General features: G+C 41.1%; 4 protein-coding genes, 1 long non-coding RNA gene, 1 other non-coding gene and 1 pseudogene across 6 annotated transcripts in view; 4 read left to right on the top strand and 3 right to left on the bottom strand.

Moving 5' to 3' along the window:
- The window catches only part of LOC130745283 (uncharacterized), a 66,674-nt gene extending 9,957 nt beyond the window's left edge, over positions 1-56,717 (top strand). The window contains exons 2-12 of the mRNA XM_057597457.1: positions 14,121-14,995; positions 54,130-54,251; positions 54,336-54,603; positions 54,689-54,785; positions 54,884-55,005; positions 55,097-55,181; positions 55,280-55,415; positions 55,511-55,665; positions 55,751-55,868; positions 55,985-56,173; positions 56,287-56,717. Of these exons, the coding sequence (XP_057453440.1) occupies positions 54,372-54,603; positions 54,689-54,785; positions 54,884-55,005; positions 55,097-55,181; positions 55,280-55,415; positions 55,511-55,665; positions 55,751-55,868; positions 55,985-56,173; positions 56,287-56,385 (1,233 nt within the window). The 5' untranslated portion in view covers positions 14,121-14,995; positions 54,130-54,251; positions 54,336-54,371 and the 3' untranslated portion in view covers positions 56,386-56,717. The remainder of the gene's footprint in view (positions 1-14,120; positions 14,996-54,129; positions 54,252-54,335; positions 54,604-54,688; positions 54,786-54,883; positions 55,006-55,096; positions 55,182-55,279; positions 55,416-55,510; positions 55,666-55,750; positions 55,869-55,984; positions 56,174-56,286) is intronic.
- On the bottom strand, positions 31,998-33,044 carry LOC130744516 (uncharacterized). Its single transcript, XM_057596690.1, has one exon. The coding sequence runs from the start codon at positions 33,042-33,044 to the stop codon at positions 31,998-32,000; it is 1,047 nt and encodes a 348-aa protein (XP_057452673.1).
- On the bottom strand, positions 34,416-36,422 carry LOC130744514 (uncharacterized). Its single transcript, XM_057596689.1, has one exon. The coding sequence runs from the start codon at positions 36,420-36,422 to the stop codon at positions 34,416-34,418; it is 2,007 nt and encodes a 668-aa protein (XP_057452672.1).
- Positions 56,718-74,340: 17,623 nt separating the features above from the next.
- LOC130744513 (uncharacterized) lies at positions 74,341-75,054 on the top strand. The gene has a single exon (XM_057596688.1). The coding sequence runs from the start codon at positions 74,341-74,343 to the stop codon at positions 75,052-75,054; it is 714 nt and encodes a 237-aa protein (XP_057452671.1).
- Positions 75,055-120,654: 45,600 nt separating this feature from the next.
- LOC130744512 (uncharacterized) lies at positions 120,655-127,508 on the top strand (annotated as a pseudogene).
- On the bottom strand, positions 122,181-122,287 carry LOC130709617 (small nucleolar RNA R71). Its single transcript, XR_009010096.1, has one exon. It is a non-coding gene; the product is annotated as a small nucleolar RNA R71 (small nucleolar RNA).
- A 270-nt stretch (positions 127,509-127,778) lies between the features above and the next one.
- LOC130749858 (uncharacterized) lies at positions 127,779-129,598 on the top strand. Its single transcript, XR_009023117.1, has 2 exons — positions 127,779-129,046; positions 129,167-129,598. It is a non-coding gene; the product is annotated as an uncharacterized LOC130749858 (long non-coding RNA).
- Positions 129,599-144,179: the final 14,581 nt, after the last annotated feature.

The following is a 144,179-nucleotide window of genomic DNA, read 5'->3' as shown; positions in this document are numbered from 1 at the left end:
GTCTGTTGCAGGAGTTCCGGTCCTACTAACAAATTCTCTCCATCTTGATACCAACATAAAGGTGTTCTACACTTGCGGCCATACAAAGCCTCATACGGTGCCATGCCTATGGTTGTATGAAAACTGTTGTTGTATGTGAACTCAATCAGTGGCAATAGGGTATCCCAACTGCCCTTGTTGTCTAACACGCAAGCCCGTAGCAAATCCTCCAATGATTGGATAGTTCTCTCAGTTTGCCCATCAATTTGTGGATGATAAGCAGAACTTAATCTCAGCCTCGTTCCCAAAGCCTCATGAAGAGCTCCCCACAAATGTGAAGTAAACTTCGGGTCTCTATCGGAAACAATACTTGTTGGCACTCCATGAAGTCGTACAATCTCCGCTATATATATCTCTGATAGCTTATCCACGTTGTACGTGGTCCTCACAGGTATGAAATGAGCCGACTTAGTCAATCGATCCACGATTACCCAAATCGAATCATATCCCCTTTGAGTCCTTGGCAACGCCACGACAAAATCCATCGATATACTATCCCATTTCCATTGAGGTACATCCAAGCTTTGTAGCATACCTGAAGATTTCTGATGTTCCACCTTCGCCTTCTGACAGGTTAAACATGCAGCTACATATTCTGCCACTTGTCTCTTCATTCCTGGCCACCAAAAATTCACCTTCAAATCCTGATACATCTTTTTTCATTCCAGGGTGAATGCTCAACTTGCTCTTGTGACCTTCGTCCATTATCAACCTCCTTAAGTCAGGGTTGTTGGGTACGCAAACTCTATCCTTACACCGTAGGATATTGTCACTTCCTACCTTGAATTCCGGGTCCTTACCCTGAATTACCAAATTCTTTTTTCCGAGTAAAAATTCATCTTGTAACTGTTGGTCTCGGATTTCCTCCATCAATCCATTGGTAATCCTGATCATTCCGAACTTCAGTTCTCCTTCGGATACTCTTACGTCTAAACTCAAATCTCGGAATTGTTCCAGCAGTTGCAGCTCCTTCACCATCATTGACGAGATATGCATTTTCCTGCTCAATGCATCCGCAACAACATTAGCCTTTCCAGGATGGTATTGTAAGGTAAAATCGTAATCCTTGAGAAATTCCATCCAGCGTCGCTGTCTCATGTTCAACTCCTTCTGGTCGAACAAGTACTTCAAGCTCTTGTGATCACTGAATATGGTGAAATTGCATCCATATAAGTGATGTCTCCAGATCTTCAACGAAAATACAATGGCAGCAAGTTCTAAGTCATGAGTCGGATAGTTCTTCTCATGAGTCTTCAGTTGTCGTGAAGCATAAGCCACCACCTTCCGATGTTGCATCAGCACACATCCCAAACCTTGATGCGAAGCATCACAGTACACTTCATAAGGTTCCTCTGGTTGCGGTAAGACTAGTACAGGTGACGTTGTCAAACGTTCCTTCATTGTCTGAAAGCTAGTTTCGCACGCTTCGGTCCATGCAAAAGGTTGATCCTTCCTCGTAAGTTGAGTCAAGGGTCCAACGATCTTGGCGAAATTCTCAATGAAGCGACGATAGTATCCCGCCAAACCGACAAAACTCCTGATCTCAGTCACGGTCTTTGGCCGTTCCCATGACAATACAGTCTCTACCTTTGCTGGGTCCACAGCTATACCTTCCTTAGAGATTACATGGCCCAAGAATTTTACCTCTTCGAGCCAAAATTCACACTTAGAAGGGTTGGCGTACAGCTTTGTCTCTCTCAACACTTGTAAAACCTGTCGCAAGTGCCCTTCATGATCTTCAGCATTCTTTGAGTAGATCAGAATGTCGTCGATAAACACCACGACGAATCGATCCAAGAACGGATGGAATGTCCTGTTCATGTAATCCATGAAGATGGCAGGTGCGTTTGTCACCCCAAATGGCATCACTAGATACTCATAATGTCCATAACGAGTTCTGAATGCCGTCTTCTGGATATCCTCAGTCTTCACTCTGATCTGATGGTAACCCGACTTCAGGTCTATCTTTGAGAATATCGCAGCTCCTCGTAGTTGATCCATCAAATCGTCAATTCTAGGTAGCGGATACCTATTCTTGATGGTCACCTTGTTCAGTTGTCGATAGTCGACACACAATCTAGATTTCCCATCCTTCTTCTTCACCAATAAGACGGGTGCTCCCCAAGGTGAAACGCTTGGTCGGATAAATCCCTTCGACAGTAGATCCTCAAGTTGAGACTTCAACTCCACCAATTCCGCGGGTGCCATCCGATATGGTGCAATCGAAATCGGTCCCGTTCCCGGCACGATGTCAATAGCAAACTCAATGTCGCGTACAGGCGGCAAACCAGGTACATCGCCAGGAAAAACATCCGCGAAGTCTCTCACAACTGGAATATTACTCACTTCCGGATTCCCTTTGCTCTCCAAGTTTAACAAAACTGAATACTCTTGAGATCCTTCATTCAGAGAGACGCTAATATGATTGGCGGATAGATACTCGGAAAGATCCGAGTCAGGAAATACTACTCTCTTTCGGCTGCAGTCTAGAAGACAATGATAGTGGGACAACCAGTCCATCCCTAGGATAACATCTAGGTTCTTGAGAGTTAGGCACACTAGGTTAGCATGGTAAACTTTATCCCTATAGGTTACTGGGCAATACATGCATGCAGTATTGGCAAGCAGATTTTTGGCAGGTGTGGTAACTATAAGATCGAAACTCAAAGCAGTAACGGGAAGTTTTAAACTAGTAGCACATTCTCTAGAGATAAAAGAGTGCGTTGCTCCGGAATCGAAAAGTACAGTTAGGAGATTACCGTCAATCTCGCAGTCTCCCCTGATCAGACCATCAACTCCTTCAGCTTCTTCACCATCCATGGTGTAAACTCTTGCCTTGGCAGCAGGACGCTTCCCACGAGCAGTGTTGACAGCTGGTTCTGTCTTGGGTGCTCTGCATTGAGCAGCAGTATGCCCCAACTTGTTACAGTTAAAGCATTTGGGCCTCATGTCTGTACAAGCATTGGCATAGTGCCCAGGCTGCCCACATCTGTAACAGGTCATCTCCCTGTTCACCGTCTGCCCTCCAGAACCTCCAACAGTACCCACCATGGGCCTATAAGATCCTGAAGCAATTCCTCTACCAGCAGGACGTTGGTACGGCCTCCTGCTCTGAAATCTACCCCTGCCTTGAAAATTTTGAGAGCCCGACCTCATCGGCCCTCTTGTTCCAACACGGTTCAGTCTCCTGTTCTTCATTATCTCCACCTCAGTGGCTTTCTCAACCAAAGTCTGGAAACGGGTGATTCCCAACGGTTTCACCGAGTCTTCAATATCGGGACTCAGCCCATGCACAAAGCGTTTGCACATGTAGGGTTCATCGACCCCATTGCGGAAGAATCGAAAGTGCTTGGCCAACGATTCCAGCTTGGCAGCATATTCCGGGATGGACATGCTACCCTGACGAAGTGTCAGGAATTGTGACTCACGCTCGTCACGAGCACTATCTGGAAAATACTTCTCCAGAAAAGCAGCACGAAACGAAACCCAGTTCACTTCCAAGTTGTTTGCTTCCATCATTCCCCTGGCGCCTCTCCACCAGTATTCAGCATCACCCAACAGTTAAAAGGTTGCCATTCCCACCTTGGCTCCCTCAGCAGTTTGTAATACACCAAAGATCTTTTCAATCTCCTGGATCCAGAGATCCGCTTTGTCCGAGTCAGTACCCCCCGAGAACTTAGGTGGATCCTGTCTCCTGAAGTCATTCAGACCTCTGTTCTGGTCCAGTGTCACTTCCCTTTGGCGTTGGTGCTGATCACGTGCCTCCTCAGCAGCACGCCTCATAGCATTATCATTTGCCAGTGCAGTCACAGCTTGGGCCATAGTGGCCATCATCTCAGCTAATTGGTTAGCGTTCACCATGTTCTGCAAAATCAAACAAACAGTTAGTGCTCATCATAAGATAGCATCTAATATAACTATACAATATGATTAAGCAATAACTTCAAACAATTCTAAGCGAAAAATCGCTTGGCAGACAATCAATTTTTTACTCTTTGCAGAGTCACACAACCTAGCACAGAAGACCTATTCCCCAAAGACTCCCGAAAGACTCGACTAAGCTCTGATACCAACATATGTAACACCCCGATTTCGGTGGCGTCACTTTAGTAACTAAAAGATAAACTAATGCGGAAAACGTGAATTATTTTTTTTCGAAAATAAAATGATAGACTGAAAGAAATAAACTCCACAACAGAAGATAAAAGAAAACTAATATACATCTACAAATATATACAAGCCCAGCTAATACCAGCCACGTCGCGAGTAACCTCCAGCGACGGGTGACAGAAAAAGGTAACGCCCGAAGGCAATATGTACAAACCAAGGTAAAACCTGTGTCCGCAACACCCTACCTCAAAAACTGAGAACAAATTGGCCCAGTGGCCTAAAGAAAAGACCTCCCTAGTCCAACCAGCTCTCTGTGATCTTCATAAGAAAACCACACAAAAAGCTACCGGCAGGAAACTACCCTGTCCCAAAACTGAAAACATGACGGTCAGAGCATCGACACAACTCCTACACTAATCCCTACTCGAGGAGCCCACCCTAGCACTCGATCCTACATGCTAGCGCGGTCGTCGTCCGAATCTACATCCAGGACGACTAGGTCGACATACACAACGCTGCCCTCTCTGTCCACCCTGATGCGCTCCTGCACTGGCCTCTCGGGCTCGGGGCCCGGAACGAGATCCGCGACGACAGCAGCAACAGTAGACGGACTAGACTCCGTCGAAACCTCACCCACTGGCACCTCCTTAGAGGGGTCCTCCTCATCCGAAGATGGTGGTGGTGGTGGTCCTCCCAAGCCGGGTCCACAATGCACACCAGGCGGCAAGTTAAAGCTCACTATGTGTCTCCTCATCACCCCCTCCGTCAAGCGTCCGAATCGGTCAACACGGTCCTCCATAACCCGACCGGTGTAGGTCGCACGGTGGCCCTCAGGGTCGACCACCCATGCACCTGGGTCGTCCTGATCAAGCATCTCGTACCTGGTCCCCCTCGAGGGGCTGACCATGGTAAACCAATCCCCCATACTTATCTGACAAATGGCGTAGTCCGCCCAAACACACACACAGCAGACGCGAGGGTCAACTCCAAAGAATTATATAAGTAATAAAACCAGATATAAATATAGGATAATAAATACTTGCCTCTCAGGCTTATAAATTTAGGGATCGCTTCCTAGGGTTGCATGTATCACAATGAATATAAAGAATCATAATAACAAGTAGCATGCCTCAAAATAGGATAAACAGATACCAATCACACTCAGCAACTAAGTCAGCATGTATGTTGCATGCAATGCAATGCTGGGTAACAAAATGCATTCCGGAAGAAGGATGGACATCAACGAGACGGCCCTAACACCAGCCACGGTGGGTACCTTCCTGCTCGCGTGTCTCTTACACCACACAAAAGTAGTCAGATCAGCAGTGAACCCGTAGGTCTGCCATTCCGTCTCCTACTAAGGACCACCGTAGTGTCCTAAATATGGAAATCCGGGTCTTATGACCATTTTGGAATCCACCGAGGTCCGGTATCACGCCGTGTATTAACCTCAAAATGAGTGCATGAATGCAAGTGATTAGCCAAACAACGTCTCCGACCTCACCCGACACGTCGCCACGTGTTCTAAGTAACTTAAAGTCTCTAAAATAATACCCTAAGGCAAATGTCGATTCTGCGACAAAATGAATTAATCGAAAGAAGAAGAAAATACTTTGGAACTCATGGTCCCCGGCTAAACTTTAGATAGCCAATCAATAAACTGCTCATCGAGCGAAAAGGTACCGAAGTACTTGGAAACTTATAGTTCCCGGCTAAACTTTAGATAGCCAAACAATAACCTGCTCAACGAGCGAAGGAGTACGAATGTACTTGAAACTCATAGATTTCCTCGAAACTTGGACTCGACGACACTTCTCATATTTCAAAACTAATACTCAGGCTCTATGCTCTTATCTAAGGATGTTATTATTGTTCAAAGGATTTAGAAATTGATTAATGTCTTATGAATTTCCGTGATAAAATAGATTTCATTTATTCTTATAATACTTCCTAAGAGTTTTCAGAGATCCCATAATCTCAAATAATTCCCTGAGAAGGTCTCGATCCATTAAAACATAACAAGGTCCGAACTCCGTTCGTCCTTCTAAACTCTCTCAAAATCTCATAAAAATTCGGCATGACTTGCCCGCAATCCTCACTCCTCAGAATCTTAGGTGCAAGTGGAATAGCATAAATAAAACAGCTCAGTCAAAAGCATAACAGCATATTCCAACACATCCTAAGTTAACCATGTAGCACGTAGCATGTGAATCATTTAGCACACAATATCATGGCATCAAATACTCAACAAGGTCGGCCGAAGCCTCAGAGAACAATTCAGACATTTAGCAATTAGGTGCATAACATATAAATCAAGTCGAATTTCATCGACACCTAAAGAATTATCTAGTAATTCAGAGAGTAGCCCTCACCGGTGGGTCTTCCAGCTTCCTCCTCAAAGTGTTCTTCAAGCTCTTCTCCTTGATCTCTGGGAATCTCCTCAAACGAACCTTAAGCAAAAATCACAGAAATCAACACCAAGAGTCAGAAACTCAGCAATCAAAGAGTCCTAGGGTTACACGGTACACTACAACCTCCGTGGTACGACAATCTAACGCGTTAAGACAAGTTTTCGAAAAATCGGATTCTCCCCCCCCTTGACATAGCTCTCGGCCACTTCCTTTAATTGGGAGGGTCGATTTTTCTTCGATCAAACTTGGTTCCTAGGTTAACATAAGCCGTAACTAAGACGGTTCTAAGCTCGGAAAAATTTTCGGATCGAAAACTGATATAGGGGTAGTTTGGTCATTATTTTTAGCTCAGAATTTCAAAACTGGATTTTTGAAAAACAGATTGGATGGAGACGTCCACAACAACGTTTATGACGACAAATCCTACTAGCACTAAGCCAAGTCGATAGATTAGAGCTTAAAGGTTGCGACTTTACCGAAAAATGGGTATTTAAGGTAGAAATTGATCCCGGCGGCATTTCGTCGACATTTGACAAAATCTAATCCGCAGAACACGCTCAGGAGCATGCAGGGAAGAAGTTTAGACGCTGAAATCAGCTTATTTGGACAGTTTTTCAAAAACCTCAAAATTTTGAACTCAGAAAGACGTAGGAGAAGTGGACAGAAACGATGATTCGAAGGAGAGTATAGTTTACCTACCTCGAGGTCTTCAATTAGCAACGATCGGTGAAGCAAACGGGCAAGAAACGACGAAGATCCGGATCTCTCTTTCTCTCTTGATGCTCGCGGGTTTGGGGAGGGGAAATGGGTATTTTTTTGCAAAAAATCTAATTTTCAAGCTATTTATAGGTTTTGGAAAAAGCGGAAAAATGATTTTTTCGCGGTTCCGATTTTTCCTGCGCGTTCCTCTGCGAATTCTAAGATTGGTTCTGGCGACAGAATTCCAGAACTCAAAACAGGATTCTTGGAATTAAACCAAAAGATCCAAAATCGGCATAAGTCGGTGTAAGTCGGTTTATCCCGAAAAACTACTTTTTGCAGTGATCGTCGGATGAGAAAACTTCCTTCTGAAGAAAGATTGGGATTAATGAAAGAAATAGGAGAACGCGTGTGGAATCTTCATTTGAGTTTCCGGATAGAAAAAGTCTTCATCGTCTGTCGATCTTAGGTTTCTCGAACTATCAGGGATTCCGTTTCGGCAAACTTCCGAGAATTGGAATTTGACGTTCGTACTTTCCAGGATTTCGCATCGAAATAATTGTTTAAGGACGGAGAAGAGAAGTCCTAACATTTCTCTGAAGATTTTTGGAATCAGTTTCCATCGTGTCCTAAAGTGTAAATTAACTATTCAATAATACCTTTGACCTAGGATTAGGCGTATGTTAGTCGCGCTATAACTCTTATTGGTTTTTCGATAAACTCTTGGACTTTTCCTGATCCTTTCTCCTTCACAAATCTATTTAATCAAATAAACTCTTTTATTTTATTCACTTATCCAAAGCTTTAAAACTTGGGCCTTACACTTTGGCGGACAAACGCCCTTTGTCAGATGTCTTTGGCGGGCTGGTCCATGACAGTTCACCCTTCGGGGGGAACTAGGGTTGAGATGCTGGAACAGGAACGCATCGCGGTAGCGAGAAGAGGACGGATGGTGTACATAGACTTGGTCGCTCTGGATTCAGATTCGGACGACGGTTACGCTAGCATGTAGGATTGAGTGTTAGTGTGAGCTCCTCGAGATGGGATTAGTGTAGGAGTAGAGTCTTAGCTCTGAACATCATTTGTTTCTTTGGGGACAGGGTAGTTTCTCGCCTATAGCTTTTTGTGTGGTTTCTTTACGGGAATCATAGAGAGTTGGTTGGACTTAGGAAGTTTTGTTTCAGGCCGATGGGCCAACTTATTCTCATCTTTGAAGGTTTGTGTTGCGGACACTTAACCTTACCTTTTGGGCTGTACATATTGCCTACGGGCGCTACTTTTCTTATTACCCGTCACTGGAGGTTTACTCGTGACGTGGCTAGCTACTTACAGCGGGGGCTGTGATTATTATTGTATATTAGTTCTGTTTATCGTTATTGTTGGGTTTTATTTATTTCAGTCTTGTTTAGTTATTATCGAAAAAAAATATGCACGTTTTTCCGCATTAAGTTTATTTTGGTTACTAAAGTGATGCCACTGAAATCGGGGTGTTACACACGCACATGTCGCTTTCGCGCCGCATGCGTGTCGCCCCCTCCACCGAATCGTCCGACGATGGTGTTTATTGTTCCTGCAGGCGGTCCCAAGTGTTGGGCAAACGCACCATCGGCCCCAAGATTGGCGACCACCACTCTTTATTTCTTCCGGGCATCACTTGACTTTGGTTGTTCCCTTGTTTGACGATCGTCTTTCGGGCGATCAGTCCTATAGTGCCCCTCCCTTTGGCGGCCCTCACTGTGGTGGTCGGTTTTGGGGCACTCATCTTTCTTATAATCATTCCCCTGGCGATCGTCTCTCTGTCCGCTCCGCTTGAGGTATCCGGCTTGGATTAACTTCTCAATTTCACGCTTCAAAGTCCAGCAGCTATCGGTGTCGTGCCTAATTGACCGATGATATTCACACCATTTCCTTGGATTAGCATCCCGCGGTTGATACTTTGAGGCTTCTGGCTCGCCCACTAGGTTCGCGTCCTTCGCGTCGCGAAACATGTCAGTCAAACTTGTGTTTAAAACCATATCAGTTTCCTCCCGCCGGCGATGGTGATTTCGAGGGCGCTAAGGTCGACGCTGCTCATAGTTATCCTATTGCAGATACAATTGTTCTTTTAACGGTTTCGACACCGCCTTCCCTTTTTCTTCCCTGTGTTTACTAGTATCACCTCTTTCACCACTGTACTTGTCCTTTTTAGCACGCCCGGCAGCGTATCGCCTTGCTCCATCCGAGCGCGCTTGCCCTTGAACGCATCGTCCTCTTCGTCAAGAATTTAGGTACTAGCCCGAGCACGTATCTCCGCCATTGATCGCGCTGGTTTCCTTGACAGCTTGCTATTCAACTTTCTCGGCAGCAGACCGTTCTTAAACGCCAAGGCACAGGCACGCAGATCCTCATCCCCTACCTTGACAGATACCGCACTATACCGCGCCATGTACTTCTTCAACGTTTCACCCTCTTGCTGACGAATGTTGTACAAGTCATTAATTGTCACTTGTTGAATCCTGTTCGCCGAAAATTGCACCAGAAATTTCGACGAGAAATCATGGAAATTCGAAATTGATCTGCGCGGCAAAGTCGTAAACCAGGCCATTGCTGTAGACTTGAAGGTAGACGGAAACATCCTGCACTTGACTGCATCCGCAGCAGCGATAATCACCATCTTCGTGTTGAAATAAAGAAGATGATCTTTCGGATCTGAATCCCCGCTGTATGAATCTAGCACCAACGTCTTCATGTTATCCGGAATCGCCACACTCTCCACATCCTCCGAAAATGGGCGGAATTCCGCCACGGGATCCGCTTCGCGACCTCCGTCATCCTGCTGCTCGCGGCGAAAGAAATCCAATTGCGCTTGTAGATGTTCATTTCGTTGTTGAATGTCACCAATATTGCGCATCATGCGACTCCACTCTTCTTGAGTCACGGTTTCCTGCGGTTGCAGTGTTGGTGAATTCTCCAGTGAGCGGTCTGGAGAACCTGCCTGTGAAGGTGACTGAGGTGGTGGTGGAGGAGGTGAAGGCGGTAAAGGAGTTCGTTCTGGTTGCACCCCCGGTGTTCGCACCGGAGATTCAAGAGAAACCTGATGAGCACGGCGTGGTGGCGAAATTCGTCGTCGCTCTGGCGAATCACGACGTCTTCGGTGTCGCGTCTCCATCGGAGCAAGAACTAGTGCAGAGATTGCTGCAAACGTGAACTGAAGCAGTGAATGCGACGACGATTTCCGCCAAAGTAACCAAACAAGAACCCGAGAATCTTTACTATGCAATCAATCCACGTGATCCGGGAATCAAAAGTTTATCGATCCCCACAGACGACGCCAAATGTTCTTGGTCTGAACATTGAGAAAGGGGGTAATACCCAAAGAGTATGAAGATTGCACTAGAGAGAGAGAGAGTTAGAGAGAGAAGTGCTGAATTTCATTTGTTTATTTCTCAAATGAGCTTAGAGTCCCTTACAAATGGAAATCGCTACCTATTTATAGTGTGACTACTCTTAATGGGCTGTTGGGCCTTGCTGGCTGAGGCCCAGTCCACAAGCTAGGCACCTGCCACTTGGTGGGCAACTCCTGGGCGTAGATCCTCTAGGGGCTCGCCCAGTCCAGCTAGTTGTTCAAGGCTACAGTCAGCAAGAAGGAATAGATTACACTGAAACCTTTGCTCCAGTAGCAAGGTTAGAAGCAATCAGGCTGTTGATCTCTTTCTCAGTAAATCACAACATAGTTCTTCATCAAATGGATGTCAAGAGTGCCTTCTTGAATGAGTATATATCTGAAGAAGTCTATGTGCATCAACATCCTGGCTTTGAGGATGAAAAGAACCCTGACCATGTCTTCAAGCTGAAGAAATCTCTCTATGGTCTAAAGCAAGCTCCCATAGCATGGTATGAGAGATTAAGTTCATTCCTTCTGGAAAATGAGTTTGTAAGGGGTAAAGTAGATACAACTCTCTTTTGCAAATCCTATAAGATTGATATCTTAATTGTGCAAATTTATGTTGATGATATTATATTTGGATCTGCTAATCCATCCCTTTGCAAGGAATTTTCTGAGTTGATGCAGGCTGAATTTGAGATGAGCATGATGAGAAACTTAAGTATTTTCTGGGAATCCAAGTGGATCAACGACCAAAAGCAACTTATATCCATCAGAGCAAGTACACAAAGGAACTTTTGAAGAAGTTCAAAGAAGTTCAACATGACAGAATGTACTCCTGCCAAGACTCCAATGCATCCTACATGCATTTTGGAAAAGGAAGATGCAAGTGCTAAGGTTTGTCAGAAGCTCTATCGTGGTATGATAGGCTCTCTTTTGTATCTGACTGCATCCAGGCCAGACATTCCTTTTAGTGTACATTTATGTGCTCGATTCCAATCAGATCCAAGAGAAACGCACTTAACTGTTGTTAAGAGAATTCTCAAATATCTGATAGTTACCACTAACCTTGGCTTGATGTATAAGAAAACATCGGAGTATAAGCTTTCAAGTTATTGTGATGCTGATTATGCTGGAGATAGAACATAAAGAAAAAGTACTTCTGGAAATTGTCAATTTATGGGAAGTAACTTAGTCTCATGGGCAAGTAAGAGGCAGTCTACTATTGCTTTATCCACTGCAGAGGCAGAATACATCTCAGCCCCAATCTATAGCACTCAGATGCTCTAAGATGAAACATCAGCTAGAGGACTATCAGATCCTTGAGAGCAATATCTCAATATATTGTGACAACACTGCTGCTATCTCTCTGAGTAAGAATCCTATCTTACATTCAAGGGCCAAACATATTGAGGTAAAGTATCACTTTATCAGAGACTATGTTCAAAAGGGCGTACTTCTTCTGAAGTTTGCCCATACTGACCATCAATGGGCAGATATCTTTACAAAGCCTTTAGCAGAGGATAGATTTAAGTTTATTCTGAAAAATCTGAGTATGGACTTGTGTCCAGTATGAAGATGGATCAAAACCTCTGACTATGATGCCTCTGACTCTATCAGAGTTTATCTAGTTCAGATGGTTACTTTATCAGAGGTGTGTACCCAGTGGTACTTCTTCTGAGACAAGACATCAAACGTGTGTCAGTTAATTCTGATGCCTCGTTCCTTGTGCCTCTCGAGATTTTCTGTTGTAATGATTATATTCACTTAATTCTCCACCGCATGCTATGTGTATTTATTGCTTATAATTACAACATTAATTTTCAACCGTTGATTTTTAACCTTTGTGTGTGTAAGTTTTTAACCACTCAACGGTTACTTTCAAAACCACTATACACCCACGTTCTCACACACGTTCTCCACTTCACTCACTTTCTCTCTCTCTCTCTCTAAAAGTTTTCAAGTGTTGAGTTTTTTCCTTCAAAATCTCTCTTCTCTCTCTTATTCATCCACCTTCTTGACCTAAACCTTCAACCGCTCAAATGGAAAAGATAAATGAACAAGCCGCTCTAGAGTTGTTTGAAGAACACACTGCAAGAGAGCAAGCAGAAAAGGAAATGGAAGATTGCGCTGATGGAAGAGTCTTTCCTCATCTGGTTGTGGGTTTAGCCATAGGGCAAGTTGGTCCTGTTCCTCTTGAAGCTCATCAGGCAGAAACTCAGGCGACAGGGGAAGTTATTCCGATCACTCACCGAGATTGCGCCGTCACTAGCAATCTTACTCCTGATGAATTGTCGTTGTTATGCGAACTGAGGGTAGATTTCAAGAATCTGGCTGATAATGGCATGGATCTCCTTCCGGCTGTACAAGCTCAAGGTTGGGAAGGTTATTTCAACAGACTCTCAGGCCCAATCTATGACAAGTTGGTGAAGGAATTCTGGAAACATGCGGATTACGATGATTATCATGTGGTTTCTCACATTCTGGGCAAGAGGATCATCACTACTTAAAGGTCCATTGCTCTTCTTCTGGGTGTTGATACTATCAAAGGCTACTGGTTTCAGACCAGTGATTCCAAGTCAAAGAAGGCAAAGGAGAAGATCAACTCTGCACTGTATGTCGTCCCGAAATCTGGTTGATACATTCTTCAGGAACCTTCCAGATGCTCCTGATTATGATGTTCCTAGAAGGAAGTCAAAGAGGAAGAATGAAGATGACTCTCAACAGGCTGATGATTATGATGATGATGATGCTAAGCCTCCTCCTCCTCCAAAGAAGAAGAAGAAGAAAGCGAAGATCGTGACTAAGGTGGCTCAACAAGTACCTCAACAAGCACCACAGCAAGCTCCTCAACAAGCTTCTGTGCCAGTCAGAGTCACAAGATCTTCTGCAAAGCAAGCAAGGTTTGTTGTGCTTTCCTCTGATGATGATTCAATTGATGCAACTGCTTCTTCTCGAACTCCTACGAAAAAGTTGTCTCCTCTCTCACCAAAATATACCTCCCTTATGAAACCCAACACAATTATTACCACCACAACCACTACCACTTTTGCCTCACCACCAAAGACCTCATTCTTCCAAGATTCCATACAAGACAACCCAGTTTGGCAAAGGATTCAAGGTACTGATAAGTGCCAAATTTACCACATTTTACCTATTGTTTTTAGGCCCTTGTCTTGTTAATCATGTCATTTTACTATCAAATTAACTCTCTTTCATTAGAATTTCTTAATAAAGTGCTTTAGTCATAATCTTTTCTTGTTTTAAGTTTTTGTTTCCAAATTTGTGATTTTTCTTACCAAATGTGAGCTTTTAATAAATGTTTCTTGATGAGTAAGTCACCTTGATCTGATCCTTAAGCTAAAGATAAGTGAATGAAGGATAGAAAGAAATTTATTTCACATTCTTCCTTGCTCTTGATGATCCACGAAATTTCCTTGCTTGTTTTGATGATTTCATGGCTTGAAATAACATGTGCTTTGGTTGGTTTTGTGCAGAATTTTTGCAAAGAATGATTGAATATTCTTTCACACATAAACAACTCAAGGAAAGGGAGAATGAAATCAGAATAAGAAGCAAGAGAACATGGCAAAAGTAGAAAGAAAAGCAAGAGAACATGGCAAAAGTAGCTTGGACAAGATAAAGAAAGAAAAGCAAGAGCATGGAATAAAGAATGATTCATAAAGAATGATAAAAAAACCAAACTTTGCTTTGTGAATATACATTGATTCAGCTTGCAATTGTTCACATGGAATGTCCCTTGAAAGTATGACTAAACAATGCAAGAGAAGCATGGGCAAACAAAAGACATGAGCTGTCCAAGGGAGGAAATTTTCGGCCACAATACAAGGCTGGAAAGTTCAAGCATTCAGCTTGAGTTTTTGGGATGTTCTTGCTGCCCTTGAGTAGTTTATCATACTATGATTGATGATGACTCACTCCTTTGATGAAAAGGAAGACAAGGGTTCATAAATGAGCTGGTTGCAAGGTTGGAAAAGCTCTTCAAATGCTAAAAAACTCAAGCTGAAACCGTGGGGACCTTGAGCTGTTTTCTTGGCCAGCTTTGTTTAATTAAATGAGAGGAATCACATGGCTTTGAACAACTCAGAAGAAGGACATGAAAAGGTCTCCCAAACACCCTATAAATAGAGCATTTGGCTCCTCATTGAAAGCATCTTGGTGCTAGCTTGTAACACTTACATTTTTAGTCCTAAATCTTGTTCTTTACTCTTGTTCCTTTCTTTATTTTGAGTTCTCTATCCTTAGGGGCTGAATGGATACTTGTTTGAACCCTCTAAATTAGTTCCATGATTCTAGAAACTCATCAAGAGCAAGAAGGATTCAGATTCATCTCTTAATCTCAATTGTCCTTGTAAGTTATTTAGCATTCATGACTATGGATAGCTAAACTTTTCTTTGTTGGGATTGGTTGTAATGCTTAACTTTAATGTATTTTTTGAGTTTTAACATATATGAATGTATGATAGTTCTTTGATTCCAATGATTTGATCATGCTCTTAATGCTTGTTTTAGCCTAATTAACTAGAACATGATAAGAGGTTAGGATATGTGAGTGAAAACTACATGTTTGAATTGGACATTGATCATTTCATCTAATAAGACTTAATTGCTAGACATAGAATTGAGTTTATTAGTCTAAAATCACTTGAACATAACAAGTTTTGCCTTGTTAATTACTTGAGACATCAATGATTAGGAAAGCAAACTTTTGATCTATTCATGGAAGAAATTAATGAAAGATAAGAACTAGTGTGATGGAATCAAGACTAGAATAAATCATATATGTTAACTCTATGATACATGACAGTTAATGCATGAATACCAATCCCAACACTTTTCTCAACTTGTTTTACTCTTTTACTACAACATTTACCGCTTTACTTTGTCATTTAATTTAAGTGTAAACCAAAAACAAATCTTAATCAATCACTTGGAAATCTTCATTGCTTAAGTAATTTAATTAAAGAACGGCATTTGTATTAGCAATTCCCTGTGGATACGACAAAACCCGTTGCTATACTACGATTGAATCTTGAAGGATTCGAAAGTGGTTAAGTAATAAAAATCTTTCAACAGGTACTCAAACCTATGAACCTTCTAAACCCATACTTCTGCCAGCCAAACCTCTCACTCCTGAATCTGATACACAAACCATCTCCATTCCTCATGAATTCAGAACCGCCACTTCCTCGCCTTCCAACAACTCTGACACTGAACGTGAGTTGGAGTTGTTAGTGGTAAAATCTCAACCATTCCAGAGGATTTTCATGAAGCTCCCAGTCCAACTCACTCAAATCCTCCACCACATCTATACACTATTCCAGTGACTCAGATTACTTCTGAAGTTCCTCTGCAACCTGTGCCATTACGTGGGGTTCCTCCTCCTTCAGAGGAAACCAAGAGGAACAAAGACTCTCTCTCTGCCTACTCACCAGTCAATTACAAAGACTTTGAGTTTCCAAATCCAGAAGAAACCTCCTCTGAACCTCACCCAGATCAGAATGCTTTTGATCACATGATTCTGGATCATGTCGCTAGACATGTAGCCTCTGATGCTCAAGCTACCTCTGAAGCAAACAGCTATAATCTTGTTCATTCTCCATCACCTCTGAACAATCTTCAGATGATTCCCTATGTCTAGCCTGAACCAGAAAACCTTTTGGAATGCATCAATAGTTTCAATGATCAGGTGACTACAAGGGTTCGCAATTTGTATGCTCTATCTGATGTCAGTGAACAACCAAACGTTGTTGACACTGAATGGGGATCTCTACTCAGCTGGATGCATAGGCAATCTGATCTCATGATGGACTACTACATAGAGGAGAAAGATGCAAGTGTGGATGCTGCAAGGGATCGTCTGAATGCAAGGAAAAGAAGAAGAGAAGCTCTTCATGAAATGCGTCTGCGTGAAAAATTGTGGTCCGCTATGGAAGAAGCCAGAATGAAGAAGGAACAAGAGGAAGCTGCTAGGTTGGAAAGGGAAAAGATGGAAGCTGCTGAAGCTAAAGCTGCTCGCTTGGCAGCCCTTGAGAAAGCTGCTAAATTAGAGGCTGAGGCTGCTGCTCTAAAGGCTCAGGCTCTTGCCTTTGCATCTGATCAGGCGATTGCTTCATCCTCCGCTCAAGCTGCTCAAAATGAACCTGGCTCTGATATACCTTCTACATCTGATCAAGCTCCTGCTCCAAGTCAGACTGATATGGCTGCGATCAACTCCAGACTTGATCTCTTCCAGAGGCGATTTGAGGCTTAGGACACTATCAACAAAGGTTTTCAGGAGATGCTCACAAAGATTCTGCGAAGACTCCCTAATCCAAACCCTTAATGTTTTTAAGTGTTTTTAGCCTTTGTTTTTCTTTTCTTTCGTTGCTTTCACCTTGTTTTAGACTTTGGTTTTAGTTACCGTCTTCTATTTATATATATGTGTTCTGTTTCTCTCTAATTTGCTTTATTTCTTATTTCTCATGTTTGTTATATCATTCATTCCACGATTCATGCACAAAAAGAGTTTACATATCATAAAATTTTATTTCTTTTATTCATCATAAGAGCATTGCATTACATGATTAAAAAGGAGGGTTCTCCCTCATTGCATTACATTGCTCGCGCTTCTGGGCCATCTCCTGATTCAAGGCGCGCATATGAACCCCCAGGCGGACAAGTTCCTCCAGGAACCAGATCTTCTCTTCAGCAGGCTCCTCCTTTCTGAACTCAAGGGAGGCCTCCATGGCGAAGATCTCAGCAGACACATCCTTTCTTTTCTAAAATAGGCCTTGCAGTTCATTCACAAACTCTAAGAAGCCTCGTAGTGCAGCGTCCAACTCTGGATTGAGCTCCATTCCTAGAAACTCCATGACTAGCTCTTGGATTGAAGGCTTCGTTGAAAACCTTACGTTGGTGAATAGATCTTCCTCAAAAGATCTGCTTTTCACCTCTCTCATAAGAGCTGTGTAACGCCCCGATTTCTCGAGTGTCACACAGTAACCAATTAATCCAATTTTCGCAAAGAATTTTCGTCGTTCAATTATTAATCTTTGATTAATGACAAAGGTTCATTATTTGCGAAACTCTTGAATACTCGTGACGATGCTTTTAGTTACAGCACGACTGTAATAGTATTGTAGATTAGTTTATGTTTATCGCATTTTGGGGTTGAGTCTTTAGCTTAAATTGTTCTTTAATCTAAAGGAAAACGAAAAAAGAAATACCTGCTTTTCCGCTTTATTTTATTTTTGGTTACTAAAGTGACGCCACCGAAATCGGGGTGTTACACCCACCCGATACTCTCAACCCAGGAGAAGAAGTACAAGTCACTCAACCCAACCCTAGTCATTCCGGAGCATGTCCTCCATGAAGTATTCAAGTCCACATATATGCCCCCTTGACCATTCTGGAACTGCCGCTTGGTCCTTGCAGTGAAGCTCCGAGACCACAGCTCATCGTCGGATGGGTTAATCTCATTCCAAGGATCGTCGGTCACCTTGGGAAGCTCTTCCTTTGGCTCTAGCTCGGACTCCTCATCATCGTGGCTCAACTTCCAGAAAGTCACCATGATCGTAGCCAACACCATCTACCCCCCCACATATAACAAATAAACAAGTAGCGCAAGGGTCAGGTCTCATATTCTCATAAAAACATTCACATATACATGTACTCTCATAAATAACAAGGTATAATAAGCATAATCTTTAAGTTATATCTCAGTTAGTCACCTAAGTTCAGTTAGGCTAACGACCTCACCATCCACACAACCACCTCAACACCAATGGCCATAATCACGATCATCCGCAGATGAACAATTCTCGGAGGGGACACACCGTACAACCCTCATTCATGTGGGGGGACACACCGTTCGCCGGACACACCGCCCGTCCACAGAATCACAAGGTGACCGCCGTCAACCAAATCACGTGGGGACACACCGTACAACCCACAAACACCCTCGCGTGCAAGTAACCGTTTGTCTCTAACGGTACCATCGTTCTCATGGTCCATAGTCTCACCTAGACCTATGTTCCATTAATCACATTTTCACTTTTTACTTGCAAGCGAGTTATTTCTCTTTCTCTTATATTGAGGCTCTAAGTCAAGTCCTCCTAGAGTCTTTTTTTCTCATCACAAAACTAAAGATAGCAACACAACATTCACAGTGCACAAAAGGGGATTACGGCTAGGTGAGCGACCCTTTTGTACAAATAACCAATTAAACAGTGTGAAATCATTTAAGAATAGCCATATACATAAAAACATGCATATTATGTCACAACAGCACCACAAGGCAAGTAGCAAGGCTTAACAGCATATAACTCACAACATCTCCTAAACACATGTTCCTAAACAAAACTTCAAAACATTTTCGCAACTCAACATATTGACAGCAGAAACTACTTTCACAAAAACAAAGCCACATAATGTATCTTTCAACCAAAAATCACGTATGATACCTTTCTGGAAAGCTATTTTAAATATCTACAACTCTCTAGTTAAACACTCGTTCATTTGGGTCTCATAATTACGTGATATTAGGCCTTAAAGCTTACTGTCCGGAACAGGAAAGACAGCAGGTGTAACATTTACTAAAAACGACCCCCAGATCACATTAATAAACCAAAAATTATGATTTTTATATGTCTGGAAAGCTATTTCGAAAATCTACAACTTTCATTTTAATCACGTTTTCATTTGACGACCATAAACAGGTAAAAAGGGGCTCTGAACTCCGCTGTCCAGTACAGGAAACTGGCAGCGAAACTCCCACCTCTAGTTTAAGCTATAAACCATTTCAGCCCAAGGCTTTAATCTATGTTCCAGCAATAAAAATCAAATCACATAGGTCTCATATCATAATAGTACAGCAAGCAAACCTTCAACACAAACCCTCATGCAAACCCTCAACAATCAAGATTCTTCACAATCAAACATAGCAACAAGTCCCTAACAAACTACCCAAGTCCTAGGACCAGCCCTTACCTTGATTCTTGATCTGAAAAGAAAAGAGAATGAAGTTTGGAAGAACAATCTCTTGCTGTCCAAGTCCCCTTCACCTTCCTTCTCCCTCGCGATTTCTCTCTCCCTCTCGCGAAGCTCTCTCTCGCGTGTACGACGGCGTCCCGGCGGTGGTGGCGGCATGAGCGGCGACCTCCCCCCTTGCTCTCTCGAGTTCTCTCACTGTTCTCTCTCTGGTTTTTCACGTGAAGAGATGGGGTGCAGTTTCTGTTTTGAATGAGGGAAAGAAAATAGAGTTTTCCCCTTAATCCCATGCAAACCACAAGTGGGCTAGGGTTTGGTTTTCCCTTTTCAAGCCCAAATCTCATCACCTTTGACCCAATTATTTAAAAACCCTAACCAGGTCTTATTTAATTAAAAACCTACTCTTTTTAATTAAATACTCTGACCAAATTCGGAATTAAAATAAAAATGCACAAATTAATTCGCTGGCACTTTACTGCAATAACCACATTCGGTAGAATTCGAATATCTCGAGCTACAGGGGTCGGAATGACCTGATTCCACTTCGGGAATTTTCTACACTTAAAGGGCTACAACTCTCATGAAGGAAGGTTTCCCAAATGAGGTCGTTAAGACCTTCTAAAAATTCACACAAGTGACAGGCGTAATCTGTCAAAACTCAAACTTAGCCAAAAGTCTCATTTAATTCAATCTATCACTTAAGCATTACATAGGTAAGTCTAGGGTCTTACAATACCACCCTCCTTAAAAATAGTTACGTCCTCGAAACTACTATAGGAAGACATACCACGCTTCCATTGCGCACTCTGATATTCCCTACAAATTTCCCAGTCGTCTCGACGCATAGGTTATTGTCCTTAGTCTCATTCGAGCGATGAATCAATATGGCAGTGCTGTAAACATAACCTTGTCATATCCACTAGAAAGCGATAAGACAGAAACCAGTAAACGGCCGATGCCTCTCAGAAAACGGAGACACACGTCTCATATAAGTTCACTCGGCCGAAGACTCCAGAAATCATTTTCTCAGTTCAAAGCGATAAACAATATCCAAGCAATATTCAATATCAAGCAATATTCAAGTCGAAGTTATCGACGCCTACAATACAACTAGCTAGTAAGTAAGTTGCCCTAACCTCGAGTTGTTCTAGTCTCGCGGTGCAGGTCTCGCTCACAAGCTTGCTCAGTCAAGCCCAAGGTTTCCACAAACAAACCTTAGAGCAAAATCACAGAATTTAATCACAATGAGTCAGAAACTCAGCAAACAATACGTACTAGGGTTACATGAAACATTACAAACTCCGAAGTACGACAATCTAACGCGTTAAGACAAGTTTTCGAAAAACGAAATTTTCCTCCCCCTTGGAGGGTGCTCTCGGCCACTTCTACATAAATAAGTATAAATTTTCATTTTTCCCCAAATCGCTTCCAAAGCCATTTTTAACATTTTAAAATAACTAATCAAAGCTTAAATTAAAATCCTTAAAATCTCAAAATCACTTAACTCAAAAAACAACTTTTTAGAAAACTAATCGGTGAAATCCATAGATCCGGTGATGGGAAATAACATTTGTAAAAGCACTTCGGAAAAAACTCTAATTGAAAATATTACAAAGACAAGAACTCCACCTTTTTAGAAACAAAAACATGGTTCAATAAATCATTTCCATAGTCATAACTTTAATGAAAATACTATGTGTGGAATCTAAAAGAATAAATTTAATTAACTAAAAACACTATCAAAGAAAAGAGGAGAAGTTTTACCATACAATGAGGAGATAAAGACGGTGAGGTGGTGTTGTGCTGGACAAGAAGATGAATTGATGATGCTGTTGAATGAGAAGTTCTGGTGAGGCTACGTAGAGATGAAAATGGAATTTGATGAAGAAAGTAGTATGTGCTGCCACAGAGAAACATTAAAAAGAATGAGAGGGACCATGGTGTGCGTGTGTTTATGGATCATGCCAAGGAGAAGAAAATGGTGCTGGTTATGAATATGTGGTGAAGTAACGTTGATGGTGATATGAATCGAGAGAAAGGCATGGTGTGGGTTACTGCCAGAGAAAGAAAATGTGAAGAAAATATGGAGAAGGAGTGTTGCGTGAAAGAAGAAGGAAAGAAACTGAGGTTTATTTTTCTTTTACTTTGCATTGCCTCAGCTGATGGAGTTAAGTGAATGAAGGCTTGGGAAAATATCTTAATATGTGGTGGGGCAATGTTGGAGTAACGTGGAGCAGTGGGAGCCAAGGGAAAGAAGAAGAAAAGAAGGTATTGGTTTCTATAGCAATAAAAGAAAGAAAATGAAATTGAAAGTGGGATAGAGGGTCAGAGTGTGCGTGAATAATAAAAGGCTGAATGCCTTCTTATTATTTTATTCTTCTTTGCTAAGTTATAAAACATATGTAAGTATTTGAAATGGTAAAGTGTTAAAGGGCTGAAGCATATAACAAACGTGGAGAGATAAGGATGGAGTATATATTTTACAAATCGGTACTAATTGATTTAGACACCGAAGGATATAGCTTATAGGGTTAAGAGAAAAATATAAGGATAATATATTACTATATCAAAAATTATGAGGAACTCTATGAAACAATGAAATGTAAATTTGAATCACTTTAAGCAAAATAAAATGATTCATGGACAAAGAAATGAGTAAAAACTCAGCTAAAAAATATTTGTGAGACGATCAAAACAAATATGAAGTTGTCATATTATGCATCAGAGTTAAGTATCTCTCTATAAAATGTCGATACTTGTTCCTGGTTCATTTAAGTGAGAAAATAGCTTGAACGTAGTATGGGTTGAAATATGCCGCAAAACTACTTTTTGCGTTTGACGTCGGATGAAGAAACTTTCTTCTGAAGAAAGGTTGGAAACGTCGAAAGAAATCAGGTAATGCGGATGGAATCTTCGTTTGAAGCTCCGAATGGAAAAAGTCTTCATTGACCGTTTATTTAAAGGTTCTTGAGCTATCAGGGATTCAGTTTCGGCAAACTTCCAAGAATTGAAATCGGTCATTCGTACAGTCCAGGGTTTCGTGTCGAAACACTTGTCAAGGAAAGGAATAGGAGAAATTCTTATATTCCTCTGAATATTTTTGGATATCGTTTCTACAGTGCTTTAAGAGTAGATTAGCCATTTACTAACGTTTTTGCCCTAAGGCGAAAGTGAATAAGGCTCGTGCTATAACCGATAGCGACTATAGAACTATTCTTAGTCATTTCCTGAACTTCCTTTCTCATTATACTAATCCGAACATCTAACATAAGTCGAGTTCCACTCACGCTTAAACAGAATCTTATGCGTGAGGTGGAAATTAATTAATTTATTTTAATTCTAAAATCCTGGGTCTTACATCTACTTAGCATTTAATTCCAGGATTAACTCACCCTTTCAACCCATCTTTTCATCTTTTCTTACCTTTCTATATAAAGTCCAACGTTTTCCCCTTTTCTTCACACTTTCACTTTCACATTTCTTACCCATATTCTCTCTAATCACTCAAACCAGTAGAAACCTTGCTGCTTACTTACTGAGTTTGCTCAACATTCAATGCTTCTCCCTGCATTCACCATCAACATTCCCAGAAATCATCCAAAGTTTCCACCCTTTTAAGGTAAACCCCATCTCCGTTTTTCCTTTGTACTTTTGTATTTCAACGCTGCATCTTACTTCATATATGTACCTTGCAATGTAAACCCAGAAACTCAACCCAAACTTTCCGAAACCCAGGAACATTGTATAGCGTTTAATATGTTTAATAACCAAAACTTCAAAACAAATTCTTTCCTCATCTCACACTTCTAAACTTTTACTTTCAGGACCTCTTTTGAAAATTGCTGCTAAACGTTCCCGTAAAATGACCTCCACCCCTTTAGTTCCACCTACTGCAGATTCCCTGTGGGTTGCTAGTAAAATTAGGAAACAATTTTCCAAACACTGTACCCCAAAAGCTGTGATAGATTTGGTCACCAAATACCAATTTAGGAAAGATGGTTTAGATGCCCACCTGGACATAATCCCTTGTTCCCTTGATGAGCCCTGCTGTTTTGGAAAGACAGACACCCAAGGGCGAAACTTTACATACCTTTTCGAAACCCTATTCTCCGAACTAAAGTACACCCTGCCCTTTTCTGATTTCACCTGTTCTGTATTGACTCTTCTAAATGTAGCCCCAACTCAACTTCATGGTAATGCCTGGGCTTACCTAAAAGTTAGACGTGAATACGTTTCGCTTGCCACTGCTAGAGGTTTAGGGCTATTTACTTTGTACAAAAGTGACTATAAACATTTCAAAGGGAAATTCTTCAAACTTCGCGAATCCGAACAATGTAAAGACGTATTCTATTTTGATGACGGAAGTCCACGATTTCTATTTTACTGGACGAACCAATATGAAGTTGTAACACCCCGATTTCGGTGGCGTCACTTTAGTAACCAAAATAAACTTAATGCGGAAAAACGTGAATATATTTTTTTTTCCGATAATAACTAAGACAAGACTGAAATAAATAAAACCCAACAATAACAATAAACGGAACTAATATACAATATATAAACAGCCCCCACACTAGGTAGCAACCTCGTCACGAGTAACCTCCAGTGACGGAAAGTAGAAAAGATAACGCCCGTAGGCAATATGTACAAACCAAAAGAAAGTTCAAGTGTCCGCAACACTATCCCTTGAAAATGAGAATAAGTCAGCCCAGATGGCCTAAAACAAGACCTCCTAAGTCCAACCAACTCTCTGTGATTCCCGCAAAGAAACTACACAAAAAGCTATCGGCGGGAAAACTACCCTGTTCCCAAAGGAAAACATAATGATGTTCAGAGCTAAGACTCTACTCCTACACTAATCCCATCTCGAGGAGCTCACACTAACACCCAAATCCTACATGCTAGCGTAACCGTCGTCCGAATCTGAATCCAGAGCGACCAAGCCTATGTACACCATCTGTCCTCCTCTCGCAACCACGATGCGCTCCTGTTCCAGCATCTCAACCCTAGTTCCCCCCGAAGGGTGAACTGTCATGGACCAGCCCGCCAAAGACATCTGACAAAGGGCGTTTGTCCGCCAAAGCACACACAGAAGACGCGAGGGTCAACTCCAAAGAATTATGTAAATAATAGCAAGGATAGATACAGATAATAGAATAGCCACTTAGGCTTATAACTAGGGATAACATCCTAGGGTTGCATATTCCACAATGAATATAAACGACAGTAAATCACAGTTAACATGCCTCAAGTAGAACTAACAAGTATCAAAACACACTCATCAACTAAGTCAGTATGCATGCTGCATGAAATGATATGCAGGTTAACCCAGTCAACCAATATGCAATCCGGAACGGATGGACATCAAACGGATCAGCCCTAACACCAGCCACGGTGGGACCATTTCGGCCCGCGTGCCTCTTACACCACACAAAGGTAGTCAGATCAGCCGTAACCCGTAGGTCTGCCATTTCGGTCTGCTACAAGAGACGTCTACAGACGCTCTTACACGGAAATCCGGGTCTTATGACCATTTTGGAATCCGACGAGGTCCAGAGTACGTCCTGTGTTAATACCCCATTAATGTTGCATGAATGCAGGATGATTAGTCAAACAACGTCTCCGAATCTCACTCGACACGTCGCCACGTGTTCTAGGCAAATTAAAGTCTCTAAAAGCTTACCCTAAGGTAAAGTCGATTCTGCGACAAAAGACACTTCTCCTCATCAACACATAACTCATGATGATTCCAAATCATCCGACTCATCTCAATCCGATGGTCGTAACTGCTCAACGAGCAAGAGTATCAACATACTCGGAAACTAACGGTTTCCCGGACTTATCCCCAGGATAGCCCAACAACACATAGCTGCTCCAACAGCACAAGAGCATCAACATACTCAACCCTTCTCAACTTCCTCAACGATTGGATCCGACGACACTTCTCGTTTTCCAAAAACTAAGATTTGCATCCGAAGCTTCCTTTCGAGTTTATTATCATTAATTGAAGGTTTAGAGGTTGTTTAATGTCTTATGAGTTTTCATTACAAAATAATATCCTTTTAGTCTTATCGCAAATCCTATAAGTTCTCGGGATCTCCAAATCCCCAATTACACCAGAGAATGTCTCGATCCAAAGAACATTATAACAAGGTCCGAATCTCATTCGTCCTATCAAATTTTCTCAAAACTCTGAAAATAAAATCGGCATGACCTGCCCGCTATTCTCACCACTCAGAATCTCAGATTACAGTGCAGAACATATTTAAATCAGCACAATCAACAAGCATGTCATGTATCCATACATCTCAGAATAAACACTTAGCACTTAGCATATAAAGCATGCACCACACATCCTAGATTACCGACATAGCACGTAGCATGTAAGTCAATCATCAAAAACATTCAGTAGATGCTGTAAGATCAAGTTTTGATCTAGTAGTACAACTCTATGTTTTGATGATTACAAGTTAACCTTTTGATATGAACAATTGTGGTACTCTAACGTGTTTTTTCTGAGTGTGCTATTTACAGGCTCTGACCTCAACTCAATCTCACACAAATCAGAAGCACTGTGTATAAAGGGTAACCCAAGCAACGCTTTCGCATTCACCATGTTCAGTATGAACAGTGGAAAAACTTCAGAAGTTCTGAAGCTATACAAACTCTGATGTGGACTCAGTCGCTAGAAGCTCTGAAGATCCAGAAGTTCTGATAGCCAAGAAACACTGAAGGTTCAGATGTTCTGATGGTGTAGAAGACTCTGAAGATCCAGAAGCTGAATAGTGGAAACTCTGAAGTCCAGAAGCAAGAAACTCTGAAGGCCATGTTCTTCCCTCTGAGTTCAGAATCAGAAGATACAATGGTCAGAGGATCTGTGCTTTCCCTCTGACTCTGATCAACCGGCTTCACAAGTTCCAATATGAAGTATTCCCCTGATCAGAAGTCTCCTAGGTTAAAAGGTCAAGTCGCTATCCAAGTACAAAAGCAAGTGTACCTTCCTGACGACCTACCTAACGTTCTCAGCCACAGCAGAAGCTGGATTTTCCAGAACTGCCCTCCAACGGTAGCATTTCCCATGCAACGCTCAACCCTAATCCTTGGAGTATATATAGAGGCTGAAGATTGAAAGAAGCGAGGAGAATTGTAGAAACAACACACACACGCAAGACATATTCAAAATATTCTAAGCTTTCTTTCATCTGAAATTCATTGTGTTTACTATCAGCTTTTTAGAAACAAATTTCTTGTAAACAATTCTTTGATAAACAGTTTGTTTAGTTCCTTTAGGAGATCAAGGTTGATCGGATCCTAGAGAAGACTAAGAGAGTGAATCTTAGTGTGAGCTAAGTCAGTGTAATTGTTAGTCACTTGTAGGTTTCAAGTGCAGTTGTAACTCTTACCTGATTAGTGGATTGCCTTCATTCTAAGAAGGAAGAAATCACCTTAACGGGTGGACTGGAGTAGCTTGAGTGATTTATCAAGTGAACCAGGATAAAATCCTTGTGTGTTTTTCTATCTCTTATCTTTAGCACTTAAGTTCTCGAAAGATTTGTCAAAATCTTTAAGGTGGTAGTTTTGTACTGAAAACGTTATTCAAACCCCCCCTTTCTACCGTTTTTCATACCTTCAGATGCATCATCTACATTGTCAGCCGAAGCCTCAGAAAACATTTTCCAATCACACACAATCCAGTGCATAAACAGTAAACAATGTCGAAAGCATCGACCCTAAGCATTAACTAGAGATTCAGTGAGAAGCCCTCACCTGAAGATTCTTCAGGATAGTTCTCTAGCTCTTCCTCACAATCAAAGCCTTGCTCCTCTAGGAATTCCTCAAAATCACCTTTAGAGCAAAACCAGAGAAACACTATCAGAATCTATCGGAAACTAAGCTATCAATACGCACTAAGGTTACATGAAGCAGTATATACTTCGAGGTACGATAATCTAGCGCGAAAGGACAAGTTTTCGGAAAAGGAAATTTTCCTCCTCTCCCCTATAGGGCTCGGCCACTTTTCACAATTGTGGGATTCGATTTTTCTTCAATCAAACTTGGTTCCTATGCTATCATTAGCCGTAACTAAGGGTATTCTGAACTCGGAAAAATTATCGGATCGAAAACTGTCGCAGGGGTATTTTGGTCATGATTTTTAACTTAGAATTTCAAAACTGAAATCCCAAAAACCAAATTTTGCAGGGACGTCACCAACGACGTTTATGACAACTAATCCTACTAGCACTAAGCTAAGGCGATAGTTTTCAGCCTAAAGGTTGAAGCTTTACTCCAAAAACTCCAAAAATGGGTATTTAAGGCTAAAATTGATTCCGGCGGAAATCCGGCGGCGTAACGGAAAATCTAACCGGGCCGAAGTGATCTTGGGCATGTAAGGGAGAGGTTTAGAATCAGAAATGAAATATTCAGGATAGTTTTGCAAAAACCTCAAAACTATCAGCTCAGAAAAGTCTACAGAAAAGCTATGGAAAAAGCGATCAGAGGTAAGGATTAACGACTATACCTCGAAACCTTGAAGTAGCAACTAACGGATCAACGATCAAGCAAGTAATGAAGAAAAACTCTTCTTCCTTCTTCCTTGTTGAAGCTCGCGGCCTTGGAGAGAAAATGGAGGAGTTTTGTGTTTTTTTCTCACTTGCTTGCTATATATAGAAGATGGAAATTCGCGGGAAAATGAAAGTTTCGCGAATCTGATTTTTCTGGCGTCATTCTCCATGAATTCTAAGATATGTTTTGGCGAAAGAATTCCAAAACTAAAATGAGGTCTCCTTGTATATTAGGTAACTAATGCAAAGTCGGTGCACAGTCGGTGTAAAAACTATTTTACCCGATAAGTTACTTTTTGCATCGATTGTCGGAATGAAAAACTTCCTTCTGAAGAAAGATTGAAATCATCAAGAGAAATGGGTGTACGCGTGTAGAATCTTCAGTTGAAGCTCTGAATAGAAAAAGTCTTCATTGTCGGTTGATTCTAGGGTTTTGAAAAACCAGGGATTCGGTTTCGGCAAACTTCCGATGATCGGAATCGGACGTTCGTAGATCCTAGAGTTTCGCCTCGAAACGATTTTGATATATGGAAAAAGAGAAGTTCTAATATTTCTCTGAAGATTTTTGGAATTAACTTCCGTCGTGCCTAAAAGTGAAAAACTAGCTATATACTAGGGTTTCTGACCTAGGTGTAAGCGTATAACGATCGTGCTATAACTTTTTCGACATCAATACGATCCTCAGACTTTTCCTGAACTTTCTCCTTCATAAATTTATTTCATTAAATAAACTCTTGTTCAGGTTTTCCCTTCACGATATATTAAGCCTAGTCGTAAATGGAAATCTCTTCCACTTTTTCTAAGCTTAAAAACTTGGGTCTTACAGAAGTCATCATCAAACTTCCCGATGATGCCTTGACTAAAGAAGAACTAGTAGATTGCCAACTTTTGTCTGGCTTAGGATTGAACCTTGCAGATTTTATGACCGCCCTTTCTAAGAATGAAGTGGGTAAATATATTGGTAAGGCAACCATTTAGCATTTCACTTTTCCCCTTTCAATGCAAAAAATCTTCTAATACTCTAACATCATTTTTGTTTTTATAGGAAAAATGGCTCGCCTCGCTGAAAATGATATCCTCCGATTTCGTCGTGAACAACAAGCTGATCGTGAAAAAAGAAATCCTGCTAAGTCCATTGTTGATCAAGACACCAGTCATTCTGGTATCGAATCTGGTCGCCCCTCTGAGAAGAAGAAGAAAAATGACGATCCTGTTTCAACCAAAAGCAAGACTTCCAATCAAACCTCACTGGAAAAATTTGTGACCAAAGGTCCAAATTTGGAGGCGAACAAAGGATGCTCATCAAGTTTTCCACCCCCTTGCTGGAAGAACCTGTTGAAGGAATTTGAAGAGTTAACTTCGGAAGATGTGACTTCCCTTTGGGACTTTAAAATTGATTTCAAATCTTTGGTGGAGACAAATCTAGTGTTTGAGGCGGACCGTGAGAAGGTGAGGAAACTTGGCCTGAAAGAAGCCTGTCAATCTATGATGACGAAAGGCTTGGAGATTGCTGCTATCTCCAAGATGATTGATCTTGAATCTGCTGGATTTGACGGTCTTGCTTCCGCCAAACTTGTTGAGGAGAAAGAAAATGAACTTGGAAAGATGAAAGCTACACTGAAATTGTTGGATAAGTCCAACAAGGCTAATGAGAAAAAAGCCGCGGATTTGGCTTTAGAATTGGAAAATTTGAAGAAGACCTCTGAAGAAAACAATGCTTCTATTCAAGCATTGAATGAAGAAAATAGCAAAGTGAAAGCTGATCTTGCGCAACTAACTGTTGTGCATAATCAAATGTTCGAAGAGAACTCCACGATGAAAACAGAAGTTGCTGAGTTGAAGTGTTCCGTGCTGGATCAATTTGAAGCTGGCTTTGCTAAAGCGATAACTCAAGTCACTTTCCTCAATCCTGACCTGGCTATTAACTTGGAGGGCACAGACCCTTATGCTCGCATCGTGGATGAGAAAATGGTTAGCCCGGATAACGCGGATGAAGAGGGTGAAGAAGAAGAAGAAGAAAAGGAAAATGAAGGAGAAAATGCCAACAACAAGGAAGGAGGAGGCGAAACCAACTAAGCTTTTACATCCTGTATCCCCTTTCCTTTCATCTTTCTATGTAAAGGCTTCAAGCCTCTTTTGCTTTAAGTTCCTTTATTTTCCTTGCTTCTATGTAACAACTTTTCCATCAATGCAATGAAATTCCTTCAGTGTTACATATTTGTACGAGAATTTCCTCATCCAAAATCTTCAGACAATCCCTTTATCTCAACCAAAACATTTTATATCTTCAAAATAATCAACAAAATTTCTTCACCTCACTTGGGAATTCTAGAAACAACCTATGCTCTAACTAAGTACCAAGACTAAAAACATAATATCGAATATTAAAGCGTAAATTTTAACTTAGTAAAAACTCCATTTACTAACCTTTGAAATAGAACCAGTGCCGTTCAATTTTTCTTTAAGAATCATTTCACCCCTTGTGCTGAATATATCAATATAACCGTAAATCCAATCTCATAGATTGTGGAGAATTTTATATCAATCAACTACTTTGGAATCATAAGGCCTTTGTAAATATAACTTAGTCAAATTTTTCATTTCTTGACTTAGTTATCCATGGAAATCAAAGTCTCAATATTTGATTTCATTAGTATGCTCGCGTGGAGACTTGTGCTTATTTTGGACAAGCTTAAATCCAATTTAAGGCTGTGCTTATGAATTCGTGGTCAAATGCTATAGTTTTAAGAGACTTACTCTTTCTCAATTGTCTAACATCGCCCAATTGATAGACCTTAGTTGATACGTTCCTATATGAGAACAAATAAAATGTTATGCACATGAACATTTTAAAAGGTTATGCCTCGTTAAAAACTCTCCCGCCTGGGGTAGAGAAAAGAGTGCATACCTGTTATTCATTAATATATGATGCCTCATTAAAAACTCTCCTATTCAGGTAGAGAAAAGAGCACACCAAACTTAGTCTTACACAACAAACATAGTCTTTAAACAACACACTGAAACAACATAATTTTCCACACGCAAACTAAAACAACTGACATAGTCTTCCACGCATACAAACTGAAACAAACTGTACAACACATAGCAACTGGATGAACATCTTGCACTTCAACTGTAATAGTAATGAAGATGTTGTGCATTCCAAGCCCTTGGTATTCTTCGCCCAGACAACTCTTCCAAGTGGTACGCCCCTTGTCCCAATTCCCTTCGAATTCTGTACGGTCCTTCCCAATTTGGCGACAGCTTCGAATCATCTGGTCCTCTCGTTTTTCTTCTCAGCACCAAGTCACCTACTTCCATCTGTCTTGGAACTACCCTTGCATTGTAACGTCTTTCTGACCTTTGCTTTACCACTGCCTGCCTCAAACGAACCTCTGCATGAGTCTCCTCAACTAAATTCAAATCAACAAGTCTATTCATATCATTATGTTCTTCATCATAAGTTGCCACCCTGAATGTTACATCCTGCACTTCCACTGGAATCATCGCATCCACTCCATAAGTTAACTTGAACAGTGATTCGCCAGTCGTTGATTGTGGTGTTGTATTATACGCCCAAATAACAGTAATCAATTCGTCAGCCCATAACCCTTTTGCTTCGCCCAAACGTTTCTTGATCCCATTTAGAATTACCTTATTTGCAGACTCCACTTGCCCATTTGACTATGGGTGCTCCACAGAAGCAAAACGCATCTCAATGCCCATTTCCGCACAAAAATTCTTCACACTTCTACTTGTAAACTGTGTCCCATTATCTGAGATGATTGTGGCCGAAACACCAAATCTACAAACTATCTTCCTTCAATAAAACTTCTTAACTTTCTCTGCTGTTATCTTCGCCATTGACTCCACCTCAATCCACTTGGTAAAATAATCCACTGCAACTAAGATGAATCTAACTTGTGAACCTGCTGGAGTGAAAGGTCCCAAGATATCTACGCCCCACATTGCAAATGGCCATGATGAACTCATTGAACTTAATGTTTCCGGCGGTGCTCTGTGCAAATCTGCATACAACTGACACTTTTCACACTTTTTTGCATATTCCATGCAATCTGACCTCAGTGTTGGCCAATAAAACCCTGCCCTCAAAACTTTTGCAGCCAAAGATCTTCCACCTACATGACTCGCACAAACTCCCTCATGCACCTCAAACATGATTCTATCCGCCTCCTCTTTAGAAACGCATCTCAACAATGGGATCTCGACTCCTCTTCTGTATAACAGATCGCCCAATAGAGTATAATGACTTGCCTCACGAATCTGATCTTTAGTGAACAAATGCAAATCAGCTCCCTCTGCTTCCAAGCATAACTTAATTTGACTCATCCAATCTTGATCAATCACCATTGGAATGGCCATAACTTCCTCATTTTCCACACTTGGACTATTTAAAACTTCCTGAATTACTGATTTATTATTCCCCGGTTTCTTAGTGCTTGCTAATTTTGACAAAATGTCAGCCCTTGTATTCTCCTCTCGCGGAACATGATTAATCTGCACTTTCTCCACCTGCTTCATTAAATTCTGCGCTTTTGTCAAATACTTGGCCAACTGTGCATCCTTCGCCTGGTATTCTCCTTGAATTTGTCTTGAAACTATCTGTGAACCTGTTTTGATTCTGATATTCCGTACGCCTATTTCAATTGCAAGTCTTAAACCTGCAATTATGGCTTCATACTCTGCTTGATTGTTGCTTGCTTTGAAATCAAACTTTAATGACTGTTCAATTGTTACGCCTCCGGGTCCTTCCAGAATCACTCCAGCTCCACTGCCTTTGACATTAGATGAACCATCCACTGACAAGCTCCACTCACCTTGTTCTTCATTCTTTTCTTCTGGAGACATCTCATTAACAAAATCAATCAAAGTTTGTGCTTTAAATTACCCTTTTTTCTCAAATGAAATCCCAAACTCTGACAATTCTACAGCCCATGAAACCATTCTTCCTGCTAGATCAGACTTTTGCAACACTTGGCGAAGTGGCAAATCAGTTTTGACTACCACTGGAAAGCCTTGGAAATAAGGTCTTAACTTCCTAGCGGATATAATCAAGGCTAAGGCAGCCTTTTCAATTTTTTGATATCTCACTTCTGCTCCTTGAAGTGCATGACTCACAAAATATATGATCCTCAAATCATCTTTAATTTCTTGCAACAAGACTGAGCTAATAGCATTATCAGATATTGAAATAAACATTGACAGTGAAATACCTGGCATTGGCTTTGATAATATTGGTGGCTTTGATAAATGCTCCTTTAGATTTTGAAACGCCACTTCACATTCTTCTGTCCATTGAAACGCCTTATTTTTCCTTAGACATTGGAAAAATGGAGCTGATTTGTTTCCAGAACACGGCAGGAATCTTGCTAGAGCTGCAATTCTTCCAGTTAATTTCTGTACATCTTTCACTGAGGTGGGGCTTCGCATTTCAAGAATGGCCTTACATTTATCAGGATTTACCTCAATTCCCCTTCTTGTGATCATAAAACCCATAAACTTTCCACTCTGAATCCCAAACGAGCACTTCTCTGGAATAACTCTCATATTATGCTACCTGAGTTCCCTAAAAGCTTCGCCCAAATCAGAACAATGTGTTAACATTTCATATGATTTAACCACCATGTCATCAACGTAGATTTCCATGTTTCGCCCCACTTGCTTATCAAACACTTTCTCCATCAACCTTGGATAAGTTGCACCTGCATTCTTGAGCCCAAAAGGCATAGTTTGATAACAATAATTCGCCTGATTTGTCATGAAAGCTGTTTTCTCTTCATCTGGTTCATACGTTCTGATTTGATGATATCCTGAATATGCATCCATTAGGCTAAGCATTCCAAATCCCGACGCTTTATCCACAAGTTTGTCAATATTTGGCAGAGGATACGAATCCTTCGGACAATGTTTGTTCAAATTCGTATAATCAGTACACATTCTCCATTTTCCATTAGCCTTTTTCACCATAACCACATTCGCCAACCACGTTGGATACTTTACCTCTCTGATAAACCCAGCTTTCAATAGTTTGTTAGTCTCTACCTTTACAACTTCTGCCTTTTCTTCGCCCATCTTTCTTTTAAACTGAACAATTGGCTTCGCTCCTAGATTTAAAGCTAACTTATGACAGATAAATTCCGGATCAATTTCCGAAAGGTCTTTCGCACTCCATGCAAACAAATCCATGTTCTCAGCCAAAAGTTTCACTAACCTGTCTTGCTAACTTGCTGATAAGCTCGTGCCAACTTTCAGACTCCTTTTGCCAATGACCACAAGTTTGGTTTCTTCTTCTGATGTCATCTTGTTTTCTATAAACCCATCTCGAGGATCCAGACTTGTTTCGCCTTGATTCACTTCAACCTCATAAACCCGATGTCCCTCTTTCACAGCTTTCTTTCCCATATGTCCATACTGCTTGAAGCTTTCTGAATAGCATTTTCTGGATATAATTTGATCAGCCTTCAAGACTCCAACTCCCCATTTGCTTAATGGATACTTGACTATCAAATGTCTAGTTGAAGTAATCGCCCCCAATCTGTTCAACGAGGGTCTCCCAATGAGCACATTATACGGCGAAGTACATTTTACTACTAGAAACTTAATAGCAAATGTCTCCGCATTTTTTCCTTCGCCAAAAACAGTCGTCAGTTCCACATAACCTCTAAGAAATACTTTTTCTCCCGAAAAACCCACTAAAGATCCATCATAAGGTAACAAATCAGATTCTGTCAGCCCCAACTTTTCAAAAGCATCACCATAAATTAAATCTGCAGAACTTCCTTGGTCCAACAACACCCTCTCAATTTCATACTCAGCAATTGTTAACATCACCACAATGGGATCGTCTTCATGAGGCTGAACCCCCTCAAAATCTCGCACAGTGAAAGTAATGTCTGGCTGGTTGGTTGCCCAACTTCCCCAATCATTAGAATAAACAACATTAATTGAATGAACATACCTTTTTCGAGCTGAATTAGTTGTTCCTCCACCACGAAATCCACCAAAGATAGAATGAATTCGCCCCTTCGCTTTTCCTTTTGCTTGTTTACCCCGATCTTCATTCACAATCTCCTTTCCATCTTCAGTTCGTTTTGTTGAAGTTCCTGCCTCATTAGAATCACTTCGCCCTTCCAATTGTTTCAAGCATCCGGCCTTCAGCAATTTATCAATCTCTTTCTTTAGAGTAAAGCAATCATCAGTATTATGACCTGAGATCCTGTGATATTCACACCACTTTGTTTTGTCCACGTTTCCTGTTGACTGCTTCGGTTGACGAGGAAAACGAATGACATTCGCCTCCAAGCACGTGTGTAAAGCTTCAGTTAAATTGACCGCCAAAGGAGTAACACGATCATTTTGATTTCGAGTCCACGTCATCAAGTGTCCCGGTCCACGTACACCATACGGTTGAGCACGATTTTTGAAATGAGAATGGTTACCAAATCGATTATCATAACGGTTCCGATTATTAAATCCTCTATCTCCACGTTCGGTCCAAACCTTCGAATACTGTTCAGCAAACTGCTGTTTTTGCCCTGTAACTGCTACATTCGGGCGGTTGTTTTTTATCTGATCGCTTTGTTCCTCCCTGATGAATCCTTGCACACTTTCACGTAAATGCGCCACTGTTTCCACCGGCTTTCGGCTCAAATTACTGTTTAAGCTCCCAGGCCTTAAACCCAATTCAAAAGCTGCAACACAAATCTCCGGCATCTTATCCTCCAAATGAACAGACAATTGATTGAATCGCCCCATGTAAGACTGCAAAGTCTCATTCAGTCCCTGGCGAACGTTGAATAGCATCGCTGGAGTCACCTTTTGAGCACGACTAGTTGAGAACTGAGACAAGAACTTTGCCGACAATTCCGTGAAATTCACAATCGATCCCGCAGGCAGAGTTGTAAACCAAATCATCGCTGACTTCTTAAAAGTTGATGGAAGCATTTTGCACTTCAAAGCATCTGAAGCCCCCACAATAACCATTTTAGTGTTAAAATACACTAGATGGTCCTTCGGATCTGAATCACCATAATAAGAATCAAGCTTTAGTGTCTTCAAATTGTCAGGGACGGTTGTGTTTTCTATTTCCTCCGCAAAAGGTTTGAAATCCACCACCGTCTCAGCAATTCGTCGATCTCCCTCTCGTAGTCCTTGAGTCTGATTGAGATCAGTAAATTGATTTTGTAACTGTTGGTTGTGTTGACGAAGATCATTGAGATCATCCATAATCCGTTGAAGAACGTCAGGAGGAACATTAACCGGTTGGACATGATTCCTCTCCCCATTCACCCCGGATCAAGTCACCATTGCAGTGAAAAATGAAGCTTAGGAAAGTAACCTTCGGCCCCACGGTGGGCGCCAATGTTCAGGTATGGAACCACAGAACGGGCTAATCAAACTAGAGTGCGAATACAAAGTAAACAAACGAGTGAAAATGCGTGAAATGATAGGTCCCCCCACCGCTTGGGTAATGCCTGTTATTTATAACTTGGGTTTTGGTCCGAACGAACCATGGGTTGCCCGGCCCATTAAGTATACAAAGTGATCAGCCCATGTAAGACCCGGATTTTTGGAATCACAGCTGGTTATGGACTTTGATAGAAGGACGGGTAAGATGAATTTGAATTGATTGAGGATTAGTCGGATTTGGGAGGAAAGTTCGTGTTAAGCATTTGATTGTAAAAGATTAAGATTTGAATCTGTGGAAGTCGATGAGTGTCGTATAGACATTGATTGGTTAGTTCGTGTGATTACTCCAAGTAGAGGTAGACCAAGTCAAGAGATTTAGTGCTGGAAAAGTATTAAGTAGTTTCTCGGAAGTTATGAAGTCATAGGTTATGTGATTGCTGAGGGGAGTTGTTAGAGACTAAATAAGTTGGATTTAATCAGGTTTTAGATGATAGCTTGATGGTAGCGAGATTGAGAAGACTTAACTCTGAACTAGATTGTTATAGTCGAGTTCGAGGAATAAGTTTTGCTAAGCGTTGGATTAATATGTGGAGACATTATAGTCTTAAGAGATGAATTTTCGCTTGAAAAGTGTTGAATTAATGATTAAGTTGGAGAAAGAAAGTTTTAGCATAAGTTGAATACTTGAGGTTGTTGATATGGATTCCAAAGAAATATGCTAAGATTACTAAGTGAGATTTACTAAGTTGGATTGAAATCTTAGGGTTAAGATTGAATCTTGAGAGTCGAGAATCGCGTACGAATAGGAGATCTTATGGTTGTAGGTGTGACAATAGGAGTTGAATCTTAGAAGATTGAAGACCTGAAGGTGAGCTTCGGGTTAAGACCATTGAGGTATAATATAAGAGAGATCTTGAAGTAAAGGAATTCTGGGTTGTGTGGAGTGTTAAGGTTGGTGATCGATTGATGTTAATTATGAGGTTGCGGACATAATGACCATGTGACAAGATTTGAATGATGTTAGCATAATAAGTTGTGAATGTGAAAGCATGACGCCACTGGTCAGGTCGTTTAGGTAAGTGAAGGAGTTATAGTTTTTAAGAAACGGATATTCATTTAAGAAGTATTGAAGGATTAAAGGTCACTAGAGGACCAAACTTGGTGAAGGTTTAGGTTTTAAATCTATGAATGTCTGTCTAAGGTGTTACATTAATGTAACACCCCGATTTCCGGGTGTCACTTTAGTAACCAAAAATAATCTTTACGCGGAAAACAGGTAATTTTTTTTTCGTTTTCTTTCCTTTAAATCAAAACGATAAGGAAGTAAAGACAAAACCCAACTACTAAACTAACAGATATACAACATATATACATGTACAGCCTCAGCTGCACTCCATGTCACGCGCACTCGCAGTGACTCCAAAGCAGTGTGCCCGTAGGCAAATATATACAGACCCAGAAGTGTAAGTGAGAAAATTATAATTACAAACCACTAGGAGAAAGTCGGCCTCAATATGGCCTAAGCAAAGACCCCTATGGTCCAACTGACTCACTGTGATCCCTCAGTAAGAGAACCACACGAAAAGTCATGCGTCGGAAACCTACCCGATCCCAAAAGCAAAACGAATCAGAGCTCTACACAAAACATGACGCCTGCCCAAACCTAACCTCCCAGTGCCAAACCCACAACGATCTGAAGTCGGCAAGTTGAAGCTCAACTCTATGCGCCACAGAACTCCTTTCGTCAGACGTCCACGCTCGTCAGTCCGGTCCTCCACGACCCTTCCCCGATACGTCGCCCGGTGACCAGCAACATCGATCACCCAAGCGGTGGGGCATCCCGATCCTGCAGCTCATATCTGATCCCCCCCGAGGGAGAGACCGTCGAGAACCAGTCGACCATCGACATCTGGCAGCAGGCCGACCGCCCAAACACAAACATACAAACAAAGCCAAGGCGCTAGGGTCAACTCACAGCAATAAGTACATATACACTCAACATGTGACAGGGTATATATATAAGTTGTTATATAAGCATATAAGTAATCCTAGCATGTTATGGCTCTAACATTGCTTCAATAAACAAACAGCACACAGTCTCAGTCTGCATGAATGTATGCGTGAAATGCACAATATGAATCCGGATTTGTGACGCGTTCCCGTTCGCCACAAGTGAAGCATTCCCGTTCTTCACTATGGATGGACCATTCCCGTTATCCATCCTGGATGAAATCCATCCTGGATGAACCATTCCCGTTATTCATCCTTGGTGAACCATTCCCGTTATTCATCCTTGGTGAACCATTCCCGTTATTCACCGTATGATGAACCATTCCCGTTATTCATCATTTATGCAAGGTGAACCATTCCCGTTATTCACCATGATATGCACAGGTGAACCATTCCCGTTATTCACCCGATTGAATGCAACGTGGTTAGCCAAACAACGAATCGCCCTTACCACGAAAGTGTTTAGCTCACAACCCAATCTCAACAAACCCATGAGTTAGTGTCGGTCAATACAACACAACTCGGAGTAAGTGTCGGTCAATACAACACAGCTCCACCAACAAGAATACACAAGGGTCTAGTGTCGGTCAATACAACACAGCCCAAACAACAAGAGCGCTAAGTGTCGGTCAATACAACACCGCTCCAACAACAAGAGAACCCAAGGGATTAATGTCGGTCAATACAACACAACCCCATCAACAAGAGTACGTAAAGTACTTGGTGACTTTCAATCATCACCATAGCTCACCTTAGTGGCTTTCCCCAATTCCAATAACTCACAACAAAGGTCGACTTTTCCCCGTCTTTCGTAAATATTTTCCCCTTCAGTTTTCCTATACTTAAACGTTAATAAAAATGATTTCAATTCAGATTAGTCAGGTTATGAGTTTATTTCTCAAAATCTAGGTTTCCCAAGTCTTTAGTTTACAAAATTCTATTCATTCTAGGTTTTCCGAAAACCAACCACCCAAAAGAAGTTTCCCGGGGAAAGTCTAAGTAAACCAACGAATCCCAACAAATGGCTAAGTCCCAAACCCCTCGTTTGAACTTGCCTAGGGTTGCTCATCCAACCCGAAACATCAAAGATCACCAGATCAATGAATCTCCACTCCGAAGTCGCGTCAAAACGCACAATCCAACAAAGCACAACATCACAACATCAGTTCATCAACATAATCAACATCAAAGTAAAGCATAAGTCGAATTGATCGACGCCTATCATGCATTCATAGCTAATATATAGTAAGTTGCCCTAACCTCGAGCTGTTCCAGCTTCGCAAACAAAGTTCTCCTCAAACAATTGCTCTGAGTCTTCCAAAGTTCCCTCAACTGAACCTCGGAGAAAAACAAAGCAGAATCCAAACAAAATCAATTAGTTCGATCGTAAAACAATACATAAACGATAGACAAAGCATTAAAGCTTCAAAATAGGACAATCAGGTACGAAAAGACAAGTTTTCGAAAACGAAAAACTCCCCCCCCTTAGGAAATAGCCCACGGCCATAAGGAGAAAAGAGCTTCGGCTCTTTTTCTTCGATCAAATCAGTTTACAAGGTAGTTTTAGGGTAAAACTAAGGCAAAGAAACTGTCAGAACAATTTTCGGACAATCGGGCCGAAATACGACTATCCAGGGGCATTTTGGTCCAAAATAAAGGCTCAAAACTTCAAAGTTATCAGTTCTGAAAACAAATTTGACAGCAATGATCCTCATGACATCCGTGACAACAAATCCTAAAGGCACGAAGTCAGATTAAGTCTTTTCGACAATAAAGTTTCGAAATGTGAGACAAAAAGGGTTTTGAAACAGTTTTTCAGATCCTGGACAACTGGATCACAATCAGCGTTTACTGACAGAGGTTTTAGACTCAGGGGAACGTAAGGAACATAACCCAACCAAGAAATCGAAGAAATCGGACCATTTTAGAAAAAGCTCAAAACTGTGAGCACAGAAACGACTTCAGAAACGCAACAGAAACAACAATCAGAGGTAGGAATCGTGTTAGTTACCTCGATACCTAGAAGTAGGGACGAACTGCACGAAGATTGGTCAAGGTTTCGCGAAAATCTCCTCCCCCCTTGCTCTCCACGAAATTCAGCCACAAAAGGAAGAAAATGAAGGAATTTTTGCTTTTTGAGCTATTTATAGGCAGGCGAAATCGCGGGAAAATGAAAATTTCGCGATTCCGATTTTTGCAGCACGATCACCGTGGAATTCTAAGAGAGATTCTGGCGTCAGAATTCCAGAACTCAAAACAAATATCTAAGATTTGGGAAAAACGATATCCAAAACGCCAAAAGCGGTGTAAGTTAGTCTGTCCCGAAAAACTACTTTTTGCTGTGATGCTCAGACGACAAAACTTCCAACAGAAGAAAGATTGGAAATGTCGAAACAAGTCTGGCAACGCAGACGGAATCTTCGTTAGATGTCCCGAATAAAAAAGTCTTCATCCTTCGCTCAAAACTAAGGTTTCGAAGCAAAGAAATTAGCGTCGGCGGACATCCGAAAAGTTAAACCTATCGTGCGTACAGTCCAGAGTTCTGAAATGAAACGCTGGTCGATGGAAAAATAAAGAGAAACTTTAAATTTTCCAAGAGTTCGAAATCTCACTTAAAACGTTGCTTTAAGAGCGAAATAGCCTATTCTGGACATGCTCGCCATAAGGCAGGTGTGCAGACGACTCGCACTAGCTCCGAAAGAAACAACGCCACATTCCTCGAGCAAATCCTGAACTTTCTTCTTCATTAATCTTTCTCAAATATCAAACTCCTGTCACGCTTACACTGATTCCACGCGTGAGTCGGAAATTAACTTGTTCCGAAAATCCGGGTCTTACAATACACAATGTAACACCCCGATTTCCATGTGTCACTTTAGTAACAAAAAATAATCTTTACGCGGAAAACAGGTAATTTTTTTTTCGTTTTCTTTCCTTTAAATCAAAACGATAAGGAAGTAAAGACAAAACCCAACTACTAAACTAACAGATATACAACATATATACATGTACAGCCTCAGCTGCACTCCATGTCACGCGCACTCGCAGTGACTCCAAAGCAGTGTGCCCGTAGGCAAATATATACAGACCCAGAAGTGTAAGTGAGAAAATTATAATTACAAACCACTAGGAGAAAGTCGGCCTCAATATGGCCTAAGCAAAGACCCCTATGGTCCAACTGACTCACTGTGATCCCTCAGTAAGAGAACCACACGAAAAGTCATGCGTCGGAAACCTACCCGATCCCAAAAGCAAAACGAATCAGAGCTCTACACAAAACATGACGCCTGCCCAAACCTAACCTCCCAGTGCCAAACCCACAACGATCTGAAGTCGGCAAGTTGAAGCTCAACTCTATGCGCCACAGAACTCCTTTCGTCAGACGTCCACGCTCGTCAGTCCGGTCCTCCACGACCCTTCCCCGATACGTCGCCCGGTGACCAGCAACATCGATCACCCAAGCGGTGGGGCATCCCGATCCTGCAGCTCATATCTGATCCCCCCCGAGGGAGAGACCGTCGAGAACCAGTCGACCATCGACATCTGGCAGCAGGCCGACCGCCCAAACACAAACATACAAACAAAGCCAAGGCGCTAGGGTCAACTCACAGCAATAAGTACATATACACTCAACATGTGACAGGGTATATATATAAGTTGTTATATAAGCATATAAGTAATCCTAGCAAGTTATGGCTCTAACATTGCTTCAATAAACAAACAGCACACAGTCTCAGTCTGCATGAATGTATGCGTGAAATGCACAATATGAATCCGGATTTGTGACGCGTTCCCGTTCGCCACAAGTGAAGCATTCCCGTTCTTCACTATGGATGGACCATTCCCGTTATCCATCCTGGATGAACCATTCCCGTTATTCATCCTTGGTGAACCATTCCCGTTATTCATCCTTGGTGAACCATTCCCGTTATTCACCGTATGATGAACCATTCCCGTTATTCATCATTTATGCAAGGTGAACCATTCCCGTTATTCACCATGATATGCACAGGTGAACCATTCCCGTTATTCACCCGATTGAATGCAACGTGGTTAGCCAAACAACGAATCGCCCTTACCACGAAAGTGTTTAGCTCACAACCCAATCTCAACAAACCCATGAGTTAGTGTCGGTCAATACAACACAACTCGGAGTAAGTGTCGGTCAATACAACACAGCTCCACCAACAAGAATACACAAGGGTCTAGTGTCGGTCAATACAACACAGCCCAAACAACAAGAGCGCTAAGTGTCGGTCAATACAACACCGCTCCAACAACAAGAGAACCCAAGGGATTAATGTCGGTCAATACAACACAACCCCATCAACAAGAGTACGTAAAGTACTTGGTGACTTTCAATCATCACCATAGCTCACCTTAGTGGCTTTCCCCAATTCCAATAACTCACAACAAAGGTCGACTTTTCCCCGTCTTTCGTAAATATTTTCCCCTTCAGTTTTCCTATACTTAAACGTTAATAAAAATGATTTCAATTCAGATTAGTCAGGTTATGAGTTTATTTCTCAAAATCTAGGTTTCCCAAGTCTTTAGTTTACAAAATTCTATTCATTCTAGGTTTTCCGAAAACCAACCACCCAAAAGAAGTTTCCCGGGGAAAGTCTAAGTAAACCAACGAATCCCAACAAATGGCTAAGTCCCAAACCCCTCGTTTGAACTTGCCTAGGGTTGCTCATCCAACCCGAAACATCAAAGATCACCAGATCAATGAATCTCCACTCCGAAGTCGCGTCAAAACGCACAATCCAACAAAGCACAACATCACAACATCAGTTCATCAACATAATCAACATCAAAGTAAAGCATAAGTCGAATTGATCGACGCCTATCATGCATTCATAGCTAATATATAGTAAGTTGCCCTAACCTCGAGCAGTTCCAGCTTCGCAAACAAAGTTCTCCTCAAACAATTGCTCTGAGTCTTCCAAAGTTCCCTCAACTGAACCTCGGAGAAAAAAAAAGCAGAATCCAAACAAAATCGATTAGTTCGATCGTAAAACAATACATAAACGATAGACAAAGCATTAAAGCTTCAAAATAGGACAATCAGGTACGAAAAGACAAGTTTTCGAAAACGAAAAACTCCCCCCCCTTAGGAAATAGCCCACGGCCATAAGGAGAAAAGAGCTTCGGCTCTTTTTCTTCGATCAAATCAGTTTACAAGGTAGTTTTAGGGTAAAACTAAGGCAAAGAAACTGTCAGAACAATTTTCGGACAATCGGGCCGAAATACGACTATCCAGGGGCATTTTGGTCCAAAATAAAGGCTCAAAACTTCAAAGTTATCAGTTCTGAAAACAAATTTGACAGCAATGATCCTCATGACATCCGTGACAACAAATCCTAAAGGCACGAAGTCAGATTAAGTCTTTTCGACAATAAAGTTTCGAAATGTGAGACAAAAAGGGTTTTGAAACAGTTTTTCAGATCCTGGACAACTGGATCACAATCAGCGTTTACTGACAGAGGTTTTAGACTCAGGGGAACGTAAGGAACATAACCCAACCAAGAAATCGAAGAAATCGGACCATTTTAGAAAAAGCTCAAAACTGTGAGCACAGAAACGACTTCAGAAACGCAACAGAAACAACAATCAGAGGTAGGAATCGTGTTAGTTACCTCGATACCTAGAAGTAGGGACGAACTGCACGAAGATTGGTCAAGGTTTCGCGAAAATCTCCTCCCCCCTTGCTCTCCACGAAATTCAGCCACAAAAGGAAGAAAATGAAGGAATTTTTGCTTTTTGAGCTATTTATAGGCAGGCGAAATCGCGGGAAAATGAAAATTTCGCGATTCCGATTTTTGCAGCACGATCACCGTGGAATTCTAAGAGAGATTCTGGCGTCAGAATTCCAGAACTCAAAACAAATATCTAAGATTTGGGAAAAACGATATCCAAAACGCCAAAAGCGGTGTAAGTTAGTCTGTCCCGAAAAACTACTTTTTGCTGTGATGCTCAGACGACAAAACTTCCAACAGAAGAAAGATTGGAAATGTCGAAACAAGTCTGGCAACGCAGACGGAATCTTCGTTATATGTCCCGAATAGAAAAAGTCTTCATCCTTCGCTCAAAACTAAGGTTTCGAAGCAAAGAAATTAGCGTCGGCGGACATCCGAAAAGTTAAACCTATCGTGCGTACAGTCCAGAGTTCCGAAATGAAACGCTGGTCGATGGAAAAATAAAGAGAAACTTTAAATTTTCCAAGAGTTCGAAATCTCACTTAAAACGTTGCTTTAAGAGCGAAATAGCCTATTCTGGACATGCTCGCCATAAGGCAGGTGTGAAGACGACTCGCACTAGCTCCGAAAGAAACAACGCCACATTCCTCGAGCAATTCCTGAACTTTCTTCTTCATTAATCTTTCTCAAATTTCAAACTCCTGTCGCGCTTACACTGATTCCACGCGTGAGTCGGAAATTAACTTGTTCCGAAAATCCGGGTCTTACAATACACAATGTAACACCCCGATTTCCAGGTGTCACTTTAGTAACCAAAAATAATCTTTACGCGGAAAACAGGTAATTTTTTTTTCGTTTTCTTTCCTTTAAATCAAAACGATAAGGAAGTAAAGACAAAACCCAACTACTAAACTAACAGATATACAACATATATACATGTACAGCCTCAGCTGCACTCCATGTCACGCGCACTCGCAGTGACTCCAAAGCAGTGTGCCCGTAGGCAAATATATACAGACCCAGAAGTGTAAGTGAGAAAATTATAATTACAAACCACTAGGAGAAAGTCGGCCTCAATATGGCCTAAGCAAAGATCCCTATGGTCCAACTGACTCACTGTGATCCCTCAGTAAGAGAACCACACGAAAAGTCATGCGTCGGAAACCTACCCGATCCCAAAAGCAAAACGAATCAGAGCTCTACACAAAACATGACGCCTGCCCAAACCTAACCTCCCAGTGCCAAACCCACAACGATCTGAAGTCGGCAAGTTGAAGCTCAACTCTATGCGCCACAGAACTCCTTTCGTCAGACGTCCACGCTCGTCAGTCCGGTCCTCCACGACCCTTCCCCGATACGTCGCCCGGTGACCAGCAACATCGATCACCCAAGCGGTGGGGCATCCCGATCCTGCAGCTCATATCTGATCCCCCCCGAGGGAGAGACCGTCGAGAACCAGTCGACCATCGACATCTGGCAGCAGGCCGACCGCCCAAACACAAACATACAAACAAAGCAAAGGCGCTAGGGTCAACTCACAGCAATAAGTACATATACACTCAACATGTGACAGGGTATATATATCAGTTGTTATATAAGCATATAAGTAATCCTAGCATGTTATGGCTCTAACATTGCTTCAATAAACAAACAGCACACAGTCTCAGTCAGCATGAATGTATGCGTGAAATGCACAATATGAATCCGGATTTGTGACGCGTTCCCGTTCGCCACAAGTGAAGCATTCCCGTTCTTCACTATGGATGGACCATTCCCGTTATCCATCCTGGATGAACCATTCCCGTTATTCATCCTTGGTGAACCATTCCCGTTATTCACCGTATGATGAACCATTCCCGTTATTCATCATTTATGCAAGGTGAACCATTCCCGTTATTCACCATGATATGCACAGGTGAACCATTCCCGTTATTCACCCGATTGAATGCAACGTGGTTAGCCAAACAACGAATCGCCCTTACCACGAAAGTGTTTAGCTCACAACCCAATCTCAACAAACCCATGAGTTAGTGTCGGTCAATACAACACAACTCGGAGTAAGTGTCGGTCAATACAACACAGCTCTACCAACAAGAATACACAAGGGTCTAGTGTCGGTCAATACAACACAGCCCAAACAACAAGAGCGCTAAGTGTCGGTCAATACAACACCGCTCCAACAACAAGAGAACCCAAGGGATTAATGTCGGTCAATACAACACAACCCCATCAACAAGAGTACGTAAAGTACTTGGTGACTTTCAATCATCACCATAGCTCACCTTAGTGGCTTTCCCCAATTCCAATAACTCACAACAAAGGTCGACTTTTCCCCGTCTTTCGTAAATATTTTCCCCTTCAGTTTTCCTATACTTAAACGTTAATAAAAATGATTTCAATTCAGATTAGTCAGGTTATGAGTTTATTTCTCAAAATCTAGGTTTCCCAAGTCTTTAGTTTACAAAATTCTATTCATTCTAGGTTTTCCGAAAACCAACCACCCAAAAGAAGTTTCCCGGGGAAAGTCTAAGTAAACCAACGAATCCCAACAAATGGCTAAGTCCCAAACCCCTCGTTTGAACTTTCCTAGGGTTGCTCATCCAACCCGAAACATCAAAGATCACCAGATCAATGAATCTCCACTCCGAAGTCGCGTCAAAACGCACAATCCAACAAAGCACAACATCACAACATCAGTTCATCAACATAATCAACATCAAAGTAAAGCATAAGTCGAATTGATCGACGCCTATCATGCATTCATAGCTAATATATAGTAAGTTGCCCTAACCTCGAGCTGTTCCAGCTTCGCAAACAAAGTTCTCCTCAAACAATTGCTCTGAGTCTTCCAAAGTTCCCTCAACTGAACCTCGGAGAAAAACAAAGCAGAATCCAAACAAAATCGATTAGTTCGATCGCAAAACAATACATAAACGATAGACAAAGCATTAAAGCTTCAGAATAGGACAATCAGGTACGAAAAGACAAGTTTTCGAAAACGAAAAACTCCCCCCCCCTTAGGAAATAGCCCACGGCCATAAGGAGAAAAGAGCTTCGGCTCTTTTTCTTCGATCAAATCAGTTTACAAGGTAGTTTTAGGGTAAAACTAAGGCAAAGAAACTGTCAGAACAATTTTCGGACAATCGGGCCGAAATACGACTATCCAGGGGCATTTTGGTCCAAAATAAAGGCTCAAAACTTCAAAGTTATCAGTTCTGAAAACAAATTTGACAGCAATGATCCTCATGACATCCGTGACAACAAATCCTAAAGGCACGAAGTCAGATTAAGTCTTTTCGACAATAAAGTTTCGAAATGTGAGACAAAAAGGGTTTTGAAACAGTTTTTCAGATCCTGGACAACTGGATCACAATCAGCGTTTACTGACAGAGGTTTTAGACTCAGGGGAACGTAAGGAACATAACCCAACCAAGAAATCGAAGAAATCAGACCATTTTAGAAAAAGCTCAAAACTGTGAGCACAGAAACGACTTCAGAAACGCAACAGAAACAACAATCAGAGGTAGGAATCGTGTTAGTTACCTCGATACATAGAAGTAGGGACGAACTGCACGAAGATTGGTCAAGGTTTCGCGAAAATCTCCTCCCCCCTTGCTCTCCACGAAATTCAGCCACAAAAGGAAGAAAATGAAGGAATTTTTGCTTTTTGAGCTATTTATAGGCAGGCGAAATCGCGGGAAAATGAAAATTTCGCGATTCCGATTTTTGCAGCACGATCACCGTGGAATTCTAAGAGAGATTCTGGCGTCAGAATTCTAGAACTCAAAACAAATATCTAAGATTTGGGAAAAACGATATCCAAAACGCCAAAAGCGGTGTAAGTTAGTCTGTCCCGAAAAACTACTTTTTGCTGTGATGCTCAGACGACAAAACTTCCAACAGAAGAAAGATTGGAAATGTCGAAACAAGTCTGGCAACGCAGACGGAATCTTCGTTAGATGTCCCGAATAGAAAAAGTCTTCATCCTTCGCTCAAAACTAAGGTTTCGAAGCAAAGAAATTAGCGTCGGCGGACATCCGAAAAGTTAAACCTATCGTGCGTACAGTCCAGAGTTCCGAAATGAAACGCTGGTCGATGGAAAAATAAAGAGAAACTTTAAATTTTCCAAGAGTTCGAAATCTCACTTAAAACGTTGCTTTAAGAGCGAAATAGCCTATTCTGGACATGCTCGCCATAAGGCAGGTGTGCAGACGACTCGCACTAGCTCCGAAAGAAACAACGCCACATTCCTCGAGCAATTCCTGAACTTTCTTCTTCATTAATCTTTCTCAAATATCAAACTCCTGTCACGCTTACACTGATTCCACGCGTGAGTCGGAAATTAACTTGTTCCGAAAATCCGGGTCTTACAATACTCCCCTCCAAAAAGAAAGTTTCAATGTAACACCTTAGACAGACATTCATAGATTTAAAACCTAAACCTTCACCAAGTTTGGTCCTCTAGTGACCTTTAATCCTTCAATACTTCTTAAATGAATATCCGTTTCTTAAAAACTATAACTCCTTCACTTACCCAAACGACCTGACCAGTGGCGTCATGCTTTCACATTCACAACTTATTATGCTAACATCATTCAAATCTTGTCACATGGTCATTATGTCCGCAACCTCATAATTAACATCAATCGATCACCAACCTTAACACTCCACACAACCCAGAATTCCTTTACTTCAAGATCTCTCTTATATTATACCTCAATGGTCTTAACCCGAAGCTCACCTTCAGGTCTTCAATCTTCTAAGATTCAACTCCTATTGTCACACCTACAACCATAAGATCTCCTATTCGTACGCGATTCTCGACTCTCAAGATTCAATCTTAACCCTAAGATTTCAATCCAACTTAGTAAATCTCACTTAGTAATCTTAGCATATTTCTTTGGAATCCATATCAACAACCTCAAGTATTCAACTTATGTTAAAACTTTCTTTCTCCAACTTAATCATTAATTCAACACTTTTCAAGCGAAAATTCATCTCTTAAGACTATAATGTCTCCACATATTAATCCAACGCTTAGCAAAACTTATTCCTCGAACTCGACTATAACAATCTAGTTCAGAGTTAATTCTTCTCAATCTCGCTACCATCAAGCTATCATCTAAAACCTGATTAAATCCAACTTATTTAGTCTCTAACAACTCCCCTCAGCAATCACATAACCTATGACTTCATAACTTCCGAGAAACTACTTAATACTTTTCCAGCACTAAATCTCTTGACTTGGTCTACCTCTACTTGGAATAATCACACGAACTAACCAATCAATGTCTATACGACACTCATCGACTTCCACAGATTCAAATCTTAATCTTTTACAATCAAATGCTTAACACGAACTTTCCTCCCAAATCCGACTAATCCTCAATCAATTCAAATTCATCTTACCCGTCCTTCTATCAAAGTCCATAACCAGCTGTGATTCCGAAAATCCGGGTCTTACAGCCCAAGTGTCTTATGAATTGGTACGCCCATGTTAGACCAAGTACTTATAAATTAAATACATGTAGTCTTCATAAAAATTGATATTGGTCAGAATTCATAGGTATTTAAGGCCATTAGTAGTCGAAAGAGTAAAAATATTTAGGATTCTAGTGGATCACTTTGTCATAATTAGTTAGTCACCATTTAGCAGAATATAGGGTAAAGTGTCAAAGAAGTCAGAAATGAAACAGAACTCTTGCGACATTCCCATCATACATAGCAGCAAAATTACAAAAGCCCCACAAGAAAGAAGAGATGAAAGCATCAGGGAACAAACATGGAATGATTCAATAACTTTTGTTTGTCACTCACTACACAAGCGAGAAGAAACAATTTAGACCAAATTACAATATGCACACATAACCCGAATAATAAACTGTCTTATCAAAAGGGTCAAAACTAAAATTGGATTCTTACAACAAACACCACCTTATCATATAATCAATATAAAGCAACAAAGTCATATCTAATTATAAAGGCTAAATTAAGCTTTTCGTCCCTAACCTTTTTCATAAATATGGTTTTCGTCTCTCGTCGGAGCAAGACGTGGTATTGGTCCCTATCTTTTCCAAAATGATTGGTTTTAGTCCCTCCGGCCGTTTGGGTCAACGCCAGAGCTCCGCCAGCCCATGTGGCTGCCACGTCAATTAATGAGCCATGTTGGATTTTAATAGGGACGAATATCCAAGGATGAGATCCTACTTAAAATATTTTAATAGGGACGAATACCAAATATGTTTTCATACACAAGGATAAGATCCAACTTAAAATATCAAATAATTTTTTGTAAAAAAGGAGGAGGAGGAGAGGAGGACATCCAAAATATTCATTCCATTCAGTGGTGCTACAAGGTACATTCAATACAATCTTGGCTTACAATCTTCAACAAAGTTCATTCCATTTAGTGGTGCTAAATAACAGCTTAAATTTCTCTTAATTATTTACATAATTTAAAAACTAAAAACTAAAACTAAGCTAAAAACTCACATGCCTGGTGTTAACAAGAACAATGACAATTTCAGAGAAAAAACCCACAATCATTGGGTCTCTGAAATTTAATCCAACAAAACAACTTCACTAATTAGGGTAAAAAATTAACAAGAACAATGACAATTTCAGAACAATGACATAAATTACTATAGAACAATTTCAGAAGAAACTTATCAAGAAATGTCTGCATCTCCAGAAACTTCTATACGGGTTCACATCAGTGCGAGAAGTCAAATACACCACCATCTCACCGCAACTACACCTACCACGTCGTATCATTCTGTGTCTAACAGCGATGCTACAAGAACACCTCGAACCAGATCATGATTCCCTTGACATTTAAGACATTCGCACAACGACAGGGAGAGACGAGGAGCGAAGAAGAGCGACGACGACCGACGATGAGGAACCAGATCGCAAAGAAGAGGAACAGAGATGAAGAACAATGAGGAACCCTAATTCTATTCTGGTAAAGTGAAGAAGACGATATGTAAGGAATGGAAGGGGCTTTAAAGGAATTTATGTTTTAGTTTTTAGCTTAGTTTTAGTTTTTAGTTTAGTTTTTAGTTTTTAAATTATGTAAATAATTAAGAGAATTTTAAGCTGTTATTTAGCACCACTGAATGGAATGAACTTTGTTGAAGATTGTAAGCCAGGATTGTATTGAATGTACCTTGTAGCACCACTCATGAATGGAATGAATATTTTGGATGTCCTCCTCTCCTCCTCCTTTTTGCAAAAATTTATTTGGTATTTTAAGTTGGATCTCATCCTTGTGTATGAAAACATATTTGGTATTCGTCCCTATTAAAATATTTTAAGTTGGATCTCATCCTTGGATATTCGTCCCTATTAAAATCCAACATGGCTCGTTAATTGACGTGGCAAAGCCACATGGGCTGGCGGAGCTCCGGCGTTGACCAAAACGGCCGGAGGGACCAAAACCAATCATTTTGGCAAAAGATATGGACCAATACCACGTCTTACTCCGGCGAGGGGCGAAAACCATATTTATGGAAAAAGGATAGGGATGAAAAGCTTAATTTAGCCTTAAAATAAGTACTCAATAGCTAAATATTGTCATAACTTACTTTTTTAGCCATGCCTATGGCCCATGGTTCATGCAGTGTCTTGTAAAATCAGCGCAAACAAACATATTACCTGGTAATCTCATTCCCAAACAGTTAGAAAGTAACTTAAATATCTATTAGATAAACTAATCAATGAATAACACCCTTGAGATTGAATGACAGTAAAACTATAAGAGTTCCCGTGATTGATTAAGAAGCCTCCTTAGATCCATTAGAACATACTAATAATGCATACACAACCAATTTCAGTTACTTACAATTTCAATAACAAACCAATGATAATGTCAATACTGAGGTGCGTGAAAGCAATTGGTGAAATTAAACAAAGAGATAGTAAAACATATGATCTATTATAAGTGCAGAAATAGAGATCATGTATATAAATCAAATGTCAAGGAAAGGGATAATTAGTTCCATTTCACAGCAGAAACAGAAGGGTAAGTGCAGTTCAAATCCAAATGGTTGGTTAGAAATTATCTCAAAATAAAAGAAGGGGAAAAAATAGACAATCTCGCTCATGTTCCTGGTCTCGCTTCAGCCTCTCCCCTCACTGTGAATCTCCTTCACCACCGTGGACTCCTCCACAGCAACCTTCTTCCCTTGACACCAGCGTCATACAAACTCTCCTCATTTTCACGTGTGGTATGAGTGTGTGCCACAAAAATCTCAATTGGAGTGCCTTATATAGGGTGCTTCCCAGAAAAAGTGATGGAAAGTATACTCCTAAATTAAATTGGTGCAGAAAAGTGAAATTAGATGTTGAAAAGTTTTCACTTATAGTCTATGTTCAGAAAAGTAGAAAAAAAAATCAGAAAAAGGAGGAAATGGTTTTTAACCTGTCAAAAAACTGGGATTTGGGGTGGTTGTGTCGTCGGAGATTGCGAGCTCGAGGGAGAAGAAAGGAAGGGGATGCTTGCCGCTGTTGAAAGGGGTATTTGCCGATTCTTCGGCGAGGTGGGGCGGCGGCTGTTGAAAGGGATGCACGATTTGGTTGTCTGCGATGGTGGTGCTCGTAGCGGAGCTCGCGGCAATTGCCACGGTAGAGGATTCCGTTGAAGGAGGGGGAGAGAAACGTAGAGGATGTTCTGAAGAGAGGAGAGAGGCTGAGTACCTACCTTTTTTATTTACTTTATACATAAATAAAAAAGTAATAAATTTGGTGCATTTGTAATCGGAAAAGCAACAAAAAGGAACCAACTTATCAAAAAAAGAACAAAAAGAAACCAAAAGTAGCCTTACCATGGACCTTGACACACTGAATAAAACTCTCAAAGTGAACAGTAGATTTTAGCTACTTCCTTTGTAGTGTTTATAGATGATACTCCACTGTTATTCACTCAATCATGACTTTTTTTCAAAAAAAAGGTACGGTGTCTGATTTTTTTTTTTTTTTAAAAGTTCGGTGTCTGATTTTATTTTGTTTCTTATTTTAAAATTTGAACTATCAAATCTACTACTTCTTATTCTCGAATCACTGTAGCTAAAAGACCACCTATGGCGAAGTGACACGTTTCGTTTTGACAGATTTTCTTTTTTTTTCTCACCAGGTCCACATACGACGTCGTTTGGACAGCTTGGTGTTATGTTTCTCTTCTCTCTTGAACTCTAGATTTCTTTCGCCGTCGTGCACTCCCTTTCTACCTACTCCGCCGAACCATCCTTCTCATTTTGATGTCATGATTTGTGTTTCCAAGCTGTACTTTTCTCCAAATGACTCTCAATCCCCATCTGTGGTATCGTGTTATCCCTTCTTTCTCCACCAACTTCTCTTTCTTCATGGAGTCTCTGATTCTGATTGAATGGATTATACTTACTTTCGGCGCCAGTTGATTATGATGTTGCCGCTGTTTATGGTAGAACCAATCACGTATCGACAAATCAAATGGTCCACTGTTCCGTCGTCATTCCGGTTCATGATTTCTTCAAGTATCATGGTTGAATGCACGAGGGAAGGTTGTACTATCTAATACTATCTAATTTCTTATCAATTTTGATTTATTTCTTTATTCATATTTGTTTGCAGTTTGTTTCTCTGAGTATAGTTTCATCTTTTCACTATAAATACCCCACGTTGTGAACTCTCAATCTCACCATTCCCATATCTGAATTCTGCTGCTTGAACCCCCCCTTTCTTCCTGCTGCTTGAACCCCCCCCTTTCTTCCTGCGGCTTGAACCCCCTTTCTTGCTTTTATTTATCCTTCATTCTGACTAATGAATTCCATTAAAAGTTTGTGTCCTGGTAGGGAAGCATGGAAGATTCGAGCTAGAGTCATCAGGAAGTGGGAGATGGCTTCTGCTTCTGAACCTTCTAAGCCATATGCTTTTCAACTTGTCTTGATTTGATTCTGAGGTATCAATTTTTTGTTTTGATTTTCATTTTTTGTCAAATAATCATCATCTTTAGATACTGAAATTATGTTCTTTTTTATTTCAGGGTTGTAAAATAAAGGCCAATGTTAAGAAGTATCTGATGAGTAAATTTCAAAGGGAAATAGTTGAAGGAAATGTCTATAAAGTCACACATTTCACTGTTGTGGACAATGATGGTGGATATCGTGCTACTCAGCATGAGTACAAAGTTATCTTCAATAGCAAGACAAAGCTTCAAATTGATCAGTGTGATATGATTCCTAGGCATGGTTTAACATTGAAGGATACATCTGAAGTTAAGATTACTATGGGGGAGTCTGACTTCTTAATAGGTTTGTTTTTTCAAACTTTGTAGTCTTTTTGAACCCTAGATTTTAAACGATTTCATACATGTGGTTTATATTGTTTTTTTTTTAGATATTATCGGATTGGTCACAGCTGTGTCTGAAGAACAAAAATATCCAAAGGGTGGAAATGTTACTAGAAAAATTGAAATGGAAATTACTGATGACAAGTATGTGGTATTTATCATTTCACGTACCTAATATTCATTATATTCATGACTGATTTGTGGCTCACTTCACAATTTTTATTTCTTCGTTTATTAACCAGGGGAAAGATAAAGATGGCTTTGATTGGAAAGTATGCTGATAGTGTGAAAGGTTTCCTTGCTACTCATGGGGTTGGACTTCCTGTGATTGTTGTCCAATTTGCCAAAATTAAGACATATAAAGGTATAGTTCATCATTTGATTTTATTACTTGGCTATAAGTCCTTAATCAGTTTGTTATAATAATGATGAAGTTGTATTTCACCAATGTGTAGGAGAAGTTGTTATTCAGAATGGTATGCAAGCTACCAAGCTATTTTGGAATGTTGATATTCCAGAAGTTGCTACTTTTTGTGATGGGTACTGTCATTAAGTTGTTAATGTTAATATACAATTGTAGTTAATTGTTATACTCATTGATTTATTAGCTGAATGTATTTTCTTCATGTGTTATCAAGTATTGCATTACATGGGCTTGATCCTTATCTTCCTATTGGACAAATTGGTGGTGGATTTCGGAATGTTCCTGCCAATGAAGAGTTTATTACCATGTATCCTAGGAAGAGTATTGTGGAGTTGCATGATACAGCTGAGGTAGTTTCAGTAATTACACCCTTTTTCTACATTATATGTTTGACTTTGATTTGTAGTATAGTAGATATTGTTTTCATTAATTTTTGTCTATGTAGCATGGTTTGTTTATAGTCCTAGCAAAGATTCAATCATTACATGATGGGGAGAAGTGGTGGTACGCAAGTTGCCGCTGCCGCAAAGCTGTTACTATTGAGGAATGTCTTTACTATTGTTCTTCTTGCTGCACTCATGTCACTGAGGTTACTCCCAGGTATGTTGTTTCTTCTCAATATTTTTTATGCATTGTTGTTAAGTTATGTTTAGATTTCTTAATGAACTATACTTCCACTTTTCAGATTTCGCTTGAAGGTGAATGTTTCAGATGGTGATGAGGCTGCAACTTTTGTGTTATTTGACACAGATTTTCAGAATATCATTAAGAAGACTTGCAGAGAGTTAGTTTTATGCTCAAAGGTTAATTCTGATTTGTTTTTTATTTGTTATTATTAAGAGGAGTTATTATTTTAAGAGATTATCATTCAATAATTAGTAAAGCAGCAATTCATATCTTTTTTTTTAATATTCTGTAGGGGAAATCTGTTGATGAATATCCTGATGATCTAATGGCACTTTTTGGAAAGGAATTCCTTTTCAAGGTTGAGAAGTTAAATGATCATGGACTGAAGTATGATGATTCATACAAAGTCAAGAAAATTTGTGAGGATATGGATGTCATTGACATTTTCAATGATAAGAACAACACTGCAACCCTAACTAAGGTCTGTTATAGAATAAATTTATATAATAAGTTCTTTTGTTTGTTTACATATTAAGTTGAATTCAGCTTTTCCTATTTCACTATACTAATTGTCTTTTTATTATATTATTGCAGTTCATTACTGATCCATTTTCCTCAAATTCATCATCTGATGACAAAGAACCTCTGTTTAGTCAAAACTCTATTGGTTGTTCTATTGTCTTCTGTTCCTGAAACAAATGTTTCTCTTGATGCCCTGTCTCCATTTGAAAGTCCAACAGTCACTTCTGTGCTTGCCAACCCAGACACTGAAGGTGGAAGTATGTCCAGACCTCCAAGGAAGAAGAGGTTGGTCCAAGTGAAGGCTGAAAAGTGAAGCTCTTTATAATGGACATCTTAGGTTTATATGGTTGTTTGATTTGGTTCATATCCAATCTTATTTTGTAGCTCTAAGTATTAACAAGTTCCAAACACATTTACCTCAATGTTGTGTTTGTCTATTAGATAAGATTAGATGTCCATTTTATGGTATGGTGAGGTTTATAACCTCTATTTGTAAGACATGTTTTTATTTCAAGTATCTTTTATTTATGTTAGTTACTTCTCTTTCCATAGTTATGGTTTTTTTTTCTGTTATTTTCATTTATATATTCTATAACTAATTAATGGCAAATAAACATACTTACTTAATGTGATTCTTATTTACTATTTTGTTGTGAAATCAATCTAAATTGTCGGCCTTCTTAATTGTTTTTTTATCTTATGAAAACAATTACTTCAACAAATAAATAATGAGATTGGCATGGAAGGCCACACACAATGTTAAATTATTAAATTTTGAAAATAAAATTTAAATGTTTTCAGATTCCAAAAAGGAATTCAAACTGAAAATACTGTTCTTGATATTTCCCAGTCAGATAAATTTTTAAATATAAACAAAATATTTTGCAGTTCCCTAGTGTATTGCACACTTTTCTTGGTTCTGACACTAATGGACCCAATGCTTCATCTTCTTCCTTTATTTCTCTATTCTTTCTTTAATAGGTAAAACTGAAAACCCAACTTTTGCTTATCTCTTCTGGATTTTTGCTCTCCCAAATCACCTGTCGTTTTCTCCTCTGATCTTTCACGGTTATCATCTAAGCAGACAGTACTCCTTCCAGGTATGTTCCAACAAACCCATTTCAAGAAATAAATACTTTCATTTTGCTTAGTGGTTGTTGTACAATATGCAGCTTGATGACATAATTTCGTTTTATGCATGTCTGATTTTGCTCTTTTTGTATCTTCCAATCTCAAATGAAACCATTTATATGTGTTGATTTATAATGTTAAGCCTATTTTTTTGCAATTAATTAACCTCAAACTGTTTTTATGTTATCAGTGGGCAACACATTCAATCTCTCCTACCACCGTGATATCACTGGGGTTTACAGAATGGGTCCTGGTTTGTCTAACATTCGAGCAATTTGTATATCGTGAGTCGTCTACATTTTCAATCCACATCTTTGATCTATTTGGTAGAGAGATTGCATACAACCGTGTTGTTGAGTTGCCTGCTCAAATAAATGATAACTTTTCTGATGCTGAAGACAATGATGTCATTAATATATCCAGTGACGAGGAGGGAAATAATGAACCTGAAGCAGCACCCTGGATGGAGAATATTTGGGAAACCAATATCAGTGCTGCACAAATATATGATCGTCGGGTTGTGGTTAGTCCAATTGTTTATTATAAGTACATTGTTATGAAGAAATTTTCTTATACTTGAAGGTATGAAAAACGGTAGAAAGGGGGGGTTTGAATAACGTTTTCAAGATAAAACTTCCACCTTAAAGATTTAGACAAATCTTTTCGAGAACTAAGTGCTAAAGATAAGAGATAGAAAAGCAAAGAAGGATTTTATCCTGGTTCACTTGATAAATCACTCAAGCTAATCCAGTCCACCCGTTAAGGTGATTTCTTCCTTCTTAGAATGAAGGCAATCCACTAATCAGGTAAGAGTTACAACTGCACTTGAAACCTACAAGTGACTAACAATTACACTGACTTAGCTCACACTAAGATTCACTCTCTTAGTCTTCTCTAGGATCGGATCAACCTTGATCTCCTAAAGGTAACTAAACAAACTGTTTAACAAAGAATGTTTACAAGAGATTTGCTTCTGAAAAGCTAATAGTAAACACAATGAATTCAGATGCAAGAATGCTTAGAAAGTTTGAGTATAGCTTGCGCGTGTGTAATTCTTCCAACCGCATCTTTCAATCTTCAGCCTCTATTTATACTCCAAGGATTAGGGTTTGAACGCTGCATGGAAATGCTACCGTTGGAGGGCAGTTCTGGAAATTCCAGCTTCTGCTGTGGCTGATACAGTTAGGTAGGTCGTCAGGATGGAACAGTTGCTTTTGTACTTTGAAAGTGACTTGACCTTTAAACCTAGGAGACTTCTGATCAGGGGAATGCTTCATGTTGGAACTTGTGAAGCCGGTTCATCAGAGTCAGAGGGAAAGCACAGATCCTCTGACCGTTGTATCTTCTGATTCTGAACTCAGAGGGAAGTACATGGTCTTTAGAGTTTCTTGCTTCTGGACATCAGAGTTTCCACTATTCAGCTTCTGGATCTTCAGAGTCTTCTACACCATCAGAACATCTGAACCTTCAGAGTTTCTTGGTTGTCAGAGCTTCTGGATCTTCAGAACTTTTAGTGACTGAGTCCATATCAGAGCTTGTATAACTTCAGATCTTCTGAAGCATTTCTACTGTTCATAGTGAACATAGATGTTGCGAAAGCGTTGCTTGGGTCACTCTTTATGCACAGTGCTTTGATTTGTGTGAGACTGAATTGAGGTCAGAGCCTGTAAATAGCACACTCAGAAAAACACGTTAGAGTACCATAATTGTTCATACTCAAATGTTAACTTGTAATCATCAAAACATAGAGTTGTACTACTCGATCAAAACTTGATCTTACAATCTCCCCCTTTTTGATGATGACAAAACTAAGTATTTTGATGAACAATTCTTAAACAATAAACTGAATTCACTCAGAGTTTTAGAGATATAGAATAAGACTTATCCTGATGTGAATAGTTTATCTTGCTCATTATGAATCCAAGTCACGGCTTGATTCTGAGCATAGCTCCCCCTGAATCTAAGATTTAATGAAAACGTTAGAAATGTCTAGATTCTGAGCTTAATAATGTAAGAGTTCAGAGTGAAGACGCATGACATAGATGAAAAAGAATAATCAGAGCGCATAAATATTCAAAGTCAACATATAGTGGTATCAGAGTCGAATATATATCAGAGTCAAATATATTCACTTTAGAAGAAGTGAAATGTATTCCTTGTATTTGCCCCACGACACATCTATGGTCATAAAGGTGGAACTCTTAAATTCTCTAAAAGAAAAATAAATCACACTAACACAGCTTACACATCAAAAACTGGGTGTACTCCCCCTTTTTGTCATAAGCAAAAAGCATGGGGTGTGAAAAACTTAGCTTGAAGTACAAGGTACTCCCCCTTATAGAAGGTCTAAGTTCAAGAAAATGGATAAATAAACGATGCATGAAGGAGAGTTACGCGAAGTAAAGAATGGAGTTAATGCAAGAGAAGAACGTTTACCACCGGCCACGGGAGTAAAGAGAACTGCAGTTACCAAGGACTTAACCTCGAGAAACTGTAGGAGCAATAACTTCCAAGGAGAGAGGGAAGCTTATATAAAGCGATTTAGAGGAGGGTAAGCTTCACACTCGATCAATTCCAGAGAAAAAAAAATGGCATCATACATGGTAGCACTGGAAGAGCTCAGAAGGAAGGCCTTCGAAGAGGACATGTTCCTTAACATAAGGCATCCAGATGGTACAACAACCATACAAGAGCTGACAAGAACACTGCTTGAACAGGACCTGAGTCCAGAGTTGAAGAAAGACTTGACGGATTTCCTTGCCTTCGTGGAAGAAATTCAAGAACTCAGCCAGCTTGAGCTAAGGCTACTGGAGGAGAAGGAAAGCATAGAGAAGAAGCTAAAGACAACAGAAGAGATTCTGGAGAGGAATGAGCTAAACGTCAATCTCAACAACATCCAGTATACACTGGATCGTCTAGAGAAAGAGAGGTCAGAGCAGCGCCAAGAGTGCAGAAGAATGAGGAGGGATCCTCCATTCTAGAGTTTAGGGAAAAAGAAATGTATGATGTAAAAGCATAAAGACTATGAATAATAAAAAAAAATTTGCAAACATAATGGGACAAATATATATAGATATGTATGTGCAAAGAGAAATAATCAACTAAAAAGCATAACAACTAAAGATAACTTAAAGAAAAAAAAAAGTTAAAGAAAAAAACTAAGTTAAGAAATAAAACGAAGAGATCCTAAGACTAGGGTTTATCAGAGCGACGCAGAAGTTCCGTCAGAATTTGCTTCATGTCCAGCAGCAGAGACTCATGAATATCAAGACGTTGTTCCATGATGTCGAGTCTGGACGAGCTTGACTGTGTGGAGCTTGAAGGAACATTCTGAGCAGATTGATGTGCTGGAATGGAAGCAGAAGCAGCAGGAGTAAACACAACTGGTGCAAGTCGCTTGGCATCTAAGGGCTTCAGCTTCAGCTTCAAGTCTCTCTGACTCTAATCTTGCTTGTTCAGCTTGAGTTGCGGCTTGACGTGCAACTTCTTCTGCTTGCTCTTTCTTTCTTCTGGCCTCTTCAACAGCTTCAAGTAGCTTATTTCTTTGTTCTTGTTCATGCAGAGCCACTCTTCTAGCAAATCGCTGCCTAGCAGCTTCGATCCTCTGATCCCTTTCTGCAGTCAGATGCCTCATCATAATAGGAACCTGAGCTACTAACCAAGTACTCAGACTATCCCACTCTTCAGCAACTGAGTCAGCAATCTCACTTAGGTCAGTATGACCTTGCACATTGCGCAGCATCAATGAAGCTTCACGATTAAAAACATTAATGCACTCAGAGAGAGAGGTTGGTCTGAGGTAGGTGTAGGGAATTATGGAGAGGTTGGTTTCAGGAGAGGTTGGGTGGTTGCTGCTGTGTGCTTCAGAGGCACCTGGAGGAGAGCCAATGTCAAAATTTTGGACATGTGGTTCAGAGGCTCCAAGGTTTGGTTCAGAAGTGTCAACCAGGGGATGTGGTGATCTAACCGAAGAGTGGTTAGACACAGAGTTTTCTGGTTCTGGTTGAACTGGCTCTTGATGGACAGGGTCAGGTTGAGCTTGTTGAGCCAAAGGGTCTGCCTCATGTAAAGGATTAGACAAGATAGGTTCATCTGGGTCAACTAGACGTTCAGGTCTAGGTCCAGGGTATCTCCTAGGGCTTGGGACCGTAAGGTAATACTCTGGGATGGCAGACACTCTTTCTTTCCTAACTTCCATAAATTTACGATTGGACTCAGTGTTGTTGGAAGGTGAGGAATCAGCAACGTTAATGGGAAATGATACAGGAGTATAGGCAGTTGAAGAATCTGTATCAGTGGTTCTGGCAACCAGACGTTCTGATGCTCTGGGGACAGAGTGATCAGACGTTCTGGGTTCAGCTTCTGGTAGTTCAGGAATGACGGGTTCAGAGGTTAAGGGGTTGTATTGAATGGTAATGGGAGAGGTTGGTTCAGAGGTTACAGGGGTCTGAAGCATATTCCATAAAGGAGCTTCTTGTGGAGAGGGTTGGAAAAATGAAGACCTTGGGGAATTTGGTGGGGAAGTGGTTTGGTCAGCAGGTTGAGACTCTGGGATAGGAGTGAGTTTGGTGGGTGTGCGTTTAAGAAGAGTAGATATGGGGAGTGCATCAATAGAATTTAAATCATCATCAGATTCAATGATAGCAGACTTACTTGTACGCACTGCAGAGCGAGTCACTCTGGCAGAAGTCTCTGTCCTGATGACTGTGGCAGCAGGTTCCACACGGGTAGGCTGCACCACGATTCTGACTTGTTTCTTCTTCTTCTTCTTGGGAGGAGAAGGACCATCTTCATTATCACCATCATCACCATCATCTGGCTTGGTGGTTTCATCATGCTTCCTCTTAGGCTGGTCAGCCTTCTTCTTCCTCTTCAGAGGGACATCAGATTCCTCAGAGGATTCTTCTAAGACCATCTTCCTCTGAACTTTCCTCTTGGGAGGAGAGTCAAACTCTGGAGCTGGTGGCAGTTTTCTGAAAAACTCGTCCACATCAATCTCATATTCTTGATTCTTCAAATCATCAATGTAGCATAAAATAACTACTGGATTGTCCGCTTGAGTCCACAGAGGGAAATCATTCAGAGGGACCCTTCTTTGTCTGATTTCAGCAGACGTATCTTCATGAGCAGGGGCAATTTTCTTCTTGACCAAGCCCATCTTCTTCAAAGAAGTGGCTGTGAAGACATCACTAACGATGGTGGTCAAATCCTCTGTGCATCCTGCCTTGATCAAATCTTCAACAAATTTGCTTTCAACGAAGAGATCTGAGAGCAATCTCCCAAAGGGGATATACTTGATGGCTGACTTCATGGAGGCAGTAGTCCTTGACTTCTTGATGCATTCCTTCAGGTATGAGAACAAGAAGAAGGGGAGGTAGATCTTCTTCTTATCTTGTATGAAAACTAGCATCACCTTCTGGCAGAAGTTGATGTAGTCTGGGGAACTGCCCTTTGGCCTCTGATTGATGCAGTGTAGCAGAATCTTGTGCCAGATTCTGAGCTTGGGATGAAGATCCACCACCTTGTAGTCAGTCTTGCCCGGTTTGTATGTGGTGTACAGAGCCTTGATGGTTGCATCCTTCGTTTTGGGTTTCAGCTTCGATTCAGTTAGTTGAAATCGATACCCATGTGCAGTGTCAGCACCCAACAAATTTACAATCGACTTCTCAGTGATGATGATTCTCCTTCCTGCAATGTAGGAGACCACTTGAGTGTCATCACAGTCGTCATGCTTCCAAAATTCCTTAACCAATTTGTCATAAATTGGTCCTCTGAGTCTGTTGAAGTACTCTTCCCAACCCTGAACTTGAACTTCAGGACGCAAGTCAAACCCATTTGCAGCAAGGTTGTCTAAGTCGAATCTCCACTCTGCAAGTACTTGAAGTTCTTCAGGAGCATACACGCAGTGAATGGCATAGCCCCGTTCTGCGATAGGAATCATCTTCTCCGACGCTTGACCTTGATTCGGATTCTCAGGACCCATTTGACCTGTAGCTTGACCTACTACCATGTGAGGGAACCTGGTTGCCTCGGCAGCTTTAGTTCTGGTTTGTCTCACCATTTTTGGAGCGGTTGAAGGTTTTGGGTAGAAAGGAAAGGGATGAATAGAGAGAGAGAGAGAGATCGTGGGAGATAAGGGTTTTGAAAACTGAAGAGAGATAATGTAAAACCGTAAGTGTAGGAGATCGTGTGTGTATAGTGGGTTTTGACAAATAACCGTTGTTGATCAAAAAGCAAATTAAAATCAACGGTTGAAAATTAAAGACATCATAGCAACAGTTAATACACATATCACACGCAGGAGAGAAGCACATCAACACTCATTACGACAGACTGTCAGCACGGGCACAAGGAACTATGTATCAGAGATACTGACACACGTTTACTGTCTCATCTTCAGAGTCAGCACCAATGGCTACATAAACTCTGATTGAGTTACCTTCTGGACTAGACATCTTCTGATCAAGAAGTATCATAGTCAGAGGTTCTGATCCATCTTCATGCTGGACAAAAGTCCATATTAAGATTTTTCATAATGAAATTAAATCTATCCTCTGCTAAGGGCTTTGTAAAGATATCTGCCCATTGATGGTCAGTATCAACAAACTTCAAAAGAAGTACGCCCTTCTGTAAATAATCTCTAACGAAATGATACTTTACCTCAATGTGCTTTGCCCTTGAATGTAAGATAGGATTCTTACTCAAAGAGATTGCAGCAGTATTATCACAATAGATTGGGATATTGCTCTCAAGGATTTGATAATCCTCCAGCTGATGTTTCATCCAGAGCATCTGAGTGCTGCATATTGCTGCTGAGATATATTCTGCCTCTACAGTTGATAGTGCAACGGTTGATTGCCTCTTGCTTGCCCATGAGACTAAGTTGCTTCCCAGAAATTGAAAATTTCCAGAAGTGCTTTTTCTCTCTGTTCTATCTCCAGCATAATCAGCATCACAATAACCTGAAAGCTTATACTCTGATGTTTTCTTATACATCAAGCCAAGGTTAGTGGTACCTTTCAGATACCTTAGGATCCTCTTAACAGCAGTTAAGTGGGTTTCCCTTGGATCTGATTGGAAACGAGCACATAAATGAACACTAAATAATATATCTGGCCTAGATGCAGTTAAGTATAGAAGTGATCCTATCATACCACGATAGAGCTTCTGACATACTTTACCACTTTCATCTTCTTTCTCCAGAATGCATGTAGGATGCATTGGAGTCTTGGCCACTGTTGAATCCAGCATATTGAACTTCTTCAGAAGTTCTTTAGTGTACTTGCTCTGATGGATATATGTTCCTTCTGGTGTTTGATCTACTTGAATTCCCAGAAAGTACTTAAGTTCTCCCATCATACTCATCTCAAATTCAGCCTGCATCATCTCAGAAAATTCTTTGCATAGAGATTGATTAGCAGAACCAAATATAATATCATCAACATAAATTTGCACAATTAAGATATCATCTTTGTAAGTTTTGCAAAAGAGAGTTGTATCTACTTTACCACTTACAAACTCGTTCTCCAGAAGGAATGAGCTGAGTCTCTCATACCATGCTCTGGGAGCTTGCTTCAGACCATAGAGTGATTTCTTCAATTTGAACACATGGTCTGGATTCTTCTCATCTTCAAAACCTGGGGGTTGATGAACGTAGACTTCCTCTGATATGTATCCATTTAGGAAGGCACTCTTAACATCCATCTGATGTAGAATTATGTTGTGATTCACTCAGAAAGAGATCAACAGTCTTATTGCTTATAGTCTTGCTACTGGAGCAAATGTTTCAGTGTAGTCTATTCCTTCCTGCTGGCTGTAGCCTTGAGCAACTAGCCTTGCCTTGTTTCTGACTACATCTCCTTTCTCATTCAACTTATTTCTGAACACCCATTTTGTCCCAATTACATGAACACTTTCAGGCTTCTTCACTAGGCTCCAAACATCATTCTTGGAAAATTGATTCAATTCTTCTTCCATGGCCAGAATCCAGTCCTTGTCCTGAAGAGCTTCATCAATTGATTTGGGTTCAATTAAGGACACCAATCCTTTCAGACTAAGCAGGGTCTCTTCAGAGGGTCTGAAGGCTGATCTGGTTCTGACTGGTTCATCTTTGTTGCCCAGAATCAATTCCTTAGGGTGAGCTGCAGTGATTCTGCTCTTCTTCAGAGTTTGTGAATCAGAGGGACCAGCTTCTTCTTCTGGTTCATCTTCCTCTGGCTCAGCTTCCTCTGGAGCTTTTCCTTTGTCAGAAACATTTATACTTAAATCTGCAAATTTCTCAACTAGCTTTGACTGATCAGAGTCAAGTTTATCGTCAAATCTAACATGAATAGATTCTTCAATAGTTTTAGCATCAGTATTATAAAATCTAAAACCTTTAGATCTCTCAGAGTAACCAAGTAATAGACATTTAGAAGACTTAGCATCAAATTTATGCAATCTATCCTTAGTATTAAGAACATAACAAACACAACCAAAAGGATGAAAATAAGAAATGTTGGGTTTTATGTTCTTCCACAATTCATAGGGAGTCTTATTCAGAATTGGTCTCACAGAGATTCTGTTCTGAATGTAACATGCTGTATTTACTGCCTCTGCCCAAAAGTGCGTAGCCATGCCAGTTTCTTGGAGCATGGTTCTAGCCATCTCCTGAAGAGTTCTGTTCTTCCTCTCAACAACACCATTTTGCTGAGGAGTTCTGGGACAAGAGAAATCATGTGCAATTCTATAGGAATCAAACAGACTCTCAAACTTATCTTTCTCAAACTCTCCACCATGGTCACTTCTGACACGCACAATCCTACAAGCCTTCTCGTTTTGCACTTGGGCTATGAAGGTAGAGAACGCAACATGAGACTCATCCTTGCGGGTTAGAAACTTTACCCATGTCCAGCGGCTATAGTCATCAACGATAACCATCCCATATCTCTTGCCACCTATAGACTCAGTTTTCACTGGTCCAAACAGGTCGATATGGAGAAGTTCCAACGGCCTTGAGGTTGAGACAACATTCTTTGCCTTGAAAGGGACTTTTGTGAATTTGCCTTTCTGACATGCTTCACAAAGAGCGTCTGAAGCGAACTTCAGATTGGGTAAGCCCCTAACAAGGTTTAGCTTGCTCAGCTGAGAAATCTTTCTCATACTGGCATGCCCTAACCGTCTATGCCATACCCACTGCTCTTCATTAACAGACAGAAGGCACTTCACATTCTGAGCCTCCAACTCAGATAATCTGATCTTAGAAATGTTGTTCTTCCTCTTGCTGTTAAACAGAACAGAGCCATCGATCTGACTTACAGCCCGGCAGGACTTTTGATTGAAGATAACATCATAACCCTTGTCAGCTAATTGACTTATAGACAATAAGTTATGTGTTAAGTCGTCTACCAATAACACATATTCAATGCATGCACTATTATCTACACAAATAGTACCAGTACCAACAATTTTACCCTTTTCATTGCCACCAAAGCCAACTTCGCCTCCAGGCTTAAGTTTTAGCTCTTGGAACATACGCCTTTCTCCCGTCATGTGACGCGAGCATCCACTGTCCAGATACCATGATTGGTGTTTCAGTGGAGCTATAAAGGATATCTGCAACATAGATAATCTTATCCTTAGGTACCCACTTTCTGGGTCCTCTCTTGTTAGTTACCCCAGAGGTTCTGATCACCTTGGGTTTCTCAACATGGTAACATAAAGGAATTTTTGCATGATATTTAGACATGGAGAAAGATCCCTTTTTGAGAGGGGGTTTAGCAACTTCAGCAGGTAAAGGATCAGGTAAAATGGTACCAGAGGGAACAAAGCATTCATACAAAGATTTAGCTTTAGGCACAGAAGGCTCATTTCTAATTGGTTTAGAATAGCCAATGCCATGCATTCCATTTCTGCTTACGCCATAGATCATTGAAGCCATTAAGCTTCAATCTACGCTTTTAGCCAGGAATCTTTGAAAAGCCTTTTCATACTTAGATTCATGCTTACTATCAGAGGCATCGCAGGCAATAACTTCTTCTAACTTAGCAATTTGATTCTTAAGCACAGAGTTAGAATTCACTAAAGCATGGTTATCATTTTTCAAATCAGAAATGATTTTTTCATGTTCAGAAGGAGTTTTAGAAACAGCGGATAAGTTCCTTTTCAGCTTCTTATGCTTAGACAATAACGAATTATACTTATCCATGATATCAGACATAGCATGTTTCAGTTCAGAGGTTGAGAAAGAAGCGAATACCTCATTTTCATCGTTTGAGTTAGGATCTCCTTCTGATTCTGAATCAGAGTCAACAACCTCCTTTGACTCTGCTCCTTTGTCTTTGACAATAGCCATGAGTCCTTGGACTTCACCATCAGAGTCAACATCCTCTGACTCTGATTCATCAAAAGTCACCATCAGACTTTTCTTGGTCTTGAAGTTCTTCTTTGGCCTCTTGTCCTTCTTTAACTTTGGACAGTCGCTTTTGTAGTGCCCTGATTCCTTGCACTCAAAGCATATGACTTCCTTAATTGAGGACTTCTTCTGACCTGAGGAGTCAGACCTTCCTTTGGCCTTTCCAGAGCCTTTGTACTTGCTCTGCCTGTGCTTCCAGATTCGGTTGAGTCTCTTAGGGATCAGAGTCAGCTCATCTTCATCAGAATCTTCTGACGCTTCTTCAGATTCTTCTGCTTCAGCTTGAAGAGCTTTTGACTTCTCTGCTTTAGCCTTCTCAGATTTAGATTTCAAGGCTATTGACTTCTTCCTCAGATCTTGGGGATCAGAGTCAGCTCATCTTCATCAGAGCGCTTCAGCTCATGGCACTTCAGTATGCTGATGAGTTCTTCTAAACTCATACGCTCAACATCTCTCGTAAGCTCTATTGAAGTCACCAAGGGCATCCAGCTTTCAGGAAGACATCTGATGACCCTTATGACATGATCTTTTGTTGTGTAGCTCTGTTGAGAGGTCGTATTCCAGCCACAAGCAACTGAAATCTGGAAAACATTTCAACAATGGACTCGTTTTGCTCCATGATGAAGGATTCATACTTTTGGATCAAAGACAATGCCTTTGATTCTTTGACTTTCTTGTTTCCTTCATGAGACATCTTCAAGGATTCAAAGATGCCCTTTGCAAACTCACGAGCTGTAATCTTCTGGTACTCTTCATACGAGATAGCACTTAGAAGAATTGCTCTAGCTTTGTGATGTTGTGAGTAGAGCTTCTTTTGATCTGCATTCATCTCTGACCTTGGGATCTTCTTGCCTTCTGCATCAACTGGACGCTCATAGCCATCCATAATAATATCCCAGAGATCTGCATCGAAACCCAGAAAGAAACTTTCAAGTCTATCTTTCCAATATTCGAACCTTTGACCGTCGAACATGGGAGGCTTTTCATTGTAACCATCTTTTTGAGTTTCACTGGCGGTAGCCATTGTTTTTCACACCGGCCCGGATCACTGAACACTGTTAGGTGTGGTAATCAGAACTTGCGCTCTGATACCAATTGAAGGCATGAAAAACGGTAGAAAGGGGGGGTTTGAATAACGTTTTCAAGACAAATCTTTTCAAGAACTAAGTGCTAAAGATAAGAGATAGAAAAGCACACAAGGATTTTATCCTGGTTCACTTGATAAATCACTCAAGCTAATCTAGTCCACCCGTTAAGGTGATTTCTTCCTTCTTAGAATGAAGGCAATCCACTAATCAGGTAAGAGTTAGAACTGCACTTGAAACCTACAAGTGACTAACAATTACACTGACTTAGCTCACACTAAGATTCACTCTCTTAGTCTTCTCTAGGATCGGATCAACCTTGATCTCCTAAAGGTAACTAAACAAACTGTTTAACAAAGAATGTTTACAAGAGATTTGCTTCTGAAAAGCTAATAGTAAACACAATGAATTCAGATGAAAGAATGCTTAGAAAATTTGAGTATAGCTTGCGCGTGTGTAATTCTTCCAACCGCATCTTTCAATCTTCAGCCTCTATTTATACTCCAAGGATTAGGGTTTGAACGCTGCATGGAAATGCTACCGTTGGAGGGCAGTTCTGGAAATTCCAGCTTCTGCTGTGGCTGATACAGTAAGGTAGGTCGTCAGGATGGTACAGTTGCTTTTGTACTTTGAAAGTGACTTGACCTTTAAACCTAGGAGACTTCTGATCAGGGGAATGCTTCATGTTGGAACTTGTGAAGCCGGTTGATCAGAGTCAGAGGGAAAGCACAGATCCTATGACCGTTGTATCTTCTGATTCTGAACTCAGAGGGAAGTACATGGTCTTTAGAGTTTCTTGCTTCTGGACATCAGAGTTTCCACTATTCAGCTTCTGGATCTTCAGAGTCTTCTACACCATCAGAACATCTGAACCTTCAGAGTTTCTTGGTTGTCAGAGCTTCTGGATCTTCAGAACTTTTAGTGACTGAGTCCATATCAGAGCTTGTATAACTTCAGATCTTCTGAGCATTTCTACTGTTCATAGTGAACATAGATGTTGCGAAAGCGTTGCTTGGGTCACTCTTTATGCACAGTGCTTCTGATTTGTGTGAGACTGAATTGAGGTCAGAGCCTGTAAATAGCACACTCAGAAAAACACGTTAGAGTACAATAATTGTTCATACTCAAATGTTAACTTGTAATCATCAAAACATAGAGTTGTACTACTCGATCAAAACTTGATCTTACAATACTAATAACTGATTTTATCTTAATCTGTTTTTGTAGACTATTTCAAGTCAGGTACAACAAACCTTTTTCCAAGACATTCCTCATTTTATAACTGTATTGCTTCCTGATGACACCATTGCACAATGGCACATAAAATGGAATCCAACAGTATTGGCATCTGGAATTGTTGATGGCTGGATTGGTGAATTGGCTCCAGGGTGGTGTGACTTCTATATGAATGATATTATCAACCATGACAATTATGAGCTTCTTCACATGATTGAATTGTGGGAGTCATCTGAAGCTGAAGCCTTGAAAAATTGGCCAATGCTGTAGTTGGTCCAAATGTCGAACCAGATGTTGAAAAAGACACTCCTCTCTCTGGTTCTGAAGCTAAAAGTCTCACTTCTGGTGATGAGAAGGAAGACGAGCAGGTTGAAACTGCTAATGAAGAAACTCCATCTATGGAGGGTTCATTCCAGAAGACCCAAATTTCCTCTCCCCATAAAGGAAAAGAAAAGATGGTTTCAGAAGAAGAAGACGAATCTGATGATGAAATTCTAATCAAGAAAGCTCCAACCTCCATTATCAAGGCACCCAGATCTGCAACCAAGAAGGATGCAAAGAGGAGAAGCAAGAAGAAGGAGGATCCAATGTACAAGACACGCAAGAAGCACAAAAGCCCTCAGGTGCAAATTCATGAGAAGAAGAAAAAGAAAGAAAAAAAGATTGAACCCTCTCCAGGAAGAAAAAGAAAGCATGTGTTAGATTCTGATTCTGAGCCAGAAGTTAGACAAGATGTTCCAGACATTTCAACCACAGCCAGAAAAAGAATGAAAGGTATGAGGATCCCAATTAATGTTCCTAATGCTCATGTGAACAATGTGTCCTTTAATTTTCCAAACTCTGCTCAGAGATGGAAATATGTGGTTCAAAGGAGGCTTGCTATTGAAAGGGAACTACAAGAAGATGCCTTGGAACTCAAGGAAATCATGGAGGTTGTCTCTGGTTCTGGTTTGATGAAGACTGTCAAGGATCTTGGCAGATGATTTGACAAGCTTGTTAGGGAGTTCATAGTGAACATCCCTGCTGATTGTGATGATGCTTCCAGTGCTGAGTACAGGAAGGTGTTTGTGCGGGGGAAATGCATCAACTTCTCTCCAGAAGTGATCAATGAGTTTTTGGGCAGAAGCTCTGTTGCTGTGGCTCAGGGGGAGCCTGATCTGAATAGGGTTGCTACAAGCCTTACTAGGAAGTTTGTCAGGAAGTGGCCCAAGAAGGGATTGCTTCCATCTAGAAGGCTTACTGCTAAATATGTTGTTCTCTACAAGATTGGTACTGCCAATTAGATGGCCACCAATCACTTGTCTGGTGTAACTCCACCTCTGGCCAGAATGCTTTATTTGGTTGGAATTGGGGGTGAGTTTGACTTTGCAAAGCTGGTTTTTTAGCAGACTCTCAAGCATGCTGGATCATATGCTGTGAAGCTGCCTATTCTGTTTCCTTGTCTTCTCTCAGAGATCATTGCACATCAACAACCTACTATTGTGAGGGCTGATGAGTCTCAAGGTAAGAAGCCCCTGCCTCTCAAGTTTGATTACCGGTTGTTTGCTGGGACACATGTTCCAGACATTGTGCTCTCTGCAGCAAAGGGAACTGCCAGTGCCAGTGGCACTAAGGCAGTTGGTTCTAGCAAGGAAGACATCTTGGCTGAGTTGAAGACTGTCTCTAAGTCTCTTGGGGACACTATTCAGGCTTGCAAGGTCAGAAAACTCAATGTTGACCAACTCATCAAGACTATGTCAGATGTTGCAACTGCTGCTGTTGAGGAAGAAAGTGAAGAAGAGGAAGCTTAGGCTATTGCTGATGAAGAAGCAGATGTTGACACTGAGGAGGCTGTAGAGGAAGAAGAATAGGAAGACAATGAAGATGAAGATGAAGAGGATGTCACTGGTTCTGAGAGTTCTGCAACTCAGAGCACGTCTCTTTGATTTGTTCTTTTTCCTTTTGATGTATTTGAGCCCTGTGTGGCTATGTGCGCTTCTTATTTGCTCCTGGTTTGTATAATCCTTGAATATGGTGCTGCTGCCTTCTGTGGATAGCTCTGGTAAACACTTGGATGCTATTCTGTTATGTCTACCTTTGCCAAATTATGCTAATAAGGGGTAGTAATTAGTAATTGGGTTATCTCAGGTATTTGGTAGCTGGTTCTTTATGGCTTATTGCTATTGTGGTTTGGTAGCTTCTTGCTACTGTGCAGTTGTGTGTTCGATACAAACAACATCTTGTTGCTTGTGATAGTTGATTGTGTGTTGCTGTGCTAAACTCTAATATACTGTTCTATTGCACTGAGAATGGTTCTGAGATGGAAATGCGCATAGCTGATGCTACTAGCTATGTTGATGTGTAAGCTACCATGTCTGTGTGGATGCTCTTCTATGTTGATTCAAGTGTTTCCAAGCTGTTTAAGAGTTCTTTATGGTAGTGGATTGTATTAGCTAAAATTTGACAAAGGGGGAGATTGTTGTTCCTTAGTTATGATGTCTGCATTTTAGCTAAGTTAAGTTTTTGGCCATCATGTCGGACCCGATGTCACAACATCTTTCCTGTGACATCTGTCCCTGCGAAACCTGCAATGAGTTGGCTAGGTTTTTTGTGAATCTTCGTTCTGATTACTTGGTGATCAAGATAGGGTATTTCTGGAAGCTTCTGTACGCCGTGAAAGGATTATATTATATGTGATCAAATCAGTTTCAATGATTTGATATGAGATTATATGGGAGTTTTATTTCTGAAATAGGAAACTTATTATTGAAGATTTTTCTGAAGATTTGTTTCCTACTAACTCCCTGAGTGTTGTGTGGACTTTTGCTTGTCCAAGCCCATCAAAGACAAGGCCTGTATGACTGCTATATATGAAGACCGAAACCTAGTGTTAGGTAGAGAGCTTCTGTTGAGTAAAACTAGGGTTTACTCTTGTCTGTGTTCACACTTGTTGTTCTCTCAGCTTATTCATGTATTGATTCTTTTGCTGAGAGTTGATTTTGTTGTTGTTTGATCATGAGATCTGTCTTTGCTCTTGTTGTAAGCTATTGAATCACTGTGGCAGTGATTGAGAGAAAGTGAGAGGGGCTCTCATACTTAGGAGGAGGACTAAGTAATATTCCACGGGTAGAGATAGGTAGAAAAGGATGTGAACTGGGGTAGTTCAATTATGACCTTTTGTGTACAATTTCTCTAAATAGTGGTTTATCTTTCCCTTGGGTGAAAACCATCCAGACGTAGGTGATTTTGCACCGAATTGGGTTAACAATCTCGTGTGTCTTGTCTCTGTTTATGTTCCTTATATTGCATATTCAATTAACTGTTTTTTATCATGTTGTACAAGATGTCTTAGACATCTGGTAGAACATCTGTCCGGGTGTGCCAGAATTTCATTTTTAAAAGGAGAATGATCACTATTTCCATTAATTCGAGTTTATTTATTCATCTTCGTAAGCATTGCACATTTTGCTAACTCATAATTCTTCAATGACTTTGAGATTCTATCTCTACTCTCTCATAGTAACTAGAGTGGCAGTGTGCCTACGCCATGTTCCTCCTCCGCTGAGGTAGCGTATCACAACTAAGACATAAAATTTTCAAGAAATATGCACCATTGATGAAATATTCAGAGCATCTTACAACTTATTTTCTAGAAGATCAATTTCACATTATATTTTATTATTCACGGGTACAATATTATAACGACAATAATATGGTTCAAATTGATAAGCTCCTTTTAAAGCTTATGTTATTATTCAAGTTTTATATTTTAAATACCAAATTAAATTTTAGTTACTTTTATTATCTTTTTCTTTGAGTTAATGAAAAATTTAAACGTGGGAAAACCCCTTCTAATTTCTTTTACGAGAAGCAACTAACAAGCTAAACAAAGGAGGTTGCACTTGTGTGTGAACTGATGAACAAATGGTATAAATAACTGCATGGAAATCAAAGACAAAAATAGAAAAAACGAGATTGATAAACTGTCCAACATTAAACTATAAACAAAACAAACAGAAACAATTGTAAGGCATATGTATGATAAGTAACAAATTTCAAGTGCAACACACCAGCAAAACAACATATTCACACTCTTGATACCTTTCATGTGTAACAACTTTCGTAAAACCTCCAACCCAAGACAGCGCTATTTAACTAACAAAAACAAATCTGTCATGGTAGGATATATATATGTAACTTGTGTCGCCCATTTAACCATCACATCAAACATTCCATTTGTCTCTTCATGCATTTTGAATTCATAAGTGAAACAAAATGTGGAAGAGATCCTCAAGTATTAAGATGTTGACAATCCAAGCTTTATCCATTCTCCATAAGCCTCACTTCATCCAGGATTTTGATGAATTCACCACCAGTCCCACAAAACTTGATCTAGATTCCAATGTCGAATCACCAATCCACCATGACGACAAAGAAGAAAAGTTTGAAGAACAGCCAGAGTTTAGTTTTGCTTCCGCTAATTCACACGGAACGCTAACATTTGCTGATGAGATCTTTGATAATGGTCAAATCCGACCATCCTTCCACGACATTGACCAAATACCACTGAAGAAGATCTTCATTCAACACAATAGCGATTTTAAATTTGAACAAAGTGATATTTCAAAAGAACCGCGTATTGAACAACTACAAAATACAACATTGGTGAAGTTGGATGGTTTAAATGAGGGGTGCAATAAGAGCAACTCCACAGGGTTCTCAAAGCTATGGAGATTCCGAAGAGACTTGAATTTTCGAAGCAACAGTAACAACAAAGACGCTTTTGTTTTGCTGAATCCTCCAATGTTTGCAAGACCCAACAAGGCGAAGGTAAAAAACGTGAAGGTGAGGAATACAAAGCAGAAAACAAAGTTGTTGGATCATGAGAAGCTTTATGTGGCGAATAGAATGAGGGGTGAAAGAAACAAACGCAGATCATTCTTGCCTTATAAACAAAATTTGATTAGGCTATTTACCAATGCGAATAGCCTTAGCAAGAACCTTCATCCTTTTTGAGATTCGCAAGTCCTTTAGCTATTTTGGAAGGTCTGTTCTATAAATGATAGAACAAACCATTTCTACACACAATTTTTGGGGATTATTAGTAGTTTACTAGCTTTAGGTCTCACCAAAATTATAATTTGGGGATTTTTTTTTTCTCTAGATGAAAATCAAGAGTTCCCAATTCCCAGGATAATAATGTAGACTGAATAACTTTTTTGTACTATGACATGTAGTAAGTTGTATATGTAATTATGATTGATTATGGATGAAATGGATAAATATTTACCATTTTCTTTGCTACGAGATTGCATCACATATATTTAAAATAGAAAACTTAGTACCTAGAAAACATTACTTTTTCAAGTAATTAAAATGTTACAGTTGTAAATATTCTAAACGACAACGGATTGCCATGATTTGGTAGTTCCCTTTGGAAAATATGAAAAAAAGCTTATTATTTTAATTTGTTATGTTTAATACTATAAAGAATTCAATCCATTTTTAATCAATTTTTAGTTCACATATCTAAAAATAACCAAATATACTATAATAAAGCTACAATTTTTTTGTTACTGAAGAAAGATGAAACAAATACCTGACCTAAGAGAGAAGATGATCCAGTAAAAATTGAAGACTAAAAAGAAGTTCTTGTGAACAGAGGAGAAATCTTCAGGTGCGAAATTTATAAAGTTTTCTTTCAAGGAATTTCTGAAATAATTTGATGAAAATAGATGGAGGAATTTAGGTTTCCAATTTATAAATAATGATGAGAGATACTCCAAAAACATCTTGAATATATTAAAAAACAGTTTTCCCTCCAAAAGGGAGAACAGAAGGGTAAAAGGTTTTTTTCCCAAGCTAAAGGATGAAATTGGAAAGTGTTAAAGCATGAACCTTTCGAAAGGAGTTTCTTCTCAAACAAGGCTTGCCAGGGCGTGTTGGATTTAGATTAGACTCACCTTACCAGATCGTTTGATAGAATTTGATTATTACATTAATAGTGGACAAAAGTTTTACATTACTTGATATTTTATTTCATGAACTTCCCAGCTAGCGGCTCTTTTTCCGGCCAGCCTAAATAGCCACAATGCCGAATAGCATCTCATCTAGCCTAAAGGTGTCACAAATAAGTGAAGACCATGTTATTTCGTAGAGAGGACCAAGACAAGAAACATTATGTCCAGAGGATATCCGAGCGCACTCGAGAGCTCAACCAGTTATGAGATTATGAAGTTATCTTGAAATAATCTCCATCTCAGAGGTATCTAACACTTCATTGAGACTCTTTTTAAAAGGAGAATTATCACTATTTCCATTCATTCGAGTTTATTTATTCATCTTCTTAAGCATTGCACATTTTGCTAACTCATAATTCTTCAATGACTTTGAGATTCTATCTCTACTCTCTCATAGTGACTTGAGTGTCGGTGTGCCTATTCCATGTTCCTCCTCTGCTGAGGTAGCGTATCACCACTAGGACATAAAATTTTCAAGAAACATGCACCATTGATGAAATATTCAGAGGATCTTACATCTTATTTTCTAGAAGATCAATAAGGATGTTAAAAAATTCACATTATATTTTATTATTCACGGGTACAATATTATAACGACAATAATATGGTTCAAATTGATAAACACCTTTTAAAGCTTATGTTATTATTCAAGTTTTATATTTTAAATGCCAAATTAAATTTTAGTTACTTTTATTATCTTTTTCTTTGAGTTAATGAAAAATTTAAACGTGGGAAAACCCCTTATAATTTCTGTTACGAGAAGCAACTAGCAAGCTAAACAAAGGAGGTTGCACTTGTGTGTGAACTGATGAACAAATGGTATAAATAACTGCAAGGAAATCAAAGACAAAAATAGAAAAAAGGAGATTGATAAACTGTCCAAGATTAAACTATAAACAAAACAAACAAAAACAATTGTAAGGCATATGTATGATTAGTAACAAATTTCAAGTGCAACATGTAACATCCCGACTTGAAGACTGGCCTCACGGTAACAACACGAGTCTTTTCAGTGTGCTTTGTCCTCACTCGCGCACTTCCCGGGAAAACTTCCCAAGAGGTCACCCATCACGATATTGCTCCAAGGCAAGCACACTTAACCATGGAGTTCTTATTAGTTGGGCTCCCGAAAAGAAGTTGCAATTTGTTGTTATGGGTAGTACAATCAAATCATATATGCCCTCCTGAACTGTATAGTCCATCCCTACACTGTCTCGGAATACCTCTTGTTCGGGTGTGAGATCGGTTCTGTCATGTGCCCCTCCGCCTAGAAGCCTGCTAGGAGCCGCTCCTTGTCCGTGCCTCACTGCACCGGCGATCACTCCCCGCCCTCGTCGGCCCTGGGTGTCACAGGCCCACCAACTTCCGCTTGGTTCGTCCCCGAACCACACCGTACTGGGAGAGGTCGGCACTGATACCACTTGTAACATCCCGACTTGACGACTGGCCTCACGGTAACAACACGAGTCTTTTCAGTGCGCTTTGTCCTCACTCGCGCACTTCCCAGGAAAACTTCCCAGGAGGTCACCCATCACGATATTGCTCCAAGGCAAGCACACTAAACCATGGAGTTCTTATCAGTTAGGCTCCCGAAAAGAAGTTGCAACTTGTTGTTATGGGTAGTACAATCAAATCATATATGCCCTCCTCAACTGTATAGTCCATCCCTACACAGTCTCGGAATACCTCTTGTTCGGGTGTGAGATCGGTTCAGTCATGTGCCCCTCCGCCTAGAAGCCTGCCAGGAGCCGCTCCTTGTCCGTGCCTCACTGCACCGGCAATCACTCCCCGCCCTCGTCGGCCCTGGGTGTCACAGGCCAATGTAACACCCCGATTTCTAGGTGTCACTTTAGTAACCAAAAATAAACTTTACGCGGAAAACAGGTAATTTTTTTTTCGTTTGATTCCTTTAAATAAAAGCGATAAAGAAATAAAGACAAAACCCAACAACTAAACTAACCGATATACAATATAAACACTTGTACAGCCTCAGCTGCACTCTCCCGTGACGCACACTCGCAGTGACTCCAAAGTAGTGTGCCCGCAGACAAATATATACAAATATATAAAAGTATCAAAATATACAGTTATCCAAGAGAAAGTCGGCACCCAAAAATGGCCTGAACAAAAGACCCCTACACTCCGACAGTCTCTCTGTGATCCTCCTCAAAAGAACCACACAAAAAGCCACACATCGGAACCTACCCTGTCCCAAAAGAAACTGACGATCAGAGCTCTACACAAAAAATGACGCTAGCCTAACCTACCCTCCCAGCTCAGCTCACCAATCCTCCTCCTCCTCATCGCTGCTCGGTGAGTAACTCTCCCCACTGCTCTCGGAGTCAGAGTCGGAATCCACCGTAATCATCTCGGTGTCCAAATCCATGACCTCCCTCCTAACTGTCCTGCGCACCGCCCTAGTCGAGCCGGTCTCCACATCCACCTCTCCTGTAAGAACATCCTACTCCACCACCCTCATCAGGGGGTCCACATGGTAGCCGTGTGGTGAAGAGAAAGATAAGAGACGTGAGGCAGATGGGACAACAGACTCCCTCCTCGGCTGCACGAGCCTAGAGGACGACGCCACGTCGGTAGGGGCAATGGCAGTAGCAGGGGGTGGCGCAACAGGTGCAGCAACAGCAGTCTCGATCTCCGCCGGGTCCTCCTCAACAGAAGGTGAAGTCGGGGGTGGTGCAGGTGGTCCATGACCAGTGCGTGGTCCACAGTGAACTGAGGGCGGCAAGTCAAAACTCAGCTCCATACGCCGTAGCACTCCTCTCGTCAGGCGTCCTCACTCATCCGTCCGGTCCTCCATGACCCTTCCCCTGTACGTCGCTCGGTGACCAGCAACATCGATCACCCAAGCGGTGGGAGCATCCCTATCCACCAACTCATATCTGATCCCCCTCGAGGGAGAGACCATCGAGAACCAGTCGGCCATCGACATCTGGCAGCAGGCCGACCGCCCAAACACAAACATGAAACCAAAGCCAAGGCGCTAGGGTCAACTCACAGAATAAAGTAGATATACACTCAACATGTGATATGGGGTATAAATATATATGTTGTTATATAACATATAGATAATCCTAGCATGTTATGGCTCTAACAATGCTTCAATAACCAAACATCACATAATTCAAGTCAGAATGAATGTATGCGTGAAATGCACAATATGATCCGGATTTGTGACGCGTTCCCGTTCGCCACAAGTGAAGCATTCCCGTTCTTCACTATGAGTGAACCATTCCCGTTATTCATCCTGGATGAACCATTCCCGTTATTCATCCTTGGTGAACCATTCCCGTTATTCACCGTATGATGAACCATTCCCGTTATTCATCATATATAAATTGGTGAACCATTCCCGTTTTTCACCATGAGATGCACAGGTGAACCATTCCCGTTATTCACCCGATTGATGCAATATGGTTAGCCAAACATCGAACCATTCCCGTTATTCACCTGATTGATGCAATACGGCCGTTCAGGGGCGTTTTGGTCCAAAATAAACGCTCAAAACCTCAAAGTTATCAGTTCGGAAAACAAATTTGACAGCAATGATCCTAACGACATCCGTGACAACAAATCCTAAAGGCACGAAGTCAGATTACGTCTTTTCGACAATAAAGTTTCGAAATGTGAGACAAAAAGGGTTTTGAATCAGTTTTTCAGATCCTTGACAACTGGATCGCAATCGGCGATTACTGACAGAGGTTTTAGGCTCTTGGGAACTTAGGGAACAAACCCCAACCAAGAAATCAGAGAAATCAGACAGTTTTACAAAAAGCTCAAAACTGTGAGCACAGAAACGACTTCAGAAACGCAGTAGGAACAGTAATCAGAGGTAAGAATCATGCTAGTTACCTCAGTACCTCGAAGTAGGGACGAACTGCACGAAGATTGGTCGAGTTTTCGCGAAAATATTTTCTCCCCCAAGCTCCCTCAAACTCGCGGCCTTGAATGGTATGGAATGGAGATATTTTAATTTTTCGAGCTATTTATAGGCAGGCGAAATCGCGAGAAAATGAAAATTTCACGATTCCGATTTTTGCAGCACGTTCACCGAGGAATTCTAAGAGAGATTCTGGCATCAGAATTCCAGAACTCAAAACAAATATCTATGGTTTGGGAAAAACGATATCTAAAATCCCAAAAGCGGTGTAAGTTAATCTGTCCCGAAAAACTACTTTTTGCTGTGATGCTCAAACGACAAAACTTCCTTCTGAAGAAAGATTGGAACCTATCGTGCGTACAATCCCGAATAGAAAAAGTCTTCATCCATCGCTCAAAACTAGGGTTTCGAAGCAAAGAAATTAGCGTCGTCGGACCTCCGATAAGTGAAACCTATCGTGCGTACAGTCCAGGGTTCCGAAATGAAACGCTGGTCGAAGGAAAAATAAAGAGAACCTTTAAATTTTCCGAGAGTTCGAAATCTCACTTAAAACGTTACTCTAAAAGCGATATAGCCTATACTGGACATGCTCGCCATAAGGCAGGTGTGCAGACGACTCGCCCTCACTCCGGAAGCAACTACGCAACATTCCTCAAGCAATTCCTGAACTTTCTTCTTCATTAATCTTTCTCAAATAGCAAACTCCTGTCACGCTTACACTGATTCTACGCGTGAGTCGGAAATTAACTTGTTCTGAAAATCCAGGTCTTACACAACACACCAGCAAAACAACATATTCACACTCTTGATACCTTTCATGTGTAACAACTTTCGTAAAACCTCCAACCCAACACAGCGCTATTTAACTAACAAAAACAAACCTGTCATGGTAGGGTATTGTTCTTGCCAAGAACATAGACTCGAGGCATAGTACCTAGAGTGTGTGTGGAATGCGATGTGAATTCTTAGAGAGAGAAGCTCTTAACTGCTTAGAGATAGAGAATAACTGAATTTCAATGTTGTTATTTGCAAAATGAGCTAAGATTCCCTTACAATTGGTATCCCCGTCCTATTTATAGGGGAAGGTTGGGCCTTCGCGCCCTTCGACTATCTTTATGGGCCAGTTAGGCCTCGGGAAGCGAGGTTCAAATGTCCCGGTTTCGTCCTGAGCCTAAGGTCGAGCCTCCTGGGCGAGGGACCCTGGGGTCTTGCCCAGTCCACAAGTCCACAAGACACCGAGCTCGAAGCATGAGAGCTGAGCGTGTCTTTAAGTAAAACTGGGGCGACAACCTTAAGGAAATTAACCTAGGCTAAAACTAATGTTCAACAGAAGAAAATCTTTGGCCGACATGGCCTATTTACATAAGGTTTTTTATAATCTAAGCTTCAGACTTTTGGCTGTGACTTCCTCTTCCGGGCGACCTGAGTCCACAAGTAGGCTCTTAACGATGACGTTTGATTCGCTCGCCCTGGCGTGACTGCGCATGCAACCTAAGTCATGATCTTTTCGTACGTGTCAGGTTTATGCCACGCGTCACATCTCGAAGTGACACAAAAGTCAGCAAATCTCCAGAATCTGAACCACCCGCTTTGAAGCGTCTTTTCGAGTCACATCGAATCCTTTCATTTTTGAATTCCACCAATCAGTGTTAACGGTTACAATTTCTCCTTTATGCATCCTTCCCACTTCCCCAAAATTTCGCAACCAAACTTATGCTCTTCCCTGACATCATGGGGCACGATCCCCTTCTTCCTGCTCGCACGTCTTTCTTGACACGTCACCTCTTCACAAATTCAAACCTTCAAGAACCCATTCCTCAGTCTTTCACCTTCGCTCCCTCTTGGTCACTGTAGCAACCTTCACCCTGAAGGTATGAAAAACGGTAGAAGGGGGGGGGGGTTTGAATAACGTTTTCAAGATAAAACTTCCACCTTAAAGATTTTAAAAAAATCTTTTCGAGAACTAAGTGCTAAAGATGAGAGATAGAAAAGCACACAAGGATTTTATCCTGGTTCACTTGATAAATCACTCAAGCTACTACAGTCCACCCGTTAAGGTGATTTCATCCTTCTTAGAATGAAGGCAATCCACTAATCAGGTATGTGTTACAACTGCACTTGAAACCTACAAGTGACTAAAAATACACTGACTTAGCTCACACTAAGATTCACTCTCTTAGTCTTCTCTAGGATCTGATCAACCTTGATCTTGTAACACCCCGATTTCCAGGTGTCACTTTAGTAACCAAAAATAAGCTTTACGCAGAAAACAGGTAATTTTTTTTTTTCGTTTGATTCCTTAAAATAAAAGCGATAAAGAAATAAAGACAAAATCCAAAGACAAAACCCAACAACTAAACTAACCGATATACAATATATACATCTGTACAGCCTCAGCTGCTCTCCACGTCACGCGAACCCGCAGTGACTCCAAAGTAGTATGCCCGGAGGCAAATATATACAGACCCAGAAGTTTGAGTGAGAAAGTTGTAATTACACTCCACTAGTAGAAAGTCGGCCTCAAAATGGCCTAAGCAAAACCCCTACAGTCCGACTAACTCACTGTGATTCCTCAATAAGAGAACCACACGAAAAGCCATGCGTCGGGAACCTACCCTGTCCCAAAAGCAAAACGAATCAGTAACACCCCGATTTCGGTGGCATCACTTTAGTAACCAAAAATAAACTTAATGCAGAAAAACGTGAATATTTTTTTTCGATAATAATATAGACAAGACTGAATTAAATAAAACCCAACTGCGAAAAGCAACAGAACTAATGTACAATATATATATAACAGCCCCCGCTGTAAGTAGCTAGCCACGTCACGAGTAAACCTCCAGTGACGGGTAATAAGAAAAGTAGCGCCCGTAGGCAATATGTACAAACCAAAGAAAAAGGTAAGTGTCCGCAACACCATTCCTCAAAACTGAGAATAAGCTGGCCCATCGGCCTGAAACAAGACCTCCTGTAACACCCCGATTTCCAGGTCACTTTAGTAACCAAAAATAAACTTTACGCGAAAAACAGGTAATTTTTTTTTCGTTTTCTTTCCATTAAATCAAAGCGATAAAGAAGTAAAGACAACACCCATCAACTAAACTAACCGATATACATCATATACAAAGGTACAGCCTCAGCTGCACTAACCCGTCACGCGCAGACGCAGTGACTCCAAGGTAGCATGCCCGTAGGCGAATATACATAAACCAGCACTGTAAGCAAAAAGTATCAAAATACAGTTATCCAAGAGAAAGTCGGCACTCAAAAATGGCCTGAAAGAAAGACCCCTATACTCCGACAGACTCTCTGTGATCCTCCTCAAAAGAACCACACAAAAAGCCACCACATCGGAACCTACCCGATCCCAAAAAGAAACTGATGATCAGAGCTCTACACAAAAAATGACACTAGTCCTAACCTACCCTCCCAAACCAGCTCAGCTCACCAATCCTCCTCCTCCTCATCGCTGCTCGGCGAGTAGCTCTCCCCACTGCTCTCGGAGTCAGAGTCGGAATCCACCGTAATCATCTCGGTGTCCAAATCCATAACCTCCCTCTTGACTGTCCTGCGCACCGCCCTAGTCGAGCCGGTCTCCACATCCACCTCTCCTGCAAGAACGTCCTCCTCCACCACCCTCATCAAGGGTGTAACACCCCGATTTCGGTGGCGTCACTTTAGTAACCAAAATAAACTTAATGCGGAAAAACGTGAATATATTTTTTTTTTCCGATAATAACTAAGACAAGACTAAATTAAATAAAACCCAACAATAACAATAATCGGAACTAATATACAATATATAAACAGCCCCCGCTGTAGTAGTAACCTCGTCACGAGTAAACCTCCAGTGGCGGAAAGAAAAGTGTAACGCCCGAAGGAAAAAGGTACAATCCACAAGAAAGGTCAAGTGTTCGCAACACCATCCCTCAAAACTGAGAATAAGCTGGCCCATCGGCCTAAAGCAAGACCTCCTAAGTCCAACCAACTCTCTGTGATTCTCGTAAAGAACCACACAAAAAGCTATAGGTGGGAAACTACCCTGTCCCCAAAGAAAACAAATGATGTTCAGAGCTAAGACTCTACTCCTACACTAATCCCATCTCGAGGAGCTTACACCAGCACTAAAACCTACATGCTAGCATGATCGTCGCCCGAATCTGAATCCAGAACGACCTAGTCTATGTACACCATCTGTCCTCCTCTCGCTACCGCGATGCGCTGCTGTTCCAGCATCTCCACTCTAGTTCCCCCCGAAGGGTGAACCGTCATGAACCAGCCCGCCAAAGACATCTGACAAAGGGCGTTTGTCCGCCAAAGCACACACAGAAGACGCGAGGGTCAACTCCAAAGAATTATGTAAATAATACCACCAATAGATACAGATAAGGAAATAGCCACTTAGGCTTATAGCTAGGGATAACATCCTAGGGTTGCATATTTCTCAATGAACATAAACGACAGTAATCACAGTTAACATGCCTCAAATAGAATTAACAAGTACCAAACACACTCATCAACTAAGTCAGTATGCATGTCGCATGAAATGATATGCAGGTTAACCCAGTCAACCAATATGCAATCCGGAACGGATGGGCATCAAACGGATCAATCCTAGCACCAGCAACGGTGGGACCATTTCTGCCCGCGTGCCTCTTACACCACACAAAGGTAGCCAGATCAGCATAAAACCCGAAGGCCTGCCATTCGGTCTGCTACTAAGAGTCACCTAGCAGCGCTCTTACGCGGAAATCCCGGTCTTATAACCATTTTGGAATCCGCCGTGGTCCGGTATCTCGCCGTGTTTAAACCACTTAATGAGTGCATGCAATGCAGTGATTAGCCAAACAACGTCTCCGACCTCACTCGACACGTCGCCACGTGTTCTAGCTAAATTAATGTCTCTAAAAGCTTACCCTAAGGTAAAGTCGATTCTGCGACAAAATACAATAATCATAAAATGAGTGCAACCACTCACGATGACTCTTCGGGTCATCAATGCTCTCACGAAGTCTCACGCTTCAGTGAAGTTTCATGCTCTCACAAGGTCTCACGCCTCAGTGGAGTTCCATGCTTTCCACAAGGTCTCACGCCTCAGTGGAGTATCCCGCATTCACAAGGTCTCACGCCTCAGTGAAGCTTCATGCTGTTCACGAGGTCTCACGCCTCAGTGAAGATCCATGCTTTCCACAAGGTCTCACGCCTCAGTGGAGTATCACGCATTCACAAGGTCTCACGCCTCAGTGAAGCTTCTCGGCTCATCCCTTGGATGGCTAACAAACTGCTCAACGAGCGAAGGAGTACCAACATACTCAGAACTTACCAAACTCCTCAACACTTGGATCCGACGACACTCCTCGTTTTTCCAAAACTATGACTTGTCTTCCAATGCCTTCCTTCGAGGTTGTTATCATTACTTAAAGATTTTGAGGTTATTTAAGGTCTTATGAATTTTCTTTATAAAATAGATTCCATTTCGTCTTATCGCAAGTCTTATACATTTGCAGGATCTCCCAATCCCAAGTCGCTTCCAGAGGATGTCTCGATCCACTAAACAAAATTAAGGCCCGAACCTCGTTCGTCCTATCAAACTTTCTCAAAACTCTCAAAATAAAATCGGCATGACCTGCCCGCTATTCTCACCATTCAGAATCTCAGATTCCAGTACAGAGCATATTTAAATCATCACAATCAACAACATGTCATATATCAATAAATCGCATCATAAACACTTAGCACTTAGCATATAAAGCATGCACCACACATCCTAGATTACCCACATAGCACATAGCATGTAATTCACTCTCAAAAACATTCAGTAGATGGATCGTCTACATTGTCAGCCGAAGCCTCGGAAAACATTTTTCCAATCAAGCACAAACAAGTGCATAAACAGTAAACAATGTCGAAAGCATCGACCCTAAGCATTAACTAGAGATTCAGTGAGAAGCCCTCACCTGAAAGTTCTCCAGAATGAACTTCCAACTCTTCCTCACAATCAAAGTGTTGTTCCTCTGGAAATTCCTCTAAAGTTCCTTTAAAACAAAGTCACAGAAATACTATGAGAATCTATCAAAAACTAAGCTATCGATACTTACTAAGGTTACTCGAAGTAATCTATACTCTAAGGTACGATAATCTAGCGCGAAAGACAAGTTTTCGGAAAAGGAAATTTTCCTCCTCCTCCCCTATAGGGCTCGGCCACTTTTCACAATTGTGGGGCTCGATTTTTCTTCGATCAAACTTGGTTCCTATGCTTTCATAAGTCGTAACTAAGGGTATTCTGAACTCGGAAAAATTATCGGATCAAAAACTGTCGCAGGGGTATTTTGGTCATGATTTTTAACTTAGGATTTTCAAAACTGAAATCCCAAAAATAAAATTTTGCAGGGACGTCACCAACGACGTTTATGACAAGTAATCCTACTAGCACTAAGCTAAGGCGATAGTTTTCAGCCTAAAGGTTGAAGCTTTACACCAAAAACTCCAAAAATGGGTATTTTAGGTTCAAATTGATTCCGGCGGAATTCCGGCGACATAACGGAAAATCTAATCCGGAAGAAGTGATCTTGGGCACATATAGAAGAGGTTTAGAATCAGAAATGAAAGATTCAGGATAGTTTTGCAAAAACCCATAAACTATCCACTCAGAAAACTCTACAGAAAAGCTATGGAAAAAGCGATCAGAGGTAAGGATTAGCGACTATACCTCGAAACCTTGAAGTAGCAACTGATTGATCGACGATCAAGCAAGTAATGAAGAAAACTCTTCTTCCTTCTTCCTTGTTGAAGCTCGCGGCCTTGGAGAGAAAAATGGAGGAAAATTTGTGTTTTTCTTCCTTTCTTTGCTATATATAGAAGATGGAAATTCGCGGGAAAATGAAAGTTTCGCGAATCTGATTTTTCCGGCGTCATTCTCCGTGAATTAATAGATATGTTTTGGCAAAAGAATTCCAAAACTATAAAGAGGTCTCCTTGTATTTTTGGCAACTAATGCATAGTCGGTATAAAACTATTTTACCCGATAAGTTGCTTTTTGCATCGGATGTCGGAATGGAAAACTTCCTTCTGAAGAAAGATTGAAATCATCAAGAGAAATGGGTGTACGCGTGTAGAATATTCATTTGAAGCTCTGAATAGAAAAAGTCTTCATCGTCGAGAAATTCTAGGGTTTTGAAATACCAGGGATTCGGTTTCGGCAAACTTCCGATGATTGGAATCGGACGTTCGTAGATCCTAGAGTTTCGCCTCGAAACGATTGTGATATATGGAAAAAGAGAAGTTCTAACATTTCTCTGAAGATTTTTGGAATTAACTTCCGTCGTGCCTAAAAGTGAAAATTAGCTATATACTAGGGTTTCTGACCTAGGTTTAAGCGTATAACGATCGTGCTATAACTTTTATCGACTTCAATACGAACCTCAGACTTTTCCTGAACTTTCTCCTTCATAAATTTATTTCATTTGGTAAACTCTTGTTCAGGTTTCCTTTCACGATACATCAAGCCTAATCGTAAATGGAAATCTCTTCCACTTATTCTAAGCTTAAAAACTTGGGTCTTACATTACTACCCTCCAAAAAGAAAGTTTCGTCCTCGAAACTTAGGGTTCAGTAAAAGCTCTGACTATTGTTCTTGATCTTTTCCTCTAACTCCCATATGGCATCGTCTGTGTCTTTGTTCCAAATAACTCTTACTAAAGCACTCTGCTTTCCCTTCGATTGTTTCACTCTTCTAGTCCCAATGTTGACCAACGGCGTCTCAACAGACATATCATCTTTCAACTTGCCGAGGTTTAACTACAATCATCAATGATAACACCACTAAAACTCTTACTCGAATATGATCTCCAGCTTCAGAAGTCAATCTTTACCCTAAGATTCTCATTCCACTTAGCAAAATTCACTCGCTAATCTCTAGCTTGTATCACCGAAATCCATAACAAGTTTCATTCACTCTTAGACTTTAAGCAACTTGTCCAAATATGACAACCTCAAGTGTTCATCTTAATACTAACCTTTCCTTTTCTGTAACTTGATCACCATCTCGTCAATCAACTTCTTAATCTCTCTATCAAATTCTAACCAACTTCGAGTCCTAGAAACTTAAGACAACAATTCATAGACTTAAAACCTGAACCTTCACCAAGTTTGGACCTCTAATGTCCGTTAATTCTTCAATGCTTCCTAAATGAATATCCATTTCTTCAAACTATATCTCCTTCGCAAGAGAACTTATACTTAATGCGAACTTTTTCCTCCCAGCTCGACTAATCCTCGATTCAATCAAGTTAATCTTACCAATCCTTCTATCAAAGTCCATAGCCAGCTCTGATTCCGAATATCACCCCCTCAATATTAAGTTGATCAAGCCTAATACATCGAAGGTGAAATTTAGAAAAACCCACTGGAACAGTCAATGAGTTCCTATCATCCAGTAGTCACAATATCCTGATGTTAAATCCTTAAATGATTCCGCTACGGAACTACACACCCTCAACATAACACGTATACTACCCATAAGGAATCTCTCTAAGATTCAATCTTCAGCTTCTAACTTCTTGTTAAAAGCATTGGTGCAGAACTATTTTCTAGGTTTACCGTGTTATTCTAAACCTCGTGTAATTTCTATAGCTAAAATACGAGCTACGGTCAAATAAGGTGTTAATAGGCGTAATAACTATAAGGTCAAAGCTTAGACAGTATAAATAAGTTAGGTGTGTTTGCACACGCTACGAGAGTAATGGAATATATTATACTGAAATGAGAAGAAATGGTTAGAAGGTTACCATCGTTCTTGCGCTCTCCTCTGATAAACCCCTCAGCTCTCTCACCGTCCATGGTGTAAACTCTTGCTTTAGCAGCAGGACGCTTTCCACGAGCAGTGTTCACGGTTGGCTCCGTCTTGGGTGCTCTGCACTGATCGGCAGTGTGCCCCATTCTGTTACAATTAAAGCATTTGGGCCTCTTGTCGGGACAAGCATTAGCATAATGCCCCGACTCCCCACATCTGAAACAGGTCATCTCCTTCTTCAAAGTCTGATCTCCGGGACCTCCAGCAGTACCCGTCATGGGTATGTAAGATCCTGAAGTAAATCCTCTTCCAGCAGGACGCTGATATGGCCCCCTGCTCTGAAATTTCTCTCTGCCCTGAAAATTTTGAGAGCCCGACCTCATCGGCCCTCCAGTTCCAGTCCGGTTCTTCATCAGTTCCACTTCCGTGGCTTTCTCAACCAACGACTGAAATCGCATGATTCCCAGCGGCCTCACTGAGTCCTCAATATCAGGCCTCAGTCCATTTACAAAGCGCTTGCACATGTAGCGCTCATTCACATGATCATGAAAGAATTGAAAATGCTTCGCCAAAGATTCCAGCTTTGAAGCAAATTCCGGTACTGACATACCTCCCTGACGGAGTGTCAGAAATTGTGACTCCCGCTCATCCCGAGCACTTGTTGGAAAATACTTTTCCAAGAATGCGGTCCGGAATGAGTTCCAGCTAATCTCCTCGTGATTGTCTTCCATAATTCCTCTGGTGCCCTTCCACCAGTACTCAGCATCCCCGAGTAGCAGATAAGTCGCCATGCCCACTTTGGCACCCCCAGCAGTTTGTAGTACGCCGAATATCTTCTCGATTTCCTGAATCCAGAGATCCGCTTTGTCTGGGTCAGTACCACCAGAGAACTTTGGTGGGTTTTGCCTCCTGAAGTCATTGAGGCCTTTGTTTTGGTCCAGAGTTACTTCCCTCTGGCGCTGATGCTGATCACGTGCCTCCTCAGCAGCACGCCTCATCGCATTATCATTTGCCTGCGCTGTTACCGCTTGGGCCTGCGTTGTTACCGCTTGGGCCATAGTGGCCATCATCTCAGTGTAAGATCAAGTTTTGATCTAGTAGTGCAACTCTAAGTTTTGATGATTACAAGTTAACCTTTTGATATGAACAATTGTGGTACTCTAACGTGTTTTTCTGAGTGTGCTATTTACAGGCTCTGACCTCAACTCAATCTCACACAAATCAGAAGCACTGTGTATAAAGGGTAACCCAAGCAACGCTTTCGCATTCACCATGTTCAGTATGAACAGTGGAAAAGCTTCAGAAGTTCTGAAGCTATACAAACTCTGATGTGGACTCAGTCGCTAGAAGCTCTGAAGATCCAGAAGTTCTGATAACCAAGAAACACTGAAGGATCAGATGTTCTGATGGTGTAGAAGACTCTGAAGATCCAGAAGCTGAATAGTGGAAACTCTGAAGTCCAGAAGCAAGAAACTCTGAAGGCCATGTTCTTCCCTCTGAGTTCAGAATCAGAAGATACAATGGTCAGAGTATCTGTGCTTTCCCTCTGACTCTGATCAACCGGCTTCACAAGTTCCAATATGAAGTATTCCCCTGATCAGAAGTCTCCTAGGTTAAAAGGTCAAGTCGCTATCCAAGTACAAAAGCAAGTGTACCTTCCTGACGACCTACCTAACGTTCTCAGCCACAGCAGAAGCTGGATTTTCCAGAACTGCCCTCCAACGGTAGCATTTCCCATGCAACGCTCAACCCTAATCCTTGGAGTATATATAGAGGCTGAAGATTGAAAGAAGCGGCAAGAAGCAACACACACGCGCAAGACATATTAAAAATATTCTAAGCTTTCTTTCATCTGAAATTCATTGTGTTTACTATCAGCTTTTTAGAAGCAAATCTCTTGTAAACAATTCTTTGATAAACAGTTTGTTTAGTTCCTTTAGGAGATCAAGGTTGATCGGATCCTAGAGAAGACTAAGAGAGTGAATCTTAGTGTGAGCTAAGTCAGTGTAATTGTTAGTCACTTGTAGGTTTCAAGTGCAGTTGTAACTCTTACCTATTTAGTGGATTGCCTTCATTCTAAGAAGGAAGAAATCACCTTAACGGGTGGACTGGAGTAGCTTGAGTGATTTATCAAGTGAACCAGGATAAAATCCTTGTGTGCTTTTCTATCTCTTATCTTTAGCACTTAAGTTCTCGAAAGATTTGTCAAAATCTTTAAGGTGGTAGTTTTGTACTGAAAACGTTATTCAAACCCCCCTTTCTACCGTTTTTCATACCTTCACTCAGCTAGCTGATTAGTATTCACCATGTTCTGTTAAGTTAAACAAACAGTTAGTACTCATCATAAGATAGCATCTAGTATAACTATACAATATGATTAAGCAATAACTTCAATCAATTTTTAAGCGAAAAATCGCTTGCAGACAATCAATTTTCACTCTTTGCAGAGTCACACAACCTAGCACAGAAGACCTATTCCCCAACAACTCCCGAAAGACTCGACCGTGCTCTGATACCACAATGTAACACCCCGATTTCGGTGGCGTCACTTTAGTAACCAAAATAAACTTAATGCGGAAAAACGTGAATATATTTTTTTTTTCCGATAATAACTAAGACAAGACTGAATTAAATAAAACCCAACAATAACAATAATCGGAACTAATATACAATATATAAACAGCCCCCGCTGTAGTAGTAACCTCGTCACGAGTAAACCTCCAGTGGCGGAAAGAAAAGTGTAACGCCCGAAGGCAAAAGGTACAATCCACAAGAAAGGTCAAGTGTCCGCAACACCATCCCTCAAAACTGAGAATAAGCTGGCCCATCGGCCTGAAGCAAGACCTCCTAAGTCCAACCAACTCTCTGTGATTCTCGTAAAGAACCACACAAAAAGCTATAGGTGGGAAACTACCCTGTCCCCAAAGAAAACAAATGATGTTCAGAGCTAAGACTCTACTCCTACACTAATCCCATCTCGAGGAGCTCACACCAGCACTAAAACCTACATGCTAGCATGATCGTCGCCCGAATCTGAATCCAGAACGACCTAGTCTATGTACACCATCCGTCCTCCTCTCGCTACCGCGATGCGCTCCTGTTCCAGCATCTCCACTCTAGTTCCCCCCGAAGGGTGAACCGTCTTGAACCAGCCCGCCAAAGACATCTGACAAAGGGCGTTTGTCCGCCAAAGCACACACAGAAGACGCGAGGGTCAACTCCAAAGAATTATGTAAATAATACCACCAATAGATACAGATAAGGAAATAGCCACTTAGGCTTATAGCTAGGGATAACATCCTAGGGTTGCATATTTCTCAATGAACATAAACGACAGTAAATCACAGTTAACATGCCTCAAATAGAATTAACAAGTACCAAACACACTCATCAACGAAGTCAGTATGCATGTCGCATGAAATGATATGCAGGTTAACCCAGTCAACCAATATGCAATCCGGAACGGATGGGCATCAAACGGATCAATCCTAGCACCAGCAACGGTGGGACCATTTGTGCCCGCGTGCCTCTTACACCACACAAAGGTAGCCAGATCAGCATAAAACCCGAAGGCCTGCCATTCGGTCTGCTACTAAGAGTCACCTAGCAGCGCTCTTACGCGGAAATCCCGGTCTTATAACCATTTTGGAATCCGCCGTGGTCCGGTATCTCGCCGTGTTTAAACCACTTAATGAGTGCATGCAATGCAGTGATTAGCCAAACAACGTCTCCGGCCTCACTCGACACGTCGCCACGTGTTCTAGCTAAATTAATGTCTCTAAAAGCTTACCCTAAGGTAAAGTCGATTCTGCGACAAAATACAATAATCATAAAATGAGTGCAACCACTCACGATGACTCTTCGGGTCATCAATGCTCTCACGAAGTCTCACGCTTCAGTGAAGTTTCATGCTCTCACAAGGTCTCACGCCTCAGTGGAGTTCCATGCTTTCCACAAGGTCTCACGCCTCAGTGGAGTATCCCGCATTCACAAGGTCTCACGCCTCAGTGAAGCTTCATGCTGTTCACGAGGTCTCACGCCTCAGTGAAGATCCATGCTTTCCACAAGGTCTCACGCCTCAGTGGAGTATCACGCATTCACAAGGTCTCACGCCTCAGTGAAGCTTCTCGGCTCATCCCTTGGATGGCTAACAAACTGCTCAACGAGCGAAGGAGTACCAACATACTCAGAACTTACCAAACTCCTCAACACTTGGATCCGACGACACTCCTCGTTTTTCCAAAACTATGACTTGTCTTCCAATGCCTTCCTTCGAGGTTGTTATCATTACTTAAAGATTTTGAGGTTATTTAAGGTCTTATGAATTTTCTTTATAAAATAGATTCCATTTCGTCTTATCGCAAGTCTTATACATTTGCAGGATCTCCCAATCCCAAGTCGCTTCCAGAGGATGTCTCGATCCACTAAACAAAATTAAGGCCCGAACCTCGTTCGTCCTATCAAACTTTCTCAAAACTCTCAAAATAAAATCGGCATGACCTGCCCGCTATTCTCACCATTCAGAATCTCAGATTCCAGTACAGAGCATATTTAAATCATCACAATCAACAACATGTCATATATCAATAAATCGCATCATAAACACTTAGCACTTAGCATATAAAGCATGCACCACACATCCTAGATTACCCACATAGCACATAGCATGTAATTCACTCTCAAAAACATTCAGTAGATGGATCGTCTACATTGTCAGCCGAAGCCTCGGAAAACATTTTTCCAATCAAGCACAAACAAGTGCATAAACAGTAAACAATGTCGAAAGCATCGACCCTAAGCATTAACTAGAGATTCAGTGAGAAGCCCTCACCTGAAAGTTCTCCAGAATGAACTTCCAACTCTTCCTCACAATCAAAGTGTTGTTCCTCTGGAAATTCCTCTAAAGTTCCTTTAAAACAAAGTCACAGAAATACTATGAGAATCTATCAAAAACTAAGCTATCGATACTTACTAAGGTTACTCGAAGTAATCTATACTCTAAGGTACGATAATCTAGCGCGAAAGACAAGTTTTCGGAAAAGGAAATTTTCCTCCTCCTCCCCTATAGGGCTCGGCCACTTTTCACAATTGTGGGGCTCGATTTTTCTTCGATCAAACTTGGTTCCTATGCTTTCATAAGTCGTAACTAAGGGTATTCTGAACTCGGAAAAATTATCGGATCAAAAACTGTCGCAGGGGTATTTTGGTCATGATTTTTAACTTAGGATTTTCAAAACTGAAATCCCAAAAATAAAATTTTGCAGGGACGTCACCAACGACGTTTATGACAAGTAATCCTACTAGCACTAAGCTAAGGCGATAGTTTTCAGCCTAAAGGTTGAAGCTTTACACCAAAAACTCCAAAAATGGGTATTTTAGGTTCAAATTGATTCCGGCGGAATTCCGGCGACATAACGGAAAATCTAATCCGGCAGAAGTGATCTTGGGCACATATAGAAGAGGTTTAGAATCAGAAATGAAAGATTCAGGATAGTTTTGCAAAAACCCATAAACTATCCACTCAGAAAACTCTACAGAAAAGCTATGGAAAAAGCGATCAGAGGTAAGGATTAGCGACTATACCTCGAAACCTTGAAGTAGCAACTGATTGATCGACGATCAAGCAAGTAATGAAGAAAACTCTTCTTCCTTCTTCCTTGTTGAAGCTCGCGGCCTTGGAGAGAAAAATGGAGGAAAATTTGTGTTTTTCTTCCTTTCTTTGCTATATATAGAAGATGGAAATTCGCGGGAAAATGAAAGTTTCGCGAATCTGATTTTTCCGGCGTCATTCTCCGTGAATTAATAGATATGTTTTGGCAAAAGAATTCCAAAACTATAAAGAGGTCTCCTTGTATTTTTGGCAACTAATGCATAGTCGGTATAAAACTATTTTACCCGATAAGTTGCTTTTTGCATCGGATGTCGGAATGGAAAACTTCCTTCTGAAGAAAGATTGAAATCATCAAGAGAAATGGGTGTATGCGTGTAGAATATTCATTTGAAGCTATGAATAGAAAAAGTCTTCATCGTCGAGAAATTCTAGGGTTTTGAAATACCAGGGATTCGGTTTCGGCAAACTTCCGATGATTGGAATCGGACGTTCGTAGATCCTAGAGTTTCGCCTCGAAACGATTGTGATATATGGAAAAAGAGAAGTTCTAACATTTCTCTGAAGATTTTTGGAATTAACTTCCGTCGTGCCTAAAAGTGAAAATTAGCTATATACTAGGGTTTCTGACCTAGGTTTAAGCGTATAACGATCGTGCTATAACTTTTATCGACTTCAATACGAACCTCAGACTTTTCCTGAACTTTCTCCTTCATAAATTTATTTCATTTGGTAAACTCTTGTTCAGGTTTCCTTTCACGATACATCAAGCCTAAACGTAAATGGAAATCTCTTCCACTTATTCTAAGCTTAAAAACTTGGGTCTTACAAAGGGGTCCACACGGTAGCCGTGCGGTGAAGAGAAAGATAAGAGACGTTAGGCAGATGGGACAACAGACTCCCTCCTCGGCTGTACGAGCCTAGAGGACGACGCCACGTCGGTAGGGGCAATGGCAGTAGCAGAAGGTGGCACAACAGGTGTAGCAGCAGCAGCAGGCTCGATCTCCACTGGGTCTTCCTCAACATAAGGTGAAGTCGGAGGTGGTGCATGTCCAGTGCCTGGTCCACAGTGAACTGAGGGCGGTAAGTCAAAACTCAGCTCCATACGCCGTAGAACTCCGCTCGTCAGGCATCCTCGCTCATCCGTCCGGTCCTCCATGACCCTTCCCCTATACGTCGCCCGGTGACCAGCTACATCGATCACCCAAACGGTGGGGGCATCCCTATCCAGCAGCTCATATCTGATCCCCCCCGAGGGAGAGACCGTCGAGAACCAGTCGGCCATCGACATCTGGCAGCAGGCCGACCGCCCAAACACAAACATACAAACAAAGCCAAGGCGCCAGGGTCAACTCACAGCAATAAATACATATACACTCAACATGTGACAGGGTATATATATATGTTGTTATATAAGCATATAAGTAGTCCTAGCATGTTATGGCTCTAACATTGCCTCAATAAACAAACAACACACAACCTCAGTCAGCATGAATGTATGCGTGAAATGCAATTATGAATCCGGATTTGTGACGCGTTCCCGTTCGCCACAAGTGAAGCATTCCCGTTCTTCACTATGGATGGACCATTCCCGTTATTCATCCTTGGTGAACCATTCCCGTTATTCACCATATATGCAAGGTGAACCATTCCCGTTATTCACCATGATATGCACAGGTGAACCATTCCCGTTATTCACCCGATTGAATGCAACGTGGTTAGCCAAGCAACGAATCGTCCTTACCACGAAAGTGTCTAACTCACAACCCAATCCCAAACAACTCAATGAGTTAGTGTCGGTCAATACAACACAACTCGGAGTTAGTGTCGGTCAATACAACACAACTCCCTCAACAAGAGCACACAAGGGTCTAGTGTCGGTCAGTACAACACAGCCCAAACAACAAGAGCACTAAGTGTCGGTCAATACAACACGGCTCGAACAACATTCCCCAAGAGTACTAGAGTACTCGGTGACTTTCAATCATCACCATAGCTCACCTTAGTGGCTTTCCCCAATTCTGATAGCTCTCCAAACCCACAACAAAGGCGAGTTTCCCCGTCTTTCGTAAATATTTTCCCCTTTAGTTCTCCTATACTTAAACATTAATAAAAATGATTTCAATTCAGATTAGTCAGGTTATGAGTTTATTCATCAAAGTCTAAGTCTCTGAAAGTCTCTATTTTTCGAAATTCTAATCATTCTAAGTTTTCCGAACAAACCAATCGCCCAAAAGAAGTTTCCCGGGGAAAGTCTAAGTAAACCAACAAATACCAACAGGGCTAAGTCTCAAACCCCTCATTTGGACTTGCCTAGGGTTGCTCATCCAACCCGAAATATCAAAGATCACCAGATCAATGAATCTCCACTCCGAAGTTGCGTCAAAACGCTCAATCCAACACAACATCAACAACATAAGTTACGAAAACATTCATAACATTAAACCATCATCATAATCAATACCATAGCAAAGCATAAGTTGAATATATCGACGCCTATCATGCAATCATAGCTAATATATATGTAAGTTGCCCTAACCTCGAGCTGTTCCAGCTTCGCAAACAAAGTTTTCCTCAAACAATTGCTCTGAGTATTCCAAAGTTCCTTCAACTCAACCTCGGAGAAAAACAAAGCAGAATCCAAACAAAATCGATTAGTTCGATCGCAATACAATACATAAACGTTAGACAAAGCATTAAAGCTTCAAAATACGACATCCGAATACGAAAAGACAAGTTTTCGAAACCGAAAAACTCCCCCCCCTTAGGAAATAACCCACGGCCATAAGGAGAAAAGGGCTTCGGCTCTTTTTCTTCGATCAAATCAATTCACAAGGTAGTTTTAGGGTAAAACTAAGGCAAAGAAACTGTCGGAACAATTTTTGGACAATCGGGTCGAAATACGACTACGCAGGGGCATTTTGGTCCAAAATAAAGACTCAAAACTTCAAAGTTATCAGTTCTGAAAACAGATTTGACAGTATTGATCCTCATGACATCCGTGACAACAAATCCTAAAGGCCCGAAGTCAGATTATAGCTTTACGACAATAAAGTTTCGAAATGTGAGCAAAAAGGGTTTTGAATCAGTTTTTCAGATCTTGGACAACTGAATCACAATCAGAGTTTACTGACAGAAGTTTTAGGCTCTTGGGAACCTAGAGAACATAACCCAAGCGAGAAATCAGAGAAATCGGACAATTTTAGAAAAAGCTCAAAACTTAGAGCACAGAAACGACGTCAGAAACGCAACAGAAACAACAATCAGAGGTAGGAATCGTGTTAGTTACCTCAATACCTAGAAGTAGGGACGAACTGCACGAAGATTGGTCAAGTTTTCGCGAAAATTCCTCTTCTCCCTTGCTCTCCAAACTCGCGGCCCTTAGAGGAAAGAAATGAGAGGATTTTGCTTTTTCGCGCTATTTATAGGCGGGTGAAATCGCGGGAAAATGAAAATTTCGCGATTCCGATTTTTGCAGCACGATCACCGAGGAATTCTAAGAGAGATTCTGGCGTCAGAATTCCAGGACTCAAAACAAACATCTATGCTTTGGGAAAAACGATATCGAAAACGCCAAAAGCGGTGTAAGTTAAATCTGCCCCGAAAAACTACTTTTTGCTGTGATCGCCGGATGACAAAACTTCCTTCTGAAGAAAGGTTGGAAATGTCGAAACAAATCTGGCAACGCAAACGGAATCTTCGTTAGAAGTCCCGAATAGAAAAAGTCTTCATCCATCGCTCGAATCTAGGGTTTCGAAGCAAAGAAATTAGCGTCGGCGGACATCCGAAAAGTGAAACCTATCGTGCGTACAGTCCAGAGTTCCGAAATGAAACGCTAGTCGATGGAAAAATAAAGAGAATCCTTAAATTTTCCAAGAGTTCGAAATCTCACTTAAAACGTTGCTCTAGAAGCGAAAAAGCCTATTTTGGACACGCTCGCCATAAGGCAAGGGTGCAGACGACTCGCACTAGCTCCGAAAGCAACCACGCAACATTCCTCAAGCAATTCCTGAACTTTCTTCTTCATTAATCTTTCTCAAATATGAAACTCCTGTCACGCTTACACTGATTCTACGCGTGAGTCGGAAATTAACTTGTTCTGAAAATCCAGGTCTCACAATACTCCCCTCCAAAAAGAAAGTTTCGACCTCGAAACTCAGAGTTCAGCAAAAAGTCCGGGGTACAGTTCTTTAATCTTATCTTCCAATTCCCATGTAGCATCCCCCGTATCCTTGTTCCATATCACCTTTACCAACGAAATCTGCTTTCCCCTCAGCTGCTTTACTCTCCTATCCCCAATACTCGCTGGCGGTGCCTCAAAAGTCAAATCATCCTTCAGTTCAACATTGTCTGGCTCAATTACATGAGTCGGATCTGGAATGTACTTCCTCAACTGCGACACATGAAACACATGATCACCTTCCTCAAACTCTAGGGTTCTGCGTCTCTGATCCGCATAACTCTTCTGTCTGCTTTGTGAAGCTTTCATCTGTTCTCTGATCTGCTTGACCTTCTCAGTCGTCTGTTGTAGCATTTCCGGCCCAATCAACAAACTCTCCCCATCTTGATACCAACACAACGGTGTCCTACACTTTCGACCATACAAAGTTTCATACGGTGCCATCCCAATGCTCGCATGAAAACTATTGTTGTAGGTGAATTCAATCAATGGCAGAAGATCATCCCAACTTCCTCTGTTATCCAACACACAAGCCCGTAGTAGATCCTCTAGCGACTGAATAGTTCTCTCTGTTTGCCCATCAGTCTGTGGATGATACGCCGAACTCAACCTCAACTTGGTTCCTAACGCATCATGAAGAGCTCCCCAAAAGTGCGAAGTAAACTTCGGATCCCGATCAGACACAATGCTTGTCGGAACTCCGTGTAGTCTCACAACCTCCGCCACATAGATCTCAGCCAACTTCTCCACATTGTAGGTTGTTCTCACTGGTAGAAAATGCGCTGACTTGGTCAAACGATCCACAATCACCCAAATCGAATCGTGTCTCTTCGGTGTCCTTGGCAAAGCTACCACAAAATCCATGGATATACTATCCCATTTCCACTCTGGCACGTCTAAGCTCTGTAGCATACCAGCAGGTCTTTGATGCTCTACCTTCGCCTTCTGACAAGTCAAGCATGCAGCTGCATACTCGGCCACTTGTTTCTTCATCCCCGGCCACCAGAAATTCAGTTTCAAGTCTTGATACATCTTTGTCATTCCCGGATGAATACTCCATTTGCTCTTGTGGCCTTCATCCATGATCAGCCTTCTCAATTCCGGATTGTTGGGTACACAAATTCTGTCCTTGCATCTTAAGATATCATCCGTTCCGATCTTGAATTCCGGGTCTTTCCCTTTAACTACTAAGTTCCTCTTCTCTAGCAGAAACTCATCTTGCAGTTGTTGTTCTCTGATCTCTTCCATCAGTCCGCTGGCAATTCTGATCATCCCGAATTTCAACTTTCCCTCAGACGGTGTCACGCCTAAACTCATTTCCCGGAATTGTTCCAGTAACTCCAACTCCTTAACCATCATTGACGAGACATTCATCTTTCTGCTCAAAGCATCAGCAACCACATTCGCCTTCCCAGGGTGATATTGCAACGTAAACTCATAGTCTTTGATGAACTCCATCCATCTTCGTTGCCTCATGTTCAGCTCCTTCTGATCAAACAAGTATTTAAGGCTCTTGTGATCGCTAAATATTGTGAAAGTACAACCATAGAGATAATGTCTCCAGATTTTCAGCGAAAACACAATGGCAGCTAACTCCAAATCGTGAGTCGGATAGTTCCTCTCATGAGTCTTCAACTGTCTCGAAGCATAAGCCACCACTTTTCGATGTTGCATCAGCACACATCCCAAGCCTTGATACGAAGCATCACAATCAACTTCATAAGGTTCATCTGGTTGTGGCAAAATAAGCACAGGTGATGTCGTCAAACGTTCCTTCAGTGTCTGGAAACTCGTTTCACACGCCTCAGTCCATGCAAAAGGTTGATCCTTCCTCGTCAATTGGGTCAGAGGTCCAACAATCTTGGCAAATCCCTCAATGAAGCGTCTATAGTATCCAGCCAAACCCACGAAACTCCTGATCTCCGTCACTGTCTTCGGTTGCTCCCAAGCCAAAACAGTCTCCACTTTCGCCAGCTCCACAGCTATGCCTTCCCTTGAAATAACATGGCCTAAGAAATTGACTTCCTCCAGCCAAAACTCACACTTGGAAGGGTTCGCGTACAGCTTTTTCTCTCTCAACACTTGTAAAACTTGGCGCAAATGTCCTTCATGTTCCTTTGTGTCCTTCGAATATATCAATATGTCATCAATAAACACCACCACAAACCGATCTAAGAACTCATGAAAAATGCGGTTCATGTAATCCATGAAAACTGCAGGTGCATTTGTCACTCCAAACGGCATCACTAGGTACTCATAATGTCCGTAGCGTGTTCTGAATGCAGTCTTTGGTATATCCTCAGTCTTCACTCTGATCTGATGATATCCTGACTTCAAGTCTATCTTCGAAAATACGGCAGCCCCTCGTAACTGATCCATTAAATCGTCTATCCTCGGCAACGGGTATCGGTTCTTGATCGTCGCCTTGTTCAGCTGTCGATAGTCCACACACAACCTCGACCTTCCGTCTTTCTTCTTAACTAACAACACTGGCGCTCCCCACGGTGAAACAATCGGTCGAATGAATCCTTTTGCCGATAGATCCTCCAACTGAGACTTCAGCTCTACTAACTCTGCAGGTGCCATACGGTAAGGTGCAATCGAAATCGGTCCAGTTCCGGGTACAATGTCGATCACAAACTCTACATCGCGCACAGGCGGCAGTCCAGGTACACCTCCCGGGAAAACATCCGCAAAATCTCGAACCACCGGAATACCTTGAATATCCGATTCCTTCTTCCCTTCCAGACTTAGCAATGAAAAGTACTTCTGAGTGCCCTCGCTCAACGATGCACTAATGTGGTTAGTAGAAAGATACTCGAAAAGATCCGAGTCTGGGAACACCACTTTCTTTCGACTACAGTCCAAAAGACAATGGTAATGGGACAACCAATCCATCCCTAGGATTACATCTAGGTTTTTAAGGGGTAGACATACTAGGTTGGCATGAAAAGTTCTATCTTTATATACTATTGAACAGTGCATGCATGCGGCATTAGCAATTAGAGTCCTAGCAGGTGTAGTCACCATAAGATCAAAGCTCAAAGTAGTAATAGGCAGATGCAGTCTTGATACGCAATCCTTAGAGACAAATGAATGAGTTGCACCAGAATCAAAGAGTACAGTTAGAAGATTACCGTCAATTTCACATTCTCCTCTATCAACCCATCAGCTCCTTCAGCCTCTTCTCCATCCATTGTATACACTCTTCCCTTCGCCACTGGGCGCTTCCCACTAACAGCATTCACAGACGGTTCAACCTTTGGTGCCTTGCATTCCGTAGCTAGATGCCCAGATTTATTGCAGTTGTAGCATCTTGGTGGTCTCGTGCAGTTGTTTGCATAGTGCCCGGTTCCTCCACACCGGAAACAAGTCACCTCACGGTTTGGGGTACGGCTTCCCGACCCTCCTGAAGTAGCAGCACCAGCCATCGGCTTATAAGATCCCGGGGTAAACCCTCTCCCCGCAGGACGTTGATATGGCTTCCTAGCCTGAAACCTTCCTCTTCCCTGAAAACTCTGTGGTGTCGACCTCACCGGTCCCCCTGTTCCAACCCTGTTATATCTCCGATTCTTCATCAATTCCACCTCAGTTGCTTTCTCCACCAATGCCTGGAACCTCGTGATCCCCAACGGTCTCACCGAGTCTTCAATATCAGGCCTCAATCCCCTCACAAATCTCTTGCACATGTAGGGTTCATCAACTTGGTCACGTAAAAACCGAAAGTACTTTGCCAGGGACTCTAACTTGGCAGCATACTCCGGAATGGTCATGCTTCCTTGTTTCAAAGTCAGAAACTGTGATTCACGCTCATCACGAGCACTGTCTGGGAAACACTTCTCGAGAAAGGCAGTTCGAAAAGAATTCCAGTTCACTTCCACATGATTGGCTTCCATCATCCCTCTAGCGCCTCTCCACCAGTACTCAGCATCTCCCAACAACATATAGGTTGCCATTCCCACCTTGGCTCCCTCAGCAGTCTGTAGCACACCAAAGATCTTCTCAATTTCTTCTATCCAAAGATCTGCTTTGTCCGGGTCAGTACCTCCCGAAAACTTAGGCGGATCCTATCTCCTGAAGTCATTCAACCCTTTGTTCTGATCCAAAGTCGCCTCCCTCTGACGCTGGTGTTGATCACGTGCTTCCTCTGCAGCACGTCTCAAAGCATTGTCATTCGCTTGGTTAGTCATTGCCTGGGCCATAGTGGCCATCATCTCCGCTAGCTGATTCGTGTTCACCATCGTCTGTTACCCCCAATAAAACTGTTAGTCCTAATCGTAGAACGAAAAATCGTTCTGCAGACAATCAATTTTCACTCTTTGCAGAGTCACACAACCTAGCACAGAAGACCTATTCCCCAAAGACTCCCAAAAGACTCAACCAGGCTCTGATACCACAATGTAACACCCCGATTTCCAGGTGTCACTTTAGTAACCAAAAATAAACTTTACGCGGAAAACAGGTAATTTTTTTTTTCGTTTTCTTTCCATTAAATCAAAGCGATAAAGAAGTAAAGACAACACCCATCAACTAAACTAACCGATATACATCATATACAAAGGTACAGCCTCAGCTGCACTAACCCGTCACGCGCACACGCAGTGACTCCAAGGTAGCATGCCCGTAGGCGAATATACATAAACCAGCACTGTAAGCAAAGGGTATCAAAATACAGTTATCCAAGAGAAAGTCGGCACTCAAAAATGGCCTGAAATAAAGACCCCTATACTCCGACAGACTCTCTGTGATCCTCCTCAAAAGAACCACACAAAAAGCCACCACATCGGAACCTACCCGATCCCAAAAAGAAACTGATGATCAGAGCTCTACACAAAAAATGACGCTAGTCCTAACCTACCCTCCCAAACCAGCTCAGCTCACCAATCCTCCTCCTCCTCATCGCTGCTCGGCGAGTAGATCTCCCCACTGCTCTCGGAGTCAGAGTCGGAATCCACCATAATCATCTCGGTGTCCAAATCCATAACCTCCCTCCTGACTGTCCTGCGCACCGCCCTAGTCGAGCCGGTCTCCACATCCACCTCTCCTGCAAGAACGTCCTCCTCCACCACCCTCATCAAGGGGTCCACACGGTAGCCGTGCGGTGAAGAGAAAGATAAGAGACGTGAGGCAGATGGGACAACAGACTTCCTCCTCGGATGTACGAGCCTAGAGGACGACGCCACGTCGGTAGGGGCAATGGCAGTAGCAGAAGGTGGCACAACAGGTGTAGCAGCAGCAGCAGGCTCGATCTCTACTAGGTCTTCCTCAACAGAAGGTGAAGTCGGAGGTGGTGCATGTCCAGTGCCTGGTCCACAGTGAACTGAGGGCGGTAAGTCAAAACTCAGCTCCATACGCCGTAGAACTCCGCTCGTCAGGCGTCCTCGCTCATCCGTCCGGTCCTCCATGACCCTTCCCCTATACGTCGCCCGGTGACCAGCTACATCGATCACCCAAGCGGTGGGGGCATCCCTATCCAGCAGCTCATATCTGATCCCCCCCGAGGGAGAGACCGTCGAGAACCAGTCGGCCATCGACATCTGGCAGCAGGCCGACCGCCCAAACACAAACATACAAACAAAGCCAAGGCGCCAGGGTCAACTCACAGCAATAAATACATATACACTCAACATGTGACAGGGTATATATATATGTTGTTATATAAGCATATAAGTAGTCCTAGCATGTTATGGCTCTAACATTGCCTCAATAAACAAACAGCACACAACCTCAGTCAGCATGAATGTATGCGTGAAATGCAATTATGAATCCGGATTTGTGACGCGTTCCCGTTCACCACAAGTGAAGCATTCCCGTTCTTCACTATGGATGGACCATTCCCGTTATCCATCCTGGATGAACCATTCCCGTTATTCATCCTTGGTGAACCATTCCCGTTATTCACCATATAAGCAAGGTGAACCATTCCCGTTATTCACCATGATATGCACAGGTGAACCATTCCCGTTATTCACCCGATTGAATGCAACGTGGTTAGCCAAGCAACGAATCGTCCTTACCACGAAAGTGTCTAACTCACAACCCAATCCCAAACAACTCAATGAGTTAGTGTCGGTCAATACAACACAACTCGGAGTTAGTGTCGGTCAATACAACACAACTCCCTCAACAAGAGCACACAAGGGTCTAGTGTCGGTCAGTACAACACAGCCCAAACAACAAGAGCACTAAGTGTCGGTCAATACAACACGGCTCGAACAACATTCCCCAAGAGTACTAGAGTACTCGGTGACTTTCAATCATCACCATAGCTCACCTTAGTGGCTTTCCCCAATTCCGATAGCTCTCCAAACCCACAACAAAGGCGACTTTCCCCGTCTTTCGTAAATATTTTCCCCTTTAGTTCTCCTATACTTAAACATTAATAAAAATGATTTCAATTCAGATTAGTCAGGTTATGAGTTTATTTATCAAAGTCTAAGTCGCCCAAAGTCTCTATTTTTCGAAATTCTAATCATTCTAAGTTTTCCGAACAAACCAATCGCCCAAAAGAAGTTTCCCGGGGAAAGTCTAAGTAAACCAACAAATACCAACAGGGCTAAGTCTCAAACCCCTCATTTGGACTTGCCTAGGGTTGCTCATCCAACCCTAAATATCAAAGATCACCAGATCAATGAATCTCCACTCCGAAGTTGCGTCAAAACGCTCAATCCAACACAACATCAACAACATAAGTTGCGAAAACATTCATAACATTAAACCATCATCATAATCAATACCATAGCAAAGCATAAGTTGAATATATCGACGCCTATCATGCAATCATAGCTAATATATATGTAAGTTGCCCTAACCTCGAGCTGTTCCAGCTTCGCAAACAAAGTTTTCCTCAAACAATTGCTCTGAGTATTCCAAAGTTCCTTCAACTGAACCTCGGAGAAAAACAAAGCAGAATCCAAACAAAATCGATTAGTTCGATCGCAATACAATACATAAACGTTAGACAAAGCATTAAAGCTTCAAAATACGACATCCGAATACGAAAAGACAAGTTTTTGAAACCGAACTACTCCCCCCTCTTAGGAAATAACCCACGGCGATAAGGAGAAAAGGGCTTCGGCTCTTTTTCTTCGATCAAATCAATTCACAAGGTAGTTTTAGGGTAAAACTAAGGCAAAGAAACTGTCGGAACAATTTTCGGACAATCGGGTCGAAATACGACTACGCAGGGGCATTTTGGTCCAAAATAAAGACTCAAAACTTCAAAGTTATCTGTTCTGAAAACAGATTTGACAGTATTGATCCTCATGACATCCGTGACAACAAATCCTAAAGGCATGAAGTCAGATTATAGCTTTACGACAATAAAGTTTCGAAATGTGAGCAAAAAGGGTTTTGAATCAGTTTTTCAGATCTTGGACAACTGAATCACAATCAGAGTTTACTGACAGAAGTTTTAGGCTCTTGGGAACCTAGAGAACATAACCCAAGCGAGAAATCAGAGAAATCGGACAATTTTAGAAAAAGCTCAAAACTTAGAGCACAGAAACGACGTCAGAAACGCAACAGAAACAACAATCAGAGGTAGGAATCGTGTTAGTTACCTCGATACCTAGAAGTAGGGACGAACTGCACGAAGATTGGTCAAGTTTTCGCGAAAATTCCTCTTCTCCCTTGCTCTCCAAACTCGCGGCCCTTAGAGGAAAGAAATGAGAGGATTTTGCTTTTTCGCGCTATTTATAGGCGGGTGAAATCGCGGGAAAATGAAAATTTCGTGATTCCGATTTTTGCAGCACGATCACCGAGGAATTCTAAGAGAGGTTCTGGCGTCAGAATTCCAGGACTCAAAACAAACATCTATGCTTTGGGAAAAACGATATCGAAAACGCCAAAAGCGGTGTAAGTTAAATCTGCCCCGAAAAACTACTTTTTGCTGTGATCGCCGGATGACAAAACTTCCTTCTGAAGAAAGGTTGAAAATGTCGAAACAAATCTGGCAACGCGGACGGAATCTTCGTTAGAAGTCCCGAATAGAAAAAGTCTTCATCCATCGCTCGAATCTAGGGTTTCGAAGCAAAGAAATTAGCGTCGGCGGACATCCGAAAAGTGAAACCTATCGTGCGTACAGTCCAGAGTTCCGAAATGAAACGCTGGTCGATGGAAAAATAAAGAGAATCCTTAAATTTTCCAAGAGTTCGAAATCTCACTTAAAACGTTGCTTTAGAAGCGAAAAAGCCTATTCTAGACACGCTCGCCATAAGGCAAGGGTGCAGACGACTCGCACTAGCTCCGAAAGCAACCACGCAACATTCCTCAAGCAATTCCTGAACTTTCTTCTTCATTAATCTTTCTCAAATATCAAACTCCTGTCACGCTTACACTGATTCTACGCGTGAGTCGGAAATTAACTTGTTCTGAAAATCCAGGTCTTACACCTCCTAAGTCCAACCAACTCTCTGTGATTCCCGTAGAGAACCACACAAAAAGCTATCGGTGGGAAACTACCCTGTCCCAAATGAAGCCATGACTGTCAGAGCTAAGACTCTACTCCTACACTAATCCTAACTCGAGGAGCTCACACCAGCACTAAACCTACGTGCTAGCATGATCGTCGTCTGAATCAGAATCCAGAACGACTAAGTCTACAAACACTACCCTGCCTCCCCTCACAACCGCAATGCGCTCCGGTGCTGGACTAACGGGCTTAGGGCCCGAACCCTGATCATCAATGATCGCAACGGCAGGTGAGCTAGACTCTGAAGAAGTCACTCCCACCGGCTCCTCCTCTGAGGGGTCCTCCTCATCTGAAGATAACGGTGGTGGTGGTGGTCCTCCTTCTCCTGGTCCGCAGTGAACGCCCGGTGGCAAGTTGAAGCTGACAGAGCATCTCCTCAGCACTCCTGACGTCAAGACTCCTACCCTATCTACATGGTCCTCCATAATCCGCCCCGAGTACGTCACTCGATGGCTAGCGGGGTCAACCACCCACGAATCGGGGTCGTCCTGGTCAATCATCTCGTATCTAATCCCCCCCGAAGGGTGGACCATTGTGAACCAGTCCGCAATGGACATCTGACAAAAGGCGTTGTCCGCCAAAACACACACAGAAGACGCGAGGGTCAACTCCAAGAATTATATAAATAATAAACCCAATAGGTACAAATAAGAGATAGCCACTTAGGCTTATAGCTAGAGATAGCATTTCCTAGGGTTGCATATTCCACAATGAATATAAACGCAATAATAACAGATAGCATGTTCCAAATAGGATTAACAATTACCAATCACACTCAACAACTAAAGTAGTATGCATGTTGCATGATATGCAAATGACGGTTAACCCAGTTAACCACATGCATTCCGGAACGGTGGGACCATTTCGGCCCGCGTGCCTCTTACTCCAACAACAACGGTAGTCAGATCAGCCGTAACCCGTAGGTCTGCCATTTCGGTCTGCTACAAGAGTCGTCTACAAACGCTCTTACACGGCATTCCGGGTCTTATGACCATTTTGAAAACCGACGAGGTCCAGAGTACGTCCTGTGTTAATACCTCATTAATGTTGCATGAATGCAGTATAATTAGTCAAAAAACGTCTCCGAATCTCACTCGACACGTCGCCACGTGTTCTAGGTAAATTAAAGTCTCTAAAAGCTTACCCTAAGGTAATAGTCGATTCTGCGACAAAAGACACACTTCACAACAACACATAACTCATGATGATCTCCAAATCATCCGACTCATCTCAATCCGATGGTCAAAACTGCTCAACGAGCAAGAGTATCAACATACTCGGAAACTATCAATTTCCCGGACTTATCCCCCGGATAGCCCAACTACACAGCTGCTCCAACAGCACAAGAGCATCAACATACTCAAAACTTATCAACTCCTCAACACTAGGATCCGACGACACTTCTCGTTTTCCAAAACTAAGATTTGCATCCTAAGCTCCCTTTCGAGTTTATTATCATTAATTGAAGATTTAGAGGTTGTTTAATGTCTTATGAGTTTTCTTTACAAAATAATATCCTTTTAGTCTTATCGCAGAATCTTATAAGTTCTCGGGATCTCCTAATCCCCAACTAACTCCAGAGAATGTCTCGATCCATAAAACACCATAACAAGGCCCGAATCTCATTCGTCCTATCAAACTTTCTCAAAACTCTCAAAATAAAATCGGCATGACCTGCCCGCTATTCTCACTACTCAGAATCTCAGATTTCATTGCAAAAGCATAATTAACTCAGCACAATCAATCAACATGTCATATATCAACATATTAAGCAATAACCACGTAGCACTTAGCATATAAGGCATGCATCACACATCCTAAATTACCCAATTAGCACTTAGCATGTAATTCACTCTCAAAAGCATTCAGTAGATGAAACATCTACATTGTCAGCCGAAGCCTCAGAAAACATTTTTCCAATCAAACACAAACAAGTGCATAAACAGTAAACAATGTCGAAAGCATCGACCCTAAGCATTATCTAGAGATTCAGTGAGAAGCCCTCACCTGTAGGTTCTCCAGAGTGATCTTCGAACTCTTCCTCACAAGCAAAGCGTTGCTCCTCAGGAAATTCCTCAAAAGCACCTTTAAAGTAAAACCACAGAATACTATCAGAATCTATCGGAAACTAAGCTATCAATACTTACTAAGGTTACACGAAGTAGTATATACTCCGAGGTACGATAATCTAGCGCGAAAGGACAAGTTTTCGGAAAAGGAAATTTTCCTCCTCCCCCCTTAGTGTGCTCGGCCACTTTTGGTAATTGTGGGGTTCGATTTTTCTTCGATCAAACTTGGTTCCTATGCTATCATTAGCCATAACTAAGGGTATTCTAAACTCGGAAAAATTATCGGATCGAAAACTGTCGCAGGGGTATTTTGGTCAATATTTTTAACTTAGAATTTCAAAACTGAAATCCCGAAAAGCAAATTTGACAGGGACGTCACCAACGACGTTTATGACAACTAATCCTATTAGCACTAAGCTAAGGCGATTGTAACGCCCCGATTTCTCGAGTGTCACACAGTAACCAAAACGTCGTAAATTTTCGTCGTTTAATTAATTAATCTTCAATTAGTGACAAAAGTTCAATTTTACAAAATTCTTGAAACTTATCCACTTCGAACTTGCGGAAATAATCATCAACGTAAACCTCAAGCTTTATTAATCATTGAAAAGAATATGAAATAAATATCCGAAAGGAAACTTCAAAGTAAATTACATCATGTTAAAATATCCCATCTAAAATAAAGTAATGGTTTAATGCTTCCAAAACTCGGTACTCTCAACCCAAAAGGAAAAATGGATGTGTCTCAACCCATCCATATCCTTGGCCTCTTCCTCTTTATGTTCTTCCTCTTCATCTGAAGTGTAGTCGTCATCCGGTAGTGGCTCATCACAGAGTATCAGCTCCCAAGAATGGGTCGTCGTCGTTATCTTCACGACCATCTACCCCCCCAAATAAACATATAAACAAGTAGCGCAAGGGTCAGATCACATGTTCATGTATTCTCATAAATAACAAGGTATAATAAACATAATCTTTACGTTATATCACAGTCAGTCATCTAAAATCAGTTAGGCTAACGACCTCACCATTCACACGACCACCTCAACACCAATGGCCATATTCACGATCATCCGCAGATGAACAATTCTCGGAGGGGACACACCGTACAACCCTCATTCATGTGGGGGGACACACCGTCCGCCGGACACACCGCCCGTCCACAGAATCACAAGGTGACCGTAGTCAACCAATCACGTGGGGATACACCATACAACCCACAAAACACCCTCGCATGCAAGTAACCATTTGTCTCTAACGGTACCATCGTTCTTATGCCCATAGTCTGCACTAGACCTATTTCCAATTATTTACATTTACTTGCAAGCGATTAAGTTCTCATTTCTCTTTGTTAAAGGCTCTATTGAGTCAACCTAGAGTCTTAACATTTTCACAAAACTTATACAACATAATCACAATAATAACCACAGCACCAAAAGGAATTACAGCTGGATGAGCGACCTTTTGGCAATATTCAAATCAGGCATCAAATAAGCAATATCAAGCACATAGTCATATTCTCATGCACATCAACACTTAAGTCATGGCAACTTCATCAATCAAGCCATCACATAAACTTGTGCATGAATCGGAAGGAAGCAAACTTGCCAACAACCACAAAAGTGGCTTAGCCGAACCCTAAAGGGTCCAAGGTTTTCTAAAACTCTTCCTTCCTTCCATCTCAACTTCACAAGTCAATGTCCAGCCAACAACAATAAGCATATACTCTCCAAAAATCCAGAATTGATCATGTTACAAATTGCATGTTAAAATCATGTGAAAACCTAGACAACTTTAGCATAAAATCATGGTTTTCATACATAAAACCTAGGGTCATTTGCCAAACATTAACCTACTGATCATGGCATCACACAAGCCTCACAAATATGGTAAAAATTCCAGAAGCAATCAGCAACAATCAATACATCAAAAAGCTAAAGAAAAATCCACCAAAACCGCATTTTTGTACACATGAAATCATAGCTTTTCACATAGAAATCCCTAAACCGTACCCATGTCCTAGAGATCAGCCCTTACCTTGATTTCTTGACCTGAAAGGAATGGAAGAATGAAGCTTGGATAATCTGCTCCTTGCTGTCCAAGTTCCTCTTCTACTCGAACCCTAGCATTTAGACAGCAGGAACAGTGTGCATTAAAACTGGTCTCCAGAATTCATTTCGCAGCCGAAATTGACATACTATACATGCCTGGAAAGCTATTTTGAAAATCTACAACTTTCTAGTTTATCACGTTTTCATCTGAGACCCAGAATTAGGTGATATTAGGCTCTGAAGCTCGCTGTCCAGTACAGAAAACTGGCAGTGATACTTTTGCCTTCAAATTAATTTCTAACCATTTGAGTCCAAGGTTTCTAGGCCATGTTCCAGCAAACATACAGCACATATTCCTCCTCTAAATTCCAGTAGCAACATCTCATCATAATCATTAAGAATTTAATCAATCTTAGGCATATGAATAATCATGAATCGGATCTAAGCAATACTCATAGCAAATTGGACAAGTTTTGCAACTAGGACACATAAGCATGGCATCAAGCTTTGATCAATCTCATGGCTGCACATATCAAATACCTTAAGCATGCTTTCTACCCTCAACCCTCATACATCATCAACCAAACCAAATTCAGATCTTAGGCATGCAAATCAAAGAAAACCTTCATCATATAGAAACCTAGACTCTACCCACTAGATCCACCCCTTACCTTTGATGTTGGGTTTGAGAAGGATGAAGGTTTGGTTCTGGAAAAGATGAATGGAAAGGGCTACTCTCTTCTGCACCTTCAACCTTGGTCTAGTCTCCTCCTCTCCCTCTTGATCACACTTGCTTTCACTCTTTGCTCTTCTCCTTTCTTCCTTTCTAGCCGCCACTCTCTCTCACCCTTTCTCTCTTCTTTTCTTTCTTTTTCACTTCTGAATTGTGTGGGCAAAACAAGGGTGTGTGGTTATGTAACACCCCGATTTCGGTGGCGTCACTTTAGTAACCAAAAGTAAACTTAATGCGGAAAAACGTGAAATATTTTTTTTCGATAATAACTAAGACAAGACTGAATTAAATAAAACCCAAAAGCGAAAAGCAATAGAACTAATATACAATATATAAACAGCCCCCGCTGTAAGTAACAACCTCGTCACGAGTAACCTCCAGTGACGGAAAGAAAGTGCAACGCCCGTAGGCAATATATACAAACCAAATGAAAAGGGTGAAGTGCCCGCAACACCATCCCTCAAAACTGAGAATCAGTTGACCCAATGGCCTGAAAATAAGACCTCCTAAGTCCAACCAACTCTCTGTGATTCCCGTAAGGAAACCACACAAAAAGCTATAGGCGGATCTACCCTGTCCCCTAAGTAACAAATGAAGCAAGACTGTCAGAGCTAAAACTCTACTCCTACACTAATCCTAACTCGAGGAGCTCATACCAACACTCAAAACTATGTGCTAGCATGATCGTCGTCTGAATCAGAATCCAGAACGACCAAGTCTACTAACCCTATCCGTCCTCCCCTCGCAACCGCAGTGCGCTCCGATGCTGGACTCACGGGCTTAGGGCCCGAACCCTGATCATCAATGATCGCAACAGAGGGTGCACTAGACCCTGCCGAAGGCACTCCCCCTGGAATCTCCTCTGAGGGATCCTCCTCCTCTGAAGATGACGGTGGTGGCGGTGCTCCTCCGAATCCTGGTCCGCAGTGAAAGCCCGGTGGCAAGTTGAAGTTGATAGAGCATCGCCTCAACACTCCTGACCTCAAGAGTCCTCCACTGTCCACGTGGTCCTCCATGATGCGCCCCGAATACGTCGCTCGGTGGCTCGCGGGGTCAACCACCCACGACCCGGGGTCGTCCTGATCGATCATCTCATACCTAATCCCCCCCGAAGGGTGGACCATGGTGAACCAGTCCGCAATATTCATCTGACAAAAGGCGTTGTCCGCCAAAACACACACAGAAGACGCGAGGGTCAACTCTAAAGAACTATGTAGATACTAAACTTAATAGGTACAAATAATAGATAGCCACTTAGGCTTATAACTAGAGATATCAATCCTAGGGTTGCATGTTCCACAAAATCATAACGACAATAATAACAATTAGCATGTTCCAAGTAAGTTTATCAAATAGCAACCACACTCATCAACTAAGTCAGTATGCATGTTGCGTGATATGTATGCAGGTTAACCCAGTCAACCAATATGCAATCCGGAACGGATGGACATCAACGGATCAGCCCTTCACCAGCCACGGTGGTGCCATTTCGGCCCGCGTGCCTCTTACTCCAACAACAACGGTAGTCAGATCAGCCGTAACCCGTAGGTCTGCCATTTCGGTCTGCTACAAGAGACGTCTACAGACGCTCTATCACGGAAATCCGTGTCTTATGACCATTTTGGAATCCGACGAGGTCCAGAGTACGTCCTGTGTTAATACCCCATTAATGTTGCATGAATGCAGGATGATTAGTCAAACAACGTCTCCGTCCTCACTCGACACGTCGCCACGTGTTCTAGGTAAATTAAAGTCTCTAAAATCTTACCCTAAGGCAAAGTCGATTCTGCGACAAAAGACACACTTCACAACACACATAGCTGCTCCAACAGCACAAGAGTATCACATACTCGGGAACTAACGGTTCCCCGGACTTATCCCCAGGATAGCCCCACAACATAGCTGCTCCAACAGCACAACAACCAATGCTGCTCCAACAGCACATCAACAAACGCTGCTCCAACAGTACATCAACAACAGACTCAACACTTGGATCCGACGACACTTCTCGTTTTCCAAAACTATGATTTGCATCCAAAGTCTCTTTTCGAGATTTATACCATTACTTAAAGATTTAGAGGTTGTTTAATGTCTTATGAGTTTTCTTTACAAAATAATTATCCTTTTAGTCTTATCGCGAATCCTATAAGTTCTCGGGATCTTCGAATCCCCAAATGACTCCAGAGAATGTCTCGATCCATAAACCCTATACAAGGCCCGAACCTCGTTCGTCCTATCAAACTTTCTCAAAACTCTCAAAATAAAATCGGCATGACCTGCCCGCTATTCTCACCGTTCAGAATCTCAGATTTCCAGTACAGAGCATATTTAAATCATCACAATCAACAACATGTAATATATCAATAAATCGCATCATAAACACTTAGCACTTAGCATATAAAGCATGCACCACACATCCTAGATTACCCACATAGCACATAGCATGTAAGACAATCTCAAAAACATTCAATAGATGAATCATCTACATTGTCAGCCGAAGCCTCAGAACACATTTTCAATCACACACAATCCCAGTGCATAAACAGTAAACAATGTCGAAACATCGACCCTAAGCATTAACTAGAGATTCAGTGAGAAGCCCTCACCTGAAAGTTCTCCAGAATGATCAACTAGTGCTTCCTCGCACTCAAAGTGTTGGTCCTCGGGGAAATCCTCAAAAGCACCTTTACAATAAAATCACAGAATACTATCAGAATCTATCGGAAACTAAGCTATCGATACTTACTAAGGTTACACGGAGTAATCTATACTCTAAGGTACGATAAACTAGCGCGAAAGGACAAGTTTTCGGAAAAGGAAATTTCCTCCTCCCCCCTAAATAGGTTCGGCCACTTTGGTTAATTATGGGGCTCGATTTTTCTTCGATCAAACTTGGTTCCTATGCTTTCATAAGCCGTAACTAAGGGTATTCTGAACTCGGAAAAATTATCGGATCAAAAACTGTCGCAGGGGTATTTTGGTCATGATTTTTAACTTAGGATTTTCAAAACTGAAATCCCAAAAATAAAATTTTGTAGGGACGTCACCAACGACGTTTATGACAACTAATCCTACTAGCACTAAGCTAAGGCGATAGTTTTCAGCCTAAAGGTTGAAGCTTTACACCAAAAACTCCAAAAATGGGTATTTTAGGTTCAAATTGATTCCGGCGGAATTCCGGCGACATAACGGAAAATCTAATCCGGCAGAAGTGATCTTGGGCACATATAGAAGAGGTTTAGAATCAGAAATGAAAGATTCAGGATAGTTTTGCAAAAACCCATAAACTATCCGCTCAGAAAACTCTACAGAAAAGCTATGGAAAAAGCGATCAGAGGTAAGGATTAGCGACTATACCTCGAAACCTTGAAGCAGCAACTGATTAATCAACGATCAAGCAAGGATTGAACAAAATCTCTTCTCCTCCTCTCCTTAGCAAACTCGCGGCCTCCTTGGGAAGAAATGGGTAAGATATTTGTTTTTTTCTCATTTCTTGGCTATATATAGAAAATGGTAATTCGCGGGAAAATGAAAGTTTCGCGAATCTGATTTTTCCGGCATCATTCTCCATGAATTCTAAGATAGGTTTTGGCAAAGGAATTCCTAAGCTAAGAAGATGTCTCCTTGTATTTTTGGCAACTAATGCAAAGTCGGTGCAAAGTCGGTGTAAAACTATTTTACCCGATAAGTTGCTTTTTGCATCGAATGTCGGAATAGAAAACTTCCTTCGGAAGAAAGATTGAAATCATCAAGAGAAATGGGTGTACGCGTGTAGAATATTCATTTGAAGCTCTGAATAGATAAAGTCCCCATAGTCGGGTGATTCTAGGGTTTTGAAATACCAGGGATTCGGTTTCGGCAAACTTCCGATGATTGGAATCGGACGTTCGTAGATCCTAGAGTTTCGCCTCGAAACGATTGTGATATATGGAAGAAGAGAAATTCTAACATTTCTCTGAAGATTTTTGGAATTAACTGCCATCGTGCCTAAAAGTGAAAATTAGCTATATACTAGGGTTTCTGACCTAGGTTTAAGCGTAAAACGTTCGTGCTATAACTTTTATCGATCATAATGCAATCCTTGAACTTTTCCTGAACTTTCTCCTTCATAAATATATTTCATTTAATAAACTTTCGTTCAGGTTTCCCTTCACATTACATCAACCCTAATCGTGAATAAGAAGTTTATTCACTTAGTATGAACTTAAAAACTCGGGCCTTACAGGTTAGGTTTCCAATCAGCCTTATAGGTCTCTCAAAACTGAAGCAAAGATCCCCCTTTTTACCCTCAATACACGGCCAAAACATGCACAAGCAAGGGCATGCACAATTCACAATTTTTTGAATGGGAACAAGGCATTAATGGCACTTAATTTCCTATTAATCCTTGTCTCAAAACTGATCAGCCTTTGATCATGAGTCTTAAACCCTAATTATTTTCTCTAAACTCATGCTAATTAGTCAAGCAAGCCTTCCCTCCTTCCTTCCTCATGGAATTCGACTAGCATACATCATGGGCTAGGTTTTCCTTTTCTCTTCTCCCTTCATAACTTGGCCCAAGTCCAACTAAATACTCTCCTAGCTACTGATTAAGAGGCTCAAATAAATCAAGGCAAACTCCTTCTCTTGATTTTAAAGAAACAAATTCGGACTTAAGAACTTTCTTCTAACAAAATTGCTAGTACAATACAGCCTGACCTTCCGTCACTAAAACAAGGCTAACTTGGGCTACGGAGGTTGGAATGACCTGAAACCAACGAGAGAATTTAGCTAACTCAGAGAGATACAACTCTCATGAAGGAAGCTTTTCAAGATTAGGTCTTTAAGACCTCTCAAAAATTCACACAAGGTCACGGACAGATTAGCAATTAAATCAAACTTCACTTGAAATTTCACTTTTATTCAATAAATCACTTAAGCAATACATAAGCAAGGTTAGGGTCTTACAGCGATAGTTTTCAGTCCAAAGGACGAAGCTTTACCCCAAAAATGGGTATTTTCACCAAAATTGAAACTCGGCGATAGTTTTTCGAGAATCGGCGAGGTATGTTTAGATAAACATGCTCTTGGGCACATAAGGAAGAGATATAGAATCAAAAATGAAGTATTCAGGATAGTTTTGCAAAAACCTCAAAACTATGAGCACAGAAAGACATAGTGAAAAGCTATGGAAAGAGCAATCAGAGGTAAGAATTAGCGACTATACCTCGACACCTTGAAGTAGCAACTGATTACTCGACGATCAAGCAAGGAATGAACAAAAACTCTTCTTCCTCTTCCTCTTGGTGAGCTCGCGGGTTCTTGGAGAGAGAATGGTGGAAATTGTGATATTTTCTCATCTTTCTTGCTATATAAAGAGGTTGGAAAATCGCGGGAAAATGAAAGTTTCGCGAATCTGATTTTTCCGGCTTCATTCTCCATGAATTCTAAGATAGGTTTTGGCGAAAGAATTCCAAAACTAAAATGAGGTTTCCTTACATTTTTGGTAACAAATGCAAAGTCGGTGTAAAACTATTTTACCCGATAAGTTACTTTTTGCGTCGAATGTCGGAATGGAAATCTTCCTTCTGAAGAAAGATTGAAATCATCAAGAGAAATGGGCATATGCGTGTGGAATCTTCATCTGAAGCTCTGAATAGAAAAAGTCTTCATCGTCGGTTGATTTTAGGGTTTTGAAATACCAGGGTTTCGGTTTCGGCAACCTTCCGATGATTGGAATCGGACGTTCGTAGATTCTAGAGTTTCGCCTCGAAACGATTGTCATATATGGAAAAAGAGAAGTTCTAACATTTCTCTGAAGATTTTTGGAATAATTTCCATCGTGACTTTAAGTGAAAACTCGCTATATCCTAGGGTTTCTGACCTAGGTTTAAGCGTATAACGATCGTGCTATAACTTTTATCGACTTCGATACGATCCTCAGACTTTTCCTGAACTTTCTCCTTCATACATTTATTTCATTAAATAAACTCTTGTTCAGGTTTTCCCTTCACAATACATCAACCCTAATCGTGAATAAGAATTTTATTCACTTAGCATAAGCTTAAAACTTGGGTCTTACAGAATCAGGGGTCTACACAAAGTATGACGCCTGCCTAAACCTACCCTCCCAGTACTGCTCACATAACCGAGTCCACAGCGAACTGAAGACGGCAAGTTGAAGCTCAGCTCCATGCGTCGTAAAACTCCTTTCGTCAGACGTCCACGCTCGTCCGTCCGGTCCTCCAACTCAAACCTGATCCCCCCCGAGGGAGAGACCATCGAATACCAGTCCGCCATCGACACCTGGCAGCAGGCCGACCGCCCAAACACAAACATGAAACCAAAGCCAAGGAGCTAGGGTCAACTCACGGAATAAAGTAGATATACACTCAACATGTGACAGGGTATAGATATATAAGTTGTTATATATACATATAGATAATCCTAGCATGTTATGGCTCTAACAATGCATCAATAAATCAAACAGCACACAATCCCAGTCAGAATGAATGTATGCGTTAAATACAATCATGATCCGGATTTGTGACGCGTTCCCGTTCGCCACAAGTGAAGCATTCCCGTTCTTCACTATGGATGAACCATTGCCGTTATTCATCCTGGATGAACCATTCCTGTTATTCATCCTTGGTGAACCATTCCCGTTATTCACCGTATGATAAACCATTCCCGTTATTCATCATATATGCATTGGTGAACCATTCCCGTTATTTACCATGAGATGCACAGGTGAACCATTCCCGTTATTCACCCAATTGATGCAATATGGTTAGCCAAACATCGAATCGTCCTCACCACACAAGTGTTTAGCTCAAACCCAATCCCAAAACAAACCCAAGAGTTAGTGTCGGTCAATACAACACAACTCGGAGTTAGTGTCGGTCAATACAACACAACTCCCACCACAAAACCCACAAACAAACCAGAGTCGGTGTCGGTCAATACAACACGACTCGGAGTTAGTGTCGGTCAATACAACACAACTCCAACACCCAAAACCCAGAGTTAGTGTCGGTCAATACAACACAACTCGAATAACAAACCCCAAGAGTTAGTGTCGGGCAATACAACACAACTCAAACAACAAGAGTACTTAAAGTACTCGGTGACTTTCAATCATCACCGTAGCTCACCTCAGTGGCTTTCCCCAAAACCAAAACCCACAACAGAAGTCGACTTTTCCCCGTCTTTCGTAAATATTTTCCCCTTCAGTTTCCCTATGCTTAAACGTTAATAAAAATGATTTCAATTCACATTAGTCAGGTTATGAGTTTATTTCTCAAAGTCTAAGTTTCCCAAGTCTTTAGTTTTCCAAAGCTCTATCATTCTAAGTTTTCAAAGATCAACCACCCAAAATACATTTCCCGGGGAAAGTCTAAGAATTCCAACATATGGCTAAGTCTCAAACCCCACATTTGGACTTGTCTAGGGTTGTTCATCCAACCCGAAACACCAACTTTAACCAGTTCAGAGGCTCCCCACTCCGAAATCGCGTCAAAACGCACAATCCAACAATATCACAACATCACAAGTTATGGAAAAGCATCATAACATCAACTCATCATCATAATCAACATCAGATAAAACATAAGTCGAATTTATCGACGCCTATCATGCAATCATAGCTAATATGTAAGTTGCCCTAACTTCGAGCTGATCCAGTCTCGTAATCAAAGTTTTCTCCAAGCAAATGCTCTGAATATTCCAAAGTTCCGTCAACTGAACCTCGGAGAAAAACAAAGCAGAATCCAAACAAAATCGATTAGTTCGATCGCAAAACAACACATAAACGATAGACAAAGCATTAAAGCTTCAGAATATGACAATCGGGTACGGAAAGACAAGTTTTCGAAAACGAAAACTCCCCCCCCTAAAAGAATAGCTCTCGGCCATTAAGGAAAAAGAGCTCTGATGACCCTGAGATTGTTGTTAATTTTAAGTGTTTTAATTGTCATTTTCTTTGTTTTTAACTTAGTAAATTGAGTCTTGCATTGTCATTTTAATAATTTTACACTTTATTTGCTTTTAAATCCTTTTAGTGTGTTTTAGCGAGGATTTGGCCCTTAGAGTTGCAACCTTTGCATCTGTGGTCATGTTAGAACAATTAAGGGCATCTTGGGCATTCACTTAAGTTTCTCTACCTAGAAATTATTGTGATATATTCTGATTTTCCTAACCTTGTCTCACTCATGTGCTTAATAGCTTTGTTAATTGAGAAGTTTCCAAGTCTTTGTGATAAAAACAAAGAAATCATGCTTGATAATTGTGTAAAGATTTGACCAATTCAAGTGGAGACATCACAAGAGAGACAAGGCTAGGAGATGGCCTTAAAAGCTTGGAGAAAAATAAGGAAAAGAAGCTCTTATGGCATCCTAGTCATGAAACACAAATTGTTTTATCATTGTTTACTTTGTTGGTGGCTTAAAGATGGTGAAAAGAATTGAGAAAATCAATTAAAAATCAAGTCAAGGGGGACAAGACGATTTCAAGGACTGAATGGAGGCAAAAAGAATGAAGAATATCTCAAAAGTGAAGAGAATGGAAGCCTAGTCATGAAACACAAATGGTAAAACAATTGTTTACTTTGTTGGTGGCTTAAAGATTGTGTAAAGAATTGAGAAAATCAATTAAAAATCAAGTCAAGGGGGACAAGATGATTTCAAGGGCTGAATGGAGGCAAAAAGAATGAAGAATATCTCAAAAGTGAAGAGAATGGAAGCTTAGTCATGTTGCACAATGTTTCTCACCTACCAAAACAAAGTTGGCGGTTTTTTTTTGCTATAAATAGACCCCTTGGCTTCCATTGTAATCATCCCTTCACACCATCATTCTAGCATAAAATAGCTCTAGTTTCTCTTGTAATAGCTTAGTTTCTTCTTCCATTTGTGAGCAAGCCATGGCCTTCTCCAAAGGTATGATCTTGTTCTCCATAGCCATGCTTGGCTAAACTTCTTTATGTTTTGGGTTTTTATGAAGCTAATAAATGAGTAGCTTATAAATCCTTGTTCTAACTCATGTTATCTTTATGCTAGAACTTCAACTTTTGAACTTATTACTTTCATGTATGCTTGCTTCTCACTGAATTAAACAAGCCTAGGATTAGCTTCCTTCCGTTGATTCAAGCTTGTATGCATGTTAGCCTCTTACTAATTTCTTTGAAACCGACCGGAGATTTGGAATTAGGGATCTTGTTTTGAAGTTACTTGATTTGTTTCATTACACTAGACATAGGGATGGACTTCAAGTTTGTTGATCCGACTTATCTTTCTTAATGCTTTAAGTTAATTCACGGAATAACAAGACATTGTGACTGGTTTTAGCTTAAAAGCATTACTCGTACGGCAAAATCGACAAGTAATTAATGAGATTAAATCATCTAGATTTCACTTAGAGAATAACATGAATTAGAACTTGGCTACTTACCCTAAGTTAGTGGATTATAAACCCAAAGCATTCTTCTCTTATATATTTTACTTATCATAACACTGTTTACCTTGCTACACAATCAACTCAATTGCATATGATATTTATTGTTTTCTCACTTCAAACTTTGGCAATAGAAACTAAAGATTCAATCCTCAGGTCTCCGTGGTTCGATAATTATTAAAACCGGGTTAAGTCTGTACACTTGCAGATGGCCTATCAAGTTTTTGGGGTCGTTGCCGGGGACCCGAGTTATTGAATTCTTAGTTTTTGTTATCTAAGTTTGAAGTTGTTCCTTTTGATCTTTCTTTGTTTCTTTGCCACAGTTTATATGAAGAGGAATCGACTTGGGTTCATTTCCTTTTGATCTAGAACCTGAGCGAACCCTCAGACGACGCAGAGCCCAACAAAGAAACTCAGAACATCCTGCCATGGGTGCACATTTCACAGAAGAGGGGATTGAAGCCCGCATCGCGGCAGGAGTTCAAGCAGCCATTGCACAGAGGCTGCTTGAGCAAGAAGCTGAGAATGCTAACAGGTCTCTCCGAGACCTTACCTCAGCCTCCATGAGCTATGAATACCCAGGAAGCATTGCCTTTCCTGAAGATGGAGGTAACTTTGAATTAAGGCCAGCATTCATCAACTTGGTAAGCCAACACCAATATGGTGGGAGTGCTCTTGAAGACCCACACGCTCACCTAGAGCGTTTCATCCGAAACTGCAACACTTATAGGGTGCACAATGTTCCGGCTAACACAATCCGGATGAGCCTATTCCCTTTCTCACTTAGGGATACGGCTGAGGACTGGCTTAACTCTCAACCTCAAGGGAGCATCACATCATGGGATGACCTTGCTGAAAAATTTACAACAAGGTTCTTCCCTAAGTCTCTCTTGAGGAAGATAAGGATTGAGATCATGACCTTTACTCAATCTGAAAGTGAAAACCTCTATGAAGCTTGGGAGAGGTTCAAAAAGCTATTGAGGAGGTGTCCTCAACACAACCTAAACCAAGCTGAGAAAAAGAGTTTAGATTCTGCTGCTAACGGTGAATTTGATGTTCTCCGTCCTCAAGCAGGTGAAAATTTGATTGAAAAGATGGCAATCAGGGCCATGAACTCTAGCACAGACCGCCAGAGCCGGAAAGGAGTGTTTGAAATGGAAGCTTATGAACAACTGATGGCTGCCAACAAGCAGCTATCAAAACTGATGTCTGAAATGCAGAAGCAGATCAAAGAGGCCAAGTTACCAGAGGCTCGAGTTGCCAAGGTTGAGTGTGTAACATGTGGAGGTGCTCATACTACTGAGCAATGCACAGAAACCATGGATAAGGAAATCAAGGCCATGGGTCAATTTCAAAACAACCCATACTCCAATACATACAACCCTGGATGGAGAAATCACCCCAATTTCTCGTGGAAGGAACAAGGTACAAATGGCCAGGCAGGTAATTTTCAAGGACAACATCCAAATCAAAGGTTCCAAGGCCAAGCCTCGAGACCACCACCACAAGAGCAAGCCGCTGGAACTAGTGGAGGCAAGAAAAGCTTGGAAGAGCTATTGGAGAGCTTCATCAACCGGTCAGAAACCAACTTCAAAAACCAGGAGGCATCCATCAAAAATCTTGAGAATCAGTTTGGCCAGCTAGCCAAACAAGTTGCGGAAAGACCTCCAGGTAAGTTTCCTTCTGACACAGTTGTTAATCCTAGGCAAGAGAATATTTCTGTTGTTACCACTAGAAGTGGTAAAATCATTGATAGGGTTAATGAAGAGGTTAATGAAGAAACACCTGCTGGAAAAGAAACTGTGCATGCTAAAACCAAAGTGATAGAACGTCCATCTGAACTTGGAAAAATTCCATTTCCTAAAGCCTTGGTTAAAAAGAATCTTGAAAAACAATTCTCAAAATTTCTGGACATTTTCAAGAAATTGCAAATAAACATACCATTTTCTGAGGCTTTAGAACAAATGCCAATTTATTCTAAGTTCATGAAGGACATTCTAACTAAAAGAAGAAAATTAAGTCAAGTTTATGAGACCATAATGATGACCGAGGAGGTCAGTGCCATTATCCAAAGAAAAATGCCTAGAAAAAGAAGAGATCCCGGGAGTTTTACTATCCCAGTGGAAATTGAGGGATTATCAGTAGTAGAGGCATTATGTGACTTAGGTGCTAGCATAAATTTAATGCCCCTTAGCATGTTTAGGAGGCTAAATTTAGGAGAAGTCACCCCTACTATGATTTCTTTACAAATGGCAGACAGGTCTTTGAAAACTCCTTATGGTATAATTGAAAATGTTCTTGTTAAGGTGGACAAATTTGTTTTTCCTGTGGATTTCGTAATCCTGGATATGGAGGAAGATTCCAAAATTCCCCTTATCTTAGGAAGACCATTTTTGGCCACGGGTGATGCTGAGATCAAAGTTGCCAAAGGAAAGCTGACTCTGAAAGTTGGTGATGAAGAGGTAATTTTTAACATCTTTGACTCTTTAAAACACCTAGCAGCAGAGGATGTTTTTCGCTGTGAGGTGGTGGATGAGCTAGTTTGTGAGGAGTTCATCAGAATATCCATGAAGGACCCTCTTGAAACTGTAATCAGAGAAGGTCTTGGGATTCAAAGCCTTAATGGTGAGGACGAGCTTGATAATGAGGTTAGTACCACCCTTTCTCAGCTAGAATCTGTTTCATCTCTCTCTATCAAAAGTATTTGGAAAGAAGAATTAATAAGAGATGAAAAAGAATCAGCTAATGAAAAAGAAGAATTGAAACCACTCCCCTCCTCCCTCAAGTATGCTTTTCTTGAGGAGGGTGCTAATAAACCTGTTATTATAAGTAGCACTCTTACTTCCTTAGAAGAAGAAAAACTTCTAAGGGTTCTGAGGGATCATAAGTCAGCTCTGGGTTGGACTATAAGTGATATTAAGGGTATAAGCCCTGCGGTTTGTATGCACAAAATTTTATTAGAAGAAGATTACAAACCAATAGTCCAACCTCAGAGAAGACTTAATCCTATCATGAAAGAAGTAGTGCGAAAGGAAATTATCAAATTACTTGATGCAGGTGTTATTTATCCGATTTCGGATAGTGAATGGGTGAGTCCCATTCAAGTGGTTCCCAAGAAAGGAGGAATGACTGTAGTTGCTAATGAAAACAATGAGTTAATCCCCACTCGACAGGTAACGAAGTGGAGGGTTTGTATTGATTACAGAAGGCTGAATGTGGTCACTCGTAAGGACCATTTCCCTTTGCCTTTTATTGATCAAATGCTTGATAAATTGGCTGGGCATCGTTAATACTGTTTCTTAGATGGCTATTCTGGGTACAACCAAATCTGTGTTGCACCTGAGGATCAAGAAAAAACAGCATTCACTTGCCCGTATGGCGTGTTTGCTTATAAAAGAATGCCATTTGGACTCTGTAATGCCCCAGCCACTTTTCAAAGATGCATGTTTGCTATATTCTCTGACTTGGTTGAGACTTGTATTGAAATCTTCATGGATGATTTCTCTGTTTTTGGAGAAGATTTCAATACTTGTCTAGAGAATTTAGCATTGGTTTTAAAAAGGTGCCAAGATACCAATCTGGTCTTAAACTGGGAGAAATACCATTTTATGGTAAAAGATGGCATTGTTTTGGGACATAATCTTTCTGAACAAGGAATTGAGGTTGATAAGGCCAAAATTGAAGTCATTGAAAAACTACCCCCTCCAATAAATGTTAAAGGTGTTAGAAGCTTTCTAGGGCATGCTGGTTTTTATAGGCCATTTATCAAAGATTTTTCAAAATTGGCAAAGCCTATGACCAACTTGCTTGAAAAAGAAGCTCCTTTCATTTTTGACAATGAATGTTTGAAAGCTTTTTCCCAAATCAAGGAAAACTTAATTACAGCCCCTATAATTGTCGCTCCTGACTGGTCTCTACCCTTTGAGATTATGTGCGATGCTAGTGATTTAGCCTTAGGAGCTGTTCTTTGCCAAAAGAAAGAAAAAGTTTTGTATGTGATTTATTATGCAAGCAAAGTGCTAAATGAAGCACAGAGAAACTACACAACAACCGAAAAAGAATTACTGAGTGTAGTCTTTGCTTGTGAGAAATTTAGATCATACATTCTGGGCTCAAAAATTATTATTCATACTGATCATGTTGCCTTGAGACATTCGTTTGCAAAACAGGATGCTAAGCCAAGGCTGATTCGATGGGTCTTACTCCTCCAAGAGTTTGATCTGGAAATCAGAGACAGGAGAGGAAAAGACAATGGAGTAGCTGACCATCTCTCAAGGATTGAAGGAGGAGCTGCGTCTTCAATACCCATTCAGGAAGAATTTCCTGATGAAAAGCTCTTGGCTATTTCCAACACAGAATCCATGCCCTGGTATGTGCATTTTGCAAACTTCAAAGCAGCTGGCTTAATTCCTCATGATTTGACCTGGCAACAGAAAAAACGTTTTTTAAGAGATGCAAAGTATTACTTCTGGAATGAACCTTATCTTTTTAAAACATGATCTGACGGAATAATCAGTAAGTGTGTCCCAGAAGTTGAAAAAAATCAAATACTTTGGCATTGCCATGGGTCAAATTATGGAGGACATTTCAGCGGAGAACGAACAGCTATGAAAGTTCTCCAAAGTGGTTTTTACTGGCCCACTCTGTTTAAAGATAGCGGAAAATTTGTTAAGAGTTGTGACAAGTGCCAAAGAGCTGGTAACATATCTAGGAGAAATGAGATGCCCCTAAAAAATATTTTGGAAATTGACCTTTTTGATGTTTGGGGCATCGATTTCATGGGACCATTCCCACCTTCATATGGTTGCCGATATATTCTTGTGGCCGTTGATTATGTCTCAAAATGGGTTGAGGCCTCAACTCTCTCAACAAATGACTTCAGTGCAGTGATTATTTCCTTGAAGAAAAATATTTTCACAAGGTTTGGTGTGCCGCGGGCTATTATAAGTGATGGGGGTTCGCATTTTTGTAACAGAGCTTTTGAAACTCTGTTGCAGAAGTACGGTGTTAAACACAGAGTTTCAACACCTTATCATCCCCAAACTAGCGGACAAGTTGAGGTTTCCAATCGTGAGTTAAAACGTATTTTGGAAAAAGTGGTGGGTACATCCAGAAAGGATTGGTCAAGGAAACTTGACGATACTTTATGGGCTTACCGTACTGCATTCAAAACTCCGATTGGAACATCTCCTTTTCACTTGGTTTATGAAAAACCCTGCCACTTACCTGTGGAATTGGAACACAAAGCTTTCTGGGCCATTAAATAATTGAATTTCAACCTGAAAGATGCTGGTGAGAAGAGGTTACTAAAGCTTAATGAACTTGATGAGTTTCGACTCCAAGCCTATGAGAGTACCAATGCCTATAAGGAAAGGACCAAGAAATGGCATGACAAAAAAATCATGCACAGAGAGTTTGTTGCAGGACAGTTTGTATTGCTTTATAACTCAAGAATGAAACTTTTTCCTGGGAAGTTGAAATCAAGATGGTCAGGACCTATGATGATAACAAAAGTTTTTCCACATGGAGCTGTGGAAATTGAGGACCTGAAAATCAAGGGTCGCTTTACAGTAAATGGACAACGCTTGAAAGTGTACCATGATGGTACAAATCTGGAAGCCGAGTCCATGCGCTTGTTAGCTCCAAAATGATGTGATGAAAAAGTCTATCTAAGACTATAACTTAGAGCTGCTTGGGAGACAACCCGAGAAGGTTTGTTTTAATTTCGTGTGTTTAAATTATTACTGTCAAAAAAAAAAATTAATCTCTGGTTATTATTTCCATTATATTTAACTTAGCCAAGTTCTGTCACTAAACTTCCTGTTGTCCACTTTTGTTTTGTAAATACCTCTCTTAGTAAACTTTTGCACACTGAATTGTTGATTGGAAAATGACTTGAACTTTGTTTTGGAACTTGAATTTCAAAAAAAAAGGGTGGTTCACTATAACTCCCTAAAAACTTCTTGAAGAGTGTTGAGTGTGTTTACATTGATTCCTGACTTGTTTGCATACACCCGGTTCTGTTCTGATATACATTTCAATTTTTGCAAGGAACATTAATCTTTGAAGAGACTTGGTAGGAATTTTTCAGGCTTCAGAGATTTGTCAAACTTCAAATTCCCCTAGTTGCCTAACTTTGAGCTTCATGAATGAATTCTTTGGCACCCAGGTTAATTGAAGAATGAACTCTTGAGTGATTCCAAAAGGAAATATGTTGAGCAGGTTTAAATCAAGAAATGACTCTCTTCTTTGGCAAAGCTGTAAAAAGAAAAAAAATGCTTGAATAACATGAAAAGCAAAAGTGCTTAAGAAAGAAAGAACAAGCAAATGCAAAAGAAAAAGAATTGAGTCTTGAAAAAAAATGTCTTGCTCGGTCTTAATCGAAAAGGAAAATCACTCTTGAAATTTTTGAACCCTTGTGATCCAATGTTACAACCCTTGAAGTCTAACAGATTCTTGTTTCATTGCAATTTTATTGAGTTGATTGATTTACAGAACCAAGGCTGCGTGTTTGCAAGTTAGAGCACCCCAGAAAGGTGAGTTGAGAGCTCAAACGGTGAGGTTTGGTAAATTCTTGTTCCTAATTCAAAGTTTCATGTTACTAATTTCTCAATTCATGTGTGCTTAAGGTTTGTGATTTCAAGGAAACAAGATATTTTGTTTTGTAACGTTTGAACAACTGGAAAGAAATGACTTGAGCTTGAGGGCAAGCTACTCGAGTTTCCACTTGAGGACAAGCTGCCGTTGAGTATAGTGGTGTGATGACCCTGAGATTGTTGTTAATTTTAAGTGTTTTAATTGTCATTTTCTTTGTTTTTAACTTAGTAAATTGAGTCTTGCATTGTCACTTTAATAATTTTACACTTTATTTGCTTTTAAATCCTTTTAGTGTGTTTTAGTGAGGATTTGGCCCTTAGAGTTGCAACCTTTGCATCTTTGGTCATGTTAGAACATTTAAGGGCATCTTGGGCATTCACTTAAGTTTCTCTACCTAGAAATTATTGTGATATATTCTGATTTTCCTAACCTTGTCTCACTCATGTGCTTAATAGCTTTGTTAATTGAAAAGTTTCCAAGTCTTTGTGATAAAAACAAAGAAATCATGCTTGATAATTGTGTAAAGATTTGACCAATTCAAGTGGATACATCACAAGAGAGACAAGGCTAGGAGATGGCCTAAAAAGCTTGGAGAAAAATAAGGAAAAGAAGCTCTTATGGCATCCTAGTCATGAAACACAAATTGTTTTATCATTGTTTACTTTGTTGGTGGCTTAAAGATGGTGTAAAGAATTGAGAAAATCAATTAAAAATCAAGTCAAGGGGGACAAGATGATTTCAAGGGCTGAATGGAGGCAAAAAGAATGAAGAATATCTCAAAAGTGAAGAGAATGGAAGCCTAGTCATGAAACACAAATGGTAAAACAATTGTTTACTTTGTTGGTGGCTTAAAGATGGTGTAAAGAATTGAGAAAATCAATTAAAAATCAAGTCAAGGGGGACAAGATGATTTCAAGGGCTGAATGGAGGCAAAAAGAATGAAGAATATCTCAAAAGTGAAGAGAATGGAAGCTTAGTCATGTTGCACAAAGTTTCTCACCTACCAAAACAAAGTTGGCGGTTTTTTTTTGCTATAAATAGACCCCTTGGCTTCCATTGTAATCATCCCTTCACACCATCATTCTAGCATAAAATAGCTCTAGTTTCTCTTGTAATAGCTTAGTTTCTTCTTCCATTTGTGAGCAAGCCATGGCCTTCTCCAAAGGTATGATCTTGTTCTCCATAGCCATGCTTGGCTAAACTTCTTTATGTTTTGGGTTTTTATGAAGCTAATAAATGAGTAGGTTATAAATCCTTGTTCTAACTCATGTTATCTTTATGCTAGAACTTCAACTTCTGAACTTATTATTTTCATGTATGCTTGCTTCTCACTGAATTAAACAAGCCTAGGATTAGCTTCCTTCCGTTGATTCAAGCTTGTATGCATGTTAGCCTCTTACTAATTTCTTTGAAACCGACCGGAGATTTGGAATTAGGGATCCTGTTTTGAAGTTACTTGATTTGTTTCATTACACTAGACATGGGGATGGCCTTCAAGTTTGTTGATCCGACTTATCTTTCTTAATGCTTTAAGTTAATTCACGGAATAACAAGACATTGTGACTGGTTTTAGCTTAAAAGGATTACTCGTACGGCAAAATCGACAAGTAATTAATGAGATTAAATCATCTAGATTTCACTTAGAGAATAACATGAATTAGAACTTGGCTACTTACCCTAAATTAGTGGATTATAAACCCAAAGCATTCTTCTCTTATATATTTTACTTATCATATCACTGTTTACCTTGCTACACAATCAACTCAATTGCATATGATATTTATTGTTTTCTCACTTCAAACTTTGGCAATAGAAACTAAAGATTCAATCCTCAGGTCTCCGTGGTTCGATAATTATTAAAACCGGGTTAAGTCTGTACACTTGCAGATGGCCTATCAAGCTCCGGCTCTTTTTCTTCGATCAAATCTGTTTACAAGGTAGTTTTAGGGTAAAACTAAGGCAGAGAAACTGTCGGAACAATTTTCGGACAATCGGATCGAAATACGGCCGTTCAGGGGCGTTTTGGTCCAAAATAAAAGCTCAAAACCTCAAAGTTATCAGTTCGGAAAACAAATTTGACAGCAACGATCCTAATGACATCCGTGACAACAAATCCTAAAGGCACGAAGTCAGATTACGTCTTTTCGACAATAAAGTTTTGAAATGTGAGACAAAAAGGGTTTCGAAACAGTTTTTCAGATCTTGGACAACTCGATCGCAATCGGCGATTACTGACAGAGGTTTTAGACTCTTGGGAACGTAGGGAAGATAATCCAAGCAAGAAATCAGAGAAAACAGACAGTTTTACAAAAAGCTCAAAACTGTGAGCACAGAAACGACTTCAGAAACGTAGTAGAAACAGTAATCAGATGTAAGAATCATGCTAGTTACCTCAGTACCTCGAAGTAGGGACGAACTGCGCGAAGATCGGTCGAGTTTTCGCGAAAATCTTTTCTCCCTTGCCCTCCTTCAAACCCGCGGCCTCCTTGGGTGCAAATGGGGAGATATTTTGAAACTTTGGCTATTTATCGGCAGGCGAAATCGCGGGAAAATGAAAATTCCGCGATTCCGATGTTTGCAGCACGTTCACCGAAGAATTCTAAGAGAGATTCTGGCGTCAGAATTCCAGAACTCAAAATAAATCTCAGACTTTTGGGAAAAACGATATCTAAAATCCCAAAAGCGGTGTAAGTTAATCTGTCCCGAAAAACTACTTTTTGCTGTGATGGTCAGACGTCAAAACTTCCTTCTGAAGAAAGATTGGAAACGTCGAAACAAATCTGGCTCGCGGACGGAAACTTCGTTAGAAGTCCCGAATAGAAAAAGTCTTTATCCATCGATCGAATCTAGGGTTTCGAAGCAAAGAAATTAGTGTCGTCGGACTTCCGAAAAGTGAATACTATCGTGCGTACAGTCCAGGGTTCCGAAATGAAACGCTGGTCGAAGGAAAAATAAAGAGAACCTTTAAATTTTCCAAGGATTTGAAATCTCGCTTAAAACGTTGCTCTAAAAGCGAAATAGCCTATTCTGGACACGCTCGCCATAAGGCAGGTGTGCAGACGACTCGCCCTAACTCCGGAAGCAACTACGCAACATTCCTCAAGCAATTCCTGAACTTTCTTCTTCATTAATCTTTCTCAAACATCAAACTCCTGTCACGCTTACACTGATTCTACGCGTGAGTCGGAAATTAACTTATTCTGCAAATCCAGGTCTTATAGATCTCCTAAAGGACAACTATACACCTGTATATGAAGTTCTTGTTTACAAAGAAAGTGCTTCTAAAAAGCTTATAGTAAACACAATGAAATTCAAGATGAAAGAAAGCTTAGAAGAATTTGAATATTTCTTGCGCGTGTGTGAATGCTTCTAGCCGCTTCTTTCAGCCTTCAGTCACTATTTATACTCCAAGGATTAGGGTTGAACGTTGCATGGAAATACTACCGTTGGAGGGCAGTTCTGGAAATTCCAGCTTCTGCTGTGGCTGAGGATGTTAGGTAGGTCGTCAGGATAGTACACTTTGCTTTTGTACTTGGATAGCGACTTGACCTTTAAACCTAGGAGACTTCTGATCAGGGGAATGCTTCATGTTGGAACTTGTGAAGCCGGTTGATCAGAGTCAGAGGGAAAGCACCGATCCTCTGACCATTGTATCTTCTGATTCTGAACTCAGAGGGAAGTACATGGTCTTCAGAGTTTCTTGCTTCTGGACATCAGAGTTTCCACTGTTCAGCTTCTGAATCTTCAGAGTCTTCTACACCATCAGAACATCTGAAGCTTCAAAGTTTCTTGGTTGTCAGAACTTCTGGATCTTCAGAACTTCTAGTGGCTAAGTCCATATCAGAGCTTGTATAAATTCAGATCTTCTGAAGCATTTCTACTGATCAGAGTGAACATAGATGTTGCGAAAGCGTTGCTTGGGTCACTCTTTATGCACAGTGCTTCTGATTTGTGTGAGACTGAATCAAGGTCAGAGCCTGTAAATAGCACACTCAGAAAAACACGTTAGAGTACCATAATTGTTCATACTCAAAAGGTTAACTTGTAATCATCAAAACATAGAGTTGTACTACTAGATCAAAACTTGATCTTACAATCTCCCCCTTTTTGATGATGACAAAACTAAGATTTTTGATGAACAATTCTTAAACATAAAACTGAATTCACTCAGAGTTTAGGGATATAGAATAAGACTTATCCTGATGTGAATAGTTTATCTTGCTCATTCTGAATTCAAGTCACAGCTTGATTCTGAGCTTAGCTCCCCCTGAATCTAATACTTGATGAAAATGTTAGAAAAGTCTAGATTCTGAGCTAAATAATATAAGAGTTCAGAGTGAAAACTTATGACATAGATGAGATAGAATAATCAGAGCGCATAAGTAATCAGAGTCAACGGACAAGGTATCAGAGTCTTGGGTATCGGAGTCAAACTAAAATCACTTCAGAAGAAGTGAAATGTATTCCTTGTATTTGCCCAGTGACACATCTATGGTCATAAAGGTGGAACTCTTAAATTCTCCAAAAGAAAAATAAATCACACTAACACAGTGTAACACCCCGATTTCGGTGGCGTCACTTTAGTAACCAAAAGAAATACTTAAGCGGAAAAACATGAAATATTTTTTTTTCCGACAATATAACTAAAGACAGAAAACAGTAAACTACTCAACAAAAGATAAAAGAAACTAATATACAACTATATATACATGCCCCGCTAAAGCAAACCACGTCACGAGTAACCTCCAGTGACGGGTAACAGAAAGAAAGTAATGCCCGAAGGCAATATGTACAGTCCAAGGTAAAATACTGTGTCCGCAACACTATACCTCCAAAAACTGAGAACAAGTTGGCCCAGCGGCCTAAGAAAAGACCTCCTAAATCCAACCAGCTCTCTGTGATCTCCATAGGAAAACCACACAAAAAGCTACCGGTAGGAAACTACCCTGTCCCGAATCTAAAAACATGACGGTCAGAGCTACGACACTACTCCTACACTAATCCCAACTCGAGGAGCCCACACTAGCGCTCGGTCCTACACGCTAGCGCGGTCGTCGTCCGAATCTGCATCCAGGACAACTAAGTCGAAATACTCAAAGCTACCCTCTCTCTCTACCCTGACGCGCTCCTGCTCTGGTCTCTCGGGCTCGGGGCCCGGACCAAGATCCTCGATGACAACAGCAGTAGACGAACTGGACTCCGTCGAAGTCCCACCCACTGCCACCTCCTTAGAGGGGTCCTCATCATCCGAAGATGGTGGTGGTGGTGGTCCTCCCAAGCCGGGTCCACAGTGCACGCCAGGCGGTAAGTTGAAGCTCAGAATATGTCTCCTCAGTACCCCCTCCGTCAAGCGTCCGAATCGGTCAACACGGTCCTCCATGACCCGACCGGTGTAGGTCGCACGGTGGCCTACGGGGTCGACCACCCATGCACCTGGGTCGTCCTGGTCAAGCATCTCGAATCTGGTCCCCCCCGAGGGGCTGACCATCGTAAACCAATCCGCCATACTCATCTGACAATGGCGTAGTCCGCCCAAACACATACAGAAGACGCTAGGGTCAACTCCAAAGAATTATATAAATAATAAAGCCAGATATATATAGGATAATAATTATTAGCCTCTCAGGCTTATAAGTTTAGGGATAACATCCTAGGGTTGCATGTATCACAATGAATATAAAAGATCATAATAACAATTAGCATGCCTCAAATAGGATAAACAAGTACCAATCACACTCAGCAACTAAGTCAGAATGTATGTTGCATGCAATGCAATGCTGGTTGACAAGATGCATTCCGGAAGAAAGGATGGACATCAACGAGACGGCCCTAACACCAGCCACGGTGAGTACCTTCCTGCTCGCGTGTCTCTTACACCACACAAAAGTGGCCAGATCAGCAGCGAACCCGTAGGTCTGCCATTCCGTCTGCTATTAAGGACCACCGTAGTGTCCTAAATATGGAAATCCGGGTCTTATGACCATTTTGGAATCCACCGAGGTCTGGTATCACGCCGTGTATTAACCTCAAAATGAGTGCATGAATGCAATTGATTAGCCAAACAACGTCTCCGACCTCACCCGACACGTCGCCACGTGTTCTAAATAACTTAATGTCCCTAAAAAGAATACCCTAAGGTAAATGTCGATTCTGCGACAAAATGAATTAATCAAAAGAAGAAGAATGTACTTTGGAACTCATAGCTCCCGGCTAAACTTTAGATAGCCAATCAATAAACTGCTCATCGAGCGAAAGGGTACCGAAGTACTTGAAAACTTATAGTCTCCGGCTAAATTTAGATAGCCAAACATTAAACTGCTCATCGAGCGAAAGAGTACGAATGTACTTGGAAACTTATAGTCTCCGGCTAAACTTTAGATAGCCAAACAATAACCTGCTCATCGAGCAAAAGAGTATCAACATACTCGAAAACTTGTAAGTTCCTCAAAACTTGGACTCGACGACACTTCTCATATTTTCAAAACTAATATTCAGGCTCTAAGCTCTTATCTAAGGTTGTTATCATTGTTCAAGGGTTTTAGAGATTGATTAATGTCTTATGAATTTTCCTTGAGAAAATAGATTTCGTTTAGTCTTATAATACTTCCTATGAGTTTCAGGGATCCCATAATCCCAAATAATTCCTGAGAAGGTCTCGATCCATTAAAACATAACAAGGCCCGAACTCTGTTCGTCCTATCAATCTCTCTCAAAATCTCATAAAAATCCGGCATGACTTGCCCGTAATCCTCACTCCTCAGAATCACAGACATAAGTGGGATCACATGAATAAATTAGCTCAATCAATAAGCATAAACAACATATTCCAACACATCCTATATTAACCATTTAGCACATAACATGTGAATCATTTAGCACACAATATCATGGCATCAAGTACTCAACAAGATCGGCCGAAGCCTCAGAAAACATTTCAGGCATTTAGCAATTAAGTGCATAACACATAAATCAAGTCGAATTCGTCGACACCTAAAGCATTATCTAGTAATTCAGAGAGTAGCCCTCACCGGTGGGTCTTCCAGCTTCCTCCTCACAAGTTCCTTCACGCTCCTCTCCTTGGTCTCTGGGAAACTCCTCAAAAGAACCTTAAGCAAAAGTCACAGAAATCAACACAATGAATCAGAAACTCAGCAACCATTAATTCCTAGAGTTACACGGAACACTACAACCTCCGTGGTACGACAATCTAACGCGTTAAGACAAGTTTTCGAAAAAGTCGGATTTCCTCCCCCCCTTGATATAGCTCTCGGCCACTTTCCTTAATTGGGAGGGTCGATTTTTCTTCGATCAAACTTGGTTCCTAGGTTATCATATGCCGTAACTAAGGCGAATCTAGACTCGGAAAAATTTTCGGATCGAAAACTGATATAGGGGTAGTTTGGTCAAGATTTTCAGCTCAGAATTTCAAAACTGGATTTTTGAAAAACAAATTGGATGGGGACGTCCACAACGACGTTTATGACGACTAATCCTGCTAGCACTAAGCCAATTCGGCAGTTTTCAGCTTAAAGGTTGCGACTTTGCCTAAAAATGGGTATTTGATGCAAAAATTGATCCCGGCGGCATTTCGTCGACATCTGACAAAATCTAATCCGCAGAACACGCTCAGGAGCATGCAGGGAATAAGTTTAGACACTGAAATCAGCTTATTTGGACAGTTTTACAAAAAGCTCAAAACTTTGAGCACAGAAAGACATAGAAGAAGTCGACAGAAACGACGATCAGAAGAGAGATATAGTTTACCTACCTCAAGGTCTTCGATTAGCAACGATCGGTGAAGCAAACGGGCAAGAAACGGCGAAAATCCGGATCCTCCCTTTCTCTCTTGGAGCTCGCGGTTTTGGGGAGGGAAATGGGTAAGTTTTTGCAAAAAAATCTAATTTTCTAGCTATTTATAGGTTTTGGAAAATGCGGAAAAATGATTTTTTTACGATTCCGATTTTTCCTGCGCGTTCCTCTGCGAATTCTAAGATAGTTTATGGCGACAGAATTCCAGAACTCAAAACAGGATTCTTGGAATCAAATCAAACGATCCAAAGTCGGTATGAGTCGGTGTAAGTCGGTTTATCCCGAAAAACTACTTTTTGCAGTGATCGTCGGAAGAGAACACTTCCTTCTGAAAAAAGATTAGGAATAACGAGAGAAATAGATGAGCGCGTGCGGAATCTTCATTTGAAGCATCGAATGGAAAAAGTCTTCATCGTCCGTTGATTTCAGGTTTCTTAACTATCAGGGATTCCGTTTCGGCAAGCTTCCGAGAATCGGAATTTGCCGTTCGTACATTCCAGGTTTTCGCGTCGAAACACTTGTTTATAGACGAAAAAGAGAAGTTCTAACATTTCTCTGAAGATTTTTGGAATTAGTTTCCATCGTGTCCTAATGTGTAAATTAACTATTCACTAAGGCCTTTGGCCTAGGATCAGGCGAATGTTAGTCGTGCTATAACTCTTATCGGTCTTTGATACAATCCTTGGGCTTTTCCTGAACCTTCCTTCATAAATCTATTTAATCAAATAAACTCTTTTATTTTATTCACTTATCCAAAGCTTAAAAACTTGGGCCTTACACACAGCTTACACATCAAAAACTGGGTGTACTCCCCCTTTTTGTCATAAGCAAAAAGCATGGGGTGTGAAAAACTTAGCTTGAAGTACAAGGTACTCCCCCTTAGAGAAGGTCTAAGTTTGAAGAAAAATAAAACGATGCATGAATCAGAGTTAGGCGAAATAAAGAGAAGAGTTAATGCAAAAGAAGAACGTTTACCACCGGCCAAGGGAGTAAAGAAAAGGGTCAGTTACCAAGAACTTAACCTCGAGAAACTGTAGGAGCATTAACTTTCAGAGAGAGAGTTAAGCCTATATAAAGCGATGGAGAAAAAGGGTAAGCTTCACAACTCGAACAATTCCATAAGAAAAAGAATGGCATCATACAAGGAAGCACTTGAAGAGCTCAGAAGGAAGGCCTTTGAGGAGGACTTGTTCCTGAACATAAGGCATCCAGAGGGTACAATGACCATTGCAGAGCTGACGAGGACACTGCTTGAGGAGGACCTTCGTCCAGAGCTGAAGAACGACTTGAAGGAATTTCTTGCCTTCGTGGAAGAAGTTCAAGAACTCAGCCAGCTTGAGCTGAGGCTACTGGAAGAGAAGGACACGATAGAAGGGAAGCTCAAGACAACAGAAGAGGTTCTGGAGAGGAATGAGCTGATCGTCAATCTCAACAACATCCAGTATTCACTGGATCGTCTGGAGAGGGAGAGGTCAGAGCAGCGCCAAGAGTGCAGAAGAATGAGGAAGGATCCTCCATTCTAGACTTTTAGGAAAAAAGAAAATGTATGATGTAAACATAATGATTATGAATAAAAAAAATTTTACAAACACAATGTGACAAATATATATATATATATATATATATATGCAAAGATAAACAGTAACGAACAAAGCAGAATAACTAGAGTAACTTAAAGGAAATAAGAAAAAGTTAAAAAAAAAAAACTAGGTTAAGAGGGAAAACGAAGAGATCCTAAGACTAGGGTTTATCAGTGCGACGCAGAAGTTCCATCATCATTTGCTTCATGTCCTGTAGCATAGACTCATGAGTATCAAGACGTTGTTCCATGAGGTCGAGTCTGGACGAGCTTGACTGTGTGGAGCTGGAAGGAACATTCTGAGCAGTTTGATGAGCTGGAATGGAAGCAGAAGCAGCAGAAGTAAAAACCACTGGTGCAAGTGCTTGGCATCTAAGGGCTTCAGCTTCAGCTTCAAGTCTCTCTACCTCTAATCTTGCTTGTTCAACTTGAGCTGCTGCTTGACGTGCAGCTTCTTCTGCTTGCTCTTGCTTTCTTCTGGTCTCTTCAGCAGTTGCAAGGAGCTTGTGTCTTTGTTGTTTCTCATGAAGAGCTACTCTTCTTGCAAACCTCTGCTTGGCAGCTACTATCCTCTGATCCCTTTCAGCAATAAGATGACTCATCATATCAGGAACCTGAGCAACTAACCAAGTACTCAGATTATTCCATTCCTCAACAACAGAGTCAGGATCCTCACTCAGATCAGTATGACCTTTGACATTGCGAATCATCAGTGAAGCTTCGTGATTAAAAACACTGATGCACTCAGAGAGAGGTTGGTCTTAGGTGAGTGTAGGGAATAATGGATAGGTTGGTTTCAGGAGAGGTTGGGTGGTTGCTGCTGTTTGCCTCAGAGACACCTTGAGGAGAACCAATGTTAAACATGTGAGCATTTGGTTCATAGGTTCCATGGTGAGGTTCAGAGGTTTCAACCAGAGGATGTGGTGATCTAACCGAGGAGTGGTTAGACACAGAGTGGTCTGGTTCTGGTTGAAGTGGCTCTTGATGGACAGGGTCGGACTGAGTTTGTTGAGCCAAAGGGTCTGCCTCATGTAAAGGGTTAGCCAGGATAGGTTCATCTGGGTCAACTAGACGTTCAGGTCTAGGTCCAGGATATCTCCTAGGGCTTGGACATGTGAGGTAATACTTTTCCATGGTAGACACCTTTTCTTTTCTGACCTCCATGAATTTACGAATGGACTCAGAGTTATTGGAAGGGGAGGAGTCAACAACATTGATTGGGAATGATATAGGGGTATAGACACTAGAAGAATCTGTTTCAGTGGTTCTGGCAACAGGACGTTCTGATGCTCTGGGGACAAAGTGATCAGACGTTCTGGGTTCAGGTTCTGTTTGGTTAAGAACTGGTTGGTCAGGAATGATGGGTTCAGAAGTTAATGGGTTGTATTGGATGGTGATGGGAGAGGTTGGTGTATCTTGTCTAGAAGGTTGGTTCTGAAGCACGTTCCAGAGAGGTGCTTCATTTGGAGAAGGTTGGAAAAATGAAGACCTTGGTGAGTGGGGTGGAGAAGTGGCTTGTGCAGATGGTTGGGACTCAGGAATAGGAGTGAGTGGGTTTGAGGATCGTTTGAGCATAGAAGAGATAGGGAGTGTATCAAATGTATTTAAATCATCATCAGAATCAACCACAGACTTACTTGATGATCGCACTGATGACCGAGTCACTCTGGAAGGAGTTCCAATCCTTCTGATCACTTGAGCAGCTGGCTCCACCCGGGTAGGCTTCACCATTATTCTGACTTACTTCTTCTTCTTTGGTGGAGGGGGACCACCGTCATTATCACCATCATCACCATCATCTGGCTTGGTGGTTTCATCATGTTTCCTCTTGGGCTGGTCAACCTTTTTCCTCTTCGTCAGAGGGACATCAGATTCCTCAGAGGATTCTTCTAAGACCATCTTCCTCTGAACTTTCCTCTTGGGAGGAGAGTCAAACTCTTGAGCTGGGAGCAATCTTCTGAAGAATTCATCAACATCAATCTCAAAGCCTTGCGCCCTAAGATCTTCTACATAGCACCTGATGGCTTCTGGATTGTCTGCCTGGGTCCACAAAGGATAGTCGTTCAGAGGCACCCTTCTCTGTCTGATTTCAGCAGATGTATCTTCATGAGCTGGGGCAATTTTCTTCTTGACCAAACCCATCTTCTTCAGAGAATTGGCAGGGAAGACATCACTGACAATGGTGGTCAGATCCTCTATGCATCTAGCATTGACCAGATCTTGCACAAGGTTGCTCTCAATGAAGAGATCTGATAGCAATCTCCCAAAAGGGATATACTTGATTGCTGACTTGATGGAGGCAGTAGTTCTAGACTTCTTGATACACTCCTTCAAGTAAGAGAACAGGAAGAAGGGGAGGCAGATCTTCTTCTTGTCTTGGATGAAAAACAACATCGCCTTCTGGCAGAAGTTGATGTAATCTGGGGAACTGCCTTTTGGCCTCTGGTTGATACAGTGCAGCAGAATCTTGTGCCAGATTCTGAGCTTGGGATGAAGATCCACCACCTTGTAATCAGTCTTGCCCGGTTTGTATGTGGTGTACAGGGCCTTGTTGGTCTCATCCTTCGTTTTGGGTTTCAGCTTCGATTCAGTGAGTTGGAATCGATACCCACGTGCAGTGTCTGCACCCAGCAGATTCACGAATGACTTCTCAGTAATTATGATCCTCCTTCTAGCAATGTGGGAGACCACCTGAGTGTCATCGCAGTCAGTGTGTTTCCAGAATTCCTTGACCAATTTGTCATACACCGGTCCTCGAAGCTTGTTGAAGTAATTTTCCCAGTCTTGAACACGGACTTAAGGACGAAGGTCATACCCATTTGCAGCAAGATTGTCAAGGTCGAATCTCCATTCTGCCAGTACTTGAAGTTCTTCAGGAGCGTACACGCAATGAACGGCACAGCCCCGTTCTGCAATCGGAATTATCTGCCCTTGACCTTGACCTTGATCAGGAGCTTCAGGACCCAATTGGCCTGTAGCTTGACCCACTACCATGTGAGGGAACCTGGTTGCTTCGGCATCTTCGTTTCTGGTTTGTCTCACCATTGTTGAAAGCGGTTGAAGGTTTTGGGTAGAAAATGAAGATGATGAATAGAGAGAGAGAGAGAGAGATCGTGGGTAAGAGGTTTTGAAAAACTGAAGAGAGAGAGAGAGTAAAACCGAGAGTGTAGGAGATCGTGTGTGTGTATAGTGGGTTTTGACAAATAACCGTTGTTGATTCAAAAAGCAAATTAAAATCAACGGTTAAAAATTAAAGACATCATAGTAACAGTAAATACACGTATCACACACAGGAGAGAAGCACATCTACACTCATTATGACAGACTGTCACACGGGCACAAGGAACTATGCATCAGAGATACTGACACACGTGTTACTGTCTCAGCTTCAGAGTCAGCACCAATGGGTACATACACTCTGATGGAGTTACCTTCTGGGCTAGACATCTTCTGATCAAGAAGTATCATAGTCAGAGGTTCTGATCCATCTTCACTCTGGACAAAAGTCCATATTCAGATTTTTCAGAATAAAATTAAATCTATCCTCTGCTAAGGGCTTTGTAAAGATATCTGCCCATTGATGGTCAGTATCAACAAACTTCAGAAGAAGTACGCCCTTCTGTACATAATCTCTAATAAAGTGATACTTTACCTCAATGTGCTTTGCCCTTGAATGTAAGATAGGATTCTTACTCTATGATATTGCAGCAGTGTTATCACAGTAGATTGGGATATTCCTCTCAAGGATCTGATAATCCTGTAAGATCAAGTTTTGATCTAGTAGTGCAACTCTATGTTTTGATGATTACAAGTTAACCTTTTGATATGAACAATTGTGGTACTCTAACGTGTTTTTCTGAGTGTGCTATTTACAGGCTCTGACCTCAACTCAATCTCACACAAATCAGAAGCACTGTGTATAAAGGGTAACCCAAGCAACGCTTTCGCATTCACCATGTTCAGTATGAACAGTGGAAAAGCTTCAGAAGTTCTGAAGCTATACAAACTCTGATGTGGACTCAGTCGCTAGAAGCTCTGAAGATCCAGAAGTTCTGATAACCAAGAAACACTGAAGGATCAGATGTTCTGATGGTGTAGAAGACTCTGAAGATCCAGAAGCTGAATAGTGGAAACTCTGAAGTCCAGAAGCAAGAAACTCTGAAGGCCATGTTCTTCCCTCTGAGTTCAGAATCAGAAGATACAATGGTCAGAGGATCTGTGCTTTCCCTCTGACTCTGATCAACCGGCTTCACAAGTTCCAATATGAAGTATTCCCCTGATCAGAAGTCTCCTAGGTTAAAAGGTCAAGTCGCTATCCAAGTACAAAAGCAAGTGTACCTTCCTGACGACCTACCTAACGTTCTCAGCCACAGCAGAAGCTGGATTTTCCAGAACTGCCCTCCAACGGTAGCATATCCCATGCAACGCTCAACCCTAATCCTTGGAGTATATATAGAGGCTGAAGATTGAAAGAAGCGGCAAGAAGCAACACACACACGCAAGACATATTAAAAATATTCTAAGCTTTCTTTCATCTGAAATTCATTGTGTTTACTATTAGCTTTTTAGAAGCAAATCTCTTGTAAACATTTCTTTGATAAACAGTTTGTTTAGTTCCTTTAGGAGATCAAGGTTGATCGGATCCTAGAGAAGACTAAGAGAGTGAATCTTAGTGTGAGCTAAGTCAGTGTAATTGTTAGTCACTTGTAGGTTTCAAGTGCAGTTGTAACTCTTACCTGATTAGTGGATTGCCTTCATTCTAAGAAGGAAGAAATCACCTTAACGGGTGGACTGGAGTAGCTTGAGTGATTTATCAAGTGAACCAGGATAAAATCCTTGTGTGCTTTTCTATCTCTTATCTTTAGCACTTAAGTTCTCGAAAGATTTGTCAAAATCTTTAAGGTGGTAGTTTTGTACTGAAAACGTTATTCAAACCCCCCTTTCTACCGTTTTTCATACCTTCAATTGGTATCAGAGCGCAAGTTCTGATTACCACACCTAACAGTGTTCAGTGATCCGGGCCGGTGTGAAAAACAATGGCTGCCACCACCAGTGAAACTCAAAGAGATGGTTACAACGCAAAGCCTCCTATGTTCGATGGTCAAAGGTTCGAATATTGGAAAGATAGACTGGAAAGTTTCTTTCTGGGTTTCGATGCAGATCTCTGGGATATTATTGTGGATGGCTATGAGCGTCCAGTTGATGCAGATGGCAAGAAGATCCCAAGGTCAGAGATGACTGCAGACCAAAAGAAGCTGTACTCACAACATCACAAAGCAAGAGCAATTCTTCTAAGTGCTATTTCCTATGAGGAGTACCAGAAGATTACAGATCGTGAGTTTGCTAAAGGCATTTTTGACTCTCTGAAGATGTCTCATGAAGGAAACAAGAAAGTCAAAGAATCAAAGGCATTGTCTTTGATCCAAAAGTATGAATCCTTCATCATGGAGCCAAATGAGTCCATTGAAGAAATGTTCTCCAGATTTCAATTGCTTGTAGCTGGCATACGACCTCTCAACAAGAGCTACACAACAAAAGATCATGTCATAAGGGTCATCAGGTGTCTTCCTGAAAGTTGGATGCCTTTGGTGACTTCAGTAGAGCTCACGAGAGACGTTGAGAATATGAGTTTAGAAGAACTCATCAGCATTTTGAAATGCCATGAGCTGAAACGCTCAGAGATGCAAGATCTGAGGAAAAAGTCCATAGCCTTGAAATCCAAATCTGAAAAGGCTAAGGTTGAGAAGTCAAAGGCTCTTCAAGCTGAAGAAGAAGAATCTGAAGAAGCATCAGAAGACTCTGATGAAGATGAGCTGACTCTGATCTCCAAGAGACTCAACCGCATCTGGAAGCACAGGCAGAGCAAGTTCAAAGGCTCTGGAAAGGCAAGAGGAAAGTCTGAATCCTAGGTCAGAAGAAGTCATCAATCAAGGAAGTCACTTGCTTTGAGTGCAAAGAATCAGGGCACTACAAAAGTGACTGTCCAAAATTGAAGAAGGACAAGAAGCCAAAGAAGCACTTCAAGACCAAGAAGAGTCTGATGGTGACATTTGATGAATCAGAGTCAGAGGATGTTGACTCTGATGGTGAAGTCCAAGGACTCATGGCCATTATCAAAGACAAAGGAGCAGAGTCAAAGGAAGCTGTTGACTCTGACTCAGAATCAGAAGGAGATCCTAACTCAGACGATGAAAATGAGGTATTTGCTTCTTTCTCTACCTCTGAACTGAAACATGCTTTGTCTGATATCATGGATAAGTATAACTCTGTATTGTCTAAGCATAAAAAGTTGAAAAAGAACTTATCTGCTGTCTGCAAGACTCCTTCTGAACATGAGAAAATTATTTCCGATTTGAAAAATGAAAATCATGCTTTGGTAAATTCTAACTCTGTGCTTAAGAACCAGATTGCTAAGTTAGAAGAAATTGTTGCCTGTGATGCCTCTGATTGTAGAAATGAATCTAAGTATGAAAAGTCTTTTCAAAGATTCCTAGCTAAAAGCGTGGATAGAAGCTTAATGGCTTCAATGATCTATGGCGTAAGCAGAAATGGAATGCATGGCATTGGCTATTCTAAACCAATTAGAAATGAGCCTTCTGTGTCTAAAGCTAAATCCTTGTATGAATGCTTTGTTCCCTCTGGTACCATATTGCCTGATCCTGTACCTGCTAAAGTTGCTAAAGACCCTCTTAAAAGGGGATCTTTTTCTATGACTAAATATCATGCAAACATTCCTTTAAAGTATTATGTTGAGACACCCAAGGTGATCAGAACCTCTGGGGTAACTAACAAAAGAGGACCCAGAAAGTGGGTACCTAAGGACAAGATTATCTATGTTGCAGATATCCTTGATAGCTCCACTGAAACACCAATCATGGTATCTGGACAGTGGATGCTCGCGTCACATGAC

The sequence above is a fragment of the Lotus japonicus genome, chromosome 3 (assembly GCF_012489685.1).
Source record: "Lotus japonicus ecotype B-129 chromosome 3, LjGifu_v1.2".
Lineage (NCBI taxonomy): Eukaryota > Viridiplantae > Streptophyta > Magnoliopsida > Fabales > Fabaceae > Lotus > Lotus japonicus.
Note: the sequence above shows the minus strand (reverse complement) of the source record. Positions and strands in the feature narration are given on the sequence as shown.

Excerpts from the sequence above, each read along its gene's own strand:
- LOC130744516 (XM_057596690.1), bottom strand. The coding sequence starts at position 33,044 with ATGTCTCCAGAAGAAAAGAATGAAGAACAAGGTGAGTGGAGCTTGTCA.
- LOC130744513 (XM_057596688.1), top strand. The coding sequence starts at position 74,341 with ATGTTGACAATCCAAGCTTTATCCATTCTCCATAAGCCTCACTTCATC.
- LOC130744514 (XM_057596689.1), bottom strand. The coding sequence starts at position 36,422 with ATGGATGATCTCAATGATCTTCGTCAACACAACCAACAGTTACAAAAT.